Source organism: Pleurodeles waltl, chromosome 2_1 (assembly GCF_031143425.1).
Source record: "Pleurodeles waltl isolate 20211129_DDA chromosome 2_1, aPleWal1.hap1.20221129, whole genome shotgun sequence".
NCBI classification, from domain to species: Eukaryota; Metazoa; Chordata; class Amphibia; order Caudata; family Salamandridae; genus Pleurodeles; species Pleurodeles waltl.
In genome coordinates, this window is record NC_090438.1 from 399,270,287 (window position 1) to 399,414,465 (window position 144,179).

Below are 144,179 nucleotides of genomic sequence, written 5' to 3' on the forward strand. Positions count from 1 at the left end.
CGCTCTGACATAGGATCAGAGACTGAGACATCAGATACTGAGACAGCATCTGAGGGATAGGACAATGGCGCAGACTCTGGGAGTGATTTTTCAGTCAGAGGAGTCCCATTCGAAAACTCCTCTTCCAGTACATTATGAGGGAGGTGATGAGGACAGTCCTGCTGTCCCTTCGCAAGCTGTTCGTGCAACTGGGTAATAGTGGGTTAGGCCAACCCAGAGAGCAGGTGAATGCGGCGGCAAGCAGAGAGAGAGTGCTCTCTTGGGAGCTCACCAATTTAGTTCAGCCCCAAATTCCACCACCCAAATCATATTGTGGAGACATCAAAATTGTCTATGGCAAAACAAACTGGTTTTGTAAGGCAGGCACCTGTGTTTTTGGTCCTGGATTCGGCGGCCATATAGAGAAACACACTAAACCCAAACATTTCTGGAAACTAGACATTCGGGGGAGTCCACAGAGGTGTGACTTGTGTGGATTCCCCAAAGTTTTCTTACCCAGAATACCCTGCAAAGCTGAAATGTTGAAAAAAAACTCTATTTTTCTCGCATTTCTGTCACACAAACTACAGGAATATGCTGGGATCCACAACATTCCTACCACCCAGTGACTCCTCACCTGTCCTGATAAAAACACTACCCCACTTGAGTGCCTACACCTAGTGCCGGTGTCAGGAATGGATCACCCCAGGGTCAACAGCTGCCTCACGTAAGGACCAACATTGACCGTTGTGTGATCTATTCCTGTCGCAGGCACCAGGCCTAACTACACAAGTGAGGTATCATATTTATCGGGAGACTTGGGGGAACGCTGGGTGGAAGGAAATTTGTGGCTCCCCTCAGATTCCAGAACTTTCTGTCACCGAAATGTGTGGAAAACGTGGTATTTTAGCCACATTTTGAGGTTTGCAAAGGATTCTGGGTAACAGAACCTGGTCCGAGCCCCACAAGTCACCTCATCTTGGATTCCCCTGGGTTTCTAGTTTTAAAAAATGTGCTGGTTTGCTAGGTTTCCCCAGGTGCCGGCTGAGCTAGAGGCCAAAATCCACAGGTAGGCACTGTTTTCTATGAAAAAATTTGATGTGTCCACGTTCTGTTTTGGGGCATTTCCTGTCGCGGGCGCTAGGCCTACCCACACAAGTGAGGTATAATTTTTATGGGGAGACTTAGGGGAACGCCGGGTGGAAGGAAATTTGTGGCTCCTCTCAGATTCCAGAACTTTCTGTCACCGAAATGTGAGGAAAACTTGTTTTTTTGGCCACTTTTTGAGGTTTGCAAAGGATTCTGGGTAACAGAACCTGGTCCGAGCCCCGCAAGTCACCCCTCCTTGGATTCCCCTAGGTCTCTAGTTTTCAGAAATGCACAGGTTTGGTAGGTTTCCCTATGTGCCGGCAGAGCTAGAGGCCAAAATCTACAGGTAGGCACTTCTCAAAAAACACCTCTGTTTTCTTTCAAAAATTTGGATGTGCCCACGTTGCGCTTTGGGGCGTTTCCTGTCGCGGGCGCTAGGCCTACCCACACAAGTGAGGTATCATTTTTATCGGGAGACTTGGGGGAACGCTGGGTGGAAGAAAATCTGTGGCTCCTCTCAGATTCCAGAACTTTCTGTCACCGAAATGTGAGGAAAACTTGTTTTTTTAGCCACTTTTTGAGGTTTGCAAAGGATTCTGGGTAACAGAACCTGGTCCGAGCCCCGCGAGTCACCCCTCCTTGGATTGCCCTAGGTCACCCCTCCTTGGATTGCCCTAGGTCTCTAGTTTTCAGAAATGCACAGGTTTGGTAGGTTTCCCTAGGTGCTGGCTGAGCTAGAGGCCAAAATCTACAGGTAGGCACTTCTCAAAAAACATCTCTGTTTTCTTCCAAAAATTTTGATGTGTCCACGTTGCGCTTTGGGGCGTTTCCTGTCGCGGGCGCTAGGCCTTTCCACACAAGTGAGGTATCATTTTTATCGGGAGACTTGGGGGAACGCCGGGTGGAAGGAAATTTGTGGCTCCTCTCAGATTCCAGAACTTTCTGTCACCGAAATGTGAGGAAAACTTGTTCTTTTAGCCACTTTTTGAGGTTTGCAAAGGATTCTGGGTAACAGAACCTGGTCCGAGCCCCGCGAGTCACCCCTCCTTGGATTGCCCTAGGTCTCTAGTTTTCAGAAATGCACAGGTTTGGTAGGTTTCCCTAGGTGCCGGCTGAGCTAGAGGCCAAAATCTACAGGTAGGCACTTCTCAAAAAACACCTCTGTTTTCTTCCAAAAATGTTGATGTGTCCACGTTGCGCTTTGGGGCGTTTCCTGTCGCGGGCGCTAGGCCTACCCACACAAGTGAGGTATCATTTTTATCGGGAGACTTGGGGGAACGCCGGGTGGAAGGAAATTTGTGGCTCCTCTCAGATTCCAGAACTTTCTGTCACCGAAATGTGAGGGAAACTTGTTTTTTTAGCCACTTTTTGAGGTTTGCAAAGGATTCTGGGTAACAGAACCTGGTCCGAGACCCGCGAGTCACCCCTCCTTGGATTGCCCTAGGTCTCTAGTTTTCAGAAATGCACAGGTTTGGTAGGTTTCCCTTGGTGCCGGCTGAGCTAGAGGCCAAAATCTACAGGTAGGCACTTCTCAAAAAACACCTCTGTTTTCTTCCAAAAATTTGGATGTGTCCACGTTGCGCTTTGGGGCGTTTCCTGTCGCGGGCACTAGGCCTACCCACACAAGTGAGGTATCATTTTTATCGGGAGACTTGGGGGAACGCCGGGTGGAAGGAAATTTGTGGCTCCTCTCAGATTCCAGAACTTTCTGTCACCGAAATGTGAGGAAAACTTGTTTTTTTAGCCACTTTTTGAGGTTTGCAAAGGATTCTGGGTAACAGAACCTGGTCCGAGCCCCGCAAGTCACCCCTCCTTGGATTCCCCTAGGTCTCTAGTTTTCAGAAATGCACAGGTTTGGTAGGTTTCCCTATGTGCCGGCAGAGCTAGAGGCCAAAATCTACAGGTAGGCACTTCTCAAAAAACACCTCTGTTTTCTTTCAAAAATTTGGATGTGCCCACGTTGCGCTTTGGGGCGTTTCCTGTCGCAGGCGCTAGGCCTACCCACACAAGTGAGGTATCATTTTTATCGGGAGACTTGGGGGAACGCTGGGTGGAAGAAAATCTGTGGCTCCTGTCAGATTCCAGAACTTTCTGTCACCGAAATGTGAGGAAAACTTGTTTTTTTAGCCACTTTTTGAGGTTTGCAAAGGATTCTGGGTAACAGAACCTGGTCCGAGCCCCGCGAGTCACCCCTCCTTGGATTGCCTTAGGTCTCTAGTTTTCAGAAATGCACAGGTTTGGTAGGTTTCCCTAGGTGCTGGCTGAGCTAGAGGCCAAAATCTACAGGTAGGCACTTCTCAAAAAACATCTCTGTTTTCTTCCAAAAATTTTGATGTATCCACGTTGCGCTTTGGGGCGTTTCCTGTCGCGGGCGCTAGGCCTACCCACACAAGTGAGGTATCATTTTTATCGGGAGACTTGGTGGAACGCCGGGTGGAAGGAAATTTGTGGCTCCTCTCAGATTCCAGAACTTTCTGTCACCGAAATTTGAGGAAAACTTGTTTTTTTAGCCACTTTTTGAGGTTTGCAAAGGATTCTGGGTAACAGAACCTGGTCCGAGCCCAGCGAGTCACCCCTCCTTGGATTGCCCTAGGTCTCTAGTTTTCAGAAATGCACAGGTTTGGTAGGTTTCCCTAGGTGCCGGCTGAGCTAGAGGCCAAAATCTACAGGTAGGCACTTCTCAAAAAACACCTCTGTTTTCTTCCAAAAATGTTGATGTGTCCACGTTGCGCTTTGGGGCGTTTCCTGTCGCGGGCGCTAGGCCTACCCACACAAGTGAGGTATCATTTTTATCGGGAGACTTGGGGGAACGCCGGGTGGAAGGAAATTTGTGGCTCCTCTCAGATTCCAGAACTTTCTGTCACCGAAATGTGAGGGAAACTTGTTTTTTTAGCCACTTTTTGAGGTTTGCAAAGGATTCTGGGTAACAGAACCTGGTCCGAGCCCCGCGAGTCACCCCTCCTTGGATTGCCCTAGGTCTCTAGTTTTCAGAAATGCACAGGTTTGGTAGGTTTCCCTTGGTGCCGGCTGAGCTAGAGGCAAAAATCTACAGGTAGGCACTTCTCAAAAAACACCTCTGTTTTCTTCCAAAAATGTGGATGTGTCCACGTTGCGCTTTGGGGCGTTTCCTGTCGCGGGCACTAGGCCTACCCACACAAGTGAGGTATCATTTTTATCGGGAGACTTGGGGGAACGCCGGGTGGAAGGAAATTTGTGGCTCCTCTCAGATTCCAGAACTTTCTGTCACCGAAATGTGAGGAAAACTTGTTTTTTTAGCCACTTTTTGAGGTTTGCAAAGGATTCTGGGTAACAGAACCTGGTCCGAGCCCCGCAAGTCACCCCTCCTTGGATTCCCCTAGGTCTCTAGTTTTCAGAAATGCACAGGTTTGGTAGGTTTCCCTATGTGCCGGCTGAGCAAGAGGCCAAAATCTACATGTAGGCACTTTGGAAAAAACAGCTGTGTTTTCTATAAAAAAAATAGGATGTGTCCATGTTGTGTTTTGGGGCATTTCCTGTCGCGGGCACTAGGCCTACCCACACAAGTGAGGTATCATTTTTATCGGGAGACTTGGGGGAACACAGAATTGCAAAACAAGTGTTATTGCCCCTTATCTTTCTCTACATTTTTTCCTTCCAAATATAAGAGAGTGTGTAAAAAAGACGTCTATTTGAGAAATGCCCTGCAATTCACATGCTAGTATGGGCACCTCGGAATTCAGCGATGTGCAAATAACCACTGCTCCTCAAAACCTTATCTTGATCCCATTTTGGAAATGCAAAGGTTTTCTTGATACCTCTTATTCACTCTTCATATTTCAGCAAATGAATTGCTGTATACCCAGTATAGAATGAAAACCAACTGCAGGGTGCAGCTCATTTATTGGCTCTGGGTACCTAGGGTTCTTGATGAACCTACAAGCCCTTTATATCCCCGCAACCAGAAGAGTCCAGCAGACAAAACGGTATATTGCTTTCAGAAATCTGACATCGCAGGAAAAAGTTACAGAGTAAAACATAAAGAAAAATGGCTGTTGTTTTCAGCTCAATTTCAATATTTTTTTATTTCAGCTGTTATTTTCTGTAGGAAAACCTTGTAGGATCTACACAAATGACCCCTTGCTGAATTCAGAATTTTGTCTAGTTTTCAGAAATGTTTAGCATTCCGGGATCCAGCATTGGTTTCACACCCGTTCCTGTCACTAACTGGAAGGAGGCTGAAAGCACCAAATATAGTAGAAATGGGGTATGTCCCAGTAAAATGCCAAATTTGTGTTGAAAAATTTGGTTTTCTGATTCAAGTCTGCCCGTTCCCTAAAGGTGGGAAGATAGTGATTTCAGCACCAGAAACCCTTTGTTGATGGCATTTTCAGGGAAAAAACCACAAGCCTTCTTCGGCGGCCCTTTTTTCCCATTTTTTTGGAAAAAACTAAATTTTCACTGTATTTTGGCTATTTTCTTGGTCTCCTCCAGGGGAAACCACCAACTCTGGGTACCATTAGAATCCCTAGGATGTTGGAAAAAAAGGACGCAAATTTGGCATGGTTAGCTTATGTGGACAAAAAGTTATGAAGCCCTAAGCGCAAACTACCCCAAATAGCCAAAAAAGGGCTCAGCACTGGGGGGGGAAAGGCCCAGCAGCTAAGGGGTTAAAGCGGCGGTAAACAAATTGCAATTACAATCGTGGCAGAAACCGCCAACAAAGAAAGCCACTTTAACACTCCGACCGCCACGGCGGTACAAACAAACAGCGTGGCGGTCACCGCCAACATGCAGGCGGGAGACAATGTACAGCCCACACTATTATGACAGGCCAACCCGCCACCTTTTCCGGGGCGGATTCACCGTGGATAAAAACACGGCAGAAACAGGAATTTCGAAGGGAAAACGCTCACCTCTACACACCCCACGAGGAACGAGGACACCATGGAACCGGAACTCCAAATTCTCGCTGCGATAGTCTTCCTGCTCCTCTACCAGAAGCACGAATGCCGGCGGCGAAGACCACGGTGAGTACCACCCACACGCAACATCCCCACCCTCACCCACTACAACTCACACAAATGCATATCAATACATCACAGTTACACCCCCCCAAACCCCTGGAAGAATGCAAAGACAATAGAAAATTAGTGTAACCATTGTAATATATTAAAAACAAGTAGGCAGAAATATATATATACACCATGTACAAAATAAATACCAAACATAGTAGTCCATGTTGTGCACTAAGAAAGTCTGTGGAACACTGGGACCACACGGTATGGGCGAGGCCCACACAAGGAGAGAACACTGCAGGGGCATCAGATACCAATAAAACAGGCCCCACAGGGGGAGGGAAAAGGGGGGGACCTCAGCCACTTGAGTGCACAATGCCAAATCCACGAGGGGGCCACATGCCCACTGTTACATCCTGGGGAGTGCAAAGCCACAGTCTCTCAAGTCTCTACAGTGGGTGGGTTGCCCACTGTTCAATCCTGGGGAGTGCAAAGCCACAGTCTGTCAAGTCTCTACAGTGGGTGGGTTGCCCACTGCCATATCCTGGGGAGTGCAAAGCCACAGTCACACAAGTCTATACAGTGGGTGGTCTGCCCACTGTTCAATCCTGGGGAGTGCAAAGCCACAGTCTCACAAGTCTCTACAGTGGGTGGTCTGCCCACTGTTCAATCCTGGGGAGTGCAAAGCCACAGTCTCTCAAGTCTCTACAGTGGGTGGGTTGCCCACTGCCATATCCTGGGGAGTGCAAAGCCACAGTCTCACAAGTGGATGACAGTCTCCATTGGTTCTGGAGGGGGCATGGTGCCCAGAGTGCTTCATCCTGTTAAGGACAGAGGTAGTGGATGACAGTCTCCACTGGTTCAGGAGGGGGCATGGTGCCCAGAGTGCTTCATCCTGTTAAGGACAGAGGTAGTGGATGACAGTCTCCACTGGTTCTGGAGGGGGCATGGTGCCCATAGTGCATCATTCACCCCATGACGGACTCACTTGCGTCAGTGCCCCTGCCGCTCATGGGCTAGCGGTGCTTTAGATGGCGGTGCCCTGTTCAGCGGTGCTTCAGATGGCGTGCCCTGTTCAGCGGTGCTTTAGATGGCGGTCTCCATTGCAGGGTCTCAGCTGCTGGCGGTCCTTCATGGCCCAGTGGGGCTGGCGCTGGCAGTCCTTCATGGCCCAGCAGGCCTTTTGCTGGTGGTCCTTCATGGCCCAGCTGGGCTTGTGATGGCGGTGGCCTCCTGGGCAGCTGGGTTTGTGCTGGCGGTGGCCCCTTGGGCAGCTGGGCTGGTGCTGGCCTCCTGGGCAGCTGGGCTGGTGCTGGTGGTGGCCTCCTGGGCAGCTGGGCTGGTGCTGGCGGTGGCCTCCTGGGCAGCTGGGCTAGTGCTGGCGGTGGCCTCCTAGGCAGCTGGGCTTGTGCTGGCGGTGGCCCCCTGGGCAGATGGGCTGGTGCTGGCGGTGGCCTCCTGGGCAGATGGGCTGGTGCTGGTGGTGGCCTCCTGGGCAGCTGGGCTGGTGCTGGCAGTGGCCTCCTGGGCAGCTGGGCTGATGCTGGCGGTGGCCTCCTGGTCAGCTGGGCTGGTGCTGGCGGTGGCCTCCTGGGCAGCGGGGATGATGGCGCTCTTCTCCGCCGTGCTGCTCTTCCCAGACTTGCCGGGTTTCCTTGTGGCCCTTCGCCACCTTGGAAGGTATCACAGCTGACTCCACACTCCCAACAGGACCCCTGGGAGCTGCTTTGGTGGCTGGAGTCTTCCCCCTCTCCCACTGGCCAACTTCTGATGCTTCACAGGTGGGGGACTGTCTGTGCTGTGGCTCCGTGCCACACTGGCTGCCCTGGGGGCTGGTGCACTCCACATTCCGGTGACTACAGGCACCACTGGTCCCGGAGATGTTGTGGCAGAGGTGCTAGTTTGGGACCTATGAGACGGACAGGGTGGGGGAGGTGTGGGAAAGAGGACAAGGTTGGACAGGAAAAGTTTTTGGACACACTGGGACGGGTAGCTGGAGGGGGTTTGGGAGTGGAGGAAGAGGTGGTGGCTGTAGGAGGTGTATGTTTGGTGACTTTGGGTGAAGGTGCATGCGCTGGAGGCTGTCGTGAGGTGGATGACTGTTGGGTGGGTGTGTGCCTGCGTTTGTGTATCTTGGGAGGGGGCGTCACAGACACACTGGGAGAGGACACAGGGGACGTGTGAATGGTAGTGGGGGTGGTGACTGCACGTGAGCGGGGTGTGGTGGTGGGTGTGCTGGAGTGGGACGTAGTGGCTGTAGAGGTAGTGCATGCAAGTGTGAGTGTAGAGAAGACTTGCTTGCGTGAGTGCCTGTGGGATGTGTGGTGCTTATGTTTGCCTGAGCTTCCCTTGGGTGTTGAGGTGTGTGCATGTTGGTCTGTAGGTGTGCTTGGGATAGGCTGAGGTACAGGGGATTTGGTCGGGGCTGAGGAAGTCAGAGGGGGAGGCTAGAGATGGGGACAATGGCTGCCATCAGTGCTGAGGCCAGAGTCTCAAAAGCTCGGTGAAGGGCTGCCTGACTAGAATGAATGCCCTCCAGGAATGCATTGGTTTGTTGCAACTGCCTCTCTACACCCTGGATGGCATTCAAAATGGTAGACTGCCCAACAGTGAGGGACCTGAGGAGGTCAATGGCCTCCTCACTGAGGGCAGCAGGGGTGACTGGGGCAGGGCCTGAGGTGCCTGGGGCGAAGGTGATTCCCACCCTCCTGGGTGAGCGGGCACGGGGCAAAGGCTGAGGGGCTGCTGGGAGGGTGGTGCTGGTAGGGGGGGTGCTCCCATCAGAGGACAAGTCCGTGTCGCTGGTGTCAGCTCCTGTCCCCGCCGTGGAGATCCCCTCGCCCTCCGTCCCATTGGTGAATTCTGACTCAGTAGTGTCGCCCTCCAGGGCCATGTGGGATGCAGCTCCCTCGTGCTCCGGTGCCACTGCTCCTCCGCCTGATGATGCTAATGCACACAAGAACAGGGAGACCACAAAAAGGGGGGGGAGACAGAAGAAAGACATGTTGAGTGCATGCATTACCACTACCATTGGCAGACACGACAGACACAGAAGCCCCCTGCACTACGCCGCGCTCTTGAGCTCCACTGTTCAATTTCTGGGAAATGGCCTACAAGGCTATGGACTACATCTGCACACATAGATGACACAGGGGCATGACTAGCTGTACTTGGCACTCTACAGAGGTGGGTTGGGGTGCCACATGGCCTGCCTTATGGAGGGGCCTTGCCTACGGAACTCGCCCTGGCCTAGGGAAATCCACAGCCCACCTCCCCCACTCAGACACATCCACTGCGCGCAAAGTCAGCAGAATGAGAGTGTACCCTTGTGGCTGCTGTGATGCCCTCAAGCGCCCATCCAACTACGGGTAGGCCACCGCCAGGATTCTGAACATCAGGGGGGTCATGGTGCGAGGGGCACCCCTCCCACGTTGGGAGGCCATCCCCAGCTCAGCCTCTGCCGTCTTCTTGCTCCAGCGGCAAATGTCCTCCCATCTTTTCCAGCAGTGGGTGCTCCGTCTGTGATAGACCCCCAGGGTCCGGACATCCTTGGCGATGGCATGCCAAATATCTTTCTTCAGGTGGGCGCTGACCTACATGAAAGGTACAGGGGAAAAAGAGAAGTTATTGCCAACTGAACCGTCAAAGTGATTGGCCCCCATCACTACCCTTGCCATGTGGCACACACATACACCGTCTTTCACGCATGCAGCACTCTCCCCCCTTCCTTCTTACATCCAGCCCTCTCCACATAGGCATAGCCCATACAACATGCTCCCTGTGTACTTACCTGTTTGTCTGGAGGACAGTAGAGTAGCGTGTACTGGGGGAGGACCCCATCCACGAGTATCTCCAACTCCTCCGATGTGAAGGCAGGGGCCCTTTCACCAGATACTCGAGCCATTGTCTCTTCCAGACCGAGGTCACAGCAGCACTTGCAGTGTAGGTCCTCTCCTGTCGAAGATCAGGTATCGAGTGATTGAAGTGATAGAAAATGGCGGTCACGTCCGGGGCAGTGCGTACCGTCCCCTCCAGCATACATCGCCATTGGCTCCTGGGACCCATAGGGTCCAATGTTAACCAATGAGCATTGCGCCGCAGTCTTCGACCGCCTACCGTGACGGTGTACAACGCCAGCGCAGTTACCTCACATCCCATTGTCCCACTTTACAGGTCAGGTCGCCGCCATTTCAGGGGCACACATGGCATCATTTCCAACTGCGTCACTCATACCTAGGCCTAGACTCAACACACATACAGGCCACCTTTTGTGTATGATAGGTGTTCTGTGTAAACTGTGGGTACGTACCTCTGAGTTGTTTGACTCTGTGCTCGCTGTTGTCCTTCGTAGGCACCGTCCGCTGGGACATGTGAGGAGATGGCGGCATCCTCCGGTGGACCTGTCGACAATGGAGGAGCGACATTTGATTATCACATACAGGCTTGACCGTGCCACAACCCAGCAACTGTGTACCCAGTTGGAGCCAGACCTGATGTCAGCAATCCGGCATCCCACAGGAATCCCCCCTCAAGTGCAGGTGCTGTCAGTGCTCCATTTCCTTGCAAGTGGGTCATTTCAAACAACAGTGGCCATGGCATCAGGGATGTCCCAGCCTATGTTTTCCAACGTATTGTCCAGAGTGTTGTCTGCCCTTCTGAAACACATGCGGAGCTACATCGTTTTACCTCAGGTGGAGGATTTGCCTACAGTGAAAGGGGATTTCTATGCCCTGGGACACATCCCCAACATCATAGGTGCCATTGATGGGACACACGTGGCTTTGGTACCCCCCCAAAAGCAGTGAACAGGTGTACAGAAACCGGAAGAGTTATCATTCGATGAATGTACAGATGGTATGTTTGGGAGACCAGTACACCTCCCATGTGAATGCCAAGTTCCCTGGCTCAGTGAATGACGCCTACATCCTGCGGAATAGCAGCATCCCTTATGTGATGGGTCAACTCCAGAGGCACCGTGTGTGGCTATTAGGTGAGCACCTGGAAGCAAGTCAGTGGGAATGGTTGTCTGGGTCTGGGGATATCCCTCCAGGTTAGTGCGTGTCTAACAGTTGTCCCTCACCATTTGCAGGTGACTCTGGTTACCCCAACCTGTCATGGCTACTGACCCCAGTGAGGAATCCCAGGACAAGGGCAGAGGAACGCCACAATGAGGCCCATGGGTGAACTTGGAGGGTGATCGAGCGGACCTTCGGCCTCCTGAAGGCCAGGTTCAGGTACCTCCATATGACAGGTGGATCCCTATTCTACTCACCAAAGAAGGTGTGCCAGATCATCGTGGCCTGCTGTATGCTTCATAACTTGGCTTTGCGACGAGAGGTGCCTTTTCTGCAGGAGGATGGTCCAGATGACGGTGTTGTTGCAGCTGTGGAGCCTGTGGACAGTGAAGACGAGGAAGCAGGGGAAGAAGACATGTACAACAGGGACTCAGTGATCCAGCAATATTTCCAGTGAGACACAGTTAAGAATACAAACCTGCCTACTACATGTACTTTAACACTACTACCTCTCAACTATCTGTCGTTTTCACCCAGTGTATGGTCACTGAGTTGTCACTTTCCCTTACGATTTCACAGATGTGGGTCCCACTGTGTGACATCTGCTTAGATTCCTCATGGACTAGAGCTGTGTGACATAGGTATGTTGACATTAAACTTGAAAGAGCATTTTGTCACTCTTATTGCTCATACACTATTTCGAAATCACAGACAGACTCCAGATTGTTTTGTGCTTTAAGGTTGTTTATTTAAGTGCTCAATATTGGAGGGGGTAGTGAAATGGTGAGGGGTGATGGCGGAGGAATGTCCATGGCAGAGTCCAGTCTATTAGTCTCACAGGTGCATTGCCCATATGGGCATAGGACATGGAGCTGGGGCTGTTTCAGTATGGACAGGGTGACAAAGTGGGACAGTAGGATGACAATCAGGGTGGTCTCATTTCTTGGCGGGGGTCTTGGCATCGTGCTCTGTCTTTGACCTGGATCTCAGGGACCATTTGCGGGGTGGTTCTCCCTCTGCAGGGGGTGGGGTGCTGGTGTGGTGGTCCTGTGGCGGGGCGTCCTGTCCACTAGCGCCGGCGGAGGTGGTGGGCAGTTCATCGTCCATGCTAGTGTCATGGGCCCCTTGTAGTGCCACAGTGTCCCTCCTGGTGTTGAGTACTTCCTTCAGCACCCCTACGATGGTGCCCAGGGTGGAGCTGATGGTTCTGAGTTCCTCCCTGAAGCCCATATACTGTTCCTCATGCAGGCGCTGGGTCTCCTGAAACTTGGCCAATACCGTTGCCATTGTCTCCTGGGAGTGGTGGTATGCTCCCATGATGGAGGAGAGGGCCTTGTGGAGAGTGGGTTCCCTTGGCCTGTCTGCCCCCTGTCGCACAGCAGCCCTCCCAGTTCACCTGTGTTCCTGGGCCTCCGTCCCCTGGACCGTGTGCCCACTACTACTGCCCCCAGGTCCCTGTTGTTGTTGGGGTGGTGGGTCAGCCTGGGTTCCCAGTAGTGGTGGACACACTGCTGATTGACGTGTCCTGGGTCGGAGGTATGGGCCCGCTGGGTGGGTGCTGTGCTGGTGTTTTCAGAGGGTGGAAGGTCTGTAGTGGCCTGTGACTGGGTGATGGGAACAGACTGTCCAGAGGTCCCCGATGTGCCGGGCTGGTCATCTAGATCCAGTTGGACAGAGCTGCTGTCATCACTGTGGGCCTCTTCTGTTGGTGGTGTGGACATGTGTGGACCCTCCTGTCTGGTGACGATGGGTAGGGGTCCTGCAGGGGTATAAAAGGATGGTTATTACATCTGTGTGTGTGTCATGGTGTGCAATGGGTGGGTGACCGTGTACCTCAGTGTTTGCATTCCTGGGTGGGACCTTGTGTGAGGATGGTTTAGGGGGCTGTATGGGTATGTGCACTGGGCATGCTTTAGTGATGGGTGTCCACGCTTTGTTGTTGCATGCAGGGCTTGGTGTTGGGATGTGTGGTTTGTGATTTTGGGACATATGTGAGGAGTTGGGGTGCTGGGGGTGAGGGTGAGGGTGGGGGTATGTGATAGCATGCAGGTAGGGGGGAGGTTGTAATAGTTAAGATTTGACTTACCAGAGTCCATTCCTCCACCTACTCCTGCGAGGCCCTCAGAATGCAGAATCTCCAAGACCTGCTCCTCCCATGTTGTTAGTGGTGGGGGAGGAGGTGGGGGTCAGCCGCCAGTCCGCTGAACCGACAGGTGGTGTCTTGAGACCACAGAACGCACCTTCCCCCGTAGGTCGTTCCACCGATTCCTGATGACCTCCCGATTTCTTGGGTGCTGTCCCACTGCGTTGACCCTGTCCATTATTCTTCGCCATAGCTCCATCTTCCTTGCAATGGAGGTGTGCTGCACCTGTGCTCCGAATAGCTGTGGCTCTACCCGGACGATTCCCTCCACCATGACCTTGAGTTCCTCCTCCGAGAATGTCTTTGCCGTGCCATGGGGCGGTGTAGGTGGTGCGTGGGGTGGAGTGTGTGGTGATAAGTGGGGTGATATGTAGTGGTGTGTTGTGTGAGGTGTGTGGAAGTTCTGTGAGTGATGGTGTTGTGTGTATGTGGATGCTTTTGTTCTTGCTGGTGCTCTCTCTCTGGCCTTCTTTCGGAATTTTTTGTCGTGGGGGTTTGTGGGTGATGTGGGTGTGTGTTTTATATTGTATTGTGTGTGTGGGAGTGGTGTGTGTATGTGTATCAGGTGTGTGTATTTGGAATTGTCCAATGTGGCTGTGTTTTGTAAGAGTGTGTGTATTTTGAGCGCTGCGGTGTGTACCGCCAATGGCATACCGCGGTTGAAAGACCGCTGCGTTGATTCATGTGTCGTGATAGTGTGGGCATATTTCTGTTGGCGTGACGGTGGAGGTTTTGTTTTCGCTAGTTTATCACTGACCTTTGGTGTGGCGGACTTGTGTGGGTGGCAGAATTTTGGCAGATTCCGATGTGTGGGTCATAATAGCTGTGGCGGAATTCCACAGCCGCGGCGGTGTGTTGGCGGTCTTCTGCACTGCGGTAAGTGGCTTTTACCGCCAATGTTGTAATGACCGCCTATATGTTTTGTTCAGTTTAGCTGCCTATTGGCTTTGACATGACATTAGACATTACATTTTATATTTAGGTTAGCTGCCTATTGGCTTTAACGTGGAGTTTGACATTGCAGTTGAGACATTGCAGATGAGCTGTGTTTTTCCAAGCTGTGTTTTTCCACATGATAGACCAAGCTCGGAGAATTGGCCACTCTCCAAGTTTCTTCAGTTCTCACACTGCGTTTGCTTTTAAGGATGACTCTGGACTACAGCAGAGTTAGGTTGAAACTATCTTGACTTCAGAAAGGAGCTAGACGTCAGTTGCCTGTCTCCTGTTTGGGTAGAAAATCTCTTTCTAGCAGTTGAACCGGAGTCAACAACTTGCAGACCCAGAAAGATGAAGCATAGGGATTGACCCTACAGCCCTACGGTAATGCAATTTTGACTTTTATGCTTTGAAGTTATGCTATAATATAATCACATGTATTTGCTGTGTACATTGCAACTGAGAAGTACTTTGACACATTTTGCTTTCATTGCTGCGACTACTTTTGAACGCGTGCTTCCAATCTACTAATTTCGTCTCTCAGGAACCTCGTGGTGAAGTAATAATAACAATTAATGTCTTCTTTAGCCCCTTCTGTGCTGAGGACGTAGTGGTTACGTCCTTTGGCACAGTGCTGCTGTGCCGAGGACGTAACCACTACGTCCTCGGCACACAGCCCAGAGTGAGCGCTCTCGCTCCCTCTGTGTGCTTCCACCCACCCCCTCAAAGGCAGGGATGGAAGGGGAAGCCCTTCCCCTTCCACCCCGACCCCCCCACCCACCCACCCATAATGACGTCAGCGCGCGATCGCGCGCTGACTTCATTATGGGGTTCCCGTCGCACAGGAAGCCATTTGCTTCCTGTGCGGCGAGGTTGGAAGAGCCTATTTTTTTAGGCCCATCTGCCCCCAAGGGGGGCAGAAGCCACTTAGACACCAGGTATTGTGTGTGTGTGTTAGTGGATGGGGGGGGCCTTGGGCAAGGGTCGTAGGCAAGTACCAAGGCCATTTCTGCACCCCTTGGAGACAGATCCGCCCATTATTTTTAGGCTGATCTGCCCCCAAGGGGGGCAGAAACCACTAGAACGCCAGGGATTTTTTTTATTAGTTTATTTTTGTGGGGGGGGGGCCGTCCCCTTGGGCACGGGGCGCCCCCCCAAGGGGGCATTGACCTGTTGGCCATTTCTGCCCCCCCCGGGGGCAGATGAGCCTATTTTTTTAGGCCCATCTGCCCCCAAGGGGGCCAGAAGCCACTTAGACACCATGGGATAGTGTGTGTGTGTTAGTGGATGGGGGGGGGGCCTTGGGCAAGGGTCGCCCCCCACTTTGGGGGCACATGTACTGAGGCCATTTCTGCACCCCTTGGAGACAGATCGGCCTATTATTTTTAGGCTGATCTGCCCCCGAGGGGGGCAGAAACCACTAGAACGCCAGGGATTTTTTTTTATTAGTTTATTTTTGTGGGGGGGGGGGGCGTCCCCTTGGGCACGGGGTGCCCCCCCAAGGGGGGCATTGACCTGCCCCATCTGGGGGCAGATGGGCCTATTTTTTTAGGCCCATCTGCCCCCAAGGGGGGCAGAAGCCACTTAGACACCAGGGATAGTGTGTGTGTGTGTTAGTGGATGGGGGGGGCCCTTGGGCAAGGGTCGCCCCCCCCTTTGGGGGCACATGTACCGAGGCCATTTCTGCACCCCTTGGAGACAGATCGGCCTATTATTTTTAGGCTGATCTGCCCCCAAGGGAGTCAGAAACCACTAGAACGCCAGGGATTTTTTTTTATTTGTTTTTTTTGTGGGGGGGCGTCCCCTTGGGCACGGGGTGCCCCCCCAAGGGGGGCATTGACCTGTTGGCCATTTCTGCCCCCCCTGGGGGCAGATGGGCCTATATTTTTAGGCCCATCTGCCCCCAAGGGGGCAGAAGCCACTTAGACACCAGGGATAGTGTGTGTGTGTGTTAGTGGATAGGTGGGGGGCGGCCCTTGGGCAAGGGTCACCCCCCCTTTGGGGGCACATGTACCAAGGCCATTTCTGCACCCATTGGGGACAGATCGGCCTATTATTTTTAGGTCCATCTGCCCCAAGGGGGGCAGAAGCCACTTAGGCACCAGGTATAGTGTTGTGTGTGTTTTTTTGTTTTTTTTGTTTGGGGGCTGTCCCCTTTGGCAAGGGTCACTCCCCATGGGGACACACTACTAAAGGTATTTTCTGCCCTCCTTGGGGCAGATAGGCCTATTTTTTTAGTAGGCCCATCTGCCCCTATGGTAGAATCCACTTAGGCACCAATTTCTAAATGTTTGATGGTAGGGTGTTTGTCAACTAATGAAGTATTTGCATTTGTGATAAAAAAATGTTTCCTCCTTTTTGTTCTAGTTCAAAGCTGTTGCTTTATTTGCAGTGGCTCCTTGCGGTTTTGGCGGTGGTTGACCTGCAGTTTGCACAGTTGCATGTTTTAGGTAAGTAAAAACAATTTACTCCAAAGGAGTATTGTTGCCATGCATGAATGACATGTTTGTAGGGGGTGTACTAAATGCGGGATTGTGTGTGAAAGTGTCCTTAGATTTGTGCACAATGATATTTGTTTCGTCTTATTTCTAATTTGCCTTTCTTTCTTTCTTTTTAGTGGGATATCATTGGTGATTGCTGTGTCTGTGCAGAGTAGTTGCTGGTGAATCAAGCTTTTTCAGGCAAGTGGGCGGTATAGTTTTTGAGTTTATAACTCTTACTAACAAAGCTACACTTTGTTACTTGTCTTACACAGTGCTGGTTGTTGGTGGTGAATTTGTCCAGTTAATTTTAGTAGGAAAGATCATAGCTAGCCGCAGGATGACCGCTCAGCAGGTGGTTGGTATGCTTTTTGAGTCATTGTCTGATCATGATTATGAGACGGACTCTGCATCTGAGGCAGAGGAGGAAGTGAGAGATTCTGGCAGTGATGTTTCTGTTGGAGGGGAATCTTCTGATGATGAAGCCACACTCAGTGCAGATGAAGGGCCTGTTTTAGAGGAGGACACTGATGTGCCATTAGTTCAGCAACCTGGGGCTGAAAGGTTTCACGTTATAAGACCTGATGTCTGGGTTGCCCCAAACATGGAGCAGCCAGAGTTGCCTGCCTTTACTGGTCTCCTGGGGTGTAACGCCAATACAGAGAACTTTTTGCCTATCAATTTCTTTGAGTTATTCATGGATGATGTGTTTTTGGAAGAGATTGTTGAGCAAACTAATTTGTATGCGGAGCAGCATTTGAGGGACAACGCTGCTAGACTTAGGCCACACTCTAGAGCTGCCCAGTGGATTCCCACAAATTTGGAGGAGATAAAACATTTTTGGGGTTTGACTTTTTTGATGGGGTTGATAAGGAAGCCGTCACTGGCTTCTTATTGGTCTACTAGTCCCTTGATGGCAACAGCTATATTTCCTGCGACCATGAGTCATAATCGGTATTTGCTTCTTCTTAGGATGCTGCATTTTGTTGACAATGCATTAGCCTTGCCACGAGATCACCCAGATTCTGACCGTCTTTTTAAGATTAGGCCTGTCCTTGATCATTTTGTAGATCGGTTTTCGGAGGTCTATGTTCCAGGCAAAGAGATAAGTGTGGACGAGTCTTTGGTCCTCTTCAAGGGCCATTTGGTTTTTAGGCAATACATTCCGAGCAAAAGGGCACGATATGGAATTAAATTGTATATGCTGTCTGAAAGCAGTACAGGATATGTGTATAGTTTCCGTGTCTACACTTGTAGGGATTCCAATATTGACCCCCCTGGTTGTCCTCCCACTTTTGGAATTACTGAGAAAATTGTGTGGGATCTTGGTAGACGACTGTTCAACAAAGGTCACCATTTGTGTGTAGATAACTTCTACACTGGAGTGCAGTTGTTCAAGGAATTGTTTAAAGTGGACACTGTTGCTTGTGGCCCAATTCGTGGTAACCGGAAAGGCTATCCAAGGGAACTGGTTTGTAAAAAACTTGAGAGGGGACAGTGCTGTGCCTTGCGGAATGATGAGCTGCTAGCTTTGACATTTTCAGACAAGAGGGATGTCTACATGCTAAGTACCATCCATGATGAGAGTACTTCCCCCGTGACTGTTTGGGGCCAGGCTGCTGAAGTGCGCAAACCTGTGTGCATTTTAGATTATAATAAGCACATGGGAGGTGTAGATAGAGTTGATCAGAGGTTGGAACCTTATACTGCTATTCGCAAGTCTTACGTTTGGTATAAGAAGTTAGCAATTCACCTCTTCCACTTAGCAACCTTCAGTGCTTTTATTGTGTTTAGGGATAGGTCTCCAGAGTCAAAGATGACATTTGTGAAATTTCAGGAGTCAGTGATAGGGAGCCTTATTGTGGTGGAACAGGCCAGAGTTCCTAGAGAAGCAGTGGTGGAGGATGTGGCTAGATCGAAAGATCGCCACTTTGCTGAGCACATTCCTCCCACACCCAAAAAAGACTTTCCAGCTAAGAAATGTAGAGTGTGTTTTCGAAGAGGTATCCGGAGGGAGACTCGAATGTACTGCCCAGATTGTCCTTCAAAGCCTGGGCTGTGTGTGGGTGGTTGTTTTAAGAATTACCACACCCAGAAGAATTTCTGGGAACAACCATGAGTGTAAACTCATGTCTGTTTTGTATTTTCATGTGTTCAGTTTCATGGTTAGCATTTCTGTCATGTACTTAGTTAGAGCTTTTGTGTTTGTAGTTTTGTAATTCTTTCTACTTAGTTAGGGGTTCCTCTGTTTAAAAAAAAAAAAAATGATGCCATTGTGTGTGGAGTGGGGCTTGGCTGAGAGTGTACATATTGACTTGCTGTTGGCTACTGCAAAACACTGCCACCCAAACACCAGTCCACACACTCCCATCAGCTGGTGTGATTGTTGTATCAGGCATGTGGGCGTATGTAAGTGATGGGCCCTTGAGTGGCGCTGTCTGTCGATGTGAGTGTTGTAATGTGCTGGGCCCATGGCTGGCGGTGTGAATGGTCTTGTGCGTGTCATGTATGAAAGTTGTGTGAATGGACTGTAAAGCGGTTGGTGCCTTGTCGCAGCTTTACAGCTCACGAGCTGTGAGTCATTAGTTCAGTTTTTTGCCTTTCAGTTATTAACAGTGCATTTCATTTTTGTGAAAGCTCTTGTTAATAAAATTTGTGCCACTGAACCATCACTCACCCTCGTGCCAAATCCAACCAGTATGTGTGGTAAAAATGACAAAACCTGCTCCGCTGTAATCAGGTGTCGCAGCACACCTGTGACACGCTAGGTGCCTCAGGTGGGACCCCGATGATGAAGCATGCCACTAACTTGGTTGGTGGGTGAGGGGTCTATTTCACATAACCTAAGTGCGTTTCTTTTCTCAATTTTAGTGTTTGGCACATCACAGACGTATGTGGACATTTTTTTAAACTAGACACCCCAAGGAGTCCAGGGAGGTGTGACTTGCGTGGATCCCCCAACATTTTCTTACTCAGACTCCTCTGTAAACCTCAACATTTGCTTAAAAAAGCATATTTTCCTGACTTTTCTTCGTAGGATCACCGCTCCAGCACAAAATTCCTACTCCCCAGTGTTCCCCTCAGTCTCCCAAGTAAAATGAAACCTCACTTATGTGGGTCCCCAAAGCAGAGTCAGTCTAAAGATGTATAAAAGAATATGGCCCTCATTCCGACCCTGGCGGTCATAGACCGCCAGGGCCGCGGTTGACGGAAGCACAGCCAACAGGCTGGCGGTGCTTCCTTGCCCATTCTGACCGTGGCAGTAAAGCTGCGGTCAGAAAACCGGGTCCGGTGGTTTCCCGCTGGATTTCCCCCGGCTGGGCGAATACGCCATGGCGGCGCTGCAAGCAGCGCCGCCATGGGGATTCTGACCCCCTTACCGCCAGCCTGTTTCTGGCGGTTTTTACCGCCAGGAACAGGATGGCGGGAACGGGTGTCCTTGGGCCCCTGGGGGCCCCTGCACTGCCCATGCCAAAGGCCCCAGCATGCCCCAGCATGCTTTTCACTGTCTGCCTAGCAGACAGTGAAGAGCGCGACGGGTGCAACTGCACCCGTCGCACACCTGCAACACCGCTGGCTCCATTCGGAGCCGGCTTCAGTGTTGCAGGCCCCTTTCCCGCTGGGCCGGCTGGCGCTACCTTAGGTAGCGCCCGCCGGCCCAGCGGGAAGGTTGGAATGGCCCCAGCGGCTTTTGACCGTGGGGAGGCGAAATGGCGGTTCCCTCCAGGCGGGCTATCCCCCCTATCTCTTCAAGTATTGGGCCTTATTCTGTTGCAGGCACCTGGCCCACCCACACAAGTGAGGTAACATTTTTACCGGGAGACTTGGAGGAACGCTGAGTGGAAGGAAATTTGTCCCTCCTCTCAGATTCCAGAACTTTCTGTCACCGAAATGTGAGGAAAATGTGTTTCTTTAGCCAAATTTTGAGGTTTGCAAGGGATTCTGGGTAACAGAACCTGGTCAGAGCCCCACAAGTCACCCCATCTTGGATTCCCCTAGGTCTCTAGATTTCAATAATGCACAGGTTTGGTAGGTTTCCCTAGGTGCCGGCTCAGCTAGAGGCCAAAATCTACAGGTAGGCACTGTTTTCTATGAAAAAATGTGATGTGTCCACGTTGTGTTTTGGGCCATTTCCTGTTGCGGGCGCTAGGCCTACCCACACCATTTTTATCAGGAGACTTTGGGGAACGCTGGGTGGAAGGAAATTTGTGACTCCTCTCAGATTCCAGAACTTTCTGTCACCATAATGTGAGGAAAATGTGTTTTTTAGCCAAAATTTGAGGTTTGCAAAGGATTCTGGGTAACAGAACCTGGACAGAGCCCCCCACCCCATCTTGGATTCCCCTAGATCTCTAGTTTTAAAAAATGTACAGGTTTGGTAGGTTTCCCTAGGTGCCGGCTGAGCTAGAGGCCGAAATCTACAGGTAGGCACTTTGCAAAAAACACCTCTGTTTTCTTTAAAAAAATGTGATGTGTCCACGTTGCGTTTTAGGGCGTTTCCTGTCGCGGGCGCTAGGCAATTTTCAGATTCCAGAACTTTCTGTCACCGAAATGTAAGGAAAATTTGTTTTTTTAGCCAAAATTTGAGGTTTGCAAAGGATTCTGAGTAACAGAACCTGGTCAGAGCCCCACAAGTCACCCCATCTTGGATTCCCCTAGGTCTCTAGTTTTAAAAAATGCACAGGTTTGGTAGGTTTCCCAAGGTGCCGGCTGAGCTAGAGGCCAAAATCTACAGGTAGGCACTTTGCAAAAATCACCTCTGTTTTCTTTAAAAAAATGTGATGTGTCCGCATTGCATTTTGGGGCGTTTCCTGTCGTGGGCGCTAGGCCTACCCACACAAGTCAGGTATCATTTTTATCGGGAGACTTGGGGGAACATAGATTAGCAAAACAAGTGTTATTGCCCCTTGTCTTTCTCTACATTTTATCCTTCCAAATATAAGAGAGTGTGTAAAAAAGACATCTATTTGAGAAATGCCCTGTAATTCACATGCTAGTATGGTCACCCCCGAATTCAGAGATGTGCAAATAACCACTGCTCCTCAACACCTTATCTTGTGCCCTTTTTGGAAATACAAAGGTTTTCTTGATAGCTATTTTTCACTCTTTTTATTTCAGCAAATGATTTTCTGCATACCAGGGAAAGAATGAAAACGCACTGCAGGGTGCAGCTCATTTATTGGCTCTCGGTACCTAGGGTTCTTGATGAAGCTACAAGCCCTATATATCCCCGCAACCAGCAGACGTAACAGTATATTGCTTTCGAAAATCTGACATTGCAGGAAAAAGTTACAGAGTAAAACGTAGAGAAAGATTGATGTTTTTTTTCACCTCAATTTCAATATTTTTCTTTTTCATTTGTTATTTTCTGTAGGAAACCCTTGTAGGATCTACACAAATTACCGCTTGCTGAATTCAGAATTTTGTCTACTTTTCAGAAATGTTGCGGTTTCTGGGATACACCATTGGTTTCATGCCCATTTCTGTCACTGACTGGAAGGAGGCTGAAAGCAAAAAAAATCGTAAATATGGGGTATGTTCCAGTAAAATGCCAAAATTGTGTTGAAAAATTGGGTTTTCTGATTCAAGTCTGCCTGTTCCCAAAAGCTGGGAAGCTGGTGATTTTAGCACCACAAACCCTTTGTTGATGCCATTTTCAGGGAAAAAACCACAAGCCTTCTTCTGCAGCCCCTTTTTCCCATTTTTTTTTAAAAAAACGACATTTTCACTGTATTGTGGCTAATTTCTTGGCCTCCTTCTGGGGATCCCACAAAGTCTGGGTACCTCTAGGATTCCCTAGGATGTTGGAAAAAAAGGACGCAAATTTGGCTTGGGCAGCTTATGTGAAAAAAAAGTTATGAGGGCCGAAGCGCGAACTGCCCCAAATAGCCAAAAAAAGGCTCGGCACAGGAGGGGGAAAAGGCCTGGCAGCGAAGGGGTTAAACTCAGAAGTGCATTCCAGAGAGGTTCTGTAAGGTTGGTCATGAGATAAGAGCAGGAAAGCAGAACAAAAACCGATACATCACTAACGAAAGATAAGTTTAGAATAGAAGTCAAATACTTACATGAAGAGAAAGAGCTTTCCTCTAAGGTTTTCTATCGCTTACTGCATGAGTATTTTGAAGTGATGGACGCAAAAGATTGTTATGACTGTATGCAGATTCTGGCTTGAGTGGAAGAAGGGACTACTTATCATAGTTTGCCAGTGACATGCTATAAGCTGCAGTCTTTTACTAATGTGTTTCTATAATCAAGAATATATTCAGTATTTCTATTCAAATTATACCATGATATTTTCATTTGTACCTGTCATTGGTTATTTGAATAGAATAGCCAAAGATAATACCATAGTTATTATGAGAGATTTCTTTTAGCCTACTTTCACTTTTGGTTCTGCATTCGCACATGGAAATAATGTATCATGTTTAATAACACCTTTAGAAAATACATTTGTAGATAACACAGAAGATAGAAGGAGAGAAATAAAGGTAAGGATAGATAAGGGAATGATTAGTAGAAGACCTGGGATTGATTATGCCTATACTGATATTACTAAACAGGGAAAACTAACATTGGATGCTGAACATGTGGGAAGACTTTGTATATATAGGCCATGGAGCAAGAATGATACAGTGTTTGTGGGAACAAGTGAGTGCAGACATGTCTTTATGTTTTGGAGTAAGTGGGATTTTAGGATGAATGGACAGGATCCACCAGTGCCTGGTATTTACCATATTTGTGGAAGATATGCATATTGCCGTCTTCCTAGAGTATGGTGTGGAACGTGTTATTTGGGAATAGTCATTCCGAAAATTTATCAGTTGGAAGACTGAGTAAATTTCCTAAGACGATGAAAATTCAAACGAGACACAAGCTAGAATCAATTTCTAGCATTGTGGGAGACATTTATGGGGCTATAATTCCTTCAGTGGGAGCAGTTCTGAATTCTATCAAGATACAGAAGTTGTCTACAATAGAGGATAACATGTTCACAAGTTATTCTGGAGCTATCATTCTTCTAGATACTGAGTTGGCTTCTACAAGGGCTATGGCACTTCAGAACAGCCTTGGTTTAGATATTCTTTTGGCAAAGGAGGGCGGAGTTTGCAAATTACTTGGTTTGAATCATTGCTGTGCATACATTCCTGATAATTCAAGAAAAGTTAACGAGTTGATTAAAAATGTAACAATTAACAAAGAAGATTTAAAAGAACTAATGGAAACTACAGTTTGGAAAAAAGCTGGCAAGGGAATTGCAGCTGTGGAAAATTGGTTTGGTAATGTGGGGAGAAGTATTATTTCGACAATAACCAAATAGGTGTCAATAGTTGTGTTTTGTTTAATTGGAATCTGGGGAATATTTAACATGATGAAATGTTTGAAAAGCAGAAAACTAGAAAAGAATTGAAGGAGATGTGATATACAAACGGGGAAAATAAAAGGAAAAAGAAGAATAATGCAAAAGTAATCAAGACCAGATTTTGAATTCTGAGATGATAAATAAATACATTTATTAGGAATTGATGTGATGACATAAATAGTCATCAGAGGAGGGATTCTGAGAGTGCGAATTTTCGAATATGTTTTATTGATAATTTTAATATATTAACAGTATAGGAAATTAACATTAAAAAAACGGATGACTTTAGAAAATGGTTGCCATAATTCATTTCTATTCATAGTTGACCAAATATTCAAGCTAAACATTGTGATTATTTTCCATAGTTCAATGCTTATATAAAAGTGTATTAGATGGCTTAATAGATGTGTACCCAGCTACCTCTAGCAGGTTGCTGCACTATGTCTTACAAGGTCAGATTTATAAAATCATATTACGAGTTATATTGTTTGTATTTGTCACTAATACGTGGTTTCTTCCTCGAGGATGGAAGTATATGTTTCAACTTGAGAATTTCTTCCTGAGAAGAGACGTTTAGACAAGATTAAACAAAGGAGCCACAGATGAGGCGGAAGAGGAAAAGTTACTGTTATGAAAATGTCCTGGTTGACGTTGATGTTGTAACATTATCAATTATCAATTAGAGCTACTATTGGTTAAATCATAACCCACCCATGAACTGACCAATCATAAACTTTTTGAAGATTAGTATAACAAGCTGGGTAGGATTTTCTACAGTCAGACTCCATGATAAGATTCTAGGGAGGGAAAGGAGATTGTGTATTCAAGATTTCCTGTTGATGGTTTGAGTCATACTCGCAGTGTGGGTTTAGCTGTTGAAAGTTCCGATCTTCTGAAGTCATACCTGATTGCTGAAGTATACTGCATGTTGTTGTTCTATTGGTAATGTATAAAATCGTAAAGATATATGTGTCTCTTTTGCTTTGCAGGTACCAGCTGCAACTTATAATTTGACTGCTGCACATTGGTTATGTTTCCTTATAACCCAAGAGAGTATGTTTTTTCTAAATTTGTGTTCCTAAATTCTTTTACGTGAAGCCCAACATGTTGATGCTAATTTGTGGATAGTGAGGGTATTAACTTTAAATGCTTAGAATTTAAATTGAAACTCTATGATTGTTTGTATTAATGCATACCTTGACATTATTACCAATTCTCATGTTGTTAATCAGTGTTATTATTTTGGAGATTATTTTTTTGATTGTTTTGATTAAACTTAGATATATAAGATGTTCTCATCAGCCACTATTAAGTCTATATGCTTATCACTTGTGTTTGAGAGTTATTTTCATGACTGACATTGGCGTTGTTAATCTAGAAAATAAATTCATAATTCTTCTTAATAAACTGGTGTGGTCATTGTCTAAGGTTCAGAATACTAAATTTGTTATTTAATGTTGAAATTCACATTACTCATTGATGACATCCTCTCAATCCTATGTCCATTGACCTCTTGCACAAAATCCACTATTCAGCTTAGGTAATAGCTAGGATTTTGAAGTGCTGCTACACAATTTACAAGAAATAAGGGTTCATATCTTTGAGGCATTTATATATTGGTAACCCAGAGAAAAAATCATAGGCTCTTCTCATCCCGACAGGATGGCTAGACAGGAGTACCCTCTTTGTACTAGGATGCAACTCTCAAATGAGACTTAATAAATAGGACAAAATTAATAAATATTTTTTACCACAAAGGTTTGAAACAAAACAGCTTACTTGACCGATTCTTTTCTTAATATATGAAGCATGATGAATGATTTGAAAGCCCAGGTAATTATATGTGCAGGTGACCTAGAACTGTGAGTAATCCTAAGGCATTGCTATGGTGAATTAAAAAAATATTGTTTGCAGAATTATCTAAAATTTTATGCACAAAAAAGCCATGCTCAACAACTCTGGATCAGGTCAGTTGAAGCTAGAATGCTTAGAAAGTTAGCAGATCTTGAACAAAGAAGCCTGAATAGAGATTACACAGCATAACGGCTGGTAATGTACCCAGATTATATCCTATTGAGTACTTTGTGACACAAGCACAATGCCTTAAGCCTACTAAGCTTAAAGACAGGCCGCTAACAGTTGAGTACTGATCAGAGGTCATTTTGGTGATGACAAGTATGAGGTGTGACTCAGTGGCATCTTGTATGTGCTGCATTAATTCACTAGGTAGAAACAAAGATAATCAACTTGGTGTCATACGTATATGTATAAAAGGTCTGTCTAAAAGAATGGATTAAGGAGGCAAGCAGGGCAACATATGTTTTAAATAAGGATGGTCAGTAAACTCCACTCTACTGGAGGAGTTTATGTAGGTTTGCCCATCCGTGATATGCTTGAAGTGCAGAGTTCAGAAAAAAACATTGTCCATCAGTGCAGCACAGAGTTCACTGGCGCCGCCGCCCCCACCTTAATATCCAGCACACGCATAAACTCACCAGTGGAAAAGTTTGGCTTACAATCAGCCAAAACAGTCTGCGGTTTCACCACAAAATTTGTGAAAGGCATCATATTCGCATCATCCGCCTTGAGTCAGGGCGTGCTGAAAAACCACAAATTGTTCTTGCCTGCGATTGACCAATCTCTTCTTTATTCTGACTGGCTCCTCTTCTGACTTGCCATTTTGTTAAAAAGTATTTTCTTAAATGTTTCTTAAGGTGGTCTTAAAGCTGTGCTGTAAATAAAGTAAATACAAGAAAGTGCCAGCTTCCCTCCTGCACAGAAAAGCCAAAACAAGGGGTACGCGAATGTAAGTTTCTCTTACATGCCACACCAGGGTCGCAATGAAGCCCGAACTCCTGAGGATGTGGGTCACTCTTAAAAACTTCAAGCACAAGTCAAATAATGGTGATGGATCTGTAGTAACTCTGAGAAAAATCATTGATGATGAAGCAGTGCAATGCTTAAACTGGTAATCAGCAGCGCTAAGTTTCACCTGGGATAGCAGCTCATCGCTATCCCTGTACTACCTCTTCCAAAGTGCAGGGACCAGTATTTTTCAAGACTGACAAATCAATGGGTACTCTTCCAGTAACAAACCCCATGCATACTCATTGGCAGGTACATGCAGGAGGATTGTACCAAATTGTTCCTATAAGACGAAGTTCGAAAATTTCAGTTGTGTTGAGCAGAGATATTGCTGGTTCAGTAGTGCAGCAATTAATGCAGCAGCCAAAGAAGCAGCACATCTGCTAACAAGAAGTCTGCAATCATGAGTAATAATGAGCGCATTGATGATGGCAGTGCTTCTGAGAGACAGAACTGCCTAAAGTTCACGTGCAGGATGCTGACTTTTGCTTATCTGGAACAAATGATTATGTGATCTCTTTCTTTGATACATTAGGTCAACGTGGCATTTCTGATGTGTTACCTTTTATTGACTCTTAGCAAGGCTGTGGGCATTGGTTCTGTTGTGTCCCTCCGTTCACCCTGTGGAAACTGGTTTCATGTGTGCAAATTTGACCTGCCTTCTGGTCTAAAAAAGCTGTCATTGTGCCTTTATTAAATTGTGATTCTATTGTGCTGAGCATTTGCTGGGTTACACATAAATGCTGTTGTGTAAAGGGAAGTTGCTCATTTAAGGGTCCAAGTTCTTTGTGTATGTGTGGGTGGCGTACATATCAACGACAGACCTGGCCCTTAAGAAAGTATTGCGCAATGAAAAATATAGCCAACCTTCTCTGGTTTGATTGTTCACAGATTCAGTTGAGTACTGATAGTAATTGTTTTTGGATTTTCCATTTCTCATGTATTTCCAAAGTTTCAGTTAATAATGTGCTTTCATTACAAAAGAGTAAGTACTTTGATAGGGATATTCCCATTTTTGCACCACTTTATTACATCAGAGATTTACAGAGTAAACTAGGAGGATGAGGGGAAACACTAAGAGGAGTTAAACTGTGCCCTGAAAATATCAGTGACCAGGGCATTACAAATCCAATCCTTAAAAGTTTTTGCAAAGTTTGAAATATTGTTCTCTTGAGATGAGGATGTGAGGATTAGAGCAGAGGTACATTATTGTAGTGTTAAGATTGTGAAATTGCCTTCTCAAAGGGCAGGGAGTGTTTTTACATTGGCCTGGTTAGCTACAGAAAAATGAAGGGTGAACAAAATAGCCTTATGAGAAGGACAGATGAGACAAGGACAACCACTGGTTGGGTTAGCAAAAAGTCAATAAACAAATAGGTTGCCCATTATACAGATAGGGTATTCCATTTGTCGATGGAGATTTTTAGAAGTGTAGGGTGCCTGAAAATTAGAGGCATCTTGAGAGGAGGTATCACCTTTTCTGATGTTAAAGTGAATAGAATCAAGTTATCAGATTTAGTTTTCAGTGAGACTATTAGTTCTAGAAAGGCCTCAAAGAACAGCTTGGACCGGCCTGGTAGGTAACATAGAAGGGCAGTATTGTGAGAGAGACTAGTGGAGAAGGTAATGGTCAGGAGATTAGAGTGGGATAAATGGTTCAGAAAGAAAGGGCATATATGGAGGTTACATTTACATATGACTTTTGCCCTTACGGGTCAATTTCCCAAGAAGATCATGAACCAATCCTGAAAGGCAGAGGTGAGGTCAGGCCAGAGGTGTTTTAGCCATGATTCAGATGCAAGGGGGAGGTCTAATTTGTGGTCAAGAAGTAATTTATAAATTTCAAACAAGTGTTTTACACTGGAGTATGCATTATGTAAGGTACAGGCCCATGTGTTTTAGGTGGGTATGTTTCAGGGAAATATAAAAATGATTGAGGGAGAGTGGCTAGGGAAGGGAAAAGATCTCACAAGCACTCTGGTGATGTCAGAGCTCTGGCAATGGAATAAAGCTTCTGGGTAATATTAGAAATGGTAAGTTAAGATCTCAACTTACTGATAAAGGAATAGGATGAGAACCCAAAGATGCAGCATTCCTAGCCCTGTGCCTGAACGTAGCTTGGACATGTGCAGACTGGCTTGCCTTAGGTACAATTTTGGCACACTAATCCTGGGCTGCTCCATTCATTTCTTGTGTATCTAAGGCAGAATTGGGCAGATAAAGGATGCCTTGCAAGGTGGCATTAGAGAGCTTGTCTGGTGTCTAGGTGGTTTCAAAGTAATCAAACTCTAATTGCATGCGAGCCAAGGGTGAGAGCTGCTGTGTGCTCGATGCCGAGTACTTGAAATAAAAGGAATTGAGGTCACTGTTCTCCAGCTACGGGTAAGTATGGAGATAAGGCAAAAAAGTGAAAAGCAATCGAATAAAAGGAATTAAAACAAAAGCAAATGATAACGCTGTTGCTGGAAGCCGTCAGATTGTTATGGTACATATCATTCTGGTTGTAAGGTAACCTAAAAAGACAGGGCAATCTAGTAAAGTTGTTGTGGAACGCACATATCAAATCATCTGCAAGAGACTCTGAAATTAAAAAACGCCTGGAGAAAAGTATATATCCTGAATCAAATGCTCCAGAAAAATTAGAAGAAAAAGTGATTCTCAACAAAACGTTTTAATATGAGTCACACCCTGTGGCGTGATATATTCAGCTCATATGGTTAATACTCAATGTAAAATTGCTACAGGTTGCCTATCTTTATCGTCGGAGTGAAAATAGAAATAAGAATAATATCCTCATGCCCTGTGGCTTTTCTTTGTTTCACTGCAAACTTGCAAGACCTCAAATGGTTTGCTTTGCTGTACCGAGCAATCTGAAGAGTTCAATATGTAAAAAGAAACGTGTCAAGTCTCTGGGAAAAACGGGAATTAAAGATCATTAAAAATGTGTTGTTTCTGTGACCAGTGTTGAAATTTAACTGTATTTTATCTCAGAAATAGAAGGGGAAAAGGGGGAGACTTTTCTGAACTCTGAACATACCAACTTCATTGACACGCCACTCACATTGTTTCCCGAGTGACCTCCCCCTACAGGTTGAAGTACACTGGTAACCAATTACGAGAGGACTTGAATCGCGCCTGGAAGAAAAGTGTTAGCACTTGCCATTTTGTATCGGAACGTGTGGAGGACATTGAAGTCCATGCATCTAATTACTTTTCATGATTTTTCTGCAAATTACACGGGGTGTTTTTTTGCTATCCTTCACAAACCCGCTTTCCTCCCATAAAAAGCAATGCATTTCTTTTAATTATTACTCAGCAGACTCCACGAGATAACAGTTTTAAAACTTCTTAAACATGCACATTCTAAAAAAAACTCGAAGTGAAATATTATCTCACCCATTTGAAAGAACCTAACATACTTCATATATTTCTATTGATTTTTACCAGTTGCGATACCAAATGCAACAGCTGTACCACATAGGGGGGAAATGACTCACTGTGAGTGTCAAGTCAGCAGGACATCCTTTTTACCTTTAGACATTGCTTGTCTTGGGAAATAGAGTGGTTGCGGCAATGTTTGACTTGGAGATAATCAGATATTATGAGAAAAGTAGTTTTCATCGCCTTGTCTTTGTTGCCGTTTGCAACCGAAAAAGAAGAGTGAAGTACATTAGTCACCTTCAGATTTTTAGACATATTAGAACATTTTCGCAGCGTTCACAAATGCATACTTTTACCCATTTACTGGATTTCATTTTCTGACCTATAACCAACCTCAACAGAGTTCTAAGTTCCTGTGAAATGATTTTTCCTCAAGGATCTACTGCTTTTGTCATTGTTTACGTCAAACACGATCTGCTTTAATACCCCTTTGTTTCACCCGAATTGTGCACTTAAAAAGCATTACATATAGTAGGACTGATTACATACAAAAATGTTGTAGATATTGCGCTCTATTCATTTTTCAGTGTTTTCGATCCAATATTTGATATCATACATGTTTGTCCTATGTCGGCAAATTGACAATGTGTATATGAGATCATTTATCCATTAAACATCACAAGTTAGTGATTACAGTTAAAAACCCAGCTTGCCAGATAATCATGCTTTGGGACTTAATCACAGAGGCTCATTATATACCTTAATAAAGATTGTGACTTCCAAATGATCTCTTCTAAAACCTTTGCCTCTTTTGAGACCAAGGCCCATATTTATACTTTTTTAGCATTTGCGTAATTTTTCAATGCAAAAGCGGCGCACACGTGCAAAATACAAATGCATTTTGCAAGTTTGTGCCGCTTTTGCGTCAAAAAAGCGCCACAAATGCGGCGCTAAAAAAGTATCTTTATTGTCAGTGGTGTGCTGCAACCCTAACTCTTGTGGGCAGTTCATTATAAAATGATCCATTAAAATCAAATAAAATCATCTCACTCCTCAGCCAAAACTGATCAGAGATAATGATCAAGGAACAGTTATTATGTTGTTGCGTTTGAAAAGAAAAAGAAAACTTCAATAACGATAATTAAAAAAAGAAAAGATTCAGTGATTTAGACATGCCTTTTGTTCCACAAAACAGTATCAACATTTTCACAAACTAGTTTCAAATCTTACATCTCCTGTTCGCATGTATGTATGCATAATATTTCCATAGAGCAAACACAACAAAAGGGCGGCAGACTGCTGTACATTGTCTTTTGTGTCTGCCTGGGGCAAACCCGGGCATGAAATAAATGGACTGTAGATTTAGTATTGGATCCAAAATGATTAATTCAGAAATGCCCATCGGTTTATTTCTTTTCTCAGATTCAGTGTGAATTACTGTGGATCTGCGCATAGGTAGGGTATATTTTAGTTAATCTTTGTCAGTTTTTAACATGTCTTTTTATAGAAGCAATGTTTTGGGATGGAGAAAGCAGCTGTGATGCTGTCAAAACCTACTGCACTCCAGCCGTGCGTGAGTCCTGTCAGGTATTCTGGGAATATCCCTAAAATGATGAAAAAGAGAGCTGCCTGATGGTTAGAGTATTTTTTCTTCTTCTCTGCTTGTTTTGGATTGCAGAGATTGATTTCTGCTGAATATGTCAGCGGATTGTTCTTGGTGTTTACTAGGTGAAACAATTCAAAAGTGTCCACTGATATGTGCTGTTTTTTATGATTAGATGTCGGTGACTGCTTCCGCTACAAAATCCTAGCTATTACTTAAGCTGAATAGTTGATTTTGCGCAAGAGGCCTATGAATCGAAGCAACAATGGTTTGGAATGATGTCATCAATGAGCAATGTGATTTCAAACATTAAATAACAAATTTGGAATACTGAACCTTAGACAATGACCACACTAATTTATTAGGAATAATTATTAATTTATTTCCCTAGATTAACAATGTAAATGTAACAAAATTAACTCTCAAACATAAGTGATAAGCATATAGAAATAATAATGGCTGATTAGAACGTTTTATACATCTGAGTTTAATCAAAACAATCAAGCAAATGATCTCCAGTATAATAACACTGATTATTAACACCAGAATCAGTAACAATGGCAAAGTATGCATCAGAACAAACAATCAAAGAGTGTCAATATAAATCTTGAGCATTTGAAGTTAATACCCTCACTAACCATGAATTAGCATCAACATGTTGGGCTTCATGTAAAAGAATTTAGTAACACAAATTTAGGAAAAACATTCTATCTCAGGTTATTGTAAGAAAACATTATTAATATGCAGCAGTCAAATTATAAGTTGCAGCTGGTACCTGCAAAGCAAAAGAGACACATACATCATTACGATTTCATACATTACACATGAAACAACAACATGCAGTCTACTTCACCAAAGGGACACAATCAAGTAAGTCTTCAGAGAATCAGGCCTATTGACAGCTAAACCCACACTGCTAGTATGGCTCGAACTATCAACACAAACTCTTGAACACACAATCTCCTTGCTAGAGTCTGACTGTAGAAAATCCTACCCAGGTTGTTATACTAATCTTCAAAACGTTTATAATTGGTCAGTAGATGGGGTGGTTATGATTCGACCAATAGTAGCTCTAATTGATAACCTAAATGTTGTAACATCTACGTCAACCAGGACGTTTTCATAACAGTAACCTTTCCTCTTCCGTCTCGTCTGTAGCTCCTTTGTTCCATCCTGTCTAAACTTCTCTTCTCAGGAAGAAACTTCTTATAAAGTAACTCTTACTTCCATCCTCGAGGAAGAAACCACATATTAGTGACAATTTCAGACATTAGAACATTCAACTTATGCAAGAACTTGTTTAAACATGGCCTTGTAAGACATAATGCAGCAACCCACTAGTGGTAGCTGTGTACACACATATTAAACCATGTAACACACTTTTATATAAGCATTGAACTATGGAAAATTACCACAACATTTTGTTAGAATTTTGCTCAGCTAAGAACAGAAATGAATTATGGCAACTATTTTCAAAAGTCACCTGTTTTTGTATGTTAATTCACTATATAATTAATGTACTAAAATCATTAATAAAACATATTAGAAAACTCACACTCTCATAGTCCCTCCTCTGATGACTATTTATGTCATCACATCAATTCATAATAAATGTATTTATTTATCATCTGAGAACTCAAACTCTGGTCTCATTCATTTTTGGATTATTTTCCTTTCTCCTTTTATTTTCCCCATAACATTTAGTCATTTGTATATCAAATCTTCTTTGATTTTTTTCCAGTTTTCTACTTTCCAAACATTTTATCATCTTATATGTTCCCCTGATTCAAATTAAACAAAACACAACTATTGACACCTATCTTCCACAAATATAGTATTCACTATCTTTCACAAATATAGTAAATACCAGGCACTAGTGATCCATGTTTTGGTTATGAAAGTTTTTCATGGTCTCCATAATCTAAAAAATTTTAACAAACAAAAATGTTAATACATTTTTTAAAATTAAGTAAACAACCAAAAATCCCCCCTAAACATATTTTTTTCAAACATTCACTCAAGACAGTCTCTCTTTGTCAATTTTTGGTATAGCAGCTTGTCAAGTTCTGTTATCTATTTGTCAATTCCAGTTATTTAATGTCTCGTTTAAGCATGACTTTCAGGTCTAATTCAACTTCTTTTCCCAATTTTTTCCATAATCGTCATGTGCCAGAATAACATTTTCAGTATCTCTATCAAAACAATAGCTCAAACATTCTTCTTGCCATTCATTTGTAGTTATATATGCTCATTCGGGTCCAGAATATCGCTTGCTTGCAACTCTCTTTCTCTTCGGTCTTTTATTGCTTTCACCTTCTTCACCACTACTAGTTTCTCCTTCATTCAACTCCATTCCTCCTGAATTGGTGGTACTACATTGATTCTTCCACCCTTTGAACTTTTCTCTGTCTAACTGTCTCCTTTCATTGTCTTTTTCATCAACAACTTTCTCAAGATTGAGTCTGTTAACGCGTCCCTCTATGATTAATTTACTCGCTTTGGGACTTGTTTTAGGCCAATGAATCTTTTGACCCTTTTTGAAGACAACTTAGGATGAGATAGCTAATCAGCAAGTCAATCAATATGTCAATAACGTCATCAATATTTATTACAACAATGCACTTCACTTTAGTCAAAGACATTAATAAAACTCTGAAAACACCATGACCTTGCAGTCTTGAATAACCACACCAGTTTAGTATGAATTTTAGTAATTTTATTCCCTATTGATTACAATACTACTAGCAAGTTTATGAATCTCGAAACCAAGAAGCACAATAGCATAGTCACAATATGGCAACTCTGATAAGATTTCATCAAAGCAAGAACCACAAACATTAGAATATAACACAGCTCAAACATAGGTTATCCCAGCAGAGTATATTAACGCATTTTATTCTACAAAGGCATAGAGTCAGTCATTTGTCTATTTGCGTCAGTTTAGTGAACCCCTCACCTAACCTCGAATTAGCATTGGCATGTTGGGCTTCATGCAAACAATTTAGAACACCAATTTGGAAAACATCTAACTATGGTCTCTGTCAAAAGAAAAGCAGTTGGTACCTAGAAAGGAAAAGCAAACAGACAGTCACAATTTCATCGTCATATAGTTACCCTCCAAGTTTGGTCAGCACTCAGGTTCTGTCTTCGTCCTCAGGACATCAGTTGGTTCATCATCAGGAAGGAACTCAGCTCAGACAGGAAGGGCAAAGGGGCACTTCCCTCATAAGGAGGTAAAGTGTAAAGGGCAATATAAGGACAAGAATTATTCTAAGTAAAATCAGCGAGCCACGAAACAGAGTGACAAAGTTTCTGGATCATATCATCAGCATTTCCCTAACCCATCTCAGTAACTCCCCGTGTCATAGGTGTTTATCCCTTTTTCACTGTACATTCCCGTAAAATCTAATTGGACAAATGGTTGCACCCCACTATCTTTAGCCAATTAAAATCAAATGAATTCATCAAATTTGTTACCCCATAACAGTTCTCACGTATTTTATTGGTGCTTATGATTGACGTCTTTAGCGGGTGGAATGTTTGGTATGATTTCATCGTCTTGTGGTCCTTTGCACATCTTCGGTCAGTGGCTCCATTGTCCATACCGATTTAGGCGACCTTGTGCATAGCATTAATTTACACTGTTGCATTTAGCTAAAAATTTTACTACAGGCAGAGTGAATTTCATGAGAACGGATCTACTACAGTTACATTCAGCTTCTAGCTTTTGGAAACAACAAGACTTCATGTCCTTTAGCGAGTCAGCACATTGCACGTTAGAAAAATACATTTAATATGAGAGTCAGGCAGCTAGGCCTCGACTCATGCTAACTTAGACCTTAATGATTTATTAGCAGCATTTCACCAACACAACCTTTCAATAATTAGTCTAAATCACATTTAATATAAGAATTTCATCAACATTAGTCATTTTCATTAGTCCCAGTATATATTGGTGTCCACTCCCTGTGGGCACATTTCAAGCGCACGTTATGGCAAAATACATTAGCACATTTTCTAAGTGGCATTATCACACATTAGTTCATAAACATTTCATGTTAATATAGATTATATAAGCTACGCTCTCTCAAGACTTCACTTGACTTTGAACCTTTTTCTTCCTATGTTCCCGCAACTGATTCAGGAAGAGGGTAATCCACTTGGGCAGGACTACCCTCAATTCCTTTCCCAATGGGGTCAGTCCTTTGTTCAGTTTAGATTGTCAAACCACCTGCTACTGAGGATACCCTCCTCTGAGCAGATCTTCTCTCAGCCAGATGTCTCTGATCATCCTCGTCTGAGGACACTCTCCTCTGATCAGAATTTCTCTCACTCAAAATTTCTCTTTCCGACTCTTCTCCTACTCCGTCTGCAGATTGCTCAACTTCTTCTGGGCTCTGTTCCTTTTCATCTGCTATAGGAGTAGGCTCATCTTGATCATTCTCAGTATTAGGCTCTTCACTTTCCTGTTCTTTACTTGCAATTTTGTCAGCTGTCGGTAACCTCAACTTTTCTTCTTCTCGTCTGTTGGGTCATTCACCTTTCTCGTATGGCTGGCATGAACCCAGTTTGGCAAATCTGCATACTTTACAGCTGTTGTTGTTGTGAGTACAATCTGGTAGTGCCCCTTCCACCGTGGCTCCAGACAAGACTTCCTCACATTAGAAGAAAGCTCTTTCTCTTCGAAACCTTTAAAAAATAAATATAAGTAAACAATCAAAAATCCCTCCTAATTTTTTTTTCTCCAAAAATGCATTCACTCAGGGCAGCCTCTTTTGTAAATTTCAATATAACAGCTTCTAAAGTTCCGTTATCTATTTGTCAATTCTAGTCATCAATGTCTTTTTTAAGCACAACTTTCAGATAATTTTCAACTTCTTTTCCCAAATTCTTTTCTTATAATCTTCATGTGCCAGAGTAAAAACTTTCAGTATCTCTATCAAAACAATAACTCTTTGAACTTTTCTCTGGACAATTGTCTCCTTTCAATGTCTTTTTTGTCAACAACGTTCTCAAGGTTAAAGGACTGATTTTGACTTTGGTGGAGGGGTTTTCTCCATCCCAAATATGAAGGATATCCCGCCCGCCATATTACGAGTTCCATATGATATAATGGACTCGTAATTCGGGGGACGCGATATCCGTCAAATTTGGGACAGATTAATCCCCTCCGCCGAAGTCATAATCAGGCACTGAGTCTTCACTTGACTTTGAACCTTTTTCTTCTGACGTTCCTGCAACTGGTTCAGGAAGAGCATAATCAACTTGGGCAGGACTACCCTCAATTCCTTTCCCAATGGGGTCAATCCTTTGTTCAGTTTGGTATGTCAAACCACCTCCTCTGAGCAGATCTTCTCTCAGACGAATGTCTTCGATCACTCTTGCCTGAGGACACCCTCCTCTGATCAGAATTTCTCTCAGCCAAGATTTCTCTTTCTTCATGAACCGACTCTTCTACTCCTTCTGCAGATTCTTCAGCTTCTTCTGGGCTTTGTTTATTTAAGTCTGCTATAGGAGTAGGCACATCTGGCGCTTTCTTGGTGTTCGGCTGTTCACTTTCCTGTTCTTAGCTCCCAATGTTGTCAGATGTTGGTAACCTCAACAATTCTTCTTCTCGTTCTGTTGGGTCATTCACCTTTCTCATTTGGCTGCTGTGCACCCAGTTTGGCAAAAATGCACACTTTACAGCTGTTGTTGTTGTAAGTATGATCTGGTAAGGACCCTTCCACCGTGGCTCCAGACAAGACTTCCTCACATGCTTTCGTATGATCACCCAATCGTCAGCTCTTAAATTGTGGACTTGACCTTGTGTTTGTTCTACTGTTGTTGCTTCCACCTGATGAGAAAAAGACTGAACTACATCAGCTGGGCTTTTGCAATAATCTAGCACCATGTCATCTGCAATATTCACAAGTGCATTTGCAGGTATCGCTGGCAATCTCATTGCTTTCCCCATTAAAAGTTTGTGCGAAGACAACCCAGTCTTCTTATCAGGAGTGTCTCTCATTGACATTAGCACTAGTGGTAAAGTATCTGGCCACGTTTGTTGATGCACATGCTTTTGCCACTCTCGACTTTAAAGTTCAATTCATCTGCTCTACAAGTCCTGGGGCTTCTGGGTGATAACTACAATGTAGTTTCTGCTGAATGTTTAGTGCTGAAAAAAGTAATTTTATCACTTCGTTAATGAAGTGGCTTCCCCTATCTGATTCTATAGAGACCATTAAACCAAAACATGGAATTAGCTCTCTCAGAAGTAACTTAGCTACCGTAAGGCTATAATTTCTCCTTGTTGCATATGCCTCAATCCAGTGATTAAAAATACACACAATCACCAGCACATATTTCAAACCAGCACACGCAGGCATCTCAATAAAATCCATTTGCATTCTTCTGAATGGACCTCCTGCCATGCCCATATGTCCCATGTTGACAACTGTTCCCTTGCCGACATTCATTTGCTGGCAGACCACACACCTATGGCAAACCAGTTCAGTAACTTGTCTAAATTTTGGATTATACCAGAATTGTTTAAAACACCTGATCATAGCATTTCTCCCTATACTGTATGTGCCTCACCATGATAATATCTGGCCATTTCTGTCAACAGACTGTTTGGTAAAACCACTTTCCCCTCTATTGTTACCCAGATCTCATCTCCTCTTTGAATGCAATCATGTTTTAGCCAATCCCTACACTCTTCTTCTGGAACAGTATTCTGTATAGCTTTTAACACTTCTAAAGTCTCAACAATTTACATTGCGATATTTGTATACAATTCATTATTTTCAGACAGTAATTAGCAATTTCCTTTGAATGAAATTAATTTAAAGCACAGAATTTTGCAACCTGGTCTGTTTCTGTACAGCTTCGTGCAGTTTATGTATCCGTTCCCCATCTCTCACAGGTGAACCTGATGAGGTTAGAAACCTTCTCTGTGACCAAATTTGCCTAAAATCATGTACAATACCGAATCCATACTGACTATCAGTAAAGATTGTTACTTTCATCTGATCTGATAATTGGCGTGCTCTAGTAAGAGACACCAATTCTGCAACCTGAGCAGAAATTACTCCTTCAAGCCATGAGGCTTCCAGTATGCCAGGAATTATGCATACTGCATAGCCTGCTCTCAATGAACCACTGTTATCTCTTAGACAGGAACCATCAACAAAGATCATTTGATCTTTGTCTTCCAGACAAGTGTATTTAATGTCATATCTTGGTTTTGTGCATAATTCTTTCACTTCCAGACAATCATGTTCAAAGTCAGCTATTTAGTTTGGATCATCTCCCTCATTTGGTATCAGTGTTGCCAGGTGACGCACCGTGCACCTCTCGATCGTTACATTTGGTTCTCCAAAAATCACTGTCTCATATCGTGTCAACCTTGCATTTGTCAGATATTGTGTCTTTGATCTGCTTAATAGAACTTCAGTTGAATGAGGTACCATCACTGCCAGAGGAGAAACCATCACAATATTTTCACTTCGAGTTATACTCTGCTCCACTGCTGCAACTGCTCGTAAGCATCCTGGTAAGGCTGCTGCAACCTTATCCAAAGAAGTTGAAAAATACGCTAACGGATGGTTGACACCGCCACGTGTCTGTGTCAATACAGACAAGGAAAATTCATCACGCTCATGACAAAACAACAGGAAAGGTTTTGTGTAATCAGGCATACCTAAATCTGGAGCCTGACACAAACTTTCTCTCAATTAAGTAAATGCTCTCATGCATTCTTCATCCATCATTATGGGATCTGAAACATCCTTATGTGTCAGCCTATGCAATGGTTTAGAAATGGCTGAAAAAATTGGAATCCACTGGCGACAATTTCCTACCATTCCCGGAAACATTCTCAACTCTTTCTGTGAACTACGGATTTTCATTTTCATTATTGCCGATACTCTTTCTCTCAAAATTCTCCTCGATCCTTTTTCAATCAAATGACCCAAATATTTCACCTCTTGCTGACAATACTGCCACTTTGCAGGAGATACCTTATGACCATTGTCTCCCAAACTTTCAACAATGCAATTGTATCTTCCATACAACCATCTTTTGCTTTTGATGTGATTAACAAATCATCAATGTATAGTACCAATGTAGATTGATGAGGCGGTATCAGTGACTCCAGTGTCTTTTTCAAAATCTGATTGAAAATTGATGGTGACTCCGAAAACCCTTGAGGAATTCTACACCAACAATAGACTCTGCAAACCCATTATTGGTTAACTATACGGACTACTCATCACTTCCTTCAAAACAACCTGTTCCAAAAAATATTCTATCAAAGGTCTTATCCCTTCAATTGCTTCATTATTCATTGGGTATTGTGTGGAAACACTGCATTCTTTTTCACTGTTAACCTGACTCATTCAACTCCTTGAATCAAACCAATGTCTTTTCCTGATAAGTCCCAAACCTTTGACTTAAACCTCTTCTGTAAATCAACTGGTAGATGTTTTATTTAAAAAACCTGGAAAGAAATTAATTAAATCAACTCAATTGTCATCTTCATTTGTCTGCTCATTTTCATCAACCTGATCATCATAATTAATCAAAGGAAATTCTCGAGACACCATTCCTCTTTCGAAGAAAAATTGTCAAAACCTCTCCATCACTATTTGTCTCAATCTCAATCTCTTCAGTAAGACATGCAATTGAACAATTTATTTTACACAGCAAGTCTCTTCCCAATAATGACACTGGACTAGAATCACAAATGACAAAACTGTGAAAATCTCTAAAATTGCCAACCCTGACAAGAACTGGTTCTGTAAGAGTATTAATCAAATGTTTGTTCGCAACTCCTACTATCTAAACTGTCCTCTCTGAAATCGGTATGTCTGGAACTTCTATAGTTCTTACTGTTGAACGTTTTGCTCCCGTATTGACCAAAAAATGATCTTCATGACCATGTAATTCACCCTTCACATAAGGACCCCTCTGATCCACTTCTAATGATGCAGCATTCACATATTCCTCCTCATCTGAACAATCCAATGGCCATTCATCTTTTATTTCATCCTCACTATATAAATGAAACTGTTCAGCTGATTTGTAAACTTTTTTTCTTTTTCTGATTCGAGACAACTTGCAAAAGCCTTCCCTCTTGTTGATCCATAGGACACTGTGGCTGCATTTGTTGTATCTGTGTTCTTTGCACCTGTGGTTGTGCATTCTGTACCTGTTGTATTCGTTGTAAAGACTGAAAACCCTGCATATTATTCATATTGTTCGTGAAATTTTGATTTTGCCCCCCCATTCTAGGTCCTCCTTTGCTCTGATATGAATTGACACCATTTCTCTGTTGTACAACTCCACCTTGATTTAACATTGTGCACTGTCTTTTCAATGCCCCATTACCCCGCATTCATGACAAGGTAACACCTTTCGTATTTGTTGCTAATCCTGCATCACCACTGAACACAAACCCACATTTCTATTGACTACCGGAAGCATCATTCCACCTCGAACTCTGCCTCTATCTTGACTCGGGAACATACCATTCCCTTGTGGCAGCTGCTGAAAATGTCCCTGTAATCCTTTCTTTGCAGCCTCAATCTGCATCACCATTGCTTTTTCTTTCAACTTTTTCTGCTTCAACTGGATCTCATCACTACAGTATTTTGCACACCTCAATACTTCATTAATCGGTTTTGCCTGCCAACAAATTAAATAGTTCTTAATCATCTGACTTATTTCTGGTTTCAACCCTTCAGCAAACCTAAACACCAAATGAGTCATGATCTCTTTCTCAATTGTTTCCACACCACTAAATAGTTTGAACACCTTCAACAACCTTTCATAATATGCATGAACCGATTCCTTCTCTTCTTGTGATGTTCTATCTATGCTTTGCCAATCAACATTTTTCGGCAAAACCACAGTTTTCAGAAACTCAATAACCTTATAGTAATATTTCATTACTTTGGGAGATGTTGCACCTGTTTTCAAATCCCCTTTCAGTTCACTTGTTGGTCAATCCACACTCCTTTTGCATTCAATCCACAAATTTGCTGGAACAACAATATCACAAAGTGTATTCAGGTCTTCCCAGAGACATTTTGCAAGTTTCCCAAACCTATCTGTCTGCTGATACCACTCCACTGGTTTCTCTCTCAACCTTTGGTAATCATTCGTAAGACTTAAAATATCACCCCTATTCTAAGGTACATGTACAAAATTCACTCCTGGTGTTTCCCTCATTGGTAACAATTTCTCTGAATCTCCTGCCTGTGTCATGCCATCTTTCTTTGGTCTTTCTCTCTTCTTCATCCATCTGCCTTCCCATATGTCTAATGCTCTCCAAAACTGCACTCTCTCAAGTAATTCTCTAAGGTGTGTTTTCCTTCCTGTGGATCTCGTGTGTATAAAATCCTCCTCCTCCATGTTTAATCTGTAACTTCTTTTCAGGCTTTTCATTTTTGATAAATCAATATCATATTCATCTGCTATTTCTTGTAGCTGATGGTGTACTTTCTCTGCTCCTCTGGTAATTATTTTAAACAAATATCTCAAATGAGCTTCAGTATAGGACTCAAGTCTGTTCACATCCATGGTCCCTTCCAAAAGTTCATTTCCTTCCATTGACAATCTCACTCTGTTTATTGTGACCTCTTTCATGTCTTTCTTTTCTAAGGTCTTTGAAATACTTAAATCTTCCAACCACTTTGTTATTTCTTGTGCAGATAAACCTTTCAAAGAAACTCAATTAGCTTATGCACCTAAATCTCGCTCTTGTTCCAGGCTTGTGCATTGTTGCGGAACCATTAATCTCTGTCCCTGACTATTGTAAAATATAGTCCCAGAATTCTCAACAGGAGACAAATCTATAAAAGAATTAGTCTTATTCAAAATTTTTCCTTGTTTAGGAAATAATTTTTCCAAAACCCCATCCTGAACTTGGATCAAAGAATTCACTCCACTATTGTATACAATGGAGTTACCCAACCCATCATAATAGGTACAGACATTGCATCAGGATTACCCAAAGATCCAAACCTCTGTATCTGTCCTGCACCCATGCTCTACATTTGAAGGATCAGTATTTAAACAGGCTCTGTTTAGTTTACATCTAATCCTTGCTCAATAGGAGACCATACTAGATTAGTAGTCGTCCTTATAAACTGAGCCTCTAGCTGAATTTCAGGAGTGTGTATTTCCAACTGCTGTCTATTGTTCAGTGAATCATTGAAATTAGTCTGCATCTGAACTTTTTCATTGTTCAGGGTATCTCTTGATATCTCTGATGTGAAAGGTGCAGTACGAATTGTATTACAAATTCCACTCCTCTCTAAAACCTCAGAAACTCTCTCATCTTCACCCATTTGATGATCATCATTAAACATTGACTCGTTTCAAGTCTTTCAATTTTTGTTCTTTTATCTCTGTTGAACCCTTTTTCCTTTTCTTCCCATCTTTTGTCTCATCCTCCTTTGTCCTTCTAGGAAATAATCGGATACCCTGTAGAGATTCTACTCTCCACCTTTTCTGCTCTTCATCCCATCTAGCCTTTGCTAGTGTCTTTTCTACTCTCCCCATTTTCTTTTAAAATTTCAATGCATGTTGCTGTCTAGCTACCAGCTCCCAAATAGCTGGGACTTCATACTGTGCTGGCCTCGGTGGAGGTTTTAAACTGTAAATCTTCAACTTCAAATTGTCCGAAATCCTCAAATTAAGTGTTTCATTCTCCGGAGAAGTCAAACAACTTTCTTTCCTTGTAATCTTAACCCAATGTTTCAACCCAAGGCACGCTCCTGCACCCTTCTCCTCAAATACGATATATGCTGGAGTATTTTCTGGTGGGCAAATTTCTCCTTCGAGTGCCGGAATATATTCATAGCCTCTCAATGCACTTCTCATAGCTTTGAAAAACTTAATTTTCAACTGAATGTTATTCAAACCTGATGTCCACAGCAAAAATGGTTTACAAGCGAAATTAAACTGAGCAAAAAAAATAATAAATCGAATATAAAGAAAAACAACCAATTAGGAAAAGTGACTGCAATCCCACAATTCTCTTCCACCCTCTCACCTTCCAATCACGTTACTCTATTATCGGACTGATTGACGAATCCATGCGCGACCCTTCTTGTTAATCAACCAATCCCAGCGTAGCACCACTAACGTCACACAAACACACACCCCTCCTCAGCGCGATTGCTGAGACGCTGACAAACCCTATCGTACAGATTTCTTTCACAGCTGACACATAAAATCAATGCAATATTAATTTGTGAGCAAAACTCAAAACCAAAATAGGAAAACAAATTTGCCCATTTACTACAAGTAGGGTAATACAATCTCTTCAGGAACCTTCCAAAGTAACCTTCAGCTTTCGCCCACTCTTTTTCACAGTTCCCCTCAATCACAAGTAAAATTCGACCTGCAAATTTCACTTCTCAACTGATCCTTGGACTGTCGTCGTAGTGCATTTAGTACTCACCAAGTCTCAGTATAGTTTCAATCACACTAATTATCTCACAAACGTGACTTACCTATCATGCTGGATCGGTCTATTAAATGGACAAAACAGCATATACCAAGTGTCTCACTACACTTGTCAATATACTCCGGAGTCCCAGACCTCTCTCCTTAGGTCTGTCATTAACAACCACATGGATAATTTTTCCTGCGTTAAGCGCCACACTCAAATGAAGAACGCCACTTCCCTGCTCTCATACCTATTGGAGTACGTCCACTCCTTCTAAATTCTACTTGAGTATCTCCACTCCTCCAAACTCGTATACACCTCAATCATCTGCAAATTAGCTCAAGTTGTACAAGCACAAATCACTCTACTCAATTCAACCAAACCCCACTAGAAACATGCCCATCAACCTAGAGGGCCTCCAAGAACTGGGGAAAGTCACTTAAGGCAACTAGCAACCCATCTTGTCAAATCCATATCACATTTCAGAAAAAAAAAAAAATAATCTATTTTAATAATAGGAAGAAAATCTTACTTTTCATCCTTGACGTGGTCTCCCTTAACTTTTTGCCTCTGTTTCCCAGGTTGTTGATGTGTGCTGGACTGCCAATGCTAACCAGTGCTAAAGTGCAAGTGCTCCTATACAAAATGTGTATGTAATTGGTTCATCCATGATTGAAATTTGATTTACTAGTAAGTCTCAAGTACAGTGCACTAGAGGTGCCCAGGGCCTGTAAGTCAAAATGGGTATTAGAAGGCACCCAAAACCACAGACTGGAGAACACCTCTAGAAACCAAGAGGAACCTCTGCCTGGAAGAGAGCTGAAGAGCTGCCCTGCCTATGACTGTGCTTTGTGGAGCCCTCCTGCAGTTGCTGCTTCTTCCTGTGCTACAGGACAGAGACTGGACTTTGTGTTGCCTTCCTTCTTGTAAAGAACTCTCTAAGGGCTTGACTTAGACCTTGCCTCCTGTTGTTTGAAGTCTCAGGGACAGCAAAGGCTTCTCTCTGCCAGCACCTGGAGCACCTGCTTAAACTTCTACTCTGCCAAGTGATGCCCATCCAGTTCCTGGGTCCTTGAAAGAAGAAGCTGACAGCCCAAGATTGAGAAGTCCACTCACCGACTGCCGTGCGGGGAAAAGATCGACGCAACTCCAATCTGCGGCTGGAAAATCGACGCGCCACCGGCTTCGGAACTGAAAAACGATGCTTGCTGGTAACATGACCGGAAGATTGCCCATGTGCTTCATTGTAGCGGTCTTCTGCCCTTGTCCTGGGATTTCTCACTGTGGTCAGTAGCCGTGACAGGTTGGGATACCCAGAGTCACCTGTAAATGTCGAGGAACAACTGTTAGACACACACTAACCCTTAGGGACAACCCCAGACCCAGACAACTATTCACAGGGTATAGGGTCCTTGTCCTCACCTATTAGCCACACACGATGCCTCTGGAGTTGACCCATCACATAAGGGATGCTGCTATTCCTCAAAATGTAAGCGTCATGCACTGAGCATGGAAACTTGGCGTTCACATGGGAGATGTACTGGTCGGACAAACACACCATCTGCACATTCATTGAATGATAGCTCTTCCTGTTTTTGTACACCTGTTCACTCCTCCGGGGGGGTACCAATGCCACATGTGTCCCATCAATGGCACCTATGATGTTGGGGATATGTACCAGGGCATAGAAGTCACCTTTCACTGTAGGTAAATCCTCCACCTGAGGGAAAACGATGTAGCTGCGCATATGTTTCAGCAGGGCAGACAACACTCTGGACAACACGTTTGAGAACATAGGCTGGGACATCCTTGAAGAAGGATATTTAGTGTGCCATCGCCAAGGATGTCCGGACCCTGGGGGTCCACCACAGACGGAGCACCCACTGGCGGAAAAGATGGGAGGACATTCGCCGCTGGAGCAAGAAGATGGCGAAGGCCCAGCTGGGGATGGCCTCCCAACGTGGGAGGGATACCCATCGCACCATGACCCCCCTGATGTTCTGGATCCTGGAAGTGGCGTATCCGGAGTTGGATGGACGCTTGAGGGCATCACTGCAGCCACAAGGGGGTGAGTACCATCACATCCATCTGACTCTACGTGCATTGGGAAGTGTCTGGGTGGGGGAGGTGGGCAGTGGGTTACCCTTGGCCAGGGTGAGCTTTGTAGGAAAGGACCCTTTGTGAGGCAAGCTATGTGGCACCCGAATCCCACCAGTGGTAAGAGCCGTCTACACCTAGTCAGGCTGCTGTGACTTCCATGTGTGCAGGAATCGGGCATAGGCCTTATACCCCATGTCCCTGTGATTAATTAGGGAACTCTAAGTGCATGGTGTAGTGCAGAGGGCTGCTGTGTCTGAAGTGTTCACCAACAGTAGCGGTATTGCATGCACTGAACATTCTTTCTTCTTTCTTGCCCCCCCCACTTTTTGTGGTCTCCCTGTTGTTGTGTGCATTAGCATCATCAGGCGGAGGAGCAGTGCCACCGGAGCAGGAGGGAGCTGCATTCCACATAGCCCTGGAGGGTGAGAAAACAGACTATGAAGTCACCAGTGGGACGGAGGGTGAGGGGAGCTCCATGGCGGGGACAGGAGCAGAGACCAGCGACACCGACTCCTTCTCTGATGGGAGCTCCCTTGCTGTAGGCCCCTCTGTGCCCACCGCATCTACAGGTACAGCCGCCACCCCCCACCACCACTGCCCTCCCAGCAGCCCCTCAGCATGTGTCCCGTGGCCGCTCACCCAGGAGGGTGGGCATTCCTTCGCCCCAGGCACCTCAGGCCCTGCCCCAGTCAGCCCTGGTGCCCTCAGTGAGGAGGCTGAGATCCCTCACTGTTGGGCAATCTACCATTGTGAATGCCATCCAGGGTGTTGAGAGGCATTTGCATCAAACAAATGCATACCTGGAGGGCATTCATTCTGGGCAGGCAGCCCAACAGCGAGCATTTCAGGCTCTTGCCTCAGCACTGATGGCAGCCATTGTCCCGGTGTCCAGCCTCCCCCTCCAACCTCCTCCACCCTGACCCAATCCCCTGTACCTCAGCCTACCCCAAGCACACCATCAGACCAGCATGCACACACCTCAACACACAAGGGTGGCTCAGGTAAACATAAGCACCACACATCCCACAGGCACTCACACAGGCACCATACCCATGAAGACATACCAACATCCACTGCCTCCACTGTGTACCCCTCCTCCACGTCTCCCTCCTCCCTCCCAGTCTCGTTTCCACTCACACCTGCATGCACTACATCTTCGGCCACTACCTCCATCACCAGCACGCCCATCACCACACACCACTCACGAGCACTCACCACCCCCACTACCATTCACACTTCCCCCGTCTCCTCTCCCAGTGTTTCTGTGAGCCCTCCTCCCAAAGAATACAAACGCAGTCACACACCCACCCAACAGCCATCCATCTCACAACAGCCTCCAGCCCATGCACCTTCACTCAAAGTCAGCAAACGGACACTTCCTACATCCACTACCTCTTCCTCCACTCCCAAACCCCCTCCATCTACCCGTACCAGTGTGTCTAAAAAGCTTTTCCTATCAAATGTTGACCTCTTCCCTACACCTCCCGCCTCCTGTCCGTCCCCTAGGGCCCGCCTTTCCAGGTCCCAACCCAGCACCTCAGCCACCACATCACCGGGTACAGTGGTGCCAGCAATAGCGGGATTTTGGAATGCACCAATCAACAGGGCTGCCAGTGTCCCAAGGAGCGAGGGCAAGGACATTCCCCCACCTCCAAAACAGAAAAAGTTGCCCACATCCCAGAGGGAGAAGGCGAAAACACCTGCCACCAAGGGCTCAGACAAAACAAAAGTGGAAAGTGGGAAGACAGCTGCGCCACCATCCAAGGTGGGGAAGGGCCTGAAAATCAAAGGCAGGTCCACGTCGACGCCAACCTGCACGGTGGACAAGACCGCCACCGGCACCGTCACCTGCACCGCCGCCAGCACCAGAGACACTAAGCCCTTCACCAGCACCGCAGACACTGAGCCCTTCACCAGCACCACAGTCAGTGAGCCCGCCACCAGCACCGCCGCTACTGACACCGCCGCCAGCACCGCAGTCAGTGAGCCCGCCACCAGCACCGCAGTCAGTGAGCCCGCCACCAGCACCGCAGTCAGTGAGCCCGCCACCAGCACCGCAGTCAGTGAGCCCGCCACCAGCACCGCTGCCACAAAGACCGCCACCAGCACCATTTCCACAGAGCCCGCCGCCAGAACCGATGCCACAGAGCCCGCCACCTGCACCGATGCCACAGAGCCCGCCGTCAGCACCGATGCCACAGAGTCCGCCGCAAGCACCGCCGCTACTGACACCGCCGCCAGCACCACCGCTACTGACTCCGCCGCCAGCACCGCCGCTACTGACACCGCCGCCAGCACCGCCAGTGGCTTCGCGACATCCTGAGTCAGTGGCACCACTGCAGACATGGCTGCCCTCCCCAGTGGTCAGTCGTACGAGGCTGGTGGTCAATTCCAGGAGCCTGGCCAGCTTGCATGTTGCACCACCGTCAGTAGACTGTCACATCCTCTACCTCAGTCCTTGGCAGGATGAAGCACTCTGGGCACAAAACCCCCTCCAGAACCAGTGGAGAAAGGCATCCACGACCTCAGTCCTTGGCAGGATGAAGCACTCTGGGCACAAAGCCCCCTCCAGAACCAGTGGAGAAAGGCATCCACTACCTCAGCCCTTGACAGGATGAAGCACTCTGGGCACCAAGCCCCCTCCAGAACCAGTGGAGAAAGGCATCCACTTGAGAGACTGTGGCTTTGCACTCCCCAGGATATGGCAGTGGGCAACCCACCCACTGGATAGACTTGAGAGACTGTGGCATTGCACTCCCCAGGATACATCCATGGGCATGGAGCCCCCTTGTGGAGCTGGCATCGTGCACTCATCTGGCTGAGGTGCCCCCCTTTCCCTTCCCCCTGAGGTACCTGTTTCATTTCGATCTGATGCCCCAGCAGTGTTCTCTCCATTTGTAGTCTGGTATCGAGTGTGGGCCTCGTCCATGCATTTTGGGCCCAGTGGTCCACGGACTTTGAATGGTGCACTATCCGGACTTGTATAGTTGGTGTACAAAATTGTTTATACTGTATTTAAGGTTTTGACTAATGGATTTTTATTGATTACAATCGTTCAACTCATTTCCTTTTGTCATTGCGTTCTTCCAGGGGGGATTAGGGGGTGTAAATCTGTTGTTGCAGCATGTATTGGTGTGTGTGTTGTTGTGGGTGAGGGTGGGAGTGGGGGTGTTGCGTGTTGCTTGTGTGTGTCACTCTCTTTTCCCTCCCCCCTCCCCTGTGTTGTAGGTGCAGTACTCACCGTGGTCGTCGTCGCCTTCTTTCGTGCTCCTGGTAGAGGAGCAGGAATACTATCGCAAGGAGTATTTGGAGTTCTGGCTCCATGGCGTCCTGGTTCCTCGTGGGTTGTGTAGAGGGGAGTGTTTCCCCTTCCAAGTCCTGTTTCCGCCGTCTTTTTGTTCGCGTTGAATCCGCCCCGGAAAAGGTGGCCGATTGGCCTCTCATAATAGTGTGGGCGGTACATTGTCTTCCGCCTGTCTGTTGGCAGTGACCGCCATGCTGTTTGTTTGTACCGCCGTGGCGGTCTGAGTGTTAAAGTGGCTGTCTATGTTGGCGGTTTCCGCCATGGTTGTGATTCCATTTTTTTTACCGCCGGCCTATTGGCGGTCTTACCTCCGCTTTAACACCGACCGCCAGGGTTGTAATAACGGCCTATATGTGTTCCAACCTTGGAGGACAAATAGCTGATTCAAAATTCTTTAAGTAATCACCTATATAATTTAAGGATTTGCAAAACCCAAGCAGGTTTTTTCACTCTCCTCAGTATTTGCTATTATATTGTGCATTCGTGGTTTCAACTGTTGCACCCTATTACTAGCAATAAAGCTTATTTTATACACTTGAATTGTTGAACATGCTTTAATTGAACACCTAGCCATTTTGAAATGGAAAACATTGTGCACAAGAGCAGAAGTGACTGTGTGATGTGTAGTGTTGTGTAAGTATCAATGACAGAACTATTTTAGCTCCTGAAAAATGGCACCGAACTGTGGCGTAAATGTTAGAACATGGTGGATGGAATACATATTTAGAATGTTGAGTTTGCATTGACACGCAGATGAATAAAGACGGGTAATACATAGCTTCATATGTAGGGTATTAATTGGCGGTTACCCAGGCTGGGGAAGACACTACAACTGGCAATGAGGATGGGATAAGTAACCCAAAGATTGATTGTGCTCTCTCAGAGTGTTTGATGTGAAGAGTTTGATGTAGTCTAGACAAACTGCTTATGCGTGCCACGTGTGCCTTTGTGTGACATGGAGGTACTATCCTATTGCACATTATAAATCTGTACAGTACACAGTACGCTACTACTAAAGGTTGACACAAACTGATATAGAAAAGCAGAGCCAAGAAAAACCATAGTCAAATACGAGTGAAATATACATAAGTGCTGGCTGACAAAATAATTGATGATAAAGCATACTCTTGTTACACTTACCATAGCCTTGATAAGAAGAGCTCTATGACTCAGTGACAGGTGAAGAGACCCAAGAAGAAACACAGGGGTTGTGCTTTCTGAGCTGTCCAATACCTTTAGTGGCAAATTACCAAAGCAACTGGGTGGCGGCTCTGCACACCTCCACAAGTCTCCAGAAGATAAAGGCTCCAATGGAGACCAAGAGAGAGGTCACAGTTCACAGACTGTCCAAGATGACCAAGAAGCCAGCATGTCACAGGGTCTCAGAGATGGTGTGCATGAACAAATTCACCAGAAAATGCCAATTGGAGTTGGGAAGAACTTTAGTTGCATTGTCAGCCATTCCTGGGAACGATTATAATGATGCCGCCTTTCAGAAACCACCACCATTCGATAGTCAAAAAGCTACATTTGTGTGATACATGGATTGCTCTGTGCAGAGGTATACGCCCTTGTCCAAGTAGGGACTAAAATCGTAGTCAGGGTAAGTCAAACATAATCCAAATGATCCTGTGCCCACCCTCTGGCAGCTTGGCACTGAGCAGTCAGGCTTGAACTTAGAAGGCAATGTGTAAAGTATTTGTGCAATAAATCATACAGTAACACAGTGAAAACACCACAAAAATACACCACATAGGTTTAGTAAAATAGATCATATTTATCTGAATAAAATAAGGTAAAAACAACAAAGATTCAATAAGCACAATTTGAAATATCACTTTTGCAAGTTTAAAAAGAGTCCTAAATCTTACAAAATCAACAGTTGTCTCTTGGTTATACATAGTACCTTTTTGCATCAAAAATAACATACACGGAGACCGCAGAGGAGGAGATGTGTGGAAAAATAAGCCTTGTGTCTGATTTTCTGATACGTTGCATTGTTTCTTTCCATGCTGCAAGGGCTTGCATTGTTTTTCAGGGTGCAGGCTTGGTCTTCACTGTGATGCAGGGATCTTTTTACCACCCAGGGATGATGTGGGAAATCCTTGATGCACTGGAAGAAGGCAGAGGCGTTGTGTCGATCCGGTAGGTGATGCATCAGATTTTCCATCCCAAGGCAGGTGGTGCATCAAATTTACACTTGGGAAGTCAGGCTGCATCATTCCGGTTTGGCTGTGCGGCGATTTCTTGGTCGCAAGGCAGTCTGTGCATCGGTTCCGGCAGGCCGTGCATCAATGTTTGGTGCACAAGAAGTTTCCTGAAGGAATGAAGTATTTTTGGCCCTGAGATTTCAGAAAACAGGAGGCAAGCTCAATCCAAGCCCTTGGAGAACACCTTTGGGGAAGGCAGAGTCCTTCTCAGCACAGTCAGAGGACAGCAGGGCAACATCAAGGCAGCAGTGTTTCTCAGCAAAGCTGTCCAGATGAGTCCTTTGGGCAGCCAGGCAGTTCCTCTCAACAGGTTGCAGGTGCAGGTCCAGAAGTGTCTGAGTTGGTGGGGTCAGAGGCCCAGTTTGTATACCCCAAAATGCCTTAGTGATTAATTATGTATTTGTTTATTTATACTGCAGCAGAGTAAGTTGTTTCCTTATCTTACTACCAAGTGATTGTGTTTTCAAAAATAGTTTCTGGCAGGGAGCAAGGCCAAGGAGTAAAGTGGGACTACTTGCCTGATTTCGAGTTATGCAGATAGGATGCTTAGTGATGAATTCACCCCCCCAAATACAACCTACATATTCTGTTGCTTTGCCCTATACTGCAGTGCATTATTTTTCCCGCCATCTACTTACAGCAGAGTCACAGGATATCTCCATTTTTATACATGACATGTGTGATGTGCTATCATTATTGTTCATCTGCCTCTTTGGAGTGAAGGTTGAATTTAGAGGTATTTGGAGAGGACCAGGGCAATTTGAATTAAAGTGAGTTGCAAAGTACATAGGCCCTCATTATGTCATTGGTGGTAAAAAAACGTTTACCGCCGCGGCGATGGCCACCAAAAGACCATCGCTGCGGCTAACATCCGTCTGTCATAATATGATCCCAGACGGATTTCTGCCACAAGAAATGAGGAAATCCGGCTTTGGTCATGCTGGCGGACGGTGTTAAGGTAGCGTTGCTACCACCAGCAGCGCCACACCAGTAGACCGCCGCCAGCCATGTTATGAGAAATAATACAGCCTAGTGGTGTTCTGCTGGTGAGTGCTACTGGCGGTAGCAGTGCAGGTCCCGTCCCCTGCCGGAAGTCCGCCTGGATTCAGGTAAGTCGGGTTTCTGACAGGGGAGGGGGTGGAGGGTGTTGTGTGTGTGTGTGTGTGGGGGTGTCTGTGCATGAGTGTGTGCGTGAATTAGAATGTATGTGTAGTGTTGTTTGCATGCACGTTTGCATGTGTGAGGATGCGTGTAAGTATGGATATGTGAATGTGTGTCTGCGTGTCAGTGTGAATGTGGTGCAAATATGTGCATGAATGAAGGGATGCATGCGTGTATGAATGCGTGTAAGCCTGTGTGAGTGGGTTTGTGTTTGCATGGTGCATGTCTGCATGTGTGTGTGGATGGGGTGGGGGATTGGGAGGGAGGAGCGTGGACAGAGGGTGGGCTGGGGGGCATCTGGGGAGTTTTTAGGGAGGAGCCTCCTATCAGTGACAGGGAATTCCTTCCCTGTCACTAATAGGGCCTACCACAATGGTTTTTGTGGCGTTATGAATGACATGAAAACCATGGCGGTAGACAGGGTAAAAATGCCTGAGGTGGTACAATAGCCGCCGCCAGGCTGGAGTTTCTTATCTCCAGCCCCGTGGCTGGTACTGCCATGGCGGTCGGAGTGGTACATTGGTGGGTTGGCTTCAGCCAACCCTCCAATGTCATAATGTGGCGGTATGTACCGCCAGCCTGTTGGCGGTACTACTGCCACATTACCACTGAGTGCAGGGGTTATAATAACCCCCATAATGCTCTTTCTAGCATGCCTCCATTAATTTAGCACAGCAAAAATACCTGTATTCGATAGTGCATAATGCCTTGCTCATCAATGAGAGGTAATTATTATTTTTATTTCTACACAAAGTCCCTCATTAGGACTTTGATGGTCTATTCTGAAGACTGCAGTGGTGACAGCCGCCAAAAGACCACTGCAGAGGTGGTAATCAACCTGCTGTATCATGAGTTACAAAAACAAAACTGCCAGAAATCAGCCACAAATTCAACACCTGCCCCAGGGTCGTGTTCCTGCATAGAAGTGTAGAGTGATTTGATACTGATGAAGCGTCACTGGATCGGTATGGACCCCTGAGACACGAAACATGTTGACCCATTCAACGGGGGTGTAGGGCAGTTCCCTCCCCGCCTTCTTTATTGTGATTGAGAGAGTGAATGAGCATTATCTCATTCCTCACTCTCCTCTATGTTTTAACCTTGGCCAAGACCCCTCCTTGATCAATAAATGATAGTGATGTGTTAGGTTTTGAGCCAATTATATACTTTGGTCTTTTGCTCTCCTATCCTTTGTGTGCCTGTAAGTTGGCGCTGTTTTCTATATCTCTTACCATGGCACAGAAATAATGAGAAAAGATCTCTGGCAAAGAGTCCCCTATATGGGGTGCCCGTCAGACATTGTAGCCCCGGTCTGATGACATCCAATTGGATGTGTGAGGGCATTTGCTTCTAGCAATAGGATTGCCCTGTGGGCTTGTTGGAACAGTTTATTTACTTTTGTTAGTATCATATTTGGGAGGCTGGACACTGGACCATTAATCTCCCTGTCCCTTGTTTGTAGTATAAGGAAGAGGTGGAACAACCCACGGGGGAAGGTGTGTGTAATGGTATCCAGGCACCATATTGCCATCATGAAGACTGCATTGCCATCATGAAGACTGGTGGTGGACCCCCGCCATCTGCCCCAAAGATGACAACATGGGAGGAGAAGGTCTTGGCTATCCTGCATCCGGAGGGTCTCACTGGAATAACTGGAGGGCTGGACACTGGTAAGTCACGCATACTTCTCTACCACCATGTACACCTGCATGGCATATCTCCTTGTCACCCTATCTCTCTTCAACCCACTCCTTCCAAAACGCATACCAACCCTCATAACCACCCTTATCAATTTTCCCTTGCCTGCCCAACCCACTAAAATTACACCTCTCTTCGCACCCATAAGTAATGCATGGTTAGTGTGAAGCACTGCCAATTCCACAGTGCATCACCATACACAAACCAAATGTTGAAATATAACACCCATTCCATAGGGAAACCCATCAATGCTGAACATGTATATACCTAGAACATCTGAGATGGCAATAACAAACCAGGATATAGCATTGATATTTACTGCTAAATACATATTTACAACATAAGCTGTGCAAGAAAAACATTCATATGAAAATGCTTTCGGCAATACAGTAAAAAATCTTTGTCAACTGCCAATGCCATACCTGGGGATCAAACACCCTGCACTAAATCCGTGCATTAGCCATATTAAAATCTGAGGATTATATGAACAACTATCATACATGTCCACAGGTAACCCAGCTAATGTCAGCAGGCAGCATGTGCCACATCTACCCAGTCCTCCACCAGAAGAAGAAGGCCCCAGTGATGACAGCTACTCTGGATATCTGGATCTGGAAGATCTCCCTGGCCCATCTGGTACCACTGGTCAGTCAGACACCACAAGCATCACCCAGCCCACCGCAGAGCACCACACATCATACTCCACTACAACAGCCACCCAAGGTCCCCAAACCTCTGTCCCAGGAAACGTCAATCTACAGTTGCCCACTATACAGGGGCCAGAGTCAACACCTCCCAGGCAAGGTGAAGAAGGTCCTGGTGTAAGTGGGAATGGTCACACAGTTCAGGGGACACAGGCAAAGGGGCCACGGTCGGTGGGAGGATAGCTGTGCGCCAAGGGGTGGGCCAACCCAGGGAACTGACTACCCAGGAGGCACTGTCACAAGTCCTGGGAGCATACCAGAAATCCCAGGACAGTATGGCCCACGTACTCACCACCTTGCAGGTGAACAAGAGGCTGCAGAGGGAACACTACCATGAGGTCATGCAGCAGATGCAGGACCAGAATGCTAACATGGTCTCAACTGCAGGGGTGCTCAGTGAAATTGCCACCATCATGTGTGAGTTCTCAACACACCAGCAGGCCCCTACCACTAGCCAGAGTTCTGACCAGTCATCTACATCTGCTGCAGCTAGTGGACGGGATGCCCTGCCACAGGACTCACAGACCAACAGCACCCCTCCCTCTGTAGCAGAAGAACCACCTCGTAAACATTCCCTGCGAGCCAAAAATCCTACAAAGGCTGTAGCCAAGACCAAAGCCACTACTAAAAAGTGAGCCTCTCCTACATGTCTCCCTTGTTTGCCCCTGAAACACCTTGTTCACTTCATAAAAAGTGCAGACCACTCACCTGTTCTAGAGTGTCATGTAGTGTGATTCACGTAGATATTGTGCCCTTATTATCAGCCAGACATGCTGATTAAAACACCTCCTTGTATAGTGGAAAGTAAAATGGGACTAAGTCCCAAACTTATGGAAAGACAGGACACAGACGACATCTCACAATGTTAAAAGCAGAAAACCCACCTTTGTATGTCAAGGTAAGAAGTGTATTATTCTAAATGGGGGAACAAGTAATAAGGGAGTACCCAAAGTAGACAGCCCATATGTGAAGCCACCCTGTGATGAAAATGACAAACAAAGACAAATTCAAATAGCACTAGTTTGAAGACGAGTATATGACAAACAGGATGAACTGTCAATGCTGTCTACAGTCTGTATAGTCAAGACTCTATTATGTGTGTTCTAAAATACTCTATCAGAAAGAATAATAAATAACCACAAATAAATACATGGATATCGTATGGTACAACATAAATATTCACACAAAGCCCTCACGTAAGCCATGTTACAATCTTGGGGTTAATAGTATGCTCAATATATACTGGTGGCAATATGCCATGAATTGAACAATAATTTATCCTTTTCAATATTAAAACTCTCATCAGCTACTCTTAATTGAAAATTAATTTGCTTTCCATGCGTCTTAAAGTCAGAATCTTATCTCTTCCCTTGTTAAAGTACCTATTGCATCAATGCAATGAAAGGTCACTCCCAGAATTTCTCTTTGTCCATGAAACATAATGTAATGTATATCAAAGGGATAGTCACTGTTATTATTCCTAATTGCCCTTATATGTTCCTGAATCCTCTATTTCAAGGGCCTTATAGTACTACCCACATTGATGCAATTGAATATACATATTAAACAATAAACTACATGTCTAGTATTGCAGTTAATTAATTTTGAGATCTTATGTCTTCTTGGTATTGTATTGAAAACCTACAGTTTTATCCTTAGCAAAACAACATATGTTGCAGTGACCACATTTGTAGAATCCACTTGGTGGTTTGGGTAGCCAAGTCTTGTTAATGTCTGGTGGTAAATAACTATAACACAAGATGTCCCTCAGTGAATGGCCCCTACTATGTGTAAGGCTAGGCTTAGAAGCAATTCAGTTTTGAAGGGTGTTATCCGCTTGGAAAAGACACCAGTGTTTCTGTAAAATCATATATATCTGAGGGCTAAGAACACTGTAAGGAGTAATGATGGACACATTTGTATGGTTCCTGTTTTTACCTTTAGATATTGTGAGAAGTGTGTCCTGCCTAACTTTCCTAATCTTTTTCTTAGCCTCCTCTAATATGTTCTCGGGAAAGCCCTGTATCATGAATCGATGTTCCAGGTGATGTAATTCAGCCTGAAATACTAAATCCTGACTGCAATTCCGTCTAATTCCAGTGGCTGCACCATAGGGAATGGCCCCGATTTGAGATGGGGGATGAAAACTCTTGGCATGAAGGATGGAATTACATGCTGTGGGTCTTCTAATTAATTTTCAAGCATATTAGTCTTAGTACTGCCTACTGCATTGAGACATTACTCATGCTAGAACTGTCCTGTGGTAGGACACTGCTAATTTTAGCCTTTGAGGAATTTAGCTACCTAGAACTAATATTCTTCTTAGGTCAACATTTTGATGAGATAACTCAGTCTTGAAATTTAAGCTGTCTATACATGGTAGAGTTAGATGCTGGTCAATTCCAATAACCAAAAGAATGAAGATGAATGCCAGTGTGATGTTGTTGTCGCTCCTATGGTTTGCTGTCTTGAGCTATTCATCTATTTTTCAGTTGTGGTACTGCATCCAAAATGTATAACATAATACATGGCATAGAATCAAAGCCATTATAACTGTTTGTTTTAATTCCCTTATTCTACAGTTTAATTCACAAATAGATTTATGCTGTTTTTTTAAAAATCCAATCTCGGAATTTTTAAGTTTCTCATTAAGATTTGTCAATGGGGCCAATGTCTTTTATTTCACATGCAATCCTGTTCCGGTCTCTACTACCTCACACTGCAGTGCTTCTCAATAGTTGAAGCATTAAGTGTCTTTGAGAAACACTGAGGGGCATACTTACAAGCCCCTATCTCTGCTGGTGAATCACTTTTTGAGATGCTCCGGTGGCACTGTGCCCTGTGCAATATTTACAAGGTGGCGTTAAGCCAATTTTTGTGGCTTAACACCTGCTGGTAAATACGGGCCCCCCAATGCAGTTTTCTGCAGCAGATGGGCATGCAATGGGTGTTGCGGTGGGCATTCCACCGCAAAATCCATTGCTTTTGATGCTGCCCCTGATTTGCAAGGAAACATAAATCTGAGGGAGCGCCAAAAACGAATACCACTGCAGGGTAGTGTTATCATGGCGCAACAAGGGGAAATACATTTATTTTCCTTGTTTCGCTTTTTCCATGTGTGTTGCATTCTGCATGGAGCAAAACACCATCAATGATAGTTTATGTGCAGGAAGGTGTCCCTACCTGCACATAAACAATCATTAAGTAATGATAATTTGCTGCTTTCTGCAGCACACATGAAGTACTGAATCACCATTATTGATTGTTATGTGGAGGAAGTCAAACTTTCCTTCATATAAAAAATCATTCTCTTCAAAGTAGGCACCCATGGCGCAAGAGTGCCTGTGTTGGCACTAGGCGGCTACATTTAGCACCAGCACTAGGGAAAGCACATGGGTGCACCATATTTTCGTCAACATTATGCATTCCTGTGTTTTTGAAGTGATGCAGTGCTGCCAATTGTGGTGCAGCACCGTGATGCACCTCTTTGTTGTAAATATGCCCCTAACTGTCACAGTCCGGCTTGTGGGAATAGACAGGGGAGTATCAATATCAATTTACAAACTGCTATGGCTTTCTGAGTCAGGTGTTTTTCCTTCACCTGTTGACTTCGCCATCAAATCGGGTTTAATGTAACTTTTAGGTTGGACTACCAATCTCTACACACCAACATAGGGATCCTGCCATCTTTTAAATTCAACTTGGGATCAAGTTGCGTTTCATGTAACAATTCTTTTGATACTTGAAATACCAACTGTGTAGTTCATTTGGAAGTCAGCATGTAGCCTTGTGCTCGTCAATGGGGCAACTAACCTTTCTACAGCAAAAACAACACTTTGGGGGTTTCACTGTTAGGACATATGAAATAAATGGCCTACTTTTCAATATACAAAACCCTGCCTTAGGGCACGTCTGGACTGCCTTATGGGTGACATATATATTTTAAGAAGGAAGGTTTGAGCTTTTGATTTACTTTCAATGGCAAAGTTGAGTTAGCAGTTAAAATCTTCTCCACTAGTTTGCAGTGGCAGGCTGGGAAACATGCTTTACCTTGTCACACTTGTGGTGACACAGTAAGTACAGCAGTCCATGAGGGGCATTTTAACTTGCCTGGTACCACATTTTGGGATTTACAGGTAAGTTAACCTATGTAAATTGGATATAAGTAGGGCCCAGTTCATCACAGAGTCATTTAAACCAGTACTTAATAGTCAAAAAGTGGGGTGTGAGGTAAACCTTCAAAAAGCCTTTTTCCCACAGTTCGGTTTGTGACAACTAAATTAATTTGGTCACAGCTGATGTACAAAATAATGAATCATTTTGAGCAATGAACTCATCCAACAAAATTTCAGCATTGCTAAACTTTTTCTTCCTTTTCCTGCTTCCATTGTCTGCTGATTATTGACTTTCCCCTTGAATGAAACAGGATCAGGAAACTCAAACATTGATGTAATTTGCTCCTCTTGCTTCTTATTAAACAATGAACCTGGTCCCTTCTGCTTTGCTGAGGTTATCAGTGGCTGCTAGTGTAACCTTTTCAATTTGCTTCCTTTACCAATTAGTTCATTGGGATTTGGTATTTTGAAATTGCGAACCATGGCATACAGATTTTTTTATCACAGGAGATGGAATATTTGTACACCTTCTGTAGTCAATTGCTTGTTGAGCATCATCATTTATTGTATTTGATATTTTAGCACATTATGCCATATACTGATTGTATTATCACAGGAGATGGAACATTTGCACATCTACATCAACCAATTGCTTTTTGGGTGTCATTATTTATTGTATGTTAGTACATTAGACCATACGATTCTACCAGGTAAAGAATTTCATTCTACCAGGTAAAGAATTTCATTCCAAAAGTACACATTGACGAAAGGTGCACAATATCAATGCAGGCCCGTGCGCATTATCACAGAAACAATTTTAAACATGTTGGTTGAATCACATGTGCATCCTGGACTGGACTATGGACACTCACTGCTGTCAAATTCAAGGGATAAGCTCAGGTTATCTCAAAGGAACACTACACTGCCAGCTAGGTTGGGCACAGAAAAGAGAAGGTCTGATCATATCTCTCGATCCCTGCCACTGTGAATGGTCCACATTGAAGGAAAAATTATATATGGGCTAACCTTCATTACTCACAAGGCTTTTCACTCTAGCTTCCCACCCTCAAGAAATTAGCCATCATAAGTGACAAGCAACAACTGCATAGTGCACATTCCTAATACTTGAAATCTCATCAGTGAAAAAAATCAAAGACTCTAAGGCCCATATTTATACTTTTTTAGTGCCGCATTTGTGCCGCTTTTTGTCGCAAAACTGGCGCAAGCTTAGAAAATACAATTGTATTTTGTAAGTTTGCACTGCTTCTGTGTCAAAAAATGATGCAAATGTGGTGCTAAATAAGTGTAAATATGGGCCCAAAATGATATATTTCAAAGTACGTTCACCTAGAATCCGAAATCCCAACCCATTGGTGTAGAAAGCTGGCTCTTTATATATTCTATAAAAATTAGATATTTCATGCAAAGAGGCCAGGGGTTCCCTTAATAGTGGACAGGGGGTTGCTCTAGATGCTCCTTTAGGGGGTAGTGTGGTCAAACATCCTTAGGCTTATCAGAGAGAACTGTTAGACATCTACAAATACACACACCGTCAATAATTGAGACATATGACTCAAGAAGGAGAGCCACACCAATTTCAAAAATAACAAGTATCTTTATATATAGTTAGGCACCAGAATCAATATGATTAGGTAAGTACATTTGCAAGAAAAATCTTTACAGTTTTGAAAAGTCGATTTTTGGAAGCCGTAATGTTATCCTATTGAGGAAAAACAAATACATCAAACAGGTACACTACAGGACCTTACACAACCAATCTCCTGGACTTAAAGTAAGTATTGGGCAAGAGTCTGGACCACACCAACATGTCACACTGGGCAGCACTGGGGTGGTTGTGTGCAGAGGTGTAGTATGGTGTTGAGTGACAATGTTAGCCAATGGTGATCTGTCCGGTTGAAAGGAGGCTTCAAGTTTGGACATGGAATCCAGGCGAGTAGAACCAACAGGTGGGTTCAAGTCTTGAAATGCTCAGGATGGAGGAACACCTTCAGTCCTCTTCCTCATGGGGCAGGGATGACGGGTGCAGAGGTGTCCTAAGGGCTCTCTTTTACTCAACCAGAAACACTCGCGGTTGAGCTGGCCAGCAGGCAGAGGCTGCAGGTAGTGTTAGTGAGTCCACAGTGAGTAAGTTCAAGATGGCCTTGGTCTCTGGAAGGCTCGGTTACCATGTTGGCAACATGGCACACTTCAGCTTGGGCTAGGCGGCACAGGTGCAGAGGTCCTTTCAGGTTTCTGTTTTTTACTGGTCTGGAGTCCTCCCAGTTCTCATAGGGTGCCTGCAATATGCAGGGAAGCAGCTCCGCTGCTCCACATGAGATCCTGGGTCTTTGTTGAAGGCAAACAGGCCTCCCAGGCTTTTGGAGGCACAGCAGCTTGGAGGAGGAGTTGACTTTGGCACAAATCAGTGGGAACAGCAGACAGGCCGGCAGGACTGGGGCCAATCAGGTGCTTCTTCCTCAGCCTTTGCTATTGTGGCCTTTGGGGTTCCTTCTTTTTCCTAGGTCAGCAGGAACTTGATTTGCTGGTGTGAGGGGCTCCCCTAAATACTACATTAAGGGATGTTTATGGGAGTAGTAGCCAATGGACTACTTACACCTGGGGTCACTATGCTGCCATTTGAGCACTTCCTGTGTCCCAGAGTCCCTACTTCTGCCAACACCAAGATGACAGATTTCTAAATGTAGTGTCCACATCAGGCAGCTCATTTTAGGGGTGGGACTAACCTGAGGGGTGGGTACACCTTCCTGAATACTACATTTCCCACCTGTCCCGGTGCTAAATGGGTCCTGGGGCAGCAGATCAGCACCTCTCCTTTGAGTGAAGCCAGATCTTCATACTAAGGGTAGTAGGCTTCTTTGAAACCCCTGCCTTGGAGTGCAGATTCATGGTCATCTTTTTGGGTGGGGTGTGTAAACACTTTGCCCAGAGCAGGCTTTATTTCTGACCACCCAAGAGCAAAGGCTCTCATCCTAGAAGGCCAGAATCATATCTGGTGGTGGCAGGCTGGCTAAAAAGTAGTCAGTCTGCACACTGGCAGTTGGTAGGTTTTGATTGGGTACCTCTATTGTGCCTTCTGGGTGCATGTTTTAATAAATCCATCACTGGCATCAGTGAGGGTTTATTAATACAATATGTTTGATACCAAGCATCCCTATTTTCAGTGAAGCCATCATGTAGCTGGGGAACTCATGTTGACCAGTGCCCAGCCCATGCACTTAAATGGCTTCCCTGTTCACGTACTATATCTAGGAATTGACAAAGATGTTGCTGATATGCCCTCACATATAATATAATGTACCCTTCCTTAGGCTGTAAGGTCTGCTTTAGGGGTGACTTACATTAATTGTATGCAGTGTTAGGGGACTGGGCACACAGGCTGTGTGCCGTGTCTTATTTTCACTTTCAGCTGCACAAAGACACACAACTTGCAATGGCAGTCTGCATGTACTAGGTAAGGTGTCCTTGAGGGTATCACAATACATGCTGCAGCCCTTGGGGACCCTCTTTGGTACCAGGGGTAGCAATTACTGAGGGGCAGGGAAAATGAAATGCGACCTAGGGAACAATTGCACAGTTTTAGGGAAAGAGATCTGGCACTGGCAACCCGGTTAGCAAACAGTGAGGATGACCATGTCAAGAGGCACTTTCCTCAAATTGGCCTTTAAGACACTGACTTCATATGATAATTACAAAAAACAGGATTTACATATCTATTGTTACATCGTAAACTCACCCCTGACACATCCAGTATCTGTAGCTAGAACTTCAAATTATGAAAATCTGTATTTTGTAAATTAAGAACATTATATTGATATAATATTGTACACTGTGGGACGGATTTAATATATGTGGTGCTTCATCCAATGCAGTGCCACTTTTCTTGCACTCCTTAGCGCCACCCTAACACCACCATGTGTGCACTGCATTTAAGATATGGCGCACCATGGCGGTAGTTAGGGAACTAGCATCAACATTTTTTATGCTAGTTTGGTGCATTGCAGGATTAGCGTCAAAAATCTTGACGCTAATCCTGCAAACCAAATTGAGGATCATTATAAATAATGGTGTGCCTCCTTTCAAAGCCTGCTCTGTGCAGGCATAAAAATGCTGCAAAAAATGGCGCAAAGAAAACATTTAGATTTCTTTGTGCTGTTTTTTCGGCTCCCCCCAATGGGCGAATGCCCCACTTGCATACATTATGGCCCTCATTACACCCCTGGCAGTCGGTGGTAAAGCAGCGGTAATACCGCCAACAGGCCAGTGGTAAAAAAAAATGGAATCATGACCAGGGCAGAAACCGCTAACACAGACAGCAACTTTAATACTCCGACCGCCACGTCGGTAGCAACAAACACCGCAGCGGTAACCGCCAACAGTCAGGCGGAAGATAAGGTTCCGCCCACTGTATTACAAGAGGCTTATCTGCCACCTTTTCTGGGGTGGTACCAACGCCATCATAAGCACTGCGGAAACAGTGTTCTGAAGGGAAATGACTCACCTTTCAACACTCAAGGAAGAACCAGGACACCATGGAACCCGAGCTGCATGTCCTTCCCATGCTGGTGTATCTGCTCATATATCAGGAGCACCAACGCCGGCGACGACGACCACGGTGAGTACTGCACCTAGCACACAGTGGATGGGGGGAGGAAAAAAAGAGTGACACACACACGCAACATGCAACACCCCCACCTCCACCCTCAACCCCAACACCAGAAACACAAAAACATGCAACAACATTACATATACACCCCAAACCCTCTGGATTAACGCAAGGACAAAAGGAATGGAGTCAAATTAGTGTAATATTAGAAATTTAGAGAAATAGTTTCATACATAAATAAACAGTATTTACAATATATACAATATATATTAAATGAGGGACAATGTCCACACAAAAATAATCCGTGGCTCACTGGGCCATAACACATAGGCCAAGCCCACACTTGACTCCTGCCTCAAAATGGAGAGAACACTGCAGTGGCATCAGGTCGAAAACACACAGGCACCTCAGGGGGACAGGGAATGGGGGGCACCTCAGCCAGAAGATGGTACTACGCCACTGCTCCTGGAGGGGGCTCCATGCCCACTGCTTGGTCCTGGGAAGTGCAAAGCCACAGTCTCTCAAGTGGGTGGTTTGCCCACTGCTTGGTCCGGGGGAGTGCAAAGCCACAGTCTCTCTAGTGGGTGGTTTGCCCATTGCTTGCTCCTGGGGAGTGCAAGGCCACAGTCTCTCAAGTGGGTGGTTTGCCCACTGCTTGCTCCTGGGGAGTGCAAGGCCACAGTCTCTCAAGTGGGTGATTTCTTCCACTGGTTCTGGAGGGGGCTTTGTGCCCAGTGTCCTTCATCCTGCCAAAAATAGGGTGAGAGGATGCCTTAATCCACTGGTTCTGAAGGGGGCCTTTTGCTGAGTGTGCTTCATCCTGCCAAGGATAGGGTGAGTGGATGCCTTAATCCACTGGTTCTGGAGGGGGCCTTGTGCCCAGTGTGCTTCATCCTGCCAAGGATAGGGTGAGTGGATGCCTTAATCCACTGGTTCTGGAGGGGGCTTTGTGCCCAGTGTGCTTCATCCTGCCAAGGATAGGGTGAGTGGATGCCTTCTTCCACTCGTTCTGGAGGGGGCTTTGTCCCCAGTGATGCAGCACTTGGGGGGGTGCCAGGTCACAGTCCCTCACCTGGGTGTCAGAGCCACGAGATTTGCAGTGGCCAGGATGCATGATAGTCCATGGAGGCAGGGCTACAGTCCATCCTCCGGCAGCTATGGCTGCATAGTGGTAGTAGTGCTGGTACTGGTAGGGGTGCTGCCAGTTGTGGGGGGAGGCTCCAGCCCTACTCCTGCAGACTCGAACAGCTGCCCACTGGGGCTGCTGCTGCTGGCAGTGGTGCTACTGTCAGCTGTGCAGGTGGCGATGCTTGCGGTGGGGCTTGCGGCAGTGTTGGCCGCGGTGCAAGTGCCGGTGCTGCCAGTGGTGCGGGGAGGCTCCAGCCCTTCTCCTGCAGCCTTGGATGGCAGCCCAATGGGGCTGCTGCTGCTGACAGTAGTTTTGCTTGTGGCAGTGCAGGTGGTGGTGCAGGTGGTGCAGGTGGCGGTGCTGGCCGCGGTGAAGGTGGCATGCTGTTGGTTGTGCTGGTAGCCACCAGGCCTTCACCTGGAGGCTCAAATAGCTCAAGTGGCTTGGCTTGTGTTGTGTGCCCCTTCCTGCCCTTGGCAGATGGCGGTGTCACCTTGGGTCTGGCAGCTGGAGTCTTTGATGTGGCCTTGCTGTGTGGTTGTGGTTCCTTCTCCTTTCTGGAAGCTGTCCCCTTCGTGACCTTACCAGGTGGCAGAATCTTCTTGGCCTTGAAAGGGGTTGGTGGCACACTGGCTGGGCTGACGGGTGCCCCCTTAGAGCCTCTGACAGCTGCAGCAACCACAGCGGACGTGGACTTGGTGGCTGAGGTTCTGGCCTGGGTTCCGGCCACCCTGGCCCGAGGTGAAGGCCTGGGGGGAGGGGTAGGGAAGAGGTCAATGTTGGCTAGGAAAAGCTTCTTAGGGACAGAGGGTGAAGGTTTGGGAGTGGAAGAAGAAGGGGTGCTTGTAGGAGGTGTCAGTCTGCTGTGTTTGGGTGCAGGTGCATGTGCTGGATGCTGTTGTGAGGCGGATAGCTGTTGGGTGGGTGTGTGCTTGCATTTGTATACTTTGGGAGGAAGGGTCACAGACAAAGTGGGAGAGGACACAGGGGACGTGTGCATGGATGTGGGGGTGGTGACTGCCAGTGAGGGGTGTATAGTGATGGGCGTGCTGGTGATGGAGGTAGTGGATGAAGATGTAGTGCATTCAGGTGTGAGTGAAGACCTACCGGGAGAGAGGTGAACGAGGAGGAGGAGGGGGGCACAGTGGAGGCAGTGGAAGTTGGTGTGTTTCAATGGGGATGGTGCTTGTGTGAGTGAAGTCTGGTGCTTGTGTTTGCCTGAGCTACTTCTGTGTGTTGATTTGGGTGAATGCTAGTCTGAAGGTGTGCTTGGGATAGGCTAGGGTTGAGGGCATTGGGACTGGGTAGAGGAAGTTGGAGGGGGGAGGCTGGAGACAGGGAAAATGGCTGCAATCAGTGGGGAGGCCATAGCCTGAAAGGTTCTCTGTTGGGCCGCCACGCCAGAGTGAATGCTCTCCAGGTATGCATTTGTTTGTTGCAAATGCCTCTCGCCACCCTGGATGGCATTCAGAATGGTTGACTGCCCAACAGTGAGGGATCTCAGGAGGTCAATAGCCTCCTCACTGAGGGCAGGAGGGCTGAATGGGGCAGGGCCTGAGGTGCCTGGGGCGAAGGAGATGCCCACCCTTCCGAGTGAGCGGGCACGGGAAACACGCAGAGGGGCAGCTGGGAGGGCGGTCCTGGCAGGGGGGTGGCAGCTGCACCTGTTGTTGGGGTGGGCACAGAGGTGTCCGCCACCGCCAGGGAGCTTACATCGGAGGAGGAGTCGTTGTCTGTAGTGTCCTCTCCTGTCTCTGTCGTAGTGCTCCCTTCGCCCTCAGTCCCAATGGTGCCCTCACCGTCGGTGGATTCAGCCTCCAGGCCCATGTGGGATGCAGCTCCCTCCATCGCCGGTGCCTCTGCTCCTCTGCCAGATGATGCTAATGCACACAAGGGCAGGGTGACAAAACAAAAAGGGGAGGAGAGACAGAGGATACACTTGGTCAATGCCAGCAACAACACTACCATTGGCGTACACAACACACAGGGAGCAGCCCTATGCACTAGGCCATGTACTACCAGTTACAAAGATAGTCACCAGCCCATAGGGTACATAGCATAATGCCATCAGCTGCACACCTGAAACAAACAGGGCCCTGACCAGTAGTAGATACCCACTAACATCATTGGGGTTGGAGTGCTTCAGAGCCTGCCAAACAAGGGACCTACCTTGCCATGTTCGCCCTGGCCTAGGGGCACCCACAGTCCAAATCCCCACCCAGGTAAAACCTTAATATGCACAAAGTCATGATTCTGAATCTGTACTCACCCCCTTGTGGCTGCTGTGATGCCCTCAAGCGCCCATCCAACTCCAGGATACGGAACATCAGGGGGGTCAGGGTACGATGGGCACCCCTTCCTCGTTGGGAGGCAAGCCCCAGTTGGGCCTCCGCCATCTTCCTTGCCCCGCGGTGGAGGTCCTCCCACCGTTTGAGGCAGTGGGTGCTCCGCCTCTCAAAGACCCCAAGGGTCTGCACCTCCTTGGCAATGGCACGCCAAATACCATTTTTCTGATGGGTGCTGACCTGCAGGAAAAATACCGCAGAAAAGGGATTAGTCATACTCATGGCCCACCATATCCCTCCTATCCCCTTACGAACATACATTGACCACCATACATGCAGCAATCTGCCCAGGATACCTCAGCCCCCCCTACATGTGGCTTACACACACAGCACTCCATACATTCATGGCCCACGCATTATGCTCACAGTGTACTCACCTGTTTGTCTGAAGGACCATAGAGTAAAGTGTACTGGGATAGTACCCCCATCCACCAGTCCCTCCAACTCCTCTAAAGTGAAGGCAGGTGCCCTTTCCCCAGACACATGAGCCATTGTCGCTTCCAGACACAGGTCACAGCAGCACTTGCAGTGTAGGTCCTCTCCTGTTAAAGGTCAGGTAGCAAGTGAGTGAATAGATAGAAAATGGCGGTCACGTCCGCGGCGGTGCATACCGTCACCGCCTGCTTACATCGCCATTGGCTTCTGGAACCCATAGGGCCTAATGTTAACCAATGCGAAGTTGCACAGCGGTCGTCGACCGCCGACCGGTACAGCGCACAACGCCAGCGGAATTACCTCATTTCCACTTGTCCCTCCTCACAGGTCAGACACCCACTATTTCAGGGGGGCACAGGCCATGGCACCTAACTGCATCACAGCAGACATTGGCACATCAAGTGACTCTCGGATTGATTCACATACTGGTTCTGTAAAGGAAAAAATGCATCATTATTTCAATAGATGTGTGAATATGACCCTCTGCTCACTGTTTCCTCCCTAGACTTCAACAGCTGAGGATGGGATAGAGACATCCTCCCTGGTGGACCTGGTGACAATGGAGGACAGACACATTATCCTAACCTACAGACTTGATAGGGCCACAATCCAAGAACTGTGTGCCCAATTGGAGCCAGACCTTATTTCAGCTATTTGCAACCCCACAGGTATCCCCCCTCTAGTGTAGGTCCTGTCAGTGCTCCATTTCCTGGCAAGTGGTTCCTTCCAAGCGACAGTGGCCATGGCATCAGGGATGTCACGTCCTATGTTCTCCAACGTGTTGACCAGAGTATTGTCTGCCCTGCTGAAACACATGCGCAGCTACATCGTATTCCCACAGGTGGATGATTTGGCAACAGTGAAAGCTGACTTCTATGCCTTTGGACATCTCCCCAACATCATTGGTGCCATTGATGGTACATATGTAGCATTTGTCTCCCCCCCACCCCCCGGAGGAATGAATAAGTGTTCAGGAACAGGAAAAGCTATCACTCTCTGAATGAGCAGATGGTGTGTTTGCTGGACCAGTACATATCCCATGTGAATGCCACGTATCCTGACTCTGTGCATGAAGCCTTCATCTTGAGGAATAGCAGCATTCCATATATGATGTCTCAACTCCAGAGGCACAGGGTGTGGCTAACAGGTGAGCCCATGGTCCCCACCCAGTTGATGTAGGTATATGAGTGTCGGGTTGTCCCTAAGAGTGAGTTTATATCTAAGAGGTATCCCTCGAATATTTGCAGGTGACTCTAGTTATACCAACCTCTCATGGCTACTGACACCAGTGAGGAATCCCAGGACAAGGGCAGAGGAACGTTACAATGATCCACATGGGTGAACAAGGAGGATCATTGAAAGAACCTTTGGCCTCCTGAAGGCCAGGTTCCTGTGCTTCCATCTGACGTGTGGATCCCTGTATTACTCACCCAAGAAGGTGTGCCAGATCATCGGTGCATGTTGCATGTTGCACAACCTGGCCTTGAGACACCAGGTGCCTTTTCTGCAGGAAGATGAGCCTGGAGATGGCCTTCTGACAGCGGTGGAACCTGTGGACAGTGAGGAAGAGGAGGCAGAGGAAGAAGATGTGAACAACAGAAGATCACTCATACAACAGTACTTCCAGAGACACACAGGTAAGACAATGTAACTACACTTTCCATTGCAGTTTTGTGTTTGACATTGAACATGGCAGCCTGATTTCCATATTTCTATGACCACTTACTGTACCCTTTGGCATCTCTATTTTCAGATCTCTGTGCACAACTCTGGCTCCTGGTGTGTTTACTGCTGCCCACTACAGGTTATACCTATTTTAATATTACAGTTGATTAGAAATGCAATGTTTACAGTTTGTGAAACTAATACACTTGTCATATAATCCACATACTCCATACTTGAATTTGTTCAAAGGGTGTTTATGTAGGTGCTAATAAATGGAGGGGGTATTGAAATGGGCTGGGTTGATGATGGAGGAAATTCCAGGGTAGAGTCCAGTCAATTGGTATAACAGGTGCATTGTCCAATAGGGCATAGGAAGGGGAGCAATAGCAGTTCAAGGTGGACAGGGTGACAGAGTGGGACAGAAGGGTGGCAATCAGGAGAGTCTTATTTCCTGGCTGGGGTCTTGGCAATGTTTTCTGGCTTCTATCTGGATTGCAGGGGCCATTTGCAGGGTGGTTCTCCTTCTGCAGGGGGTGGGGTGCTGGTGGCCAGTTGGTCCAGTGGCGGGGCCTCCTGTCCACTAGCGCCGGCGGAGGTGGAGGGCTGTTCATATGTGTGGCTAGTGTCAGGGGCCCGTTTGTGTGCCTCCTTCATGGTGTTGGCCATGCCATCCAGCACCCATGCAATGGTGACCAGGATGGTGTGGATGTGTTTGAGGTCCTCCCTGATACCCTGGTACTGTCCCTCCTGCATCCGTTGGGTCTCCGGCAACTTGTACAGTATCTGGCCCAAGGTCTCCTGGGAATGTTGGTATGTTCCCAGGACCTCTGCAAGTGTCTCGTGGAGAGTGGATTCCCTGGGCCTGTCCTCCCCCTGTCGCACAGCAGTCCTCCCAGTGTCCCTGTTGTCCTGTGCCTCTGTCCCCCGAACCGTGTGCCCATTACCACTGAAGTGGCTGATCGTCCTGTGTTTGTGGGGTTTCCTGGGGTCCCTGTAGTGGTGGACACACTGCTGATTGACGTGTCCTGGGGACAGAGGTATGGGCCCGAAGTGTGGGTGCTGTGTTGGTGTTTCCTGAGGGAGAGGCTCTGTGGTGGTATGGGACTGTGGCAGGGTAACTGACTGTCCAGAGGTCCCTGATGGGCCAGGTTGGTCATCCTGATCCAGGCATGCAGAGCTGCTGTCATCACTGTGGGCCTCTTCAGGGGGGACTGGATGTGGCTGACACCTCCTATCCGGTGATGTTGAGTGGGGGTCCTGTGGGGATGTGAATGCAGTGTTATTGTATCTGTGTGTGCCATCTTGTGCGTGGGTGTGTTTTCCTCTATAGTTGTGATTGCCCTGTCAGCTTTGCCTTGTGTGAGTGGTGATTTTGTGGGCTAGGTGATTATATCTAATGTGCATGCTTTAGTGACGGGTGTCCATGCAGTCTGTGATGAGTGTCCATGCATTGGTGTGGTGTGCAGGGCTTGGTTTTGGGATGGGTGGGTTGTGATAGTGGGGTATATGTGAGGTGGTGGAGTGATGGGGGTAAGGGTAGGGGTAGGAGTTTTTGATGGCATGCAGGTAGGGTGGGGGATATAATAGTAAAGATCTGACTTACCAGAGTCCCGTCCTCCTGCTACTCCTGCGAGGTCCTCAGGATGCATTACTGCCAAGACTTGCTCCTCCCATGTTGTTAGTTGTGGAGGAGGAGGTGGGGGTCCACAGCCAGTCCTCTGTACGGCTATCTGGTGTCTTGCAACCATGGAACGCACCTTCCCCCGTAGGTCGGCCTACCTCTTCCTGATGTCATCCCTTGTTCTGGGGTTGTGTCCCACGGCGTTGACCCTGTCCACGAGTCTCTGCCATAGCTCCATCTTCCTTGCAATGGACAACTGCTGCACCTGTGATCCGAATACTTGTGGCTCTACCAGGATGATTTCCTCCACCATGACCCTTAGCTCCTCCTCTGAAAACCTGGGTGTCTTTGGGGTGCCATGGATGTGGTGTGAGTGGTATGTGTGAGGGTGTGTGGGGTGATGTGTTGGGGTGTGCGCTGTGAGGTGGGTGGATGGTGTATGGGTGATGGTGTTCTGTGGCTGAGATTGAGTGGGTGCTCCTGGCTTGTCTCTCTCTCAGTTAGCAATCTTTTTTTTCATTGAAAGGTTTGTGGGTACTGTGGGTGTGTGTTTTATATTGGATTGGGTGTGTGGGTGTGGTGTGTGTATGTGTGTCAGTTGTGTGTATTTTGAATTGTCCAATGTGGTGTAGTTTTGTTAGTGTGTGTGTATTTTGAGCGCGGCGGTGTGTACCACCAATGGTTTACTGCGGTTGAAAGACCTCCATGGTGATGCGTGGGTCCTGATACTGTTGGCGTAACGGTGTGATTTTTGGTACCACCAGTTTATCACTGACCTTTGGGCTGGCAAACTTGTGTGGGTGTCTGTATAGTGGTGGATTTCTCTGTGTGGGTCATAATACCCGTAGTGGTATACCTCCATGGTCACAGTATGTTGGCGGCCGTCAGCACAGCCGTAGGCAGCATTTACAGCCAATGTTGTAATGAGGGCCTATGTCCAATGCAGGCATAATGTGGAGCAAAGGATTACAAATCTGTAAATCTGGTGCAGTGATTTTGGCCTTGCTGGGCCACATTAGTGTAAAAAAATGAAGGTAATGTGGCTCAAGGAGGTGCTAGGCCCTCTTAAATCCGGGCCTGTGTTTTTATATTGTGCTGGAGTTTTTTATATTGGTAGAAATGGGCGTCGTTTGTACTATTGCATTGTTTTGCGTTATATCTATTCAAAGCTGTTGTATTCTTTACATTGTGGTCCTTTTCATGTAAATATGCAAGTGCCAACGTTCCTATACCATGTAGCTGGCATCCTGGTTTTGTTGAAAATACTTTTTCTTTTTCTGTTTACATTTTTGTTTACTTTGAGCCACAAAATGCTAGATATTTATTATAATGTCATCCTCAAACACGCAATAGGAGCATCATTTTGTGGGTTCCTTATTGTCATGGTGTATGCCAGGGTTGCTGATTTTATTTAACATCATTACATTTTTATCTTGATGTTATCAAAAGCTGTTGTTTTGCACTTTTAGGCTGGCTGCACTCTTCAATCTTTAGGAGGATAATATAGTCCTCTAGTGCCACCTTACACCACATTAATCTCATTATTTATTATGCTAATGTGGCCCAATGAGGCCGTAATCTCCACGCTGTATCTACAGGGTAGGGCAATGCATGCATTACGCCACTCTGTAAGCTTTTGCGCTACATTATGCCTGCGCCAGGCATAATGTATGCAAAGGGGGCCTTCCCCCGTTAGGGGAGCTGATAAAATGGCTTAAGGAAATCTATGAGATTTCCTTGCACCATTTTTTTCAGCATTTTTTGCACCTACTCAAGAGCAGGCGTTAAAAGGGGGCTTCCATTATTTAGAATGGCACCCTATGTACCAATCTTTTGGTGCTACTCCTGCAGAGTACATCAATAGCATGATGTGAAATTACGCTATTGCCGCCTACCCTGCACCATGGTGCACCGTATTTTAAATATGGCGCACACAGGGTGGCGGTAGGGGGTGCTAAGGGGTGCAGGGAAATTGGTGCAGTGACACTTTCCATAAATCTGCACTTAATTACTTTCTTATGATTACTTTGGACCTTTACGTCTGTTACCATGCCCTAAATTATTACTTCACAGTCATTTTATATTCAATTTCCTTGTTATTTCTGAAATGTGTCAGGACTCCGTTTGGTTAATTTCATAGTATGTTGGGTCTTTATTTCTTCCTACATAACTGGAACATGGGAGAAGAGAATTAGTACATGAAATTTAACTGAACCTCCAACCTTTTACAAGTTACCAATTAAGTTTATGAGTGCATCGTTGACTGAGTTTCCCTAGACTGGTCACATCTTAGACCTGATGTTTTTTTTCAATTTGTTTCACTTTTAAAATATTCCTAATTCAATCACTACGTTTATATTTTGCTGATTTTCAACACACTCTTATTTAATTGTTTCCTTTACATCATATAGGGAATTTCAAAGGCACTCTATTCAAAAACTAATATTTGGCAGTCAGTATCTTTTGACATTTTTACCACATTTGGAAGTCTGTTGAACTACCACTGGTAAAGGAAGTCGATTACGTAATTAGAAACATGGCACTGACAATTGCAATCCTGTGGTCGTCAGTGTTGCGTCTGCACCCTAGAAGGCTCAGTAGACTATCGCTGTCAGAAAGAAAGGGTTATGTGAGTTACGAAAAGGGCTAGACAAGGTTAGTTAGGTGTGTCTACTTCCTGCAAGGAAAGAACCAGTAGTTAGAAAAGATTCACTGATATTCCTGAAAGGTCCTGAATCTTAACAGAGAGTCTAGCAATAGGCAAGAAGAAAAAATAAAATCACAATCTAATGACATTGTCCCATGTATGGTCAATCCCAATGCACTATGAAGCAGGAGTTGTCAGGTTTTGAGTTATTAGATTAAAGATAGGGACCCTAACACAAACGTGGCTACAAGCCTTGTAATCTTTCTCTTCCTCACTGTGGGTGTGTTGTAATTCCAGATTCTGCTGGTAAAAGTGTTTCCATCCAAAACGACAAATACATGAATTGTGACAGTAAAAAATATGGGGGCATATTTAGAAGCCCATAGTGCCACTGGATCGTCACTTTATGTGATGCTCCAATAGCCCTAACCTATACTCCATATTTACAAGGAGGTGTACGCCACCTTTTATGGCATTACGCCTCTTTGTAAATATGGGCCCCTCCGATGCAGTTTTCTGCATCAGAGGGGTGTGCAATGGGTGTTGCTGTGGCTGTGCCACTGCAACACCCACTGCATTTTGATGCTGACTCAGATTTACGAGATTTGGTGAACCTGAGGTAGCTTCAAAATCTAACGCCATCCCAGGGGTGGCGTTACCATAGTGCAATGAGGAGAATGCATAAATGCATATGCTGGGACACCAGAATAGGCTCCCCAGCAGTCCTGGTGCTGCTTTTATACTCAAGCTAGCATGAAAGAGGTGTCAGGATTGGTCTGAGTGGCTCAGACTGCCACTCAGACACACCATGGGTCCTGTGCAGTTTGTCCAGCCAGGCTGTGAACACAGCCGGGTTGGAGAAACCTAAGTACACATGTGTGTTTGGCCAGCCGTCTTAGGCCACCCAAACACACATGTGCACTTAATGCACTCGATTCCTCATCCCCCTCCCACCTCCCATGGCCCACCCCGCCCCTCCCTTCACATGCTGGCTCAGTCAGAAGCAGAAAGTTAAAACAATATTCAAGTACTGTTTTATTTTTCCGCTGCTGGCTCTTAGCCAGTGTGGTAACGCTCCTTCGCCATTGCGGAGGAGCCGTCCTGTCTTTATGGCAGTAGAAAATTCCAGGAATATAAATATTAATAAAGTATTCCTGACTTCCTCAAAAAGGGATGCAGGTCTGATTTTTTTCACTTAAACATATAATTCCCTAGCCTACACTCTTGGGGAAGAGAATGGTGAGAATGAGGCAGTCAAAAGATGTGCTTGCAGATTGTTATACAAAATGATATTAAGAGTAACAAGGGTCACAAATGCAGTTAGGTAGAAGGAGAAATGAATGCCCATTTGTGTGATTGTCTACTTGTAAGTGATGGAAGTATTTTTCCTGCGGACATAATGTCATTTCTCTTCTTTGACCATCATCAGTGGCAAAGTACACATTTATTTATTTTTGGTCAAAGCATTCCTCCGGATAATCCTTTAAAACAAAAATAATTGCCACCAGAGAAAGAGCAAATTATTTATAAGGATGTGACTAGTTGTTTCTGATAGGCATAACATGTTCATGTCTTGATATAAAAGGGCCCTGCATCTTACTTCTTCAAGTAGCTTGAGAGGAATGCTTTCATAAAACTTTTAACTTTGTGAAGTTCATTTTCAGACTCCATAGGAAAACATTAAAAAATAAATACTTTCTTCCTTCCACTTTGAGTCAACAATTATAGATAAACCTTAGACACACCAAGTCATTTGAAGTGAAGGATAATTTTAAATCATATCCCGAGTCACCATCAACATCCTGAAACATAGACAATGAAGCAATAAGGATAAATTCCTTTTTGGGAAACATGACTAATAATAGCATATTCATGAAAAAGAAAACAATGCCTTACTTCCAAACATGCTAGTATATATTAGTTAATAAGCTAGAGAAATAATCTGCAAGTAAATATACAACATTACAAATAAAGAGGAATTAAATGTGCAAGTGGTACCCTGTTATAACTATAAAACAACTCTCATCAGTGTAATACTTAACCTAATCAAGTACATAGTGTAACAATATCACTATTGGCAACTAAAGTTTGGGTTCTAATTCATTTCTAATAAAGAATAGTGGTAATGCCTCCTTTAGGGAGGTGGATCGTCGCCACACTAAACAAAATGCTGCAGAGTCAAAAAATAAAATGGTATTAAAGTTAATGTATTGCCTTTCTATTTTTCACTATTGTCGAACCAAGAGTCAGGGCGGGCCACTGCTGCTTAGTGGCAGCAGCAGGAAGGAATGGTGGGCACGTACTTTTTAAGTGCACATGTCAATTATGGCCAATCTGACATGCGTATTTTAAACCTCTCCAACCCAGCTGTTTTAGATAGCTGGTTGGTAGGCCTCCAGTGCCTTTCGGAGCGTCAGTGCTGCCAGCTCCAGCCAATCCTAGTACTTCTCTCATGCTGGGTAATGTTAGCAGAAGCATGAGATCAGGGTAGCATCAAGATAAGTTAGGGGAGTGGCTTTGAGAGTTCTCTCTCTGCCTTAGAGTCTTGGACTTCAGCAGGACTAAAGAAGGACACAAGGCCGAGGTAGTCGGAAAGTTTGCTATTTATTTTTATAAAAATGCTTTTATAAGCCACTTACAGGCAGTGTGAGAAAATCACACTCTGTGCAGGTTTCCCACAGTGTCTGTAAGTGGGACAACCATTTTTCCCCACCATTTTAGAAAGTAAGAGGACACTTCTGATAAAGAATCAAACTTGGTACAACCAAGCTTCAAAAATAAAACATTTTATTGAGGAATGACTATAGGGAATCTCATTTGCTTTTACAAAATGTAATTGTCACCTTCCTAGAGCTGACCTTGCATATTGCTAAGATCAACTTAAGCTAATTTTTCTTTGATATTTTATAGAAGGGCTTGAGATAGACACAATGGATTTGATGTCCAAACTACCATAAGTTACTCAATCATTTGCTGTTATTAGACGCTATCTATCTGAAAACAAACATTTCCTACAGAAGACTACTTTGGCGGAATCTAAGAAATACATTTTTGAATGATGTAGAGATGATCTGGTCTAAACATTTTCGTGAGCATTTAGGCTTTGTTTGATAAAGTTAACTTGTGCCTATAAGTGTTTTATAGAAAAATATTGTGACCGGGTTGGCACGGAGGGATCACTCAGAACTCTGCTTGTCCTATATGCAAGTTTTATTGATTCAATTTGGCAATTGGTGAGTTAAAGTACAGGTAAGATTTTAATCTTGTCTTCGGGTACGGTGGGCGGGATGGCTGTTTCTCTCGCGGTTCGTTCTTCACCCTTTTCTCCCTCTGTCTCCTTGTCTCACAGGTTTCCCCGGGAAGCACATGTGGAGAGAACAAAATAAATACGGTAAGTGGTCAGGGTCTCCTTTGTTTTAGTCTTAATTTGTCTCTCTTCCTGTCTTTTCTCCTTTCCTCTCTCTCAGAGTTTCGTTATCTGTCCCTTCTCTGTTTTTATTTATGTCTAGGCGCTGTCCTCTTGTACTACGTTTTGCCTTGTTCTATTGCTTCGTGCCTCTTTTCTTTATTTTGCCCGGATCGATCTTGTGCGTGGTGCCTTTGGTGTGAAATACGCTAAATACTGTGCTTTATTGTGATTGATGGTGTTTATTTTCTTCCCCCCCTCTCAGTGCCCGTGCCTTTCTTTCAACCCCCTCCCTACCCTTCTTTCTTCCCGTTCTCTCTCACTCTCTCACTCGTTCCTCACAGGGACGTGGTCCCACACACCTGGAACTGCCACGCTTCTCCAGAATCGTGGCGGGCTGGAACGTTCTGTCCTCCCGGTTGCCTGTCTTCGCTGTTCTCGTCTGCCGCCTTCGGATGTCTTCTTGCGTGGAAGACTGGATTCGCTCTATCCGTTTCCTGAGCTGACACCACTCTCCTTCTCCCTCGTCGTGTCTGGTTTTCACCGTCTCCCTCCTCCTGTGGCTGTTCGTCTTCCTCCTCCTGTGTTCGTTCGTCTTCCTCCTCCTGTGGTCGTTCGTCTTCCTCTTCCACGCCTCCGACCACTGCATGTTCTGCTAGTGGCAGTTTTGACCTCACGGCGGCCCGCCAGCATCGATCGTCCCACCAATCACGGGACGAGAGGCTTGCAAGGTCGAGGGCGCCAGAGGCATAGTCAGCACAAGACAGGGCCATGTGCGGGTGATCAGGATCCAGCCCATCACAAATATTTAATAGTTGTTTCACGTTTTTTCAAAGCAATTGATTAAATAATTTATTTTTTGCTCCAGTTATAGAAGAGGGGCCAGCCTGAACATCTTTAAAACCTGTATCTAGGAGCACCCTCAGACAATGAGACATTCACGGACATTAAAGAATGTTGTCACATTTCAAGAACTCTCTCTGACCATCACAATAAATGAAAACATCAGGATTTTGCCACAATGTAGTCCAAAGTAAATTGGCTTAACAGAAACATCCAATTGCGACAGACAGAGGCAGAGCATTTTGGAAGATTTCATATTCTTAAAGATATATTTTACGGAGTCAGCAAAGAATACACTTTAGCAGAACAGTAAACTTCAGCTCTAAAAAGATCCCCAGCATCTGCATTAGCAAATCTCTGGATTTTATTCACAGCAAAAAATTTACCTATTCACAGTCATGGTTTCAGAAATGGAACCCAATGGATCCAAGTCCCAGCTTCCCCGCGCTGCTGTATCGCTCGGCTTCCACCTTATTTTCTGAGTGCTTTCTCCTGCTTTTCACTCATTTTTTATTGCTTTCTCTTTCCTTTCCCCAATTATATGAGTGCTTTCTCTTGCTTTCCCTTCATTTTTTGACTTTGTTCTCCTTACTTTCCCCATGTTTTCGGAGTGTTTTCTACTGCTTCTCCCACATTTTTAGGTCAAGCCTAGATAGCGCTAGTATTCGTGCTTAGCAACCTGTTGTATATGCTTTGTGGGGTTCAACTATACCCATTGCTTTTGATTTTCCTATGTCAGTGCCCTTTAAAAATCCTTGCTTACTAATAGAAAATCCTTCCTCTTTGTCCCTCCTTTTTAGGTCGAGCATAAGCATACGACTTCTTGTATACTTTTATGTATACTTCTTCTGTAGGCTTAAAGATATTTCATTTGTTTGCTTCAGTGCCATTTAAAAATCCTTGCTTGCTAGTGGTCAGTCATTCATCTTTGTCCCTCCTTTTTCTATTTGAAAGCAGGACCAACTACTGTATTATCACAGTAGTGTTCATCTGTTCTTTGGGGGGCTTTTTTCTGTTCAGTTCCTACTCATGTTCGGTGAAGCTTCTCTTTTCATGTGCAGAGCATTCTTGTTCTCTGCTTAGCTTTGCTGTAAATAGGGCTGTAAATCAGGCCGTCATCTTGGTCACATTTGCTCTTTGTTGGCTCTTTGCACCTTCTTCCACTGCTCTCTCTCAACTGCCTGTGTCCCACACTTCCTTGGCTTGAATTCTCTTTACAAATTGTACCTGCATGAGGTCCCCAGTGGTGGGAGTGAGGGTGGAGGCCCACTTCTTTTACTTGACCTTTTGAGCACGATTTACAAAGCAAACATTTTAAATGTTCTGCTTATGCATGGACTCTCAGAGCCAAGCCAGACCTTTGGTTAGGCTCTTTTCTTCCTGTTAATTTGTTGGCACTGTATACTCCATATTTACAAGGAGGTGTACGCCACCTTTTATGGCATTACGCCTCTTTGTAAATATGGGCCCCTCCGATGCAGTTTTCTGCATCAGAGGGGTGTGCAATGGGTGTTGCTGTAGCTGTGCCACTGCAACACCCACTGCATTTTGATGCTGACTCAGATTTACGAGATTTGGTGAACCTGAGGTAGCTTCAAAATCTAACGCCATCCCAGGGGTGGCGTTACCATAGTGCAATGAGGAGAATGCATAAATGCATATGCTGGGACACCAGAATAGGCTCCCCAGCAGTCCTGGTGCTGCTTTTATACTCAAGCTAGCATGAAAGAGGTGTCAGGATTGGTCTGAGTGGCTCAGACTGCCACTCAGACACACCATGGGTCCTGTGCAGTTTGTCCAGCCAGGCTGTGAACACAGCCGGGTTGGAGAAACCTAAGTACACATGTGTGTTTGGCCAGCCGTCTTAGGCCACCCAAACACACATGTGCACTTAATGCACTCGATTCCTCATCCCCCTCCCACCTCCCATGGCCCACCCCGCCCCTCCCTTCACATGCTGGCTCAGTCAGAAGCAGAAAGTTAAAACAATATTCAAGTACTGTTTTATTTTTCCGCTGCTGGCTCTTAGCCAGTGTGGTAACGCTCCTTCGCCATTGCGGAGGAGCCGTCCTGTCTTTATGGCAGTAGAAAATTCCAGGAATATAAATATTAATAAAGTATTCCTGACTTCCTCAAAAAGGGATGCAGGTCTGATTTTTTTCACTTAAACATATAATTCCCTAGCCTACACTCTTGGGGAAGAGAATGGTGAGAATGAGGCAGTCAAAAGATGTGCTTGCAGATTGTTATACAAAATGATATTAAGAGTAACAAGGGTCACAAATGCAGTTAGGTAGAAGGAGAAATGAATGCCCATTTGTGTGATTGTCTACTTGTAAGTGATGGAAGTATTTTTCCTGCGGACATAATGTCATTTCTCTTCTTTGACCATCATCAGTGGCAAAGTACACATTTATTTATTTTTGGTCAAAGCATTCCTCCGGATAATCCTTTAAAACAAAAATAATTGCCACCAGAGAAAGAGCAAATTATTTATAAGGATGTGACTAGTTGTTTCTGATAGGCATAACATGTTCATGTCTTGATATAAAAGGGCCCTGCATCTTACTTCTTCAAGTAGCTTGAGAGGAATGCTTTCATAAAACTTTTAACTTTGTGAAGTTCATTTTCAGACTCCATAGGAAAACATTAAAAAATAAATACTTTCTTCCTTCCACTTTGAGTCAACAATTATAGATAAACCTTAGACACACCAAGTCATTTGAAGTGAAGGATAATTTTAAATCATATCCCGAGTCACCATCAACATCCTGAAACATAGACAATGAAGCAATAAGGATAAATTCCTTTTTGGGAAACATGACTAATAATAGCATATTCATGAAAAAGAAAACAATGCCTTACTTCCAAACATGCTAGTATATATTAGTTAATAAGCTAGAGAAATAATCTGCAAGTAAATATACAACATTACAAATAAAGAGGAATTAAATGTGCAAGTGGTACCCTGTTATAACTATAAAACAACTCTCATCAGTGTAATACTTAACCTAATCAAGTACATAGTGTAACAATATCACTATTGGCAACTAAAGTTTGGGTTCTAATTCATTTCTAATAAAGAATAGTGGTAATGCCTCCTTTAGGGAGGTGGATCGTCGCCACACTAAACAAAATGCTGCAGAGTCAAAAAATAAAATGGTATTAAAGTTAATGTATTGCCTTTCTATTTTTCACTATTGTCGAACCAAGAGTCAGGGCGGGCCACTGCTGCTTAGTGGCAGCAGCAGGAAGGAATGGTGGGCACGTACTTTTTAAGTGCACATGTCAATTATGGCCAATCTGACATGCGTATTTTAAACCTCTCCAACCCAGCTGTTTTAGATAGCTGGTTGGTAGGCCTCCAGTGCCTTTCGGAGCGTCAGTGCTGCCAGCTCCAGCCAATCCTAGTACTTCTCTCATGCTGGGTAATGTTAGCAGAAGCATGAGATCAGGGTAGCATCAAGATAAGTTAGGGGAGTGGCTTTGAGAGTTCTCTCTCTGCCTTAGAGTCTTGGACTTCAGCAGGACTAAAGAAGGACACAAGGCCGAGGTAGTCGGAAAGTTTGCTATTTATTTTTATAAAAATGCTTTTATAAGCCACTTACAGGCAGTGTGAGAAAATCACACTCTGTGCAGGTTTCCCACAGTGTCTGTAAGTGGGACAACCATTTTTCCCCACCATTTTAGAAAGTAAGAGGACACTTCTGATAAAGAATCAAACTTGGTACAACCAAGCTTCAAAAATAAAACATTTTATTGAGGAATGACTATAGGGAATCTCATTTGCTTTTACAAAATGTAATTGTCACCTTCCTAGAGCTGACCTTGCATATTGCTAAGATCAACTTAAGCTAATTTTTCTTTGATATTTTATAGAAGGGCTTGAGATAGACACAATGGATTTGATGTCCAAACTACCATAAGTTACTCAATCATTTGCTGTTATTAGACGCTATCTATCTGAAAACAAACATTTCCTACAGAAGACTACTTTGGCGCAATCTAAGAAATACATTTTTGAATGATGTAGAGATGATCTGGTCTAAACATTTTCGTGAGCATTTAGGCTTTGTTTGATAAAGTTAACTTGTGCCTATAAGTGTTTTATAGAAAAATATTGTGACCGGGTTGGCACGGAGGGATCACTCAGAACTCTGCTTGTCCTATATGCAAGTTTTATTGATTCAATTTGGCAATTGGTGAGTTAAAGTACAGGTAAGATTTTAATCTTGTCTTCGGGTACGGTGGGCGGGATGGCTGTTTCTCTCGCGGTTCGTTCTTCACCCTTTTCTCCCTCTGTCTCCTTGTCTCACAGGTTTCCCCGGGAAGCACATGTGGAGAGAACAAAATAAATACGGTAAGTGGTCAGGGTCTCCTTTGTTTTAGTCTTAATTTGTCTCTCTTCCTGTCTTTTCTCCTTTCCTCTCTCTCAGAGTTTCGTTATCTGTCCCTTCTCTGTTTTTATTTATGTCTAGGCGCTGTCCTCTTGTACTACGTTTTGCCTTGTTCTATTGCTTCGTGCCTCTTTTCTTTATTTTGCCCGGATCGATCTTGTGCGTGGTGCCTTTGGTGTGAAATACGCTAAATACTGTGCTTTATTGTGATTGATGGTGTTTATTTTCTTCCCCCCCTCTCAGTGCCCGTGCCTTTCTTTCAACCCCCTCCCTACCCTTCTTTCTTCCCGTTCTCTCTCACTCTCTCACTCGTTCCTCACAGGGACGTGGTCCCACACACCTGGAACTGCCACGCTTCTCCAGAATCGTGGCGGGCTGGAACGTTCTGTCCTCCCGGTTGCCTGTCTTCGCTGTTCTCGTCTGCCGCCTTCGGATGTCTTCTTGCGTGGAAGACTGGATTCGCTCTATCCGTTTCCTGAGCTGACACCACTCTCCTTCTCCCTCGTCGTGTCTGGTTTTCACCGTCTCCCTCCTCCTGTGGCTGTTCGTCTTCCTCCTCCTGTGTTCGTTCGTCTTCCTCCTCCTGTGGTCGTTCGTCTTCCTCCTCCTGTGGTCGTTCGTCTTCCTCTTCCACGCCTCCGACCACTGCATGTTCTGCTAGTGGCAGTTTTGACCTCACGGCGGCCCGCCAGCATCGATCGTCCCACCAATCACGGGACGAGAGGCTTGCAAGGTCGAGGGCGCCAGAGGCATAGTCAGCACAAGACAGGGCCATGTGCGGGTGATCAGGATCCAGCCCATCACAAATATTTAATAGTTGTTTCACGTTTTTTCAAAGCAATTGATTAAATAATTTATTTTTTGCTCCAGTTATAGAAGAGGGGCCAGCCTGAACATCTTTAAAACCTGTATCTAGGAGCACCCTCAGACAATGAGACATTCACGGACATTAAAGAATGTTGTCACATTTCAAGAACTCTCTCTGACCATCACAATAAATGAAAACATCAGGATTTTGCCACAATGTAGTCCAAAGTAAATTGGCTTAACAGAAACATCCAATTGCGACAGACAGAGGCAGAGCATTTTGGAAGATTTCATATTCTTAAAGATATATTTTACGGAGTCAGCAAAGAATACACTTTAGCAGAACAGTAAACTTCAGCTCTAAAAAGATCCCCAGCATCTGCATTAGCAAATCTCTGGATTTTATTCACAGCAAAAAATTTACCTATTCACAGTCATGGTTTCAGAAATGGAACCCAATGGATCCAAGTCCCAGCTTCCCCGCGCTGCTGTATCGCTCGGCTTCCACCTTATTTTCTGAGTGCTTTCTCCTGCTTTTCACTCATTTTTTATTGCTTTCTCTTTCCTTTCCCCAATTATATGAGTGCTTTCTCTTGCTTTCCCTTCATTTTTTGACTTTGTTCTCCTTACTTTCCCCATGTTTTCGGAGTGTTTTCTACTGCTTCTCCCACATTTTTAGGTCAAGCCTAGATAGCGCTAGTATTCGTGCTTAGCAACCTGTTGTATATGCTTTGTGGGGTTCAACTATACCCATTGCTTTTGATTTTCCTATGTCAGTGCCCTTTAAAAATCCTTGCTTACTAATAGAAAATCCTTCCTCTTTGTCCCTCCTTTTTAGGTCGAGCATAAGCATACGACTTCTTGTATACTTTTATGTATACTTCTTCTGTAGGCTTAAAGATATTTCATTTGTTTGCTTCAGTGCCATTTAAAAATCCTTGCTTGCTAGTGGTCAGTCATTCATCTTTGTCCCTCCTTTTTCTATTTGAAAGCAGGACCAACTACTGTATTATCACAGTAGTGTTCATCTGTTCTTTGGGGGGCTTTTTTCTGTTCAGTTCCTACTCATGTTCGGTGAAGCTTCTCTTTTCATGTGCAGAGCATTCTTGTTCTCTGCTTAGCTTTGCTGTAAATAGGGCTGTAAATCAGGCCGTCATCTTGGTCACATTTGCTCTTTGTTGGCTCTTTGCACCTTCTTCCACTGCTCTCTCTCAACTGCCTGTGTCCCACACTTCCTTGGCTTGAATTCTCTTTACAAATTGTACCTGCATGAGGTCCCCAGTGGTGGGAGTGAGGGTGGAGGCCCACTTCTTTTACTTGACCTTTTGAGCACGATTTACAAAGCAAACATTTTAAATGTTCTGCTTATGCATGGACTCTCAGAGCCAAGCCAGACCTTTGGTTAGGCTCTTTTCTTCCTGTTAATTTGTTGGCACTGTATACTCCATATTTACAAGGAGGTGTACGCCACCTTTTATGGCATTACGCCTCTTTGTAAATATGGGCCCCTCCGATGCAGTTTTCTGCATCAGAGGGGTGTGCAATGGGTGTTGCTGTGGCTGTGCCACTGCAACACCCACTGCATTTTGATGCTGACTCAGATTTACGAGATTTGGTGAACCTGAGGTAGCTTCAAAATCTAACGCCATCCCAGGGGTGGCGTTACCATAGTGCAATGAGGAGAATGCATAAATGCATATGCTGGGACACCAGAATAGGCTCCCCAGCAGTCCTGGTGCTGCTTTTATACTCAAGCTAGCATGAAAGAGGTGTCAGGATTGGTCTGAGTGGCTCAGACTGCCACTCAGACACACCATGGGTCCTGTGCAGTTTGTCCAGCCAGGCTGTGAACACAGCCGGGTTGGAGAAACCTAAGTACACATGTGTGTTTGGCCAGCCGTCTTAGGCCACCCAAACACACATGTGCACTTAATGCACTCGATTCCTCATCCCCCTCCCACCTCCCATGGCCCACCCCGCCCCTCCCTTCACATGCTGGCTCAGTCAGAAGCAGAAAGTTAAAACAATATTCAAGTACTGTTTTATTTTTCCGCTGCTGGCTCTTAGCCAGTGTGGTAACGCTCCTTCGCCATTGCGGAGGAGCCGTCCTGTCTTTATGGCAGTAGAAAATTCCAGGAATATAAATATTAATAAAGTATTCCTGACTTCCTCAAAAAGGGATGCAGGTCTGATTTTTTTCACTTAAACATATAATTCCCTAGCCTACACTCTTGGGGAAGAGAATGGTGAGAATGAGGCAGTCAAAAGATGTGCTTGCAGATTGTTATACAAAATGATATTAAGAGTAACAAGGGTCACAAATGCAGTTAGGTAGAAGGAGAAATGAATGCCCATTTGTGTGATTGTCTACTTGTAAGTGATGGAAGTATTTTTCCTGCGGACATAATGTCATTTCTCTTCTTTGACCATCATCAGTGGCAAAGTACACATTTATTTATTTTTGGTCAAAGCATTCCTCCGGATAATCCTTTAAAACAAAAATAATTGCCACCAGAGAAAGAGCAAATTATTTATAAGGATGTGACTAGTTGTTTCTGATAGGCATAACATGTTCATGTCTTGATATAAAAGGGCCCTGCATCTTACTTCTTCAAGTAGCTTGAGAGGAATGCTTTCATAAAACTTTTAACTTTGTGAAGTTCATTTTCAGACTCCATAGGAAAACATTAAAAAATAAATACTTTCTTCCTTCCACTTTGAGTCAACAATTATAGATAAACCTTAGACACACCAAGTCATTTGAAGTGAAGGATAATTTTAAATCATATCCCGAGTCACCATCAACATCCTGAAACATAGACAATGAAGCAATAAGGATAAATTCCTTTTTGGGAAACATGACTAATAATAGCATATTCATGAAAAAGAAAACAATGCCTTACTTCCAAACATGCTAGTATATATTAGTTAATAAGCTAGAGAAATAATCTGCAAGTAAATATACAACATTACAAATAAAGAGGAATTAAATGTGCAAGTGGTACCCTGTTATAACTATAAAACAACTCTCATCAGTGTAATACTTAACCTAATCAAGTACATAGTGTAACAATATCACTATTGGCAACTAAAGTTTGGGTTCTAATTCATTTCTAATAAAGAATAGTGGTAATGCCTCCTTTAGGGAGGTGGATCGTCGCCACACTAAACAAAATGCTGCAGAGTCAAAAAATAAAATGGTATTAAAGTTAATGTATTGCCTTTCTATTTTTCACTATTGTCGAACCAAGAGTCAGGGCGGGCCACTGCTGCTTAGTGGCAGCAGCAGGAAGGAATGGTGGGCACGTACTTTTTAAGTGCACATGTCAATTATGGCCAATCTGACATGCGTATTTTAAACCTCTCCAACCCAGCTGTTTTAGATAGCTGGTTGGTAGGCCTCCAGTGCCTTTCGGAGCGTCAGTGCTGCCAGCTCCAGCCAATCCTAGTACTTCTCTCATGCTGGGTAATGTTAGCAGAAGCATGAGATCAGGGTAGCATCAAGATAAGTTAGGGGAGTGGCTTTGAGAGTTCTCTCTCTGCCTTAGAGTCTTGGACTTCAGCAGGACTAAAGAAGGACACAAGGCCGAGGTAGTCGGAAAGTTTGCTATTTATTTTTATAAAAATGCTTTTATAAGCCACTTACAGGCAGTGTGAGAAAATCACACTCTGTGCAGGTTTCCCACAGTGTCTGTAAGTGGGACAACCATTTTTCCCCACCATTTTAGAAAGTAAGAGGACACTTCTGATAAAGAATCAAACTTGGTACAACCAAGCTTCAAAAATAAAACATTTTATTGAGGAATGACTATAGGGAATCTCATTTGCTTTTACAAAATGTAATTGTCACCTTCCTAGAGCTGACCTTGCATATTGCTAAGATCAACTTAAGCTAATTTTTCTTTGATATTTTATAGAAGGGCTTGAGATAGACACAATGGATTTGATGTCCAAACTACCATAAGTTACTCAATCATTTGCTGTTATTAGACGCTATCTATCTGAAAACAAACATTTCCTACAGAAGACTACTTTGGCGGAATCTAAGAAATACATTTTTGAATGATGTAGAGATGATCTGGTCTAAACATTTTCGTGAGCATTTAGGCTTTGTTTGATAAAGTTAACTTGTGCCTATAAGTGTTTTATAGAAAAATATTGTGACCGGGTTGGCACGGAGGGATCACTCAGAACTCTGCTTGTCCTATATGCAAGTTTTATTGATTCAATTTGGCAATTGGTGAGTTAAAGTACAGGTAAGATTTTAATCTTGTCTTCGGGTACGGTGGGCGGGATGGCTGTTTCTCTCGCGGTTCGTTCTTCACCCTTTTCTCCCTCTGTCTCCTTGTCTCACAGGTTTCCCCGGGAAGCACATGTGGAGAGAACAAAATAAATACGGTAAGTGGTCAGGGTCTCCTTTGTTTTAGTCTTAATTTGTCTCTCTTCCTGTCTTTTCTCCTTTCCTCTCTCTCAGAGTTTCGTTATCTGTCCCTTCTCTGTTTTTATTTATGTCTAGGCGCTGTCCTCTTGTACTACGTTTTGCCTTGTTCTATTGCTTCGTGCCTCTTTTCTTTATTTTGCCCGGATCGATCTTGTGCGTGGTGCCTTTGGTGTGAAATACGCTAAATACTGTGCTTTATTGTGATTGATGGTGTTTATTTTCTCCCCCCCCTCTCAGTGCCCGTGCCTTTCTTTCAACCCCCTCCCTACCCTTCTTTCTTCCCGTTCTCTCTCACTCTCTCACTCGTTCCTCACAGGGACGTGGTCCCACACACCTGGAACTGCCACGCTTCTCCAGAATCGTGGCGGGCTGGAACGTTCTGTCCTCCCGGTTGCCTGTCTTCGCTGTTCTCGTCTGCCGCCTTCGGATGTCTTCTTGCGTGGAAGACTGGATTCGCTCTATCCGTTTCCTGAGCTGACACCACTCTCCTTCTCCCTCGTCGTGTCTGGTTTTCACCGTCTCCCTCCTCCTGTGGCTGTTCGTCTTCCTCCTCCTGTGTTCGTTCGTCTTCCTCCTCCTGTGGTCGTTCGTCTTCCTCTTCCACGCCTCCGACCACTGCATGTTCTGCTAGTGGCAGTTTTGACCTCACGGCGGCCCGCCAGCATCGATCGTCCCACCAATCACGGGACGAGAGGCTTGCAAGGTCGAGGGCGCCAGAGGCATAGTCAGCACAAGACAGGGCCATGTGCGGGTGATCAGGATCCAGCCCATCACAAATATTTAATAGTTGTTTCACGTTTTTTCAAAGCAATTGATTAAATAATTTATTTTTTGCTCCAGTTATAGAAGAGGGGCCAGCCTGAACATCTTTAAAACCTGTATCTAGGAGCACCCTCAGACAATGAGACATTCACGGACATTAAAGAATGTTGTCACATTTCAAGAACTCTCTCTGACCATCACAATAAATGAAAACATCAGGATTTTGCCACAATGTAGTCCAAAGTAAATTGGCTTAACAGAAACATCCAATTGCGACAGACAGAGGCAGAGCATTTTGGAAGATTTCATATTCTTAAAGATATATTTTACAGAGTCAGCAAAGAATACACTTTAGCAGAACAGTAAACTTCAGCTCTAAAAAGATCCCCAGCATCTGCATTAGCAAATCTCTGGATTTTATTCACAGCAAAAAATTTACCTATTCACAGTCATGGTTTCAGAAATGGAACCCAATGGATCCAAGTCCCAGCTTCCCCGCGCTGCTGTATCGCTCGGCTTCCACCTTATTTTCTGAGTGCTTTCTCCTGCTTTTCACTCATTTTTTATTGCTTTCTCTTTCCTTTCCCCAATTATATGAGTGCTTTCTCTTGCTTTCCCTTCATTTTTTGACTTTGTTCTCCTTACTTTCCCCATGTTTTCGGAGTGTTTTCTACTGCTTCTCCCACATTTTTAGGTCAAGCCTAGATAGCGCTAGTATTCGTGCTTAGCAACCTGTTGTATATGCTTTGTGGGGTTCAACTATACCCATTGCTTTTGATTTTCCTATGTCAGTGCCCTTTAAAAATCCTTGCTTACTAATAGAAAATCCTTCCTCTTTGTCCCTCCTTTTTAGGTCGAGCATAAGCATACGACTTCTTGTATACTTTTATGTATACTTCTTCTGTAGGCTTAAAGATATTTCATTTGTTTGCTTCAGTGCCATTTAAAAATCCTTGCTTGCTAGTGGTCAGTCATTCATCTTTGTCCCTCCTTTTTCTATTTGAAAGCAGGACCAACTACTGTATTATCACAGTAGTGTTCATCTGTTCTTTGGGGGGCTTTTTTCTGTTCAGTTCCTACTCATGTTCGGTGAAGCTTCTCTTTTCATGTGCAGAGCATTCTTGTTCTCTGCTTAGCTTTGCTGTAAATAGGGCTGTAAATCAGGCCGTCATCTTGGTCACATTTGCTCTTTGTTGGCTCTTTGCACCTTCTTCCACTGCTCTCTCTCAACTGCCTGTGTCCCACACTTCCTTGGCTTGAATTCTCTTTACAAATTGTACCTGCATGAGGTCCCCAGTGGTGGGAGTGAGGGTGGAGGCCCACTTCTTTTACTTGACCTTTTGAGCACGATTTACAAAGCAAACATTTTAAATGTTCTGCTTATGCATGGACTCTCAGAGCCAAGCCAGACCTTTGGTTAGGCTCTTTTCTTCCTGTTAATTTGTTGGCTCGCCCACCTCAAAGAAAAAGAGAAAGGGAATAAGATGCAGAACAATGGACAAAAGGGTAACATGCATTAAAGAGAAGTGTGCAGCTATTGAAAAAAGGAACTGGTAAAGCAGCTTTGGTCAGCTCTACATATGAACAGCAACTAATAGTTGTTTAAGTAAATTATTGGAACCTAATATTGACAATGGTTTTCTTTTGTTGGCTTTGAAACTAAACTGCTGTTAAACGAACAAGGAAGCATTTGGGAGACATTGAAAGGGTTTAATTCACACATACAACAGTAATGTAGGGTGAGACCATCCAGAGGACAACCTGCAGAGTAGCTGATGAGCGTGTAGGCAGAGAGAAATTTGTGTGCTTTGGTCTGTGTATGGACGCACACACACAAAATCAACCTAATTGTAGGCCCTCATTTTTGCTGACAGCCATATTACAAAGCAGGGGGTATTGGTTCTGTATAGCTCCAGTGTCCTAATGCATAAGGCACGGGCCTGCTATGCCAGGAATCATTGGCTGAAATCTCATCTGGGGGAAGCAAGGTAATATTTTCCTACTTTTGTCTGGAATGAAGCAATATTTATCTACTATCACTCACACCACATTAGGGTGCAAAATTGAAGATCAAGAGAAATTATATAGAGACATATTTCTATACATGAATGGTAGAGATGTATTTGGACAAGAAGGAAGGGTGTGGTTTGGACGTTTATGAAGTCAAATACCAGGTGGTTGAACTGTAGTTTTTTGCGTGATTCCTCCAGAGATGAGTTTGTGAGATGCCTGTAAAATGCAGTCCACACACAATTTATGTAAACTTCTGGACAGGTTAAGCCCCACCTGAATTTCATACCTTGAAAGTACATTCCACTCAAAATGTTTACACAATACAGGAGCGTGCTTGTGAGAATAGTAACACAGAGTTATTCCCACTTGAAAGCCTGTAAAGGAGAACTGAGCATTTTTATTGAAATGTATTTTGTAGTAAAACATTGCACGAATGACCAAGCAATCATCTTATAAGCATGACAGAAAACTTATGAGAATGAAGATTAGCGTATTTTGAAAATGAACTCTGCTACACTCTTCTGGCTCCACAGCCTAATCCAGTAGTTCCCTCTCCCATTCTCAACACATGACCCCATTGACATAGTCTGAGAGTCAGTGTCTGTGGAAGTATTTACAGTAGAGTTTTATCTTGCATAGTAAATGGTAACAACTTAAAATCTGTAGTTCGTGCTTCAAGGTATTGGGCCTCGTTATGGGGGCTTAGAACCTCAAACTCATACCTTTGTTTCTTTCTCAGACCATCTTCTGCTTTAATTCCACCTCCTTCCCTCTTTTCCCTTTTCCCTCCTATCCCTTTCATTTTCTTCATCTTTCCTCTTTGTTCGCATTGTTCTTCCTCACCATTTCAGTTCCTGTTTATTCTGCCCTCCCGTTTCACTGATTTTCCTCCTGTAGGTGTTTTGCCTCCTCCCTCTTACTTCATTTTCTGTTAGGTGAAGTTGAATATTTTTGTACAGTACATAAATCAGTTCTGTGGCCTCCTGGTGCTTTAGTTTTGTGGGCAGACTATTGTCTGTCAGTGTTGGTTTGCCTGACTAAGGGTCCTTTTGAGGGGTGAGTCACCAAAGAACCTTCCTTTGGCCAATGTATTCTTGTAGGATTCAGATTTTCTGCAAGGTATTGTAGCATTTCTATAGCAGTTTGCATAAGCTTGAGACCACCCCAAAGGACTTTAAGGTGGGCGAGAACGATGCTGCTTCATGTTGCTGTGCATGGCTGATAAAGTATGGGTTTGTGTACAGATAGATCAAAGTGGCTTTCCCGGATACAGCGAGGAGCTGAAACTACAATATTCACTTTACTCAGGGAAAATGCTTCGTGGGGCATGTATGTTAGAAGACATTTTTGCCCATTACTCAGCTTGTGGTGGTCCTAGCACAATGGTATCACCACCAAAACATTCTGCATGGCACACACTTTATGTCTGTGTCATCTCTGTGTCCCCATACTAGGTTGGGGGTCCAAAGTAGTAACCTCTCCAACTATTCAGTGTTGTTCAAGCTCTCTCATGGCTGGAACCTTTGTTTTACAGCTGGGCGTAGTTTGTGTTTTAAGGGCCTTGCTTGTAATATTATTCTAGTAGGCCTGCTAGGCCTGAACATGTGGGACTATGGCCCAGATTAATACCTTTTGACGTAAAACTGCTGTGTCAAAAAGCTTAGCGCTGGCTATCGCCATCTGGGTGTCATATTCTCATATTCATACCATGATGCACGGCGGTACTAAAGACTGGTTAGAGTCAACATTTTTTACATTAACCATTGCGTCTTATCGTAAGGCAAATTGACGTTAACATCGCAAAAATGACTCTAACCTATTTTACGGCACATAAATATGTCAGAAAACGGATATGCACCATTTTTAACCACATTAGCATCAACTTCAGACACTAAAGCAGAAAACTGTGCAAAGGAGAGGCAAAATGGACCCTGAAAGCCAGGAGAGTCCCCAGGGTGACCCCATTCATCCAGGAACCAGCCAGGAGGACACACACAAGTCCCATAGGAGGGAGAAGAAAAAGCGCAAGTGACGTTTTAGTGCAGAGGAGCATGAAATACTTGTAAAAGAGGTTGCGGAGCACCAACATCAATTCTTTGTCACCTCCAAATTGCGAATTGGCAGGAGAGAGGCAATCTGGCAGCAGATAGCTGACAAGATCAACAGTGTTGCAGAGGTGGGGAGAACCGTAACTGAGTGTAAGAAATACTGGCATGATTGCAAGCGAAGGACAATGAAGAAAATTGCAAGGAACAGGAAGGCAGCACTGCAAACTGGAGGTGGAAGTCCAGCACCACAATAGGACCTGGACAAGATTTAGGAGATGGTTGCAGCAGTCATCCCGGAGGAATTGGTCACTGGAATCCCAGGACAGGACAGCACAGACTACCAGGAACCACCACAAGTGCAGGGGGGGGGGAATTAATGTAAAACCGTCAAGTGCAAGAAGAGGTAGGGACATAGGACACACTCAATGCATGTCAATGAAGCACAGAGGGACATATTGCACATGAATCAAGTGGCACCATTCAAATGTACATACACATTGGTAGTGTCATGCACCACAACACGTACACAACCTGGACATATGTTAATCACCAGGGCTAAATCCCTACATGTACATATGCAGCTCATGGGATAAAGGCATGGCTAATTACTATGCCTCTTGTTGTGTCATCACAACATACCTTGCATATGGTCAGACAAACCCTACCAACACGACCAGTACATCAGAGACTAGGATATCAGTCAATACCATTCCTGGGGTTACGTCATGGTGGTGTTCCTTGCAAATACCTTGTCTTATTGTCAAAGCAGAAACACCTTGCAAATGCCTTGTCTCAATGTCAAAACAAATGTGTGCTGTACCTTACAGCACACAATTCATTGCAACCTTTCCCAACAGTACCCAGACATGTGCAGGAAGCACTACCACCCTGCACATAAACAACACATCCTCACAAGGCAGCCACTACTCCATCAAGCTTTAAGGATGGCTTTCTGGGTGCAGGGAAAAGTAATCTGGGCAGGCACTGGGGTAATAGCAGGGTGGTCCTGTATCACAGGAAACATGTCTCTACCCAGTGTAACTAAACTGGTGTAGTGTGGAGCCACACATATTGACGCTGGTCAGAACTGTGCCACTACAGCAAATATGTACTATAGATTGCAATCTGTAGGTCACAACAAATACAGGCTGAGCCCACAACTACTCTGACACAACCATGTGAAACTCATAGGTATAGGGAAAAGAACCACACAAATACAACTCATGGTGTATGTCTGTGAACATGATGGTATACATTTTCACATTGACAGGCGGGGGATGGTGCATGGGCAAGTCTAGTGTTGGTAAGACTGCTAGTGCAGTGTACCCTTTGTGGCTGGCAGTATGAGTTACACATTGGGATGGCAGGTGGAAATCTGTCTTCTCATGGTAGCTCTGTGGGGCAGTTACCACAACATTGTTGATGGATCACATAGAGTCAGTGCCCATCTTGGGGTATATTGGGTGGGACAGGACATGCTGCTATTATCCCTGCAAATCAGGCAGTGTAAAGCTCAAAGGGGCTGGGCATGGTGACCCCTGCACTGCCCATGCCAGGTGCATGGGCTGTGCAGGGGCACCCAGGGACACACTAAACCACAACACAAGCAAGCTTTGCACTGGGGTTACACCGCCATGCAAAGGCTAGTGAAAAAGTGGGAACATACCTGGAGGGTAGCGTTGATCGTAATACTGGTCTGGTGCCACTAGATAGGTGGCATTGCCAGTCTGTAAGTTGCCGGCAGCCTGCCAGTGCCAGGCCATTGGCTGATGGGGCATTCCCATGGACAACATGTGCCACTAACACCTGCGTTGTTGGGGGTGGCCATATTGACAATGGAAGTCAGGACTGTCAGACTTGTAATGAGGGTCTATGTATGCACCTGTGTAATTACCTGTGAAATCACATCAAACTAGCTCGAGGCCCTGACCTAAGTTAAACTTTAGTCAATTGGCTCTGTCCATTCATTTTTTACCATCTGGCACTGTCATGTAGAAAATGATGTAGACAGCAACAAATGATACCCATGCTGGCCATCCCTGGTTCCACCCTTTGTGCCTGTGTCAAATTAGATGCACTGCCACAATGCTGCATCTCTTGCATCATAGTGCAAGGATGACTGCATTGAGAGGGAGATCGTAGTTGTGTAGGAAGGAGCACCTTCCAGCACAGACAGAAAAGGAAATGGAAATTTGTTAGGTACATGTGTGCTGTGCAATGTAGCAAATATACACATGCATCAACATGAGGAGCAAAGCAAAGGAAACAACAGCATAATGTCTTGGTAAAGCCATCCCGGGGGTGGTGTAAGCTTTTTGTTCCACCTGGGCGTATGTGAAACATGTAAAACTCGGGCAGGGGCATATTGCAATGTGTGTTGTTATGTGTGGCTTGACCACTGCAACACTCATTGCTAGGCCCTACCATGCAAATGGATGCATAGGAAGGATCCACAATAACAAGATGGTGTCAAGCCACCAAAAGGATTCATATCACACCTAGTAAATATGACGCAGCCAATTGTGCCACCTGAGCTTCCCCTTCATGTGACACTCAGGTGGGGAAAAGGGCTGATAAACTGCAACCATGATGTACAGGAACAATGTTTGGGAAGTTAGTTGACAATGAGCCTCCAAAAGCAAGTCATTGACGTGATATGTCAACTGGCACAACATTGAAAGATTGATTTTACACTATCTCATTGATGATGGCTCGCCTGCTGATCTGCCTGTACCAGAGTACCCCGATGACCTGGATAAGCAGCTGACAAACATTAGCCAAGAGACCCTCCAAGAAGTCCTGGTATTCCTCCAGACACCATCTTCAGATGCAAAGAGGACAACTAATTTAGCAGCCATCCCAGATGCCCCACCAAACACCCCAATAGTAAAACCTGCCAGCACCCACACAACTGAGGATTCTGAGGACCCAGGGACCAGCTTTGAGAGGACAGTGGTAGGAGTCCAGCTGGAGCTGGCCAAGCAGGTGCAGGTGGGGATGGAGACTGTGGCAGCCAGCCTGTGAGGAATGCGCGTGTGCCTCGTTACGGCCAATGAACATACAGCAGCCAAACGAGGCATACACTCCACACTGCATGGATTCCAGCAATGTCTGAGGGAGACACAGCTGCTGCCATGAGGGAGAGGCCACAACAACTGCCCTCCCAAACTGGCAGCAGCATGATTGAGAACAAGCTGGACTCCATGCACTGGGAAGTGGCCTCCCTCAGGGAAGGCATGGCTCCCTACCATCGGGATGTTGCTGCCAGCTGGAAAAATCAGCAGCTCTCCCTTGCTGCAGTGATGCCGTATGTTGTTCCACAAATGGCAGCTGCCTGTAACTGGGACTCCACATCTTCAACCACTGAAGTGTGTGTGGCCCCATCTACCTCCCCACCACCACCATCAAGGGCAGACAAGATACCACACACATTGGAGGATGAAGATGTGGAACAGATCAGCTTCACTCGTAAGAGTTCCCAGTAGCACCAGCCCATGCCATATGGTCAGTGTTCTCCTTTGTCCTGTGCTTGAGATCATTCCAGTATTAACACAGTTGGATATGTGTGCTCTTCACCCACACATTGTGACCTGTCTGCAATGAACTGTCTTCGTCTCTCACTTACCAATTGCCAATTCATGTTACTACGCACTTAAAGACACTTCACCCAAGCATGTCCCATGACATGTCCCTCAACCCTAGGCTTGTGTTGTGTCACAATTGGATGGGTTTCACAAATGGGGTCACTGACCTGGACATTGTAAATATCGCACTACAACACTTGTAAATAAATACCTTTTACACTATCAGCATGTCTTTGTGTATTGTGATCCATCTGCTATGCTAAGTAATTGTCATGTGTGTATCCATGTCATTGGTCACAGAATATCAGTACAAGAGCACAGGACTGTGGGGGCACAAAGCTACACACAAAGACCCGAACATAACAAATGTTTATGCTTGTCTCATCCCCTGCAAGCAATTCACTGAGTATGTCACAAATGAAGAACACAGGTATGCTTCCCTCACTATACACGGCAAGAATGGCTGTAAAGCACGTCTAAGGCGTTATCGTCAGCTGGGAGTACCAGTAGAACACATTGGTGGTCCCACAACTACCTGTCCAATGCAAAGTAAACAAAGTCATCTTGAGTGGTGGGTACACTGGATGGCAGATGCATGGACAAGAAGATGTGTTGATGCTAATGTGATATCTCAGTTGTAAACAGGTGATGCACATGTCAAGAGAGGTATTTGGAGACAGGACGGAATCCCTTTGCCAACCCCCAATTTGCACTGTGCACTCATGGGAAGACTCTGAGACACAAGCATATAACACAAAATGTATGGGAGTATGCAAACACTTTTATTAAAATGTCAACTAACCTAAAAAATGAATAAAACCTACCCTAGCCTAAACTAGCCTATTCTAACTATACTTCACCAAAAACTAAAGCTAGCTACCCTATGCTAAACCTAACTTATACATTGAACACCACACACTAAACATTGGTCCCCCACCAAGTTGCATGACACCTACAGGACAAAAAATACTAATACAACACATACACTAATCCTAAACAAATATATATTTTTTTATATTTTTTTACTTTTATTTATTTATTTAGTTAATTATTTTGTATTATAGAAAACACATAGATACCCCAACATGACCCCCCAAAACAATTAACACATAATAAGTAAAAAAAAAACACCCCTAACTACACTTATCATATCTAATATACATATCTACACTAACCTAATACTAATCCTCCAAAACCCACAGTAAAATATATATATAAGAACATCATAAGGGAGGGGACAGAACTTGGAGGTGGCAGAATGGAAGAAAGTCACAGTTAAGCGTTTTTCAGGTTTTTTTACATGTATTTTAACATCTCCTTATTTCCGCAACCTTTTCCTCCAATCTGTCTAAATGGTGGAGTACTAGGGACACTCCCCTCTGCAGATCCTGTAGCAACTGTGTCGCAATAGCAGCAGGTGGTTTGAGCTGTTGCGCAGCTGTGGTGACTGTTGCAGCTGATGTTGTTGGGGTGGTGCCAGCCGTGTCCCCCTGATGATCCTGGAGCTTGCTGAGCCTTTTTAGGCAGTGTGGGGGCCCTATGTGGGAATGCCCGCCATTCCCCTGTTGCCTTCTCTGCCCAGACGCCGAGACCCATATGTCTGTACCCAGACACCATTGTCAGGATGTGGCGTTACCTTACTGCCCTCTTCTGAAAATCACGCCGCTCATCGTTGGTCATGTTGGTAGCTGTAATATGGAGACAATCAACGATCAGTGTCAGCATTGTGTGCAGTCTGTACAGATTACTATCTTACACTTCTACAACCAAATACACATGCACTCCAAATCACATTCCAGAAAAGATAAAGGCCCTGATAAACGTAACGTCAACGCTGCCTTTGCAACATATTTTTTAAGCTAAAGCGATGCACACCTACAAAATAAACCAACATTTTGGAAGTGTCTACCGCTTTTGTGATAAAAAATTATACAAAGGCGGCTTTAACTTTACATAGATCAGGCCTAAATTTCCTCAACATCTGTGTCTATTCCCAACCATACATCACCAGTAACTTGGACATTTCATTGTAGGATGGGATGTTGTTGATAACCATAAGGGGTCAGAGCTGATAGGTACACATGCAAGCCTAATCAACATGACTGTCACCTACACTGTGAACATCACATCTACCTACACATTTGGTATTCCTCTCCCCCTGAGCCTAAGGGGGGATGGCCATGCTATCCATCATCTCAACAATCCTGGTCAGGATCCTGACCACTCATACATGGAGTCAAGGAGTGGACCATATGTTGGAAGGGCTGCCAACTAGGAAGCTGGTATCCATAAGTCAATCACACCTACATTCATGTGTCCAGGTGTAGGCACTCATCAATACGGGATCTGCAACTACTGTTTCTTTCACACACAGTTCCATGCCCGCACACGTTAGGCAAGCCAATTACATTCCACAAAACTGAAACATACATGGAGTGCAAAAGACGGAGCGCCATGCTGGGGGACAATTGCCAGATCAGTCCTCCACCTTCATAACAATACAGGGATGCACCAAATTAGGATCAAAATAGTGCATCCCTGTGTTGTGAGAATGATGGTGTGCGCCACTGCCAATTTTCTCACAGCACTGCACTCTGTCATTCTTAGTTACATATGGCCCTACATCTGACTTGTCACACCTTGTATACACGATGCCGGCCAGTGTGCCCCATGAGCCTCACAAGACGTGACCTTCTGGTGGTGCTTGGGGCTATTTAAAATGGGCAATGATGCCACTATCCAGCCTACTTTGATTTCTGATCATTGGAGAGCTTTTCACATCTGCCATTGTATTCAACACACATGACTCACTGTAGGAGGCTGGACTGGTTTGTAGTGAGTACCAAGGGGTACTTGCACCTTGCACCAGGCCCAGTTATCCCTTATTAGTGTATAGGGTGTCTAGCAGCTTAGGCTGATAGATAATGGTAGCTTAGCAGAGCAGCTTAGGCTGAACTAGGAGACGTGTGAAGCTACTACAGTACCACTTAGTGTCATATGCACAATATCATAAGAAAACACAATACACAGTTATACTAAAAATAAAGGTACTTTATTTTTATGACAATATGCCAAAGTATCTTAGAGTGTACCCTCAGTGAGAGGATAGGAAATATACACAAGATATATATTCACAATAGCAAAAATATGCAGTATAGTCTTAGAAAACAGTGCAAACAATGTATAGTTACAATACGATGCAATGGGGAAACATAGGGATAGGGGCAACACAACCCATATACTCCAAAAGTGGAATGCGAACCACGAATGGACCCCACACCTATGTGACCTTGTAGAGGGTCGCTGGAACTATTAGAAAATAGTGAGAGTTAGAAAAATAACCCTCCCCAAGACCCTGAAAAGTGAGTGCAAAGTGCACTAAAGTTCCCCTAAGGACAAAGAAGTCGTGTTAGAGGAATAATGCAGGAAAGACACAAACCAGCAATGCAACAATTGTGGATTTCCAATCTAGGATACCTGTGGAACAAGGGGACCAAGTCCAAAAGTCACAAGCAAGTCGGAGATGGGCAAATGCCCAGGAAATGCCAGCTGCGGGTGCAAAGAAGCTTCTACTGGACAGAAGAAGCTGAGGTTTCTGCAGGAACGAAAAGGGCTAGAGACTTCCCCTTTGGTGGACGGATCCCTCTCGCCGTGGAAAGTTGTGCATAAGTGTTTTCCCGCCGAAAGAATGCCAACAAGCCTTGCTAGTCGCAAATCATGCGTTTGGCGTTTTTGGACGCTGCTGGGGCCCAGGAGAGACCAGAAGGTCGCAAATTGGACCTGAAGAGAGAGGGGACATCGTGCAAGACAAAGAGCTCTCACTGAAGCAGGTAGCTCCCAGAGAAGTGCCAGAAACAGGCACTACGATGATGCGTGAATTGGTGCTCGCCGAAGTTGCACAAAGGAGTCCCACGTCGCCGGAGACCAACTTAGAAAGTCGTGCAATGCAGGTTAGAGTGCTGTGGACCCAGGCTTGGCTGTGCACAAAGGATTTCTGCCAGAAGTGCACAGGGGCCGGAGTAGCTGCAAAGTCGCGGTTCCCAGCAATGCAGCCCAGCGAGGTGAGGCAAGGACTTACCTCCACCAAACTTGGACTGAAGAGTCACTGGACTGTGGGGGGTCACTTGGACAGAGTCGCTGGATTCGAGGGACCTCGCTCGTCGTGCTGAGAGGAGACCCAAGGGACCGGTAATGCAGCTTTTTGGTGCCTGCGGTTGCAGGGGGAAGATTCCGCCGACCCACGGGAGATTTCTTCAGAGCTTCTGGTGCAGAGAGGAGGCAGACTACCCCCACAGCATGCACAAGCAGGAAAACAGTTGAGAAGGCGGCAGGATCAGCGTTACAGAGTTGCAGTAGTCGTCTTTGCTACTATGTTGCAGGTTTGCAGGCTTCCAGCACGGTCAGCAGTCGATTCCTTATCAGAAGGTGAAGAGAGAGATGCAGAGGAACTCGGATGAGCTCTTGCATTCGTTATCTGAAGTTTCCCCAGAGACAGAGACCCTGAATAGCCAGAAAAGAGGGTTTGGCTACCTAGGAGAGAGGATAGGCTAGCAACACCTGGAGGAGCCTATCACAAGGAGTCTCTGACGTCACCTGGTGGCACTGGCCACTCAGAGCAGTCCAGTGTGCCAGCAGCACCTCTGTTTCCAAGATGGCAGAGGTCTGGAGCACACTGGAGGAGCTCTGGACACCTCCCAGGGGAGGTGCAGGTCAGGGGAGTGGTCACTCCCCTTTCCTTTGTCCAGTTTCGCGCCAGAGCAGGGCTAAGGGGTCCCCTGAACCGGTGTAGACTGGCTTATGCAGAATTGGGCACATCTGTGCCCAACAAAGCATTTCCAGAGGCTGGGGGAGGCTACTCCTCCCCTGCCTTCACACCATTTTCCAAAGGGAGAGGGTGTCACACCCTCTCTCAGAGGAAGTTCTTTGTTCTGCCATCCTGGGCCAGGCCTGGCTGGACCCCAGGAGGGCAGATGCCTGTCTGAGGGGTTGGCAGCAGCAGCTGCAGTGAAACCCCAGGAAGGGCAGTTTGGCAGTACCAGGGTCTGTGCTACAGACCACTGGGATCATGGAATTGTACCAACAATGCCAGGATGGCATAGAGGGGGCAATTCCATGATCATAGACATGTTACATGGCCATATTCGGAGTTACCATTGTGAAGCTACATATAGGTAGTGACCTATATGTAGTGCACGCGTGTAATGGTGTCCCCGCACTCACAAAGTTCAGGGAATTGGCTCCGAACAATGTGGGGGCACCTTGGCTAGTGCCAGGGTACCCTCACACTAAGTAACTTTGCACCTAACCTTTACCAGGTAAAGGTTAGACATATAGGTGACTTATAAGTTACTTAAGTGCAGTGTAAAATGGCTGTGAAATAACGTGGACGTTATTTCACTCAGGCTGCAGTGGCAGGCCTGTGTAAGAATTGTCAGAGCTCCCTATGGGTGGCAAAAGAAATGCTGCAGCCCATAGGGATCTCCTGGAACCCCAATACCCTGGGTACCTCAGTACCATATTCTAGGGAATTATAAGGGTGTTCCAGTAAGCCAATGTAAATTGGTAAAAATGGTCACTAGCCTGTTAGTGACAATTTGAAATAAATGAGAGAGCATAACCACTGAGGTTCTGGTTAGCAGAGCCTCAGTGAGACAGTTAGGCACCACACAGGGAACACATACATATAGGCCACAAACTTATGAGCACTGGGGTCCTGACTAGCAGGGTTCCAGTGACACATAACAAACATACTGAAAACATAGGGTTTTCACGATGAGCACTGGGCCCTGGCTAGCAGGATCCCAGTGAGACAGTGAAAAGACCCTGACATACACTCACAAACAGGCCAAAAGTGGGGGTAACAAGGCTAGAAAGAGGCTACTTTCTCACACTCACTCACACCAAACCCTAGATTGCTTCACAGGACACACATTATCACACTCACTGGATACATTTTCGTCTTTGAAACACGCCACTTCACTAATCGTAGGAGGCTGGTTCACCTGTAAGACATGAATGGTAAACTATGCTTAGTGTCAAATCGTAGTCGCTGCGAGTGAATAACAAATTTCAGTGTGAACTAGTTGACAGGAGTGAGCTACTCATCGTAGTGGAAATCAGTGCAACAGACACACCACTACGAACAAGCAATGACATAGACACTAAGGTGATTTAGAGCCACACATGTGACCTGAAGCACTGGGCCAGAGACTCCTGTGGTGCTACACCCTGCAACATTTATATGTGGCATTGTGATGCAGCTGTGTATGGGCACGACACATCCGTTGCCAAATGGGACTGTTTTATCATGAATATTCCATCTGAGGACCAGGCTATAGTTGTAGCAGTGGCAGGACCATCATAACAAACATGGCATTTCTGCTTGCAACAGATGTAGGTAACAAAGATGTCATCATCATAGCTCACAGACACGCTACTATCCTGGGATTGTGTGGGTATTGCAAGGTGTTGCGGATTTGCATTACACACCCTGCAATGAACAGAGTTAAATGTGTGTGCCATCACAAGGCAGACACACTTAAAGAATTGCAATGGCTGTGGACTCATGTACAGTTGCTTTATTTACCTGCACATTGACTGCATTGGGACATTTATGTATTGCATATAGTGGTTGGCCTGCCATTGTTGCCATTGTACACTATTGTCAATCCAGTAAAAGAGAAGTACATGGGCACAGACATAGCGTTCAACACACACACACTTGCTCTGTGGTCATAGGATGCATCTGCAAATGCAGGTTAGTGAGTCATGTGGCAGAGATAGAGCTGATGCAGTGCAGCCTCATACTGTCAGTGAGGAGATGTAGGCCAGTGGAACAGACTCTGCACATGTGTGTGGTATAGGGGCGGTAGAGGCTGTCTGTGACAGAACATTAACTGGAACATGGAACTGCCAGTAGTCTCTTCCCAATTCATGGTCAATATCCCTTACACAGCCTTGCCCAATGACACAAAGGGGCCAATAGAACAACAGTGGTGCAGCACCTGGGACTTGAGTAATGAAAAGTGAGTGCCGCCTTTGCGTCATTTTCCAATGGATAAGAAATGCTAAATTACAAATCATGGATTTAAGGTTAATTTTGTGCTGCTAATGCATCACACAATGATGCACGTGCGGTGCTAGCCTCTCATAATTCCGGCCCTTAGTGCTGCCCAGCATGATGTGTGTTCATTAGCACACCCCTGTCAACACCATGTTTAGGCCTTCTACACAAAACAGCACAACATGGTATAAGAGGGAGTTGTGTAGTAAAAACATGACACCCCGGCACTTCACAAGACTTACGACTCAAGTACTTAAGCTTGTCCTGCAAGGCACCCAGAGGCGCTTTGTGATTGAACGTCTGCAATGATCATGCGTTGATTAATTCATAACTGATGTGGCAAAGTTGTCTCATGGTATCAAATGCCCCATATTCATTGCTGCCTACGGTGGGTAAACCTCCTTTGCAAACATAATGGCTGGGGCAGGGATCATGTGTGTGAAATGTTGGACAAAGTTGCGCTATGCATGCATTGTTCCACTTTGTTGACACAATCCTGGGAAAAAGTCGTAGGGGGGCGGTGCCTTGGCATTTCATAGATGAAACTATGCCGGGCATAGGTGACACTATGGGCGCATAAATGTGTGCCTTCATTGTGGTTTTGCAGGACTCATCAGCCATCTGACCTGCATCAGTATCATTGTTGGACATGTGAACTCCAGGCCTGAACTAGCGCAGATACTCTCCATACTGTTTGCATACAACCTTTCCAAAAGTATTGCATGCAGCCCTCCAAATTATCTGCTACTGTCATTCAAAAGCAGTTAACAGTCAATACTATGCCAATGGGAGAATCACCAACAGTTCCGCCAATCTTGATCACCAGGTGATCTAGCAGATCCTGCTCCCTGGTCACCAGATCTGCCCAGCGATGCTTCAGCTGGTGCTCATTCCTGCTGGTTTTGTAAAACTCTTCAGGTGATGGAGCACCTTTCCCCACAGCAGCCTCCTGGCCTCGGTCTGGTAGCTGAGGATCACCCAGCCACCCATTTCCAGCATCATTGCTGGGTAGTGTCACACCAGCTAAATCAAGCCACCAAGCTCATCTGCAGACATTCTGGACATCCTCCCCTTGCCAGACATGTTGACTGATGGTCAGAGTTGACCCCAATAAGTAATGATCCCCCAAAAAAATGAAACTTAACCCGACTATTTTAGCTGAACTATCCCAAATAATTAGCAACCCCGGACAGACACCCCACAGTACAAATACAAAACTGGACAAAAAAGCACAACATCTGGGACAAAATGCACACAAAATTCAACAGGACACGGCACAAGGGACACCACAAACTTCCAAACACAACCAACAATCAACGACCAGCTCCAATACTCAATCACACAGTCACAAAGACACAGACTGTAAAGAGAAAGTGAAACTACAGCCACTGTACCATGCTTGTAGACAGCATTTCCTATTACATCACTTCCTGTGTCCGTGCGTCACGTTTTTCAGTTGTACTTGTTTTTATTCAATGCATTTGACATTTGCATTTTTTTTAGACACACAACGCACATGCATCGTTTACATTGACTCATGACGGGTATGCGTCGATTTCACAGAAGGCTACAGTAAGAGGAGTGTGAATGTAGAATTCACTATAAAAGCCCATGTGTCATTTCTTAACATTTGCATATGTTTTTGATGCATTGTGTCATATTTTTTGGCTCATTTCCTGATGTGTGTTTTTTGCATTCTCATTAGATGCACCCTGATTCACCATACATATGACATGGGCTGTGATGCAATGTGGCATATGGGGTATGGCCACATGTGGTAGCCCATGCAGCAATGTGTCAAGGGTGTGATTGGTCAGTTTCAACAGTGTGTGTGTTTCAGAGTCAACAGAATGCGATTTTTTGCACGTTGTGCATATATATGCATGTGTGACAACAGTGTGTCCACATATGTTTGGCATTCAATACAATGCAATATTGCTGAATTGTGATTTTGTTTTGTGTTTTGGTATGTGATGTGTGATGTTGTCATACAGTGCATACTATTTAAAGCTGCATACACAGGTCAGGCATTGTTGATGATTGGCGAACTGTTGCTACCTAGTGTAGGAAAGTACCATATTGCCTGGCATGTTGCCCCCATTTTTTACTAATAAGGGATAACTGGACCTGGCAAAAGGTGTAAGTACCATCAGGTACCCACTATGAGCCAGGCCAACCTCCTACATTGGTGGTGCAGCAGTGAGATAAGTACTGGTAACTGCTTTATCACTTTGTCATTGGTGCTTTTCATAAGAAAAACATATTCCAAATACTCAAAAATACAAACAGTTAACCTAAACTGTCTAACTCTCTTTCTAAAAACTTTATATAAAGTTTCTAAAAGTTTTGAAAAGTTTAAAAAAGTATTGCTCTTTTCTTTAAAAAGTTTCTAAACTTTTTTCTCTCTATCCTAAAACTATTTCTGCAACTATGTCTGAAGTAGAGGCCACTCCCAAAGTTGCCCAGACTCTAAACTCCTCACTTCATTTATTACCCCCTTTGGCATCTTTAAATTCAACCGTATGCCTTTTTGTTTGTGTTCAGCGGCAGCTGTATTTCAAAGACTAATGCAAGATATTTTAGGGGGGTTGGAGCGTGTGTGTTTCTTCCAAGATGATGTGCTTGTCTTCACTAACACTCATGAAGAACATATTAAGAAATTGAGGGATGTACTTTGATTGTTCAGATCTAAAGGCATTACACTGAAAAAAGAAAAGTGTAAATTTGTTCAGTCTGAAATAACATATTTAGGACATGTGATTTCAACTGATGGTGTTAAGCCGAGAAATGATTTAATACGCACAATTATAGAATTGTCCACACCAACAAGTAAGAAAGATATTCAGGTGTTCTTGGGAATGGAAGATTTCTATGCCAGGTACATTCCGAATTTTGCTTAAAGGTCGCGCTCCATTAGATCATTCCTCAGAAAGGGCATTGAGTTTAGTTGGTCTACCCATTGTGAGTTGGAGTTTCAGGACCTTAATAAAGCGTTTGCTTCTGCACAATCACTTAGTAGTTTCCAACCTTATCTTCCAGGTCATCTTATTACTGATGCTTCAGATAAAGGTTTAGGATGTGTGTTGAAACAACTAAAGAACAGGACTGAGACTACTATTGCCTTTGCATCTCGTACTCTACGTGGTGCAGAATCGAATTATTTACTATTGAGAAAGAGGCATTAGCAATCTATTGGGCAATTAAGAAATTCAGACAATTTCTTTGGGGTACGTATTTTGAGGTGCGATCCGATCATAAACCCTTGCAAGAAATCTTTGTAAAGAAAGGTCTGGATAATGTATCTTCCCACATCTGTAAGTGGGTAGTTGAGCTCCAAGATTACCAGTTTACGGTGAAATATGTTCCAGGATGTGACAACAAAACGGCAGATTGTTTGTCTAGGTTAGCTTCTGATGATGTGGTTGATGATGGTGATTGCACATCGTGGTGGATGGATGAGAAAGTACAAGTTTGTGCCATTACTGATGGTTGTGTTTCAGAACGTGAGTGGCGTGAAGAATTAAGTAAAGGTCAAGATCTCTCTAAAGTGATGAGTTTGCTAGGGCCTGGTAAATTGAAGAACGACTGTGATGTTTTCATTTCTCCTTACAAGAAGGTGTGGGACGAGTTGTGGTTTGTGGTTTGTTGCTAAGAGGAAACAAACTCGTACCTCCGTCTTCTCTGCGTGAACATCTTCTTGATCTCTCACATTCAGGTCATCTTGGTATAAGCAAAACTAAAGAAAGAATGAGAGCGTCGTATTGGTGGCCTGGTATGGACATTGCTTTGGAAAGGAGAGTCAAAGAATGTATTGAATGCCATTTGGCGGACAAAGCGCTTAAGGTGAGGACTCAACCGTTGAAACTTAAAGAAATTCCCAATGAAGTATGGGAAGAGGTTGCTATTGACATTATGGGACCCATATCGTCAGGTTCATGTTCTAAATATGTTATCGTGCTAATGGATATGCTTTCTCGCTGGCCAGAAGTGTTGATAGTTTCTGAGGTAACTTTGAAGGTAGTTGTAGACTTTCTTTCCAAGGTTTTCAGCAGAGATGGGAACACTGGAGCGATTTTGTCTGAAAATGGAGTTCAATTCACCTCGAAATATATGTGTGATTTTCTTTCCTCTAGGGGTATAGTGCACAAAAGATGTGCACTTTATCATCCAGAAACCAATGGTATGGTAGAACGCTTCAACAGAACATTGAAAGAAACCATTCAATTTGCTAAAGTTAATGGGGTTCGTTGGGAGAGTTTAGTGGAGGCAAAGGTTGAAGAGTACAGGTTCACTCCACATTCCAGCACGGACCGGACTCCTTTTGAGTTGTTTAGGAAGCATGTGCCACATACCAAGATCAATCCTCCTTGGCTTAAAAAACATCTTTCTTTTAATGTGAATGAAGAAACCATCAAAAGAAATACTAAAGAAAAAGATAGATACCACCAACGAAATAGGAAAGAAATCTATGATGTTCGTAAATCTGTGAAAAAGAGTTTTGTACGTGCTGGTGATAGAGTTAAAGTTAAATTGCCTGGTAGGCACAAGTCTAGCACTTCTCAATTCAGTCCGATACATGAAGTTGTTAAAGTGTTTAAAGGAGCTGTCAAACTTGATGATGGACGTGTCTGGAATTTGAATAGAATTGTTGTGATATAATTTGTGGGGAGGGGGTGGTGTAGTATTGTATTCAGTGTTAAACAATATTGTAGGTAGTATTTTGTTGTGTTATTTCAATGTTGGGTTGTATCCTATGTTCCTTGGGGTGTTCGTACTATGTAGAGTTTATTTGTGGTGTATGGTATCTCCTGACTCCACCTTTGGCATTTAGATTCTTCCATGCTGAGACGGCATTCTGTGCTGAACAGTTGGAAGTGCTGGATGCTCGAGTTGAGGTTGGAGTTCCTTTTTTCTACCTAAGAAGCTTTCTTGGAATAAAATACTGAAGACAACTATGTTTGTGTGGATCAGTTGTCATCTATGACCACTTTACCACATGCCTCTATCAGCCTAAGCTTCTAGAACACTACTAATCTACTACTAAGGGATAACTGGACCTGGCACAAGGTGTAAGTACCATCAGGTACCCACCATAATTCAGGCCAGCCTCCTACGCCTAGGAAACATGATCCGACATCTGTCTCTATATTTAGATTTGGAGTTATGGAGACCTGTTTGAAGACAGCATATTTGTCTGACATGTGTACATCTTCGGTACATAGTGTGTAAAATACACTCTGCTTACATTCCACCCAGATTATGGTCTGATCACAAAATATGGATTTCACTCATTGCATTTACCAATGGTAGTTGTTTTTGTATGGTGGACCCGCAGCCCTAGCTGCATATGTTCTCATCCATTCTGCATTCCACAGACGTGTCTGTGCAATAAGTGAGGTCATGTTTACCCTGTGTCAAGGTTGTGCCCCATGTCAGTGGCAGGACAGATTACTATGGATAGACTGCTGAGGCTCAACTTCTTCCATTGGTTAATTTCCATGGGAAAATCATGATGACCATAGTTACCAATGAAGTCGCCCCCTCATCACACATGTTCCATGCAGCCATTGCAACAGTCACACTGTGTTGTGGCAGTGTTCACTTCCAACATGACTTAATTTGTATTTTTCAACATCCACTACCTCATGTGTGGGACCCTTGCATACATCCTATTAGGACATGATGTAGTTCGGTGTGATGAACTATTGATTAGCAAGTTGGCAACGTGAATGTACAAAATATGTTGTGGTCCATGGATTATGTCCTTCATTTTTCACATACCAGTGATAAGGCTGTAAGTGATTTGTGTGATGGTGGCAGTACAACCAAACACATCACATATGATGTTGCAACATTACTTGTCAGATTAGTAATTGTTACATGCTCCCTGAGGTTAGACTCACATTCCTGGGTTTTGTAGTGGAGATTGAATAGACCAAAGCAGGATTGGTTGTACATGTGAAGAATTTATTTACAAATTTAACATAATGATTTCAGTGGTTCTTACAATGGTTGTCAAGAATATGCTGTCTCTGGCGTACCCCAGCAACTGTGTTGTGCTGTTCCCCCTCCATATCATCAGCACCATCCTCATCCTCCTCAGGCAGGTCAGCAACCTCGTTGTACATTGGCACATTCATTTGCACACATATGTTGTGCAGGATGGCACATGTGAGGATTATTTTACACACAATGTGTGGGGCATAAAAGAGGCTGCCTCCTGTCAGGTCCTGGCACCTCAATCTAGATTTGAGTATGCTAAATGTCCTTTCCACCACATTGCATGTCTAACGGTGTACCTCATTGTAGGCACGTCCCTCATTATAGGCATGCTCTGCTGCTGTGTTTGGTTTTGTTATTGGGGTCATCAACCACAACTGTATGCTGTAACCCTGACCCCCTGCAAAGGATAAAAGAGATAAGTTGTTTTTAAAGCTTGAAACAGGTTTGTTATGTAGCATGGCAGTTGTTAGTTGGAGTTTGTTGTGACTCATGCATGTTTGTGGTATGGTGTTAGATCCTGGCCTTGTGCTAAATTTTACTAGCACTGTATTGTTGGACATGACAATCTTGGGTATTGGCTCAAGGACCTGGGACATTTGATTTGGATTCCTAACTGATGCTCAGTATGTATGTACCATGTATTGTGTAGTGCAGCTTTGTAGCCATGTGCTATCATTAGAGGAGACATGACACAACCTTGTAACACAATGGGGTCAGGTGTGGTGACAACATGGTAGCCCTACAAAGCCTGGACATCCCAGACATTTTGACATGTGTCAGTTCAGATGAAGTGGAACACTTAGGCCCTCATTATGACCAAAGCGGTAAATGCCACCTACCGCCACAGCGATGGCCGCCAAAAGACTGTTGCTACCTACCGTCTGCCATATTATGACCGTAGCCGGAATTCCTCCAGAAGGTTGTCGGAATTCCAGCTATGGTCATGGAGGCAGATGGGGGTAAGGTGGCGCTGCTGCTGCAAGTACCGCCACGCCAGTATACCGCCGCCGACCATATCATGACACAAGATACAGCCTGGTGGTGTTCCACTGGCGGATGCTGCTGCTGCTGCTGGTAGCAGCGCCACGTCCTGTCGCCTGCCGGAGGACCCCATGCAAGCAGGTAAGTCGGGTGCTCCGTCAGAGGAAGGGGGTGAGGGATGTTGTGTGTGTGTGGGAGGGGGTGTGTGTGCATGTTTTTGTATGCATGCATGCAGGTGTGGGGAGTTTGGAATGCGTGTGTGCATGAATGGGTGTTAGTGTGCTTTGTATGTTGTGTTGTGTGAATGCGGGTGTACTAGGATGCATGTCAGTGTGTGTGAATGAATGTATCCATGTGTGGGTGAATGTGGGTATGGGTATGTGTATGCATGTGTATGTCTGCGGGAGGGTGGAGGAGGACTCTTTGGAGGAGCAGGGGGAAGGGGGCAGAGGAGACCCCTGTCAGTGTCAGAGAAGGAATTCCCTGGCCCTGATAGTGCATACCGCCATGGTTTTCGTGGCAGTAAGATTGCCCCAAAAACCATGGTGGTAGGCGGGGTCATAATCCCGAGGGTGGGAAGGCTGGCTGGATACCGATGTCTCCGCCCAGTGGCTGTTACCGTCCTGGCGGACGGAGTGGTACATTAGTGGTTTGGTCCGAGCCAAACAGCCAATGTCATATTTTGGGGAAAGGTACGTTAGCCTGTTGGCAGTACCTTTCGCCAAAATAACGCCGTCCTCCAGGGATGTAATGAGGGCTTTAGGCCCATGTTAATGGGTAAGTGACAGTGCACAACACAGCTCCAGCATTGGCAGTACTGTGCTGTATCATTTTCACTCTGCAGGAATGCACCATGTGTAATATGTTACAAGACAAACTTTTGTTGTCCCCTAAGCCGGCACCTTATATGCAGCCATGCACCAACACTGCCAATCTTGCACCAGGGTGCTTGGCTGGCTGCCCTGTGGAAGTGGATGTATCTGTGCAATAAGGGACACCTTCCTATACATTTACTATTTTAATGGACAATTAGCTCTTTCTGTGTGTGCAGCGGTAATTAGCATGCATAGGTGCCACCTTCATATGAGGTAAAATCACAGTCTATTTCCTTTTTGCAATCTACAAATGGCACCCCTACACCTGGGTGGTGTTTGATGTTGGCACTGCCTCACGTTTTAGGTGACACCTATATCTGTGTCAGCGTCATCATACTATGTATCTTCTTGTGACACAACTGCGTCAACACACATTGCACGCCACTTCCATGCTAAGTGGTGCTTTGGAGGCGGCCTGATGTGGCTGCAAGTCACAAAAGAGTGGTCATCCTACAACCTGTACATATGTCAACACATGCGCAGTGCAGGCTATGGGATGGGGCTCAGCTACTTAGCAAATGTGTCCCTTAGCACAGTGCATATAAGGTCAGTGATGTCCTAAATATTCCTACAGGGTCCCAGTATGGCATCTGTGATCTGCACTGTCTAACAGTGACTCTGCCCCATGGTGGGCCATTTATTGTTTACCGTATAGACATGATGGTGTTGTGGGTCAGTAAGTGGTGCATGTCAGGTGGCACTACAGTAGGTGTGGTAACACTTCTCATAAATCTAGCACATGGTATGTGATGGCCATTAATTTTGTATTCCTATGTGTGTCCCAATGCATCAGGCAGATGTATATGCACACTACAGGTAAATCAGGTATGTGTTGATGAGATGTAGTAGGTATTGGCACCAGTTGTCTGGCATCTGATGTTTGTTCTGGCAGATACTTGCACGGCATGATTTGAGGGGTCTGTGCCTAGGTGTGACTTTCATTACATGAGCATGATGTATGCCATTGACATTGCTGTGCCATTCTTCGTTTGGTGTGATTTGTGTGTGAAGTGAATGTAGTAGCCAACTTGTAGTGGTTTGTGGACATCTTCTGTTAGCAAATGGTACAAATCTCCACCTGTCCTTCACGTGGTGTGCCTGTCAAATTATGGGTGTGTTACGTACATGTAGATGTATGTGTTTGTGCCGTGCACTGATTGTGCTGTACTGCAGCATTATGCATATGTATTGTTACCTACTCATCTGTGTTACCCTAGCCATGTGTTTTTGGAGTGGTGTATGTCTTGTGTGTCCTACGGGGTTGGTGTGTTGTGTGCATATTGCTAGGTTTGTTGACTTACCCACAAGTAGGCCATTACCATATTAACCATCCTGGAAGTGGAAGTGGAAGTGTTCGTTGATCACCCATGATGCCTGGATATGTAGGCATCATGAATGCTACCAGGATACTTGGCTTAAATATTTGTATATAGTCCACGGTGGTCCACTATGTCCTGCACATTTATGGAATGCATATGTTTGCGGTTCCTGTATAAAAGTTCTGTTGCTGCAAGTGGGGAAATTGACATGGATGCAGTCCATTGCACCGAGCAGATGCGGAAGGCCAGCAAATTGGTAAAATCCCTGTTTTATCTCCTGCTTCATTTGCTGGGTGCAGATGTGGCGGGTGTAAAAGAAATGGGTGTCAAAGAGATGATTGCTTCTAATACCTTCAGCAGAAAGACAGAGAAAGAGGGCTATGACACACCAGCAACCAGTGCACCAGTTGTCTGAAATGAGCCATTTGCCAGCATATGCAGGACAGCTAGCAGCTTTGTGACAGGTGGTATATTATGTGGTCTCTGCAGGCTGGCCGTGATCTGTGGGTCAATGTGGTGCAGCAGGCGTTGTATGCCTTGCCGGCTTAGTCGACAGGTCCTAATGAGGTCTTGTTCCCTAAGGCCAATGAGGGTTGTCCTGTTTCGGAATATCCTCTCCTGCCTTCTGCGTTGCCTTTCTGGGTGCTGTAGTTGTGGTTGTGGTTGCTGCGGTAGTAGTGGTTGTTGCTGCAGTGGTTGTTGTCCTCTGCATCGTCTCCCAAGCTGAAGCATTAACACTTTCATCTTGTTCTGTGGGTTTTCAATGTTGCTTCTGAGTGTTTTCCTTAAGTAGTGGTGTGTGGGCCTCATATTAATGCCTGGTCTGACCCAAGCATTAAAATCTGATGCAAATCTGGGTTAACGTCATTTTTGCATAGGTGGATGAATATGGCACTATGGGCTTAAAGTCATTTTGTGTACGGGAACACCTACCTTGCATCTCATTGACACAAGGTGGTTTCACGCTTCCAAAACATGGCGTTAACTCCAATATTTTGGAGCTAGACAGGTCTAGCTGCAAAATATAAATATGGAGCTACGTTTGCACTGAATTAGCATCAAACAATTACGCTAATTCAACGCAAAGCAAGTATGAATGTGGGCCTCTGTCCTCTAGGGACTACATATATGGTTAGATTGCATTATTCTCTCCCCAATGGGTCCAAGGCCAAGCTTTCCCATGCTGCTGCATCGCTCTGCTTATGCCCTGTTTCTTAGTGCTTTCTTCTGCTTTTCCCTCTTTTTGTTTTTCTCCGATCTTCTGTGTGCTTTCTACTGCTTTTCCCTTGCTTGCTCCTCGCTTTCCCTCCACTTTCACTGCTCCTCTATGTTTTCCTTCATTTTCTGCTCATGCCTGCCACTTGTTTTTCTGCCTCTTGTATAACCTTGCCCACCACATCCCAATGCCCCTCCCTCCTTTCAGGACCTACTTAATGGAGGCTGCAGCACAGCCTCGCAGCAGATGCATCCTGCATGCACTGAGAGCCTGCCAAAGGTACGCCAAAGGCAAGCCGTTCTGTGTCTGTCTGCACCTGGAATGGGCCCAGTGCCCAGAACTCTGGTTCTTCCCCCCTCGCACAGCTCCACTTCCACAGATCTCTAAGCCCTGAACCCTGGGCAGATCAACAACAACAATTGCTGCCACACATCTCCACACCCACAAGAGGACAGTTCTCCTGCCACCACTGCCACTTTACTTGCAACACTGAAGAAACCAACAATGCCAGAGACACCTCAAACACAAACACACCCACCACACTGACCGAAACTGCCACAGCACAAATCCAGTACATTTTACTCAACACACCATTGCTTGGCAAACATGCCACTGATATCTAAGACACAATCTCATCCCTCACTCCAGATGTCATCTTCCTCACATAGACCTGGCTGAACCGAATCAACAAACACAGAGGTGAAATTGCCATCAGGTTCAAGGACACCATGCACTGCACAGCCTCCTTAGACAATCCAACCCAGGTAATGGAGAATCTCAATTTCCAACTTTACACAGATGGAAAAAGCACCATCAGAGAACACCACATACAGATTTCTTACATCCCTGACCCTAAGCACTACACCTTCCTAGGAGATCTCGATGACCCAAATGACACTAACATAACTGACCTTCTGTAAAGCATGAGCAACATTGAACTCTAACAACTTGTCACTGACTCCACCCACATTGCAAGACAGATGCTCAACCCATATGTTTACATCCAGCAACAGATTTATGTACAACCATGTGTCATAGCTCACCTGGACCGACCACTACAGCATCCACCATTTCAGGATCTACTAACTCTGGCATCGTGCCCCCTAACTCAACACAAAGAACCTGGAGAAAGGTATCAGGAGACCAGTGGAACAGTGCTGTCAACTCTCATCTCCCAGACACATCACCTGGCCCAGAACAAGCTGCAAAAAACTTCTCCCAGTGGATCACAGCATGCACCAACACAATCGCCACTGCCACGCCAGCCAAACCCAAAATACCAGCCAGAAGAGTCAGCTGGTTAAATGCAGAGCTGAAATCCTCCGAAGGCAACTGCTGACAACTAGAACGGAAGTGATGTACTAGCAAAAAGACAGAAGACAATACCACCTCCACCTTCAAAACAGCACTCAACCAGCACCACTGCCTCCTGAGAGAAACAAAGAGGAACGCTCTAGCAGAATGCACAGAAGCCAGCACAAACCACAGCAAGAATCTCTTGGCCATGTTGAAGGAGTTCTCCAACCCCTCAGCCAACAGGAATTACATCACTTCCTCCCAAAACTGTGTGCACCCTGGAGGACTTCTGCATTGACAAGATCTCAGCCATTTACAAAAACTTCAAACCCCAACTCCCAGCCACTGACAGCATCAGCCTTTTCACACCCATGAATATAAACCCCAAACACCTGTTAACCCATTTGGACCCTCTCGCACCTCAAGCTACAATCTCTATCATGAGCTCTGTACTCTCTGGAGCACACACAGACCTATGTCCCCACCAAATCTTCAACCTCGGTAGCAAGACGATTGGTGATGAGCTCAAATAAATCCTGAATGCCTCCATTACCTTGGCCTCTTTCCCTGAGGACTGGAATCACGCTGAAGTGAGGTCTCTCTTGAGGAAACCATCCGCTGACCTAACAGATCCACAAAACTACCTACCCATCTCCCTGCTCCTAGCAAAGGTCTTTGAAAAGGTAATCAACCTGCAACTCACCTAACACTTGAAATACTACAACCTCCTGGAACCCTCGCAATCCAGATTCAGAGCCAACCACCGCACCGAAACAGCCCTGATCGCAGCCACTGCCGACATCAGAGCCCTCCTAGACCACTGCAAAACAGCAGCTCTCATCCTCCTGGACCTGTCAGCTGCCTTCAACAGCGTCCCCCACCACATCTTGATCAAAAGACTCCATCAAATCAGAATCCAGGGAGACACCCTCAGAGGGATTGCCTTATACCTCACTGGAAGCACCCATAGAATCCATCTCCCACCTTTCACCTTGGAACCCAAGAAGATCATCTGTGGCATCCCACAAAGATCACCCCTCTGCCCCATCTTCTTCAACACATACATGGCCTCAAGCCAGATTGCACGGACTCAACATAATCTCCTATTCTGACAACACCAAGCTCATCCTCCCACTCTCAGAAAACCCCCCTCCCACTAGAAACAACTTCCACAGATGTATGATGAACATCTCTGTCTGGATAAAGGACAACTGCCTCAAGCTCAACACAGACAAGACAGAAGTGCTCATCTTTGGGAACAGCACCTTGCCATGGAATGACACATAATGGCCTGCTGAACTTGGCCCTTCCCCTGCCCGACAGACATCACCCACACCCTTGTCATCATATTAGACAGCTAGTTATCGATGCAGAAAAAGGTAAATGCAATCTCTCCCACCTGCTTCCAGACCCTACACATACTCAATAAGATCTTTAGCTGGCTCCCAATCAACACGAGAAGGACTGTCACTCTAGCCCTCATCACCAGCAGGCTGGACTACAGTAATACTCTTCACTTAAGAATCACTGCATGTTTCCTGAAAAGACTACAGACAATACACAACTCAGCAGCAAGCCTTATCCTTGACCTCCCCAGATGGACTCACATCTCCCCACATCTCAAGAAGCTACACTGGCTCCCGATCCAGAAGAGATGCCCGTTCAAGATGCTAACCGATACATACATAGCCCTGCACAATGAAGGACCAGCATATATCAACAAATAAGTAACCTTCCACCAACCAACCAGACACCTGCAATCGGTCTCCCTCTTTCTCACACACACCCCCTGAATCCGCAGATCCAACAACGGAGGATGACCCTTCTCTCACCGGGTGGCCAAAGCATGGAACAACCTTCCCATGCACCTCATGAATGCTGTATTACTCTGGGGATTCAGAAAAGGACTCAAGACATGGTTGTACCAATGAACAGAGCACCACCAAACAGCTAGCAATTCCAGCCCTTTGAGACCCTCACAGGTGATTTGCTGCACTTTATAAATTCTGATTGAGTGATTTACATAACATATAGATTTTTCTGCTTACCAAATCTACAAGCCCTGTTGTGTACTGGAAACATTTCTCCAGGTTTCACCTGCCACAAGCCATCTGGGGAATGTAGAATTCATTGCACACACTCTTCATAAAGTTGGTACTATTTGTACAATTCCAGTATGTGTGGTAATAATAGTTACCTTATGTAGTGTAATTTACCAGAGCATTACCAATTTAGCCCCAGCTCACTAAAGTTGAAAGGGTAGCTGTCGTATTCATTCAAAATATTAGTGCTATGAACATGTATTAATCCCATGTCCTTTGCCTTCTCAATCGTACAAGCAAATACTCAAACACATTCAAAACCAAAATCGATCAATTTCTAGAAGCAACATTGTTGCCAATTTTAGAGAGTTAGGTTTCCAGCTTTTCAATCTATGTTATGTTTCAAAGAATGACAGACAGTTCTGTAGTACATTCTTTGCCTTCACTAGTAAAACATCAGAGTTATTTATATAAAACGGCCACTTACATTTTCAAACCAGAAGCTCTGCTCTGTGGTTTCTAGTGCTGATGTAACTTGCTTTTATAGAGCTGGTTTTCCAATGTAGGGACCAGGGAGGCTGGGTGCAGTGGCGATAGGTCAGCCAAGGGTTGAGCACCCTAGGGTCCTTGGAGCCAGGTGCAGGTCTCTTTGAGGGTGGATTGCAGGCCAGCAGGGCTACTCTGGGGGGTGGCTCTTAGATGTCCTGGAGTTCCTCGACTGGAGCTTCCTTCTGGCTCCAAGGACCCTAGGATGCTTGACCCTTGGCTGACCTATCTGCACTGCACCCGGCCTCCCTGGGAAGCAGGTTTTCTGGCCCCTACATCAGAAAATGAGCTGTGCTCTAGGGGTCCCTAATCCCTTGCAACCTCTACACGCCAAGGAGACCCAAAGGACGTACCTTTAAATTATCCTGTGCAGTGTGTTTCCGGGTGGTCCCCTTCTTCATTCTTCACCAGTTTCAAGACTTTCAGCTGCTGCTCCCACTTGAACCGGGAACCGCCCAAACTTCTCCTGCTGGTCGACAGGACATCTCCATGATCTCAACCTAAAAATAAAAGATAATACGTGTGAGAACATTGCCTGATTTTATATGCATTTTTAAAGTTTTTCGGATTGATTCTAATGGTGCCTAATTATGCACAAAAAGGCTATTTTTGCTAAACTCTCAAAAATCATAACTTAAAAAGTACTTCCCTGATGTTGATGATCTTGGTCTTTAAATGTATATTAAAATCTGATGTATTTTTGAAAATTGGTCTCGAGTTATTCTTTTGAGTGTGTGTCTATGTTTATTGATACAGGGGGTTCAACAAATGCTCAGCGCTTCTCCAAGATTAGCCTAACTGCTTGACGATGTTACCACTCAAAAATGAGCTCTAGGTGATCTATTTAATACCTCTGGATACCAAGGTGGGGTTGCTTGGACTCTCTGAACAGTGCACATCAATTTTGTACACTATGTAGAGAGCCAGATTCCTACACCTGGCAACATGGGTGAGGCTCTCTCCATGTGACAAGTACTACAGGACAAAGCGAGGCACCTGCCATATGGCTGCAGACCTGCCAAGGCCCTGAGGGCTACTGGGACAGCTGACCCACCCTGGAGCCAAGGTGCTTGAAATGAGGTGCCCCAGCGATGATGCCTGACTGCTGCTGAATGCTAGCATGGGTCCTACAGTGTGGTAGCTTGCTGCATAGGTACCCCGTAGGACCCTGACTCCTTTGATGCCAGCCGGGTCTCCCAGGGTTTGAACTTGGTTCAGTTGAGGGGGTGCGACACGGTGTAGGGTACCGCATACCTGCTTTATAGGGGTAGCCTATGATTGCTGCAGTGCCCTCTTGTTGCAAACACCTAATTAAATTTACTTATGGATGCAGACCTGCCCACTGATGCTCCTGGAACAGCAAATATGAGGAGCACTACTGCATCGAAAGCCCTTCTTGCACGAAAATCTGCCAGGGACCGCTTGGAGGGTCCCTCAATGTGCTCCCTACACTTCGCTGGAGCTCTTGTTTACACTGTGATGGACTTACTTGACTGGGCTTAGCTAGTAATCTGAAGTCTGGAAAAGCTGTCAGGCCTGTATATCACCTCTACAAAGGGCCCACACACTGATGCCTCTCACCCCCATCTACACTTCCAGTCTCCACATTGGGTCACACTAGAGCTAAAACAATGTCAGTGCTTAACCTCGCTCATTCCCAACCTACCCAATCGGACATTTCTTCACTGCTGGGATTGTATATCTTCTACAAGGTCTGCTCCCCCGCAAGATAAACCAAGCATTATTCTCCAGTTGATCTGTGACTCCAGGGACACAATCATAACAGAGTTAAGACCTCTCAAAAATGAGCACTGCAAGCTCATGTACAGAGTTAAGGCTAACTATGTGGCTCTCTATTCCCTGATGCTCCTGCAAACAGAACAGTTCTCTACCCTTGTTGAACTCCATAAACAGGTCACAATGCTACATGAGTGAGGAGAACATTCCGAGGGAAAAGTGTGCCATAACAGTGCCTGCATTAGTGGCATGACTGAAAATTTGGAGAGTTCTAAAGACACTTAATATATAGAAACCTGGCTGAAAGTGGCACCATGTGGTCTATTGAAAATCTTTACAGTCAAGAGGGTGCACAAGTTACCAACACAGCACCCACCTGTAGGTGTGCACTGTGCCAAATTGTGGCCCACATACTAAACTTCAGAGACTGTGATGTCCTCCATAGTGCCAGGAAGAACTCATCACTATTTACAATGCTCCAATCTTACTGTTCCCAGACTACACATTAGCAATCTAGTGTCAAGACACCTCCTTCCAGGCAGTCAAAAAACACTTACGAGAGGAGGGACTGGTTTATGAGCTGAAGTGTCTGGCCAGGTTAAAGGTTACGGTGCCCTTTTCTTGGAAACACTGGAGTGGAATTGGCTGGAGGAGCAGTTTCCCAGCTCTCGAAGACTTGCACTGTCTGTACCACCAGCACATATTGCTTGATGTTGTCATCATGAGGCTGTTCCTCAAGTGCCTTTCAGAGCTTCCCCAACCCTGCAGAAGGCCCTGGAGGGCAGGAGGGATGCGCTCACCGCGGCGACCTCCATCAGGGAAAGGTGGGTGCTTTTTTGCCAAAGCTCTTTGGTGGACAATACCTCTGACTCTGATTCCAGCAATAGCGTGGGTTTATCACCCTCCTTTACATTGCAAACAGCTTATGAACTACTCTAATATGCATTTAGGCTTATGGCTCAATACAGCACTGACTGTATACTCCCAGATGGTTGAAGCACCCTATGGTATGTTACAATGAACCTCCTGAGAATTACATGGGCGATGGGTGCAGGGGGCAATTGACTGCTGGCCCTGGTGGCACTTATATGCCCCTTCTTCAGAGTGGCACAGACAGTCCTCCTATCCTGTTGCTGTCCTGGAAGGCAGATCTGGATGGTGCTCTACAAGGAGAGGGTTCTCAACCATTGGAGGGGGCTGGCCCCAACTAGAAGCATAGTCCTTTGACACCACCAGCCCTGTGTTTCTTTCTCCTCATGCTTGCCTGCTAATTCGGGACATCCTGCACACAATGGAGATTGGGGTTATGCAGCTGTGGCTGTGTGGCCATCTGTGTTTGGCTTATCTTTCAGTTGGATGGGTATCCTGGCCTATACACCCCTATAGGGACTGCTCGCTCCACAACCCAGTTAAAATGTTTAGCTGGTTTTCGTGAAATGATCATTCTTTGCTGGACCTAGTATTGGGCTATGGTTCTAATGGTATAGTCATCACCGCTTGCCTATATGGGCTTTTTTCATGCAATTGGTGGAATTTGGTTGTATATTGAAAGTTACCAAGTGCTTTGGCGGTGGTTGAGAATAGCTGTTATGTAATCATTCAAAAGTGACAGGCCACTTGCAGGAAACACATGTTTCAACTCCTGAAGCTCTTAATTTGCATAAGAGGTGTTTGCCACATCATATTCTGCATTTGTACAGGGTGCAGTGATCTGGCTTTGTAGGGGTACCCTTCGCATTCTTAGACACCAAAATTGGCACCAGTGGTGCTATGTCTTGGTTAGTGGACCACTGGATAGGAGACAGGTAGTGATTGGCAGCGTCTAAGTCCCTGATACTGAGCAGGATGTTTTCCTGTTGCCTTTATCCACTATTGTTACTGATTAAGCACAATATCCTTGGATGACAGGGGGATACTTCAATGCAGTCCTATGTGTTAGTTTTGATCATTTCCCCCCTCCTCTCCATGGTAGAGGTTCTGTTAAGCAGGGCAAGGCCCTGAACCAGTGGGTTACACAATGACCCCTGCCTGATGTCTGGTGGGATCGAAAATGCCTGAATGCATAAATACTCTTTCTATTCAACCCCTCATAAAATAGATGCACATCTTGACAGGACCCCTCTGCACTACATCCCTACAGGAAAATGTCGCTCATGCAAAGTATTTGAGAGATGCTGTAAAAACATGATCCCTTGAAACTTGCAATATCTTGGGGCTACATCCCAACCCCCATTCCCACTTGGGCACTACAGCCTCAGCTCTTGGAGGACATAGGCCCTCATTATGTACATGGCGGTCTCAACCACCATATAAATAACAAAGGAAGACCGCCACAGGCGGTCCTCCGCCACTACCAGGCTGCCTGACGATGACGGATTACATTATCCGACAGGGCAGCGCTGCAAGCAGCACTGCTCTCTGGATAATGTACCCTGTTTTCCCAGCCTTTCCTTGGCGGGTTCCCCCTCCAAGGAAAGGCTGGCAAAAGGGGTGCTCAGGGGCCCCCATGCAATGCCCCATCGCGCAGGTCTCTGCCTCTTTTACGGGCAGTGATCTGCGCGACGGGTGCTGCTGCATCCGCCGCACACCAACATTGGTTAAGGCCCTTTTCCCCGCTGGGTCAGCAGGTGGAAACACTGTTTCCACCGGCCGGCCCAGCAGGAAAAACATTATACGGCTTCCACGATTGACACATACTTTCCTGGAAACACAAACACAGTCCTCTTGCCTGGTGGTGGAGTGGGAAGCAATCAAGATAGTAGTGAGAGGTCTGTCCATTTATACCATTGTAGGTGCCTGTAAGACAGCCCTCAATGACCTTATTCACATTGAAAATTGTTTAGGCTCACTAGAACAGGCCTCAGCAGAGAAAAATACCCATGCAGATCAGTTGTGTGAGGCAAGACTTAGTAATGGTGAAAGCCTAAAAAGACCATAGGTTTTTGAAGATGCTGCATGTACACACTGACGATGAGAAGTCCAGTGCACTGCGTTAATGGATGATTAGAATGGAGCTACCACCTACCCCTATCTTATCAGTGCTTGCATCTCCAAATAGCCATATAAGGACCCAATTGGACAATAATAAAGCATTTTAAATACTTTTACATCACTCACTGTATTGCCCCTCCCAACCCAGCAGATATTAACTCATTCCTAGAGGAATTACAGTTTTCTAGTATTTCCGCTACTGACCAAGAGGCTCTGTTCATGCTGGGTGAAATACAGCGAGCCTTTAATGATAATGGTCATAATAAGACCTGGGGTCAGATGGATCACCTGTTGAATTTTACACCACATTCAAAGCTCGCTTAGTGCCACAGCCAGAATGACTTTATAAAGCATAATTTGAAGCTGGATCATTGCCCCCCACCATGAGCTAGGAACTAGTCACTTGCTTGGTGAAGCCAGCCGACTTGGATGATATGTCCTTTTACAGGTCTTTATCCTTGTTAAACATCAAATATAACATTTTCAGAAAGGTGCAGGAACAGTGCAGAGCTTGAACGCTGTGCTTCACATTAACAAATCCAGACCAGTGTAATTTTGTTTCGTACCGTAACACCTCACTCAACATTTGCAATTTCTATCAAATTATGGACATTGCACAGCATCAGATTCTAGAGGCCATCTGTCTTTCCCTGGACCTCCAACAAACATTTGATATGCTTGGGTGGGATTGTCTGTTCATGGCTCTTGCACAGTTCACCCTACATATGCTGGGTTTAACTGTTACACATGGTCCCCCCGAAGGAACCAAGACGGGATCACATATCTCCTCAACACACCTGCAGCACTGGACAGGGTTGCCCTCTCTCACCACTACTTTTTTTGCTAGCTCTAAAGCCCCTGGCACAGTGCATCAGACAATTCACAGAGGAGGTTACGGATCCTACAGGGACCTACTACATGTTCCATATCACTGCATGCAGATGACATGACATTATACACCTGCAACCTCTGGGCGGACCTGGTGCCTGTGTCCTGGGTGCTTCACTGGTTTGGCAACTTGTCTGGCCTCTATGTGAACTACAGCAAGTCCCTTGCTTTCTCCTTCACAGATACCAATGTTGAGGATACTCTTCATTCCGGCTCTGAAAATATACGGCCACCAAATCATTCGATACTTAGGCAAACAGATATATTGTCATCCTAAAGACTTAATGGATGCCAATCTTGTGTGATCTAATAGCTCGTTGAAATCTCAAATTAAATTTTGGGTCACCATGCCCCTGTAGGTAGTGGGATGTCTGACTCTAGCCAAAATGGTCAAGTTACTCTGCCTGTTGAACAATTTTGTCAACCTGCCTACGGTCATTCTCACACCGGTCTTCAAGTTACTCAGCTCATAATAATTGCTCAGGATTTTAAAGGGGCAGGACAACGACAGAAATTGGGTCTCTGTTTGTCAGAGTATGACCATGTACAAGCAATATTCACAAACCTAGCCTGCATAAGTCAGATAAACACTAAAAGATAACCTGTGCTCACCTTCTGATAGCGTGGCACATAACAGACATGCCTATCTAAAGAGCCAATGTGTAAGGTTTCTGTGCAACACAGCACACAGTAACACAGTGAAAACACCACAAAAATACTTAGTTTGATAAATAAATCAAGACCAAAATGACCAAAAAACAAAAAGTTGAAGTACAGAGTAGAACTTTTAAAGAGTAAGAAGAGCTGTAGTGCTTAGAAGCAATAAGCGCTAATAAGGGTTATGTAGCTGTGTTGGATAGGGGAAAAGTGAACAGCTGAAGCCGACCACAATGGAATGAAGGCTGGGAACAAGAGCCACACAGGCACGGTGAACAGAGTACCTAAATTCTGGTTGCAACAGCAAGATGAAGGGTGCAGATGAAAGATGCATCAAGTGATGCACCGATGTCAATCCCACAGTCAAGGTGATACATAGATTTTCTTTGTGCAGTGGTGGTGATGCATTGGTTCCCAAGTTGAAGCACCAAGCCAAGATGCTTTGGCTCCAAAGTGTGCTACGCCAGGTTTCTCTGTGCAGCCAAGGGGGATGCGCAGTTCCAAGTTCTCAAGATGATACCTTGGTTCTGAGATTGATTTGCCAGTTCAACTCCTGCAACAAGGTCAATGCCCCGGTTCTGCTTCAAGCAGACTGAAGATGTGTGGATTTTCCTAGTGCAAGTATCTGGTTCCACTTCCAGTGAACCATGCACAAGAACATGGGTAGAGTCTTTGATATTTCAAGAAGCAGGAGGTGAACCAGCGAGCCTTTGAAGATCACTTCAGTTGCAAGGCCAGTCCATCAGCAGGGTCAGAAAGCAGCAGGCACCATTGCTTCTCAGGTTAAAAGCAGCCCTTCAAGGTCACCAGTCCAGTAGAGTAAAGGTCCTTAATGCAGATGTTTTTCTGACAGAGTCCATTTGTAGGTCCAGATGCATCTGATTTTGCGGGGTCAGAGACCCAGTATTTATACCCAGTTGTGCCTAGTTGTGCCTCTGAAGTGGGGGTGACTTCAATGAAGGGATTTTGACGTGCACAGCGGTCCTTTCTTCCAAGCCTGGGCTCCAGACTATTAGTAGGGAGTAATTAGCCCTTTGTGTGGAGACAGGCACTGCCTATTCAGGTGCAAGTGTCAGCCACTCTCAGCCCCTCCCTCCCTTCCTGCCCCAAAGAGACATTTAAATGCAGATAAGTGCTCAGACACACCTAACGTTATTGTGTTTATGGCTGACTAGAGGGACTGCACAAAGTATATCTTTCACCCACTCCAGACATGTATTGCAGGCAGACTGCAGACATATATTGTTGTAAAAGCAGAGAAATGTCCACTTTCTAAATGTGGCATTTCTAAAATAGTAATGTTAAATCCAAATTTACCAGTAAAGAGGATTTATCACTACCATTTCAATGATATGAAACATTACATAGGCACTCCTTCTCAATCAGGAATTACAGCTTAAAGGTGTAAGAAGGAATTGCCAATGTTACCTTGTGGGAGGAGAAGGCCCCTACCCTAGTGACAAACTAATTTGGGAGTTTTTCACTACCAGGACATGCACAACTTAAAAGTGCATGCCCTACCTTTTACGTATACATCACCCTGCCCTATTGGCTACATAGGGCCTACCTTTGATGTGACATGTGTAGTAAAAGATGAGTTTAAGGCTTGGCAAACAGTTTTAAATTGAAGTGGCAGTAAAACTGAACACACAGGCCCTCCAGTGGTAGGCCTGAGACATGTTTAAGGGGCTACTTGTATGGGTGGCACGAACAATGCTGCTGGCCCACTAGTGCAAGAGAAGAAGACAAAAGAGATGGATTTAGGCCCAGATCTGTGAAAGGGGGGTGAATGTTTGATATTGTTCAGTAAGATTTCTTTACATCATTTTTGTGGCTTTTTTAACCCTTGCACAGAGCAGGCATTAAAAGTAGGTACACCATTATTTATAATGGGCCTTAATGTGCTTTGCAGGATGAATGTAAATAATTTTGACACTAATCCTGCAAAGCACCAAACTTGCGTCAAACATTTTGACGCTAGTTTCCTACCACCATGCTGCACCATATATTAAATATGGTGCACACATGGTGGCGTCAGAGGGGTGCTAAGGGGTGCAAGAAAAGTGGTGCTGCAGTGGATGCAGCACCACTTTTCTTAAATCAGGCCCTTAGTGACTAATAAGTATACACAACAAAAGATAGCTGTCATATTTTCCAATAGCTTGTTGAGTGGGCCATTTGACATCAACTGCTCCAGGTTAACCATATAGGATTCTATTTAAATCTTTGGCTAAAAGAAACAAGTACAGATTAACTGAGCGATTTATGCATGCACACTTTCTAATGCATAAAAACAAGTGTGTCAATATAGGCACAACAAATTCTGAATTTGTACACACCTATGTGTGGAAAGTGTTGTTAGATGAATGGAAATTTCTATAGTTGATGCACTAAACATTTAGGCCCATGATATAATTAGATTTTGTAAGTTTGCGCCGCTTTTGAGTAAAAAAAAATGATGCAAATGAGGCACTAAAAAAGTATAAATATGGGCATTAGTAGGTAAACGAGACACAAAAATTACATCAATTTACATGCAAATTAAAATGTAGGGAAAAGGCCAATGTGCTACGATAAATTTATGAATTTTAGGAATACATACTAAAAGAGAATATGGGGGGAATATTAGTGGCATGCATATAAATTGTTACAGTAGTCATCAAAATATGCTTTGGCTTGTAGCTGAAAGTATACATGTTTGGTATGTAGGTATAATCTTCACAGAATTGTAGTTTAAATGTTACACCATTTTCTTGAAGAGGTCAGTAGCTTTCACCACACTGAGAATGCTACTTTATGGGTTCTGGTCCACTATAGGATTGCATAAGTGGCAGCAGATGAATTATTTTGTTGGATGGAAACATTCAGGAGGAATTGGCCCAATTACACGTTAGTCTGATTTAGCTGTGGGGAGTCCTGGCTTCAGGAATTTGCATTTTCAAACAACATCCCACTATCTAAATGCAGCTATTTTGAGTTATTCCCCATCTGGAATGGGGAATAAGAAGCAACCATTTATTTATCAGCCAAAATGTGTAAGCAAATCTCGCTTCTAGGTGGAATAGGGGTGTGTGCAGGACTACCATTCAAGGCTCCCTTCTGCCATAGGAGATGTCAAGTGGTGCTGGGTTGTACTTATGCTTAATGCCTGAGCCCAAAAGGTATTTGATTTATTTAGTTAATATTTCAGTCAGATAATATTGGACACAATGCTGTAAGCCTTGAGGCACTTGTCATCAGGCAGGGCAGTATTACACAGATGGATATTGTTAGACCTGACATCCTTGGAGTGGTATTCCACCAAACATTGTGACTTAAGTCCCTTAGTGAACTCATTTTTTCCCATTAGTACCCGGTACACTGTACTTATTTTAACTAGTGCTAAAGTGTGTGTGCTCTCTATGTAAAACATGGTAAACGTGGCCTACACCTAATTGATACATTTAATTTACTTGTAAGTCTCTAGTAAATAATATTGTTTGTACCTGTGTCCTGCAAATTAAATGCTACTAAGCGGGCAACCACTCATTGTACAACCCACTAAAGTAGCACTGCAAAACATGTCTCTGGCACGCAAGTGCAGCTTAAAGTGCAGTTTTAAACTGCCATTTCAACCTGGCAAAATAAACTTTACAAGTCCTAAACCTTCTTTTTTAAACCTTACATGTCACCCTAAGGGTGACCCTAACCACTCATAGGAAAGGATGCATGGTATTGAAGAAGTAGGACATGTGGGTTAAAGTTTTACATGTACTGGCAGTGAATAACTCATAAAGCTGTGTTTCACTGTTGTGAGGCTATATCTTCCATAGACTAACACTGAGTTACCTTATCACACTTCATAAGTGCTAATTTCAGATTGGAAGCAGATAGAAAAATTAGGTTTCCAATCAAAAATACCTTAGAGCCTGATTAACAGTTTGGCAGACAGGCACTGTGCTACAACAGTGAAGGAGTACCTTGCTGACAAACCTTCAGTCTACCTTCCCTATTTTGTGTCAGATGGAATGCTAGGTTTACACTGAGGCAGTATATTTTAATCAGTCAGCGTAAGAGTACCTATTATAGGCTGAGGAAGTAAGGACCTTCAGAGGAAGGCTATCCACTACCCCTCTATTTACACTGCGCCGTCAGATGACTTTTCTTTTTCTGTCCATCACCTCTAGGAACTGGTTATGTAATCAAAGGTGCTTTTTGAAAATGGAACTGTAATGTGGTCAGTTTTACGTATATTTTGCGCATTAGCTTCAGGCCTTAGGCCTCTGTGCACTTTGCCCTAAATATATTTTATTCATTTGCTAACAGTTTAGAGCCTCTGTGCACTTTACTCTAAATTCTTTCTATTAGGCTTCGTACTGTTATTTTACAGAATAGCCAGTTCTACGGTGTTGTTTTTTATTCATATCACACTGTTTTGCCTACTTCAGCACTGGAGTTCTTCATAACATATTCACTCTGTGCTTTAGTCAAGGATACAGTCTGGTACATTGCCGATAGACGTGGTAGGAGTCTAGACTTGCCATTCCTGCGCAGGAACATTTTGTGATCACGATGACATGTTAGTTATAAAATCACTTCCTTGTCCCAATACATGCAGAGGGAGATTCCGACCAGGGAACCACAACTAGACGCTGACTGCCTCGTTGCAGATGCTGAACCAGATCACAGGCCTTTGCTCAGGTATGAGTGTGTCCGTCTCCCTAGTGATACAGAAAGGCAAGCTGAAAGCTTAACATGCTGTGCTCTAAATAGAACAAGCAGAGGGAGAGTAGAAACGGTTAGGAATTATGATAGCTTTATTTCTATGTTTTACTCTCCTGGTTACTATATCAATCCTACTATGTTGTATTGTTCTGGTTATTGCGGCTCACACCTTAATATCTAAAATACAGTCGTTTTATTAAAACATTATATAAAACTTATACTGTCTTTGTCATTTGTATATGAGACCATATAGTGAATGAGAGAGTTGGTTTGGATCTGAGTGACCACGACTTCCCTGAGAAGTTCCAAAGATGTCATGCGCTCGGCTGCCCAATCATTTCTTCCCCGTGGGAGAAATGAGGCACTGCTAGTTAGCCGGAGCAACAACCGGATTTAGGGTGACAGAGTTCCTTACACGTGGGTCAGACTCAGTCCCCCACACCGTTATCGATCCTGCTGCCTAGAAATCCAGTAGTCTCATTTAGGATAATGAGAGCCCACGCGACATGGCGCCGCCAACGTTTGGTCTGGCTCTAATGTTTGGGTCCGACTGACTCTCTCGGTCTCGTATATATTTTGACTCCTCGGTTCCGTATGCGGAGACGTCCGTGGGGCTGAGGGTTTCCGCCACCACAGGTTGGGTACATCCTATTACTTAGTGGTTGGTTGTTCAAGCTTGAACTTTGAAAGGAAATACCCCGATATTGGTGTGCCTTCTCTGTCCTAGAGCTATTATTGTTATACTAATGGCGTATCCAGTTGTAGTAAATATACCGCTTAATATGCGATTTCCGCTCACGGGTCATCTGATAGCACATGGACTGACGGTCCAGGGGGGTCCGGTCACTTTTGTGGTGGACGCCCATGCAGCCTATAGAACAGAACTTTTTTATTCTTGGATCGTATTTCCAGCAGCTGATGGGGGTACAAATACTTTTCACGAATATACTGTTGCGAATGTCCCTGGACAATACAGGGCTTATGCATACTTAGAAATACCTTTATCTTATCAAGAACACCATAATTGGCTTGATGGCGCCCTCCCACATTCAGTAACACCAGTACGGTTAGGTCCGTTGAGTAATGATGGTCCGACCTGGCCTTTATTGGCTACATATACACCATATCCTGGAGTGGCAAATGTGGCAGTGGCTGAAGTGCGTCGTTTATATGTGGAATTAACTGCAACGTACAGACGATTAGTTCAGTTTGTGATGCAGACATTAAATACTAATGCAGCGCGTGCTGCTCCAGCTCATCCACATGCGGTGGTGCCGGGAATAAATCCGGCCACTGTACACTCTGTAATGGGCAAGGTACCGGCTAAACGTGAGGAGACTCCATTTTGGCTGGCGCAAAAAATTAATACGCTGGAAGCAGTATTTCCCCATACGGGACCTCAGGATAAGCATAGAATTTTGACGATGTGTTTGCCGTATGGGATGGTTCCTACGGTGGATCTTTGTAATACTTGGGGCACGGTGTTTGCCGCTCTCTATACTACAGCACACGGTACACCAACTTTGGCTAATTTGCCAGAGGTGCTTAAACAAATTCAGGATGAATATGGGGCTGCCCCTGCCTTGGATTTAGGCATGCAATTGATGGGTAATTTTGACTCGGTTTCTTCTATTATTTTGAGTAATCTCAAGGGGGAGGCTGTAGCACTAGCAGTGCGAATGCGTCTTCGGGACGTTCTGCAGATTAATCAGGAGCGGGAACTTCCGAGAATAATAGCTTAAACATATTCTAGTATTGGTCGTGATAGCCTAGGGGCTCGACCGCAGAAACCACAATTGCAGGGTAAAAATAATAAGGATAATTCTAAGCAACAGCAACCTGAGGGTGCGAAAAAGCGCTGGGATAAGAAACAGCAAACACCTAAGAAAGATGGTGGGCAGTCTCCGCAACCGGAGAACCCACAAAATAAGTATAATCTCAGGAATAGGGATACTTTGAAGACGCCTGATAGATATCAGTATACTGATACGTGCCAATCTCGTTCCTTTCAGGACTCCTCGGAGAAAAGAAGTGAGAGAGGTGGGCGGTCAGAGCGGAGGACGGAGTACGTGAAACCGAGACAGGATTCACAACGCTCAGCGGAGGTTTCTATTAAACAAGAAGAGAAACCGCTGCAACAAAAACAGCAGTTTAAAAAGAAGAAAGTGGCAGCAGTCTCAGTTAGACATGCCGCTCAAGAAGAGAGTTCTCTTGACGAACAAGACATGGGCGTTAGCGCTGTTAGACAGCGCGGCAGAGGTCACAATAGTTCGCCGGAGTCTTCTAGAGCATCTGGAGGCGAAAGCAACTGATGACTTCATACAAGTCGAGACGGCGGATATGCGAGTCTCTGATCAAGTATATCTTGTGACTCTACGATTAGAAGGGGACATTGACCGCGTTGTACACGCCATCTTTTGGGACCATATGGTGAAATCATATGATGTCCTGTTGGCCGAACAAGATTGGCCACCTGACTTTGTTCGCGACTGTCCAGTTGGGGAGGAGGTTATTGCGCCTTCCTTTTCACCACTTGTTCTGAGAGAACTAGCGGAGTCATATGGTAAATCATGGGCTCTAGCACAAGCCCCCGCCCTATACAGAAATAATGTGGGGTGGGATAAACAATCACCTTATCATGTCATTCCCATTAAAGGAGAACCTCAGCCACAGCCGCAATATCCTATTAAATTTGAAGCAAGGGCATCGGTTCGGAAAATTCTTACACAATTGGAGTACCAAGGTGTGATTGAGCCTTGTGTCTCGCCGATGAATAATCCCTTATTTCCGGTTGCTAAACCGGACCATTCCTATAGGATAGTGGTGGATTACAGACATTTGAATAGTCATACACGCACATATGCGATACAGAATTCACATAGCGCTGCGCTTATGAATAATATAGTGCGTAAAAAATACAAAACAACCTTGGATATCTCGAATGGATTTTTCTGCCAGAACATAGCACCCGAAAGTCGGGACTATACCGGTTTCAGTGCGTTTGGCTCTCAGAAAAAGTTTTGTCGTTTACCTCAGGGGTATAAGAATAGCCCAGGCCTGTTCTCGGCTCGTGTGACTGAACTTCTGCACGAGTTGGACCCTGAGGCGTTATCATATGTTGATGACATTTATTTGACGGACGATGAGATTCTACAACATCTCAGTCGCGTATCGCGCATTGTTGTGGGTTTTGCTGATATTGGTTATAAGTTTAATTTTAAGAAATCGAAGATTGCCTTCCTCAGTGTTATTTTCCTGGGATATGAGTTATCGAGTGAGGGCAAGAGCCTGGCGCCACATTTTTTGGAGAAATGTGCTTTACTGCAGCCTCCTAATACGGTTCGGAAGCTCCAGTCTTTGTTGGGGTTTCTGAATTTTGGCAGAACTTACATTCCTGATTATGCTACACGTATAAAACCCTTATAGGAACTGATTCGCCCGAATTTTTCAAGTAGATTTTGGACGATTGAGCATACACACATACTGCAAGAGCTGCAGAATGATCTCTTAGCGGTTAAACATTTACACACGCGGGACAATAAAACTCATTTGGTCATCAGGGTGATTCCTGGGGCTGTTGGATTTACGTATGTCACCTTTAATGAAGGGGAGACAGTCCCGATAGCATACAAGTCCCACTTGTATTCTGCTGCAGAACAACGTTTTGCACAGACTGAGAAAATTCTCACTGCAGTACAGATGGCTGTGATCAAAGAAAGACCGCTAGCCCAGGGCCAACGCATTATTGTCGTTTCCCCAATTCCGGCCTTGGAGGCTGTTACAAAAGCGAGTGTTCCTAATTCGAAAGCTTTACACCCGCGGTGGATACAATGGGCTACGTCTTTGACGGCCACTGATGTGGATTACATATTTGACCCTAAGCTGCAGACTCAAGAATTTCTTCAATATGAAATAGAGTACCCGGTTCCTGCTGGCACATTACCTATTGACCAATATGAAGTGGTCAGGTATACCGATGGCTCTGCGCAACCGGCGGTTGGGACTAAACAACAGTATTCTGCTGCTTGTGCGGTGGTGAGCGGGACCATGGAGGGGGGAGTTTTCTGCCCCCGACATACTTATACTAAAACATTGGGAGATTGCACGGCGCAGCTGGCTGAGCTCAAAGCTCTTTTGTTAGCGTTGGAGCATGCAGAGCCGGCGATATTGACCTTGCTGGTCTGTGACTCCTACTACTGTGTGCAATCCTTCAATGAATATCTGCATTATTGGAAAATGAATGGGTTCAGAGATTCTAAAGGCAACACCATTAAACATAAATTGTTGTGGGGTAAGGTTGCGGGTCTGAAAGAGACGCTTCCTAAAGTCCATGTTGTACATACACTTGGACACCAGCACGTTGGAATACACGTTGCTGGGAATACTTTGGCTGATGAGGCTGCAAAGGCGGCAGTGACTATCGCCACTGTAGCCGCAGTAACTCGTTCGAGTTCAAAACCAGACATAGAGATTTCGGCTGCCATAAAAGCTACGGCTGATGGCACGCCATTTCCTAAAGGATTCCCTTCTAAATATAGTTACTGCTTGAGTGGTGCGCTAAATGCTGTTGTTAATATTCCAGGCGTTGGTGTACGTGAGTTACCGAATAAGATTGAGAGACCTCGATTAATTTCTGCAGCGCATGAAGGGGTGGCATCTGCGCATGCTGGTGTGGCTGCCACGATTTCGCTTTTACAGGCCCGTTATTGGTGGCCTGGTCTCTATAAGGAGACAAAGCTGTATGTCCTTTGTTGTGACGTCTGTCAACAAATTAAAGCATCGTCGGCTAGACGCCCGCAGCAGACTCCTCTTCTGATATCAAATAGACCATTACAGTGTGTGTACTTGGACCATTGTGGTCCACTGACACCAGATAGTGCTTACAAATACATATTGGTTGCTGTAGATTCGTGCTCCAGATTTGTGTGGGTCTGGCCACAGCGCTCGGCTGACGCTCGGACTGTTATTAAAGATTTGCGTATCTTTGTCGATACATTTGCAGTTGCGGCTTTTCATTCGGACCAGGGCCCTGCTTTTGCCTCTAAGGCATTTAGGGACACCATGGCTTTGTTGGGGGTCCAACTCCAATTCTCGTCTCCATTTCATCCCGAGGGAAATTCTGTCGTGGAGCGTTTAAATCGTGATTTAAAGCAATCCTTAACAGCCAGGGTTATAGGTACGGGTCGTAGTTGGCTAGCCCACCTGTATGGAGTACAGAGAGCACTTAATAACTTGCCTAGAAGGTCACTGGGGGGTCGTACTTCATATGAGTGCCTGTTCGGAACACGAATGTATGTTCCTGATCTAGATGGTCCTGGTGTGGAGGCGGCAGAAACGCCCTTTGACATAAATGATCGTGTCACTGTTTTGCAGGATTTACAACAATTCCGTGAAGATAACTCTTCTGCAAGTGCTGCTTCCTCTGGAATTACGGATGAGCCAGTAACACCTACTGGTTGGATACCCAGGATTGGGGATCTAGTGCGTGAAAAGGTCGCAGTAAAGAAAGAATTTGGTCCTTCTTATCGAGCACCTGTCCCGGTGTTGGGGGTGAGCGGCACGAGAACTGTGATTTTGCTGCCGCTGCAAGGGGCCAAAGGAAATCGTTTTGTTTCCATTGATAATGTCAAGTTACAACATGTGGCCGATTCTGCACAGCAGACCAAGAGGGACACCCAGTAGTTCCGGCATCCCTCTCACTACTGGGGAAGAAGTCCCGCTGCAGGTGATTAGCACCGACCATGTTTCCTCTCCGAGCTTGGGGAGGGTGGAAGATGATCTTGCGATTGTTCCACAGTCAACGATTGATATCGATTCTTTTTCTCAAGCTGCTGTACGTTCTACTGATGTTTCTGAACATGTGATTTATAGCGTACCTAGGAGAGAACTTCAGCTTCCTTGTTCACTGTTGCACCTTTTGCGCGAACTGCCTCTGGCTGCTTCAACGACGCGGATGCAGCTGTATCCAGCTCTTCGGCTTCGCTGTCTTCAATCCGAGGTCCACGTAAGCTACTAAGTTGGCTTAAACGTACATATTTTGTTGTTCCTTGGAACTATTTGTGGCTTTTTATGGCTGTACTGACTATTTTTTTATGGTTGGGATTTGTGGTTACCTTTTTTCTGGTAATGCATGGTCATTTTCTTCCTGATCGATCAGACATTGAGCACGTGGAGACTGTGTTGAGACCACATTTTTCGTCTCATATGGTTCGAAGAGACTTATCCAATGTGAACATTTCTGCAATACCAATTCCGGATGGAATTGTGTGGGATAAAGTAATGTTTGAAATATATGGTCCCACTGAATTGATTCAAATACCGTATGTTCTTAAGTTATCAATGAATGATATTGTTATTCCAGGCATTGTTTCTGATGGTTGGGATGTGAAGACAGTAGATGCTATGCTAAAAGATTTGCAATATTATACTGTCTATGACGATGAAGATGCTTACCAATTTAAAGATAATCATGGTGATATGTTTTGCTACACCTATTATGGATACCACTTTATTCACAAAGCGAGTAGCCCTAAGTCCATTTTAAATATGTACAATGGGAACATTGCTCGACTCCTCCACAAGGGAGTTCGAAAACGTATAATGATAAATTTGCATATTTTTCTGGGCATGATCAGCGAAGCGCTAAGTCTTACTATTTTAAAGTGACACCGTATTCTAATAAGCAAATTTTGTTGACCGATACTAAATTACTGTATTCTAATTCGTTTGTATCTAAACTTTCGGTCGAAGGATATGAATACTGGTTGAAGACTGTTGACTTGAAAAGTGTTTGGGGTACGAAAAATTGGCAGATGCAAGGCAGAGATACATTATTTCGAGCATGCATTATCCCTGTGCAAATGATTTTCCTCAATGACACAGTACAACAGACTAGTTGTTTGGGCTTGGCGTCGATTAGAGAATTGACTTTGCCTAGCATACCTGTCCCTTCTAAATTAAATAACTGGCAGCACTATGTGAATGCTACTTTTAGTGAATTTACGCATTGGGTCCAGAATGGTACGCTTAACGCTTCATCGTTACATCCGGGCGGGTGGTTATTGTGGCCTGTAGACACTAATCAGTGTCATCAACGTTTTGTTACCTCTTCTGGGGGGTTCAGGACTAGTAGGGCAGACCCTCGTTACATTTCACCAGAACATGCAGATATAATAACTACATACAGTGTGGGGAAACTTTGTCAACAATGGTTGAAGTACTCCACGCTGGGTGCAGTTAAGTCACACCTCAAGTTACTGTCTAATGGTACTGATTTACAAGATTTCTTGTCAGGTCCCAAGGTGCCCCGGAGAAAAAGGTTCTTATACGAAGTGTATAATGAGTTTTGGAAACTTTCCCAGCAGGAGGCTGCAGCCAGGTTAAGACAGATTGATCGAGACAATCTGCTGCAGACTTTGGCCCTCATTCTGACCTTGGCGGGCGGCGGAGGCCGACCGCCAAAGTCCCGCCGTCAGGTTACCGTTCCGAGGTCGAAAGACCGCGGCGGTAATTCTGACTTTCCCGCTGGGCTGGCGGGCGGTCGCCTTCAGACCGCCAGCCAGCCCAGCGGGAAAGAGGCTTCCACGATGAAGCCGGCTCGGAATCGAGCCGGCGGAGTGGAAGCTGTGCGACGGGTGCAGTTGCACCCGTCGCGTATTTCACTGTCTGCGCAGCAGACAGTGAAATACATTTAGGGGCCCTCTTACGGGGGCCCCTGCAGTGCCCATGCCAGTGGCATGGGCACTGCAGGGGCCCCCAGGGGCCCCGCGACCCCCCCTACCGCCATCCGGATCTCGGCGGTCCGACCGCCGGGATCTGGATGGCGGTAGGGGGGGTCGGAATCCCCGCGGCGGTGCAGCAAGCTGCGCCGCCGCGGAGGATTCAATGGGGCCGCGGTACACTGGCGGGACCCCGCCAGTGGTGCCGGTCCGACCGCGGCTTTACCGCCGCGGTCGGAATCCCCATTGGAGCACCGCCGGCCTGTCGGCGGTGCTCCCGCGGTCCTCCGCCCTGGCGGTCAAAGACCGCCAGGGTCAGAATGACCACCTTTGTCTGTTGTTGATAATGGCATGCATACCCTTTCTGACCGTGTTTACACGATTGACAGCATTGTCTCTTCTGCTATTGACATTATAAAATCAGACATGTCTTCTTTATATCATGGGCAGAGTCAGACACAATCTATCATGCAGCTGGGTTGGACTCTTCAGACCTTGAAGGCGGGTCGCGTTCCATGGCAGCACATTCGTGCCAGAGAGATCTTTATCTCCTTTAATTTAACTCGTCAACAACAATTGATGGCTAAGAAGGAAGCGACGTATGTTATGTTAAATATTGAAAAGTTGGAGAAACTGCCTTTTACGGTGGCTGAGATTCCGTCAGCTGAGTGGTTGATTCATGGGGTTATTAATTTGCCTATCTCCACTCTGCAATTTACTTCTTGTTTGAAGCACATTCCGGTGGGAAGATATGAACTATTGGGTGACAGTTACATACACGAGGTGTGGGAGCTTCCTTTTCAGTACAGATGTGTTAATGGTTTGCGGGAAGTTTTTCTTAGCGGTAGCGACTGCGAAACTTCTGTTAGCCATTCCATGGTTTGTAAACAGCTGTCCTTGCACGGAGCGTGTAATGCTTCGATTGCTAACTTAGCTTGTTATCTGAAGGGAGTTCCGGTCCCGGTAATTAAAAACACTTTCCAGGTGCTTTCTAACGGCAGTTACATTGTTCTTAACAGCGAACGCTGCTGTGGCATGCGTGCCGGAATAGTTTACATCGTCGTTGTCAACAAGGCCGTTACGTGCTGCGGGAATGTGTTGTTTCCCCCTACTGAATTTAGGGAGGTAGCGGACATCTGGCCTCATATTGCTACTTCCAAGGTTGATTTCGACAAGTTGAGTCGGCTGAAAGCTTTATTGTTTCAAAAGCATGTGGCCCTTACATCTGCTAGCGAGACCTACGCACTTCAAGTGGCAAGGTCATCGGCGGAGATACAGTCCCTTTTGAATACTAACTTTCCGAGTCACGTCGGTGAACTTGTGGGACGTATATTTAATGCATCCAGCACTGCTGGTATTGCTCATTTTTTCAAAGCCGTTGGTGTTGGTTTCGTTCACACCTTCTCTTCCATATTCGGTTTGTTACCTTCGGCTATACACTCTATTTTCGGAAGCATTTTTGGGGGTTTCCCAATTACTTTGGCTTTATTGGCTGGAGTTTTGCTATTGTTGCTATTTTTTCGCAATGGCTGTCCCGCCGCAACGAGATCCTGTATTGCTGCTCCCGTCAGCGCAGCTGTGTCGTGAACGCATGATGCAGGGTTTTGGAGCAACACTCCTGGCTCATTTGGAGTGTGACTGGTCTTTGTCGTTCCGACCGGTTTTGGATTGTGTGCAACCCGTGTTTCGATGCCTTTGGTGCTAGTTTGAACATGCACTGGCTTTCTGTCTCTCACTGCAGCGCTCTCCAGTGGTTGATCTTGATCTGTTGATGTTCCCGATTAGGGCTCATTCCCAGACTTGTGCACTACGGTTGCGTTTGCTTCGTGAAGCGGATTATGAGATTCCCTTCCTGGAGGAAGATGGTTTTGTCTCTTTCCTTGGCACTACACGGGGTGCCGCCCTGAATGGTTTTGGGGCTTTGGAACACACCTGCTCCATGGTACTTTGTGGCGTGGATCTTCCGATATTGACATATCTCGAAGTGGAGGAGCTTCTACGTTCTATTGCTTCTGTCTGACAATTGGATTTTTTTTCTCTCTCTCCCGACTAAATTGACACTATATTGCAATTCGCTCTATCGTCACATGTTTCCTAAATTTATGACTTTGTTGTCTTCTCATCTTGTCGAAATGTTGGGTTTAAATTTAGGTCATGTTTTTTTTTATGTTGTTAGAACCACTTGCTACCGACAAGGGGAGGGTGTAGTGTGGTCAGTTTTACGTATATTTTGCGCATTAGCTTCAGGCCTTAGGCCTCTGTGCACTTTGCCCTAAATATATTTTATTCATTTGCTAACAGCTTAGAGCCTCTGTGCACTTTACTCTAAATGCTTTCTATTAGGCTTCGTACTGTTATTTTACAGAATAGCCAGTTCTACGGTGTTGTTTTTTATTCATATCACACTGTTTTGCCTACTTCAGCACTGGAGTTCTTCATAACATATTCACTCTGTGCTTTAGTCAAGGATACAGTCTGGTACATTGCCGATAGACGTGGTAGGAGTCTAGACTTGCCATTCCTGCGCAGGAACATTTTGTGATCACGATGACATGTTAGTTATAAAATCACTTCCTTGTCCCAATACATGCAGAGGGAGATTCCGACCAGGAAACCACAACTAGACGCTGACTGCCTCGTTGCAGATGCTGAACCAGATCACAGGCCTTTGTTCAGGTATGAGTGTGTCCGTCTCCCTAGTGATACAGAAAGGCAAGCTGAAAGCTTAACATGCTGTGCTCTAAATAGAACAAGCAGAGGGAGAGTAGAAACGGTTAGGAATTATGATAGCTTTATTTCTATGTTTTACTCTCCTAGTTACTATATCAATCCTACTATGTTGTATTGTTCTGGTTATTGCGGCTCACGCCTTAATATCTAAAATACAGTTGTTTTATTAAAACATTATATAAAACTTATACTGTCTTTGTCATTTGTATATGAGACCATATAGTGAATGAGAGAGTTGGTTTGGATCTGAGTGACCACGACTTCCCTGAGAAGTTCCAAAGATGTCATGCGCTCGGCTGCCCAATCATTTCTTCCCCGTGGGAGAAATGAGGCACTGCTAGTTAGCCGGAGCAACAACCGGATTTAGGGTGACAGAGTTCCTTACACGTGGGTCAGACTCAGTCCCCCACACCGTTATCGATCCTGCTGCCTAGAAATCCAGTAGTCTCATTTAGGATAATGAGAGCCCACGCGACAGAACCTCTGGTACGTATGTGAGTTTCGAAGGGCCCACATGTTGAACCAGCCTTTCCTAAATTTACAAATTCTGTTTGTCTGGTCTGATGTAATCTTCTGATTTTTTTCCCATTGCATTTCATAAATTTGATATATTCATTTATTCTGAGTACTCATTTCCTATTTAGAAATGCACACAATTTACTTTATTATGGTTTGATAGTGTACCATTAATTCACATATATGTATTCACATGATTAATAAGGTTTAGTAAAATTAAGTGAAGGTGCAACAAGATTAATATATTAGTTCTTGCATTTGATATACAATGATGTTAGGTTTGCCCTTTTCACAATAATTAGAACAGTATATATAAGCTGGATACAGACAAGTGCAAGGCAGAGAGAAATCTTTGCCTTCCTGGGAGACTGAGGGTTAGCAAGCAGAAGCTGTAAAAATCCTTGAAGAAGGCCACAGGGAGGCATCCTAGAGAAAGGCTGGCCTTATCGCCTTGCCAGTTAAACCATAATGTGCTGAAAACAGAGAGAGAAAGACTGGTCTTTTCAATAAATTAAACACTGTCTATTGTTAAGAGCCCACCTTATAAACTCGTACAGCCCTTTCTGGTGCTAACTCAACTTATCAAGAGACAAGAATGGAAGGGTTGGAGAACAAGGAATGGTTCCATCCTTTCCATGCAAGGAAATTCTAAAATATTGTTACAATCATATATTAAAATATTTTATCAAGTATTTCCAATAACATTGTTTTGTTCATTTTTACATTTACTTTCTCACAGCTTAGTGTTCATAAAATGTAATTTACCATCTTCCTTCCTCGGAGACTAACTTTGTAAACTGTGTGCCTGATTCACAAAGGTGAAAGGATATTCAGAACTTACTAACAGCAAAAAATCCTGTGAGTCTCGAAGGATTGATCGCTACCCAGAACGCACCATCCTCATGTAAAGTTTAGATGATTCATAGGCTACAGTCTAGCAAGTTTCCTATCTTTAGTTGGCAGTTTGCTATTGAGCCTGCACTTTTGCCAGATAGTCCAGAGCTTAGTTTTGGGCTGTGTTTTGCTTAGAATTGCAAAAACATATCAGTTGAGACATTGGTAATGTGCAAAAGTTTAATGCAAACCTATGTCTTTAGAAAATGTCAGTTTTAAATGTAACTTCATAATAAGTTCTATATGCATAGCGTTTTTTCCCTGACTTCTTTAATTCTTTTACTTTTGGATCTAAATAATCAGCTGTGGACTTAGTCCTTCTGAATGGGCCGAGTTCGTCTTCTAAAATGATTTGCCTTTGTTAACTCATTGAAGATCCAACTGAAGTGGGACTGCTCCTACTTGTCGAAGGCTCAGGTTGCCACTGGGCTCCGGGTTGCAGCTTAGTTAGCTGCCGGCCCAGTCCATGGACATCCTGCGGCATCTGAGCAAGTAGCCACCTGAAAACTGTTCACTGGTTAGCTGAGGTGGCAGTGAACCCTGTGGCCCCCATTAGTGCCTGGAGGGGGTGCCAGAGTGGCTCACTCTCCATGGAGAGAGGAGAGTGGTTGTTTGGGCCTGCATGGGCAGCCTGGAGCAGATTCTGCTCCGTGCAGAGTCCGTAGGAGGAGCTGAGACTGCGGCCACAGCCTACCACATGGGTCAAGTCAGTGAACTGCTTGTTGCCACAGTGCACCCTGCACCACTACTCCATCAGGAGCCCAGGGCTAAAACCGAGGTCCTATGACTCATGGTGGTGGCCCACGTGTGCTATGGCGGGCCCTGCAATTTTGGCCAGCTGGTAGCAGAAATACTTAACAACCAGAAATGCCATCCTCTGAGCGGTCAGACAGAGTGGAGACGACAAATTTGAGAACCATGTCATTCATATTTTTCCAGACTATATGAGGCAAGTGCAGCAGTTGTGAATATCTTTTAGGGGGTGAAACAAAAGTTGAAAACCAGGCACTTGCCAGGCCTAAACCTTTTCTTACATGTAAGACGCTCCTAAGGAGGCCCTAGGCAGCCCCATGGGCAGGGTGCAGTTTATGTTTAAGGTGGGACATATACTAAGGTGTTTTATGTGTCCTAACAGTGAAATACTGCCAAATTCCATTTTCAGTGGTGCAAGGCCTATCTCTTTCATAGTTTAACATGGGGGCAGCCTTTAAATATCATTAAAGCACAGATTCCCTTTGGGAGTAGATGGACATTTGGAGTTTGCAGTCTCTGGACTCACAATTTAAAAACACATCTTTTAGTGAAGTTGGTTTTAAGATCGTGTGTTTGAAAATGTCACTTTTAGAAAACAGGTATTTTCTTGCTTAAACCATTCTGTAACTCTGCCTATTTGTGGAACCCCTGTCTCGATTAGTTAGACAGTCGGGCTGTTTGCACCTCTGTTTGCGTCTCTCTCTAGACCAGGGGTCTTCAAACTTTTTTATGCTGCGGCCCCCCAGTTGAAAAATAAATATTATTGGGGCCCCCCTCAGAATTTTTCACAATTATTTTATAAAGATGGCAATGCTTAAATATGTCTAGACGTATTTAAACATTGCAGTTATGTTTTGTTACCTTTGTAAAAGTGCAATAACATGTTTCTTCTTAAAACAAAACACTGCTATCTGTGTAATGCTTCTTTTGGGCAGAGCCTGGCGCCCCCCCCGGGATCACTTCAGGCCCCCCTATGGCCCCCCCCCCCAGTTTGAAGACCACTGCTCTAGACAGTGACACAAAGGGAGCTGGGGTATAGCCTGCATATCCTAATGAGCCAGCCATCTGTGCTAGGAGGGAGGGGAGGAGTGGTCACTCACACCTCAAAGGGCTGAAAGATGTTAACTGAGGGTGATTATCCTTTACTCTGAGTAGAGTGAGGGTCCTTGCTTGGACCTGACTGCCAACCAAAGACCCCATTTCTAACATTTCCCCTGACAGTGCTTTCCAGTTCTTCTCTCCAACATCAGAGGTACATGCCAGTCCTGGTGAGGAGCAGGTAGCCCCTAGGAACAAATCTCCTCCCCACGGCCTCCCAGCTGTCACCCAACTGGTCTTCACTGGTGGACCTGATGGTTGCATCCGAGGCTGTCCCAGGTGGAGAGGGCTGGCAGATGTTCATGGTGAAGAGTGGGAGAAGGAGTTCTTCCAACAGAAGTCTGATGTGAGGCAGAACATTTGTGCCATAAGGGATGCATTGCCTGCATGTCAGACTCACTACCGGACATGCACCAACTCCCACAGATGGGGCACAGAATGACCCATGCATTGGAGTGGAAGAATACGCCTTGGCAAGACATGGGAAAGAAGCTCAATGAGGGAAGGGAGTGCCAGACACCTTGCATTGGCTATGAAGATGATGGAGGGAATACTCAAACTGACACCAAATCAAACTTGAGTCAATGTATGAATTTTACATCCAAGCACAGGCTTGCCCTTTGCATAATGGTACATGCGGTCAACATTTGGCACTTACATCAAAGTAGACTATAGTGTTTCATCAAAGTATGTTTATGCCTGGACACATAGGGCCTGATTCACAACTGGGCAGAGCAGGACTGGGAACCCAAAGCAGCACTGTAAAGTTTTTCAGACCAGCCCCCACACAGAGGCAGGAAATGCAAGTTTGTGGATTATGCAGGATTGCTGCTTTTGTTACTGGGGGCCCATATTGAAGCACCAGTTCAGAACCAACACCGAGTAATAGAATGGGCCCCTAACACTTCAGCCCCATGTGGAAATTTTCCATACCCCCTATGGCCAGTCTGTCCCTGCAAACAGCCTCCACACTAGTGGAGGAGGCCCCTCAGTCATTGCACTGTATGGTCAAGACATCTGAATCTTGACTTCAGGAGACCAAAACTGTGCTCAATCATGGCTCTTGTACATCTGTGTGCCTTTGTGTACTTTAACTGAGGTACAGTGGTTGCACATCTGTATGGTGTGAGGAGATGAGAGGAAAGTGCATATGCAGCATCACCTAAGGAGGGAAATGGAGCAATATTTGTACATGCTCCTCTTGAATCTGTACAGTACATGCTGTATCTGTCAGGGACATATATGTGACATGAGGATTAGTGTTGTATAATGGTTGTTCATATTAAAAAACAATTATATATATCATACTTGTGTGGTGGTTGGCACATGTTACCAAATTCACCCGCTGCCATCCGCCGGACAAGAGGTGACCCGCAGAATTGATAGCTGTTATAGGGACTGCCTGGGAACACTGCATGCACATCAATACCACTGACATCGGTGATGGTTCTACCAGCTTCACCTTTTAAGGGCCCAGGAAATGGAGCGGGCACCACTTGGTAAGGTAGGAGTCTCAGTAAGAGAGTCCAGGTGCTGGCAGAGGAAGTCTTTAATGGCCATGAGACTTCAAAACAGGAGGCAATCTCATTCCAAGCCTCCTCCTCCAGCTCTTTAGCTCTTCTTCTTGACAGAGCTTACTCTTGATTCCAGCAGTCATCTAAAAGTCTGGGGTTTTGGGTCCTCTACTTATCCTCCTTTCTGCCTTTGAAGTAGGGAAACTTCAAATGAAAGTCTCTGTTGTTCACAAGATCCTGCCTTGCTCAGGCCTGGCCCCACACACTTAACAGGGGGTTGGAGACTGCATTG